Source organism: Symphalangus syndactylus, chromosome 12 (genome assembly GCF_028878055.3).
Source record: "Symphalangus syndactylus isolate Jambi chromosome 12, NHGRI_mSymSyn1-v2.1_pri, whole genome shotgun sequence".
In the NCBI taxonomy this organism is placed as follows: domain Eukaryota; kingdom Metazoa; phylum Chordata; class Mammalia; order Primates; family Hylobatidae; genus Symphalangus; species Symphalangus syndactylus.
Genome location: NC_072441.2, coordinates 87,453,545 through 87,597,723, shown reverse-complemented (window position 1 = coordinate 87,597,723; position 144,179 = coordinate 87,453,545). Strand labels below are relative to the sequence as shown.

The following is a 144,179-nucleotide window of genomic DNA, read 5'->3' as shown; positions in this document are numbered from 1 at the left end:
AATGCGAGTTCAGTGGTATCATGCAGAACTCCAGGCTCCATAGCTACCTGATTATTTTTGAGCTTCTAAAGTTTGAATAGAGTCTGTGTTACTGTAATTTCCACACTGCATTTTCATTCCATTATTTTGACTCTGATGATATTGCTCCTCTCAACTCTGTTCTACACTACTCTTTCCCAGACACCACTCATTTTTCAAAGCCAAATAAAACCCATGTCCTTTAGAAAATCTTTTTCTCCTCATTGGAATCCAGGAGGTGGAGGTAGCAGTGAGCCAAGTTCGCACCACTGCACTCGAGCCTGGGCAACACAGCGAGACTCCATCTCAAAAAAAAAAAAATCTTTTTCTCCTTACTCTCTCTCTGGGGCCTATATGTCTCATGTCTCTGCAAAAGTAGATGGCATAGAACTGTTTACTTTTTTAAATTTTTATATTGTAAGCCCCTTACATTGAAATTGTGATTACAAAATATGTTTTTGCATACATTATTTAATCTTATTACCATCCAACAGAGCAGAGAGGACAAAGACGAACTGTTTCTCTCTAGATGCAAAAACTGAAGAACAGCTCTGATTAGGCAATTATTTTTGGACAGACAGGTGTCAAAGGACTAAACCAAGACTAGAATTCATATCTTTTGATCCTATGTCCATTGTTTCTTCCACTACACAAAACTGCATTATAAAACTGTCCCCTCTATAGCTAAACAGGGACCATGTATTCCCTCTTTTTATGATTCCAGGTTGGCCACTCCACTATAGGGGACAAATATCTGCTGGTAGAATCATTATGAGTCATTGCTCCTTCACACAAATTGTCCATTAGAAAGTAGAATACCAGAGCATTACAATGATATTTTCTTCAAAAAGAAGGCATAAATGTTTTTAATCTTTGACTTTTTATGATGTCTAGGTCTGTGATAGCAACAAACAACTAAATAATTGGGCTAAATTTTAACACTGGAATTATAACACTAGAAGAAAATATGACATTATTAACAAGTAATTGAAAAATACACTGGTAATAAAACTTTTCTGGTAGCTTATATAATAACATAATAGGTTCGTTGTAAAAAGATAAATTTCGAAATATAATGATGGAATTGCTTCAAAAGTACAATTTGTTGGAAGTAAAGCAAATGAATCCACATCACAAAATGATTTACTGTTGGGTGAATTTCAAAGGTAAGCTTCTTTAGTGCTTTTAAAATTAAATTCAATTTATCTATTTTTCAGAAATATAACCCTTTTCATAAGAAAATCTACAAAGAGTATTTATAAGAAATTGGTGCATGGTTGTGCTTCAACTCCTCAGTGCATGATATGAAAGAAAATCAGATGAGGTTGCAAAAAATAAATTTTGTGTTAGACATCAGAGACCATTTCTTGACAGGAAAAGTTGTTTGTGATGTGTGCAGCATGGTAAGTAACTGTAAACATTCTTTATGAAGCTTTCTAAACTGTGTCTCTGTGGACTATAGATTGTCTGAAGATAAGAATATAGACAAGAGAGCATGCATAGCTGATAATTGGCAGAGCCACATTCCTTATTATCATGCTAATCAAGGCACTCTTTAATCCTGAGAAATTTTAGTTCCTTAGGATTAACAGGAGATCCTTGAAAGTAATAAATCAAGGAAAACCCAAATATTCATAGACATCAGGATTCTTTCCAGCTTAATATAGTTTGCCCTTTAACAACGATTTAAAAAAACTTCCTGCATGTATTTTATTCCTTATAAGGCTCCCTCTGCTAACCATTGAAGTCTCTTTCCAAATCATTTACTTCTCTTTCTGCAAATCTGTGGCTCAACCGAAAAATTGAGGTAGAGGTCAGAGATGTGACCCCTTGATCACAAGTATTCACAAATCAAGATCATGAAGAAAAGGCATCTGAATGTGGTCCTTCCATCTGCCATAGGACCAGTATAGGGATGGAGGTCGAAGAAAAGTTACAGGGGCCTCTTTGGATACTGGGTATTTCCTCCAACTTGAGGAGGACCTTTTGATACCAAAGAAAGGCTCTCTGATGACAGCTTTCAGAGTTTCAGGGTTTCTCAGTGTCATTCGCTGAGCACTCTTGAGAGTCGCCCTGTGACTAAGAGGAAGCAGACAGCCACTACCAGGGGACCTCGTTATGTGTGCGGCACATTTACCAGAGTATACGGACTTATGCTTTGGCAGACTTGAGGCAGTTTTCACTGCAAGTAGAAACAGCAGTGGCTTATTTGTCATGTTTTATTTTTTAAATAAATATCCTATTTTTATACAGTTGAGCCTTGGAAAACCATGGTTACGAAGCCCAAGCGAGCTTTAGCTAAGCGCACTGTCTTGGATTCCAGGAAACCCTGCAGCTCTTTCTATCGTTAAAAACCTCGTTCAATATTATAAGCTGTGCTTTTTTTTCTGTTCTCTGAACTAAAAAAAGCTCAATTTTGGCCAGTTTTTGTCCTGTAGGATTCAGAAATGGAAGATCAAAACTCATTAGACAATAGAAACCTCTCTAGAAGGCCAGGAGGCCACTTTAGAGCTCCAAAAACATGAACCAGGACTTCATCCCAAGGGACCATTAGGCAGTTAAATACACTGGGTTTCATGAGCCCAATCTGGGGTTATCCTGCCACTGGTTTTCCTGCCACAACCCTTGGCACTTTATTCTATTTTTTTAAATATTATGTCTATCTCATCACGAATTCTGCCACTTCTCCTCCAAGTTAATTTTTCCGTACTTGGCAAAAACTAAGGTGCCTGCATTAATATCTTAATAAACTTGAAAAATGCTCCTTATACTGATTTTTTTTCATTTGTGCTTTATATTTCGTATTTATCATAACTTAAAAGAAATAATTTTTAGGGACAAAGTCTTGCTCTGTTGCTCAGGCTGGAGTGCAGTGGAGCAATCATAGCTCGCTGCAGTCTCAACCTCCTGGGCTCAAGCTATCCTCCTGTCTTGGCCTTCTGAGTAGCTAGGACTACAGGTGTGTGCCACCATACTCAGCTAATCTGAAAGAAAATTAGAAAGGGGGCCTCATTATACCGCAGTCTGGTCTCAAATTCCTAGCCTCAAGTGATTCTTCTGCCTCAACCTCTCAAAGCACTGGGATTACAGGCGTGAGACACCACACTCAGCCTGTGGTAACTTTTAGATCTAAAAAATTATAAAATCAAAAACTTTATAGCAAGTATAAGAATGTTAACATTTGCTTTTATTCCTATTAGTTCATAGACATAAGAAAATATTGGCCAAACTGGAGAAAACTCCAATATTTGTAATTAAATTATCATTGATAAAGTTAACATACCAACTTTTATCCTTATTGTTTGCAGCTGAGTAGTACCTTCATATGCACTACAACCTGCACTGTCTTGGGGGTCGAATTATGATTGGATCATTCATTTTTGTGCCATTCTGTTGATTAAACATGTAGTTTTCTTTATCTGCTCTAGTGAGAGAGGGGCCAAACTGTTACCCTAGTTATTATTAAAGACACAAATCTGCACTGAGGCATAAAGAGACTCCCTCCCCTAGACGGGAAGTAGATATAAAGCCCCTTTCAGCAGAGAAAATTGGGACAGCTTTATCAACACAGAAAAAGGATAGAGAGAACTTTGTTTTGTAGCAATCTGAACTTCCTGTCAATAGATTAGGAGGCCATCTTGGGGGTGAATGTACTAATAACCTTATTTGCCAGTAAAGGGGTGTCCTTTCATGTTTCAAAAGTTAAATATGAAATCTAGCCGAATTCTGTGTTTATGAATAACCAGGAAAATGAAGAACAGTAGGCTAGGGTCTGTTAGGAGTTTGATGGTCAAATAACTTCTAACTCCTGATTGGCAGGTTTCTCAAGATCTGGCGTATAAACAAGGAACAGGGCTGAGAACCAGGAAGTGCAATGTCTCTGGGATCTATGCTTGATGCCTCTAACTCTGCTTAGCACTGAGTATGTAGGATAGTCCCCATGCATAAGTGTAGCTGCCTATGTCCATAATTGCTTGTACTGAAATCCAGATGTTCTAGTCTATTGTTGCATAACACAGTACCCCAAACTTAGAAGCATAAAGCAACAACAGTCGTTTGTAATTACCTCTCTATGAGTGATTGATTTCAACTGGGCTGTTCTCACTTAGAGTCTGTCATGCAATTTTGGTCAGGAGGTAGATGGAGCTTGCTCACTCATGCGCCAGTCAGTTGATATTGCCTATTGACTGAAATACCTACACATCATCTTTCCATGTGGCCTGGGCTTCCCCACTGCTTTAGTCAAGAAGTAACAAAGGTCCACTCAGTTTCAAGGAGTGACAGTACAGACTTCACCTCTTAACGAGGGAATGGCACACTCTAAGAAGAGCATGAGGAATAAAAGAGATATGTCCATTTTTTGAAAATATAGTCTGCCACAGTAAATTATCAGATGGCCAGTATCTTCTCTTGGACAATTTAGATTAGATGCCCTCAAAGGGAAATAGGAAAAAAAATAGACAAATCAAACTCTAGACTCTCCCTGCTTAAGTGTTTATGTAAACTTCATCAGTCTATTGTAATACTTAAGTTACGGGGATTAGAAAAATAAAGGGAAAATGTAAGACACCAAAAAGGGAGGTTCTAGGTCACCTGCTAACCTATTAGAAACTCAAGATGATATCAATTTGAGTTGGTAAATGTAAGAGATATACATTTAGTGGACTAGATGATAACTGTAAAAGGCAAGACTAAAGTTTCTAAACAACTTTCAAAGTTAACAAAGCTCTGGCTAGGCAGACAAGAAGCCACCAGTTATGATTTGCCTAAGTGTTCTGTGTCCACGTATAGGTTTGGCATATGTTATTATATTTTTTAATGTAAAAAAATATATTTTTGTTATTTTTAATATAACACTTGATGTTTACAAAACACTGTGTTTAAGTTGTGGAGCATAACAATAAGATAAACATTTAGGAATCTATCACTCAACTCAAGAGCTACACTTATGTATTTTTCATTTTTCCCTCCTCCCTATTTCTTCACACTGTACCCCTCACCCCCACCAGTGGTTACTATTATTCTAATTTTTATATTTATTTTATCTTATTTATTATTATACGTTTATGACATATGTATGTATGTTTAAAAATACATTACTTAGCTATACCTACTTGTGAGCTTTATAAAATGTAATACTGTATACACTTTTCTAAGACTTGCTTCTTTTTATAATTCAGTTACACTAATAATATCCAGAAAGAGCTGTAGTTCACTAGCTGCCTTATACTATTCCATTATGTGAATATATCTCAATTTTTTTTAATCCATTCTACTGTTGAGGAATAATAGAATTGTTCATAAATATTTGTGTACTTCTGGCAGCTCATCTATAGAATGCATTCCTGAAAGTAAAATTCCTTGATCAGTAATATGTGCCTTTAAAATCTTAATAACTATTGCCAAACTGAAACCAAAATAGGATACATTCATTTACACACTCAGCAACACTGAGAATGCATCCTCACCCACACTTTCATCGATGACGGGTATTACCAACTCCTCAAAAATTGGGCAAACTTAAAGGTAAAAAGGTTTATTATTTTTTCCTTTGAATTTTAATTTATTTAATTACAAATAAGGTTGAGTATCTTTTCATATGCTTATTAGCAATTTCTACTTCATACGCTGTGAATGTCCATTTACGTATCTTGCTCATTTTTTATAGTGTTAGTTGTCCTTTTCTTGTGAGTGCTAAGATAAGAAAATATGCCTTTTATCATATATATTGCAAATATTTTTCTTCCATTTATCATTTTTACTGGATTTGTGTGTCTATATATATATTTTTTTCTATATATATATATTTTTTTTCCTAAACAGAAGCTTTTTAGTTTGTTGTAGTCCCACTTATTTATTTTTGCTTTTGTTACCTGTGCTTTTTGTGTTGTATGAAAAAAAATCATTGCCAAGACTAATGTTAAGCATCTTTTTCCTATGTTTTCTTTTAGGAATTTTTATGATTTCAGGTCTTAGGTTTAAGTCTTCAATCTGTTCTGAATTAATTTTTGTGTATACTGTAAAATAATAACCTGTAGTTTTCTTTTCTTCTGCATGTGGATATCACATTTTACCAACACAACAAGAGATTATCTTTTCCCCATTTTATATGCTTGGTGCCTTTATTGAAGATTGGTTGATTTTGTACATGTGGTTTTATTTCTGGGCTCTTCATTCTGTTCCATTGGTCTATGTTGCCGTTTTTATGCCAGTATTATACTGTATGATTACTATAATTTTGTAATATATTTAAATCAGGATGTGTGATGCCTTCAGCTTTTCTCTTGTTTCTCAAGATTACTTTGGCAATTTGGGATCTTTTGTGGTTCCATACAAATTTTTAGAATTTTTCCTTTTATTTCTGTAAATTCTAATAAATATAGGTTACATTCAATCTATAAATCACTTTAGGTGTTATAGACATTTTAATAATATAAATTCTTCCTATCCATGAACATGGGATATCTTTCCATTTATTGGTTTCTTCTTTAATTTCTTTCATCAATATTTTTTGGTTTTCAGTATACAAATCTTTCACCTCCCTGGTTAAATTTGTTAAGTAATTTATTCTTTTTTATGTTATTGTAAATGAGATTTTTAAAAATTTTCTTCATGGATAGTTTATTTTTGATGCAAAGTAATGCTATTGATCTTTGTACATTGAATGTGTATCATGTACCTTTAGTGAATTTATTTATTCTAACAGTATTTTTTTCTTTCATGGAGTTTTTAGGGTTTTCTACATAGAGGATCATGTCATCTGCAAATGGAGATAATTTAATCTTTCCCTTTCTAATTTCAATGCCTTTTCTTTCTTTCTCTTTTCTAATTGTCTTTCTAGGACTTCCAGTACTATGTTGAATAGAGTGGCAAGGGTGAGCATTCTTGCCTTATATTGGATTCTAGAGAAAAAGTTGTTTTTCCCTGTTGATTATGATATTGTCTGTGGGTTTTTCATAAATAGCCCTTATCATGTTTATGTTACTTCTTTCTTTACCTATTTTGCTGAGAGTTGTTATCATGAATGAATGTCAAACTTTGTAAAATGCTTTTTTCTACATCTATTGAGATTATCATGTGACTTATTTTCATTCCATTAATATGATATATCATAATGATTAATTTGCTTATGTTGATTTCATCCTGCATTCCAGAGATAAATCCCATTTGGCCATGGTGTATAATCTTTGCAGTGTACTATTGGATTTAGATAGCTGGTATTTTATTCAGGATTTTTGCATCTATATTCATCAGAGATTTTGACTTGTAATTTTCTTTTCTTGTGGTGTCTTTGGCTTTGGCCTTATCAAATGAGTATAGAACTGTTTTCTCTTCTATTCTTTAGAAGTGTTTAAGAAGGACTTGTATTAAATCTTCTTTGACTGTTTGCTAGGATTCATTCATAAAGCCATCTGGTCCTGGGCTTTTCTTTGTTGGAAGGATTCTAATACTGAGTCAATCTACTGATTATTACCATCTGGTCAAGTTTTCTATTTCTTCTTGATTAGTTTTGGTAGGCTGTATAATTCTAGAAATTTATCCATTTCTTCCAGGCTATACAAATATAATTTGTTGCCATTTAATTGTTCATAGAAATCTCTATGATCTTTTTTATTTCTTAGGCAACTGTTGTAATGTCTCTTTCTTCATTTCTAAATTTATATGAGTCTTCTGTCTCTTATTTTCTTTTATTCTAGCTAAGGGTTGTCCATTTTATTTATCTTTTTTATAGAAACAACTTTTAGGTTTGTTAATTTTTCTATTGTTTTTCGATTCTCTGTTTATTTCTGCTCTAATCTTTATTATTTTATTTTTCTGTTAACTTTGGGTGTAGTTTGTTCCTCTTTTTTCTTGTCCCTTGAGGTGTATAGTTAGGTTTCTGCGTCTGAGACCTGTCTTTCTTTAAATGTAGGCATTTATGATCATAAACTTTTAGGACTACTGCTTTTGTTGCATCCTATACTGTTCTCATGTTTTAATTTTGTTTTCATTTGTTTCAACATATTTTTTAGATTCCTTTTTGATTTTCTCTCTGATCCAGTAGTTATAGTGTGTTGTTTAATTTCCATGTAATTGTAAATTTTTCCATTTTATTGCTGTTATTGATTTCTAATTTCGTTCCATTGTGGTATTAAAAAATACTTGATATGTTTCCATTTTTTTCAAATTTGTTAAGACTTGTTTTGTGATATGACATATGATCTATTCTAAACAATTTTCCATGTTCATTTGAGAAAAATGAGTATTCTGCTGAAGAAAGTTCTTTAAACCCAAAGGAAAGAATGCTAACACGATTGTTAATGTTAATATTGTGATTTTGGTGTTTGACCCTCTTCTATCTTTATTAAGAAGACTTAAGGTCTGGATGCGGTGGCTCACACCTGTAATCCCAGCACTTTGGGAGGCCGAGGCGGGCGGATCATGAGGTCAGGAGATCGAGACCACGGTGAAACCCTGTCTCTACTAAAAACACAAAAAATTAGCCGGGAGAGGTGGCGGGCGCCTGTAGTCCCAGCTACTCGGGAGGTTGAGGCAGGAGAACGGCGTGAACCCGGGAGGCGGAGCTTGCAGTGAGCCGAGATTGCGCCACTGCACTCCAGCCTGGGAGACAGAGCGAGACTCCATCTCAAAAAAAAAAAAAAAAAATAAGACTTAAGGAGAAAATAAGACAAATTAAGAACAATAACTACAGCAATTTAAGGTATAAGCAATATAAAAATTTTAAATTGTGACATCAGAAATTCAAAATGTGTGAGGGAGAAGGTAGTCTGTACACATTTTTGTTTTATTTTGTTTTTGCTTTGTTACTGTTATTTTCTTGTGATTAAAGCTAAGTTTAAATAAAAGTTTTTAATTATGTGTTATAACTATAGGATGTTTGTGTGAAGCTTCATGCTAATCACAAAGTAAAAGCATATAATAGATACACTAAAAAAGCTATAAATTAAAATACACTACCAGAGAAGATAACTTCAATATAAAGAAAGACAGAAAAGAAGAGAGGAGTTACACCACAACTAGTAAAGAAGTAACAAAATGGCAGTAGCAAGGCTTTACCTATCAATAATTACCTTGAATGTAAATGGATTAAATTCTCCAATTAAAGACACAGAGTGGCTGAATGGATAAATAAGCAAGACCAGACTATATCCTGCCTACAAGGCTCAGTTCTCCTATAGAGACACGCATTTATTGAAAGGGAAGAGATGGAGAAAGATACTCTATGCAAATGGAAATCAAGAAAGAGCAGGAGTAGCTATACTTGTATCAGATAAAATAGACTTTAAGTCAAAAACTATATAAAGAGACAAAGAAGATCACTATATAATAATAAGAAAGTCAATTCAGCAAGAAGATATAACAATAATAAATATACAGTACCCAATACTGGAGCACCCAAATATATAAAGCAATTATTAACAAATCTAAAAGATAGACTATAATACGATAATAGTAGGGAACTCCAACACTCCACTTTCAGCACTTGAAAGATTATCCAGGCAGAAAATCAACAAATGGACATCAGAATTAAACTGCACTCTGGACTAAATGGGTCTGACAGACATTTACAGAACATTTTATCCAACTGCTGCAGAATGTACATTTTTTTCTCATCAGCACATGTAACATTATCCAGGAGACACCACATATTAGAGCATAAAGCAAGTCTTGAAAAATTCGAAAAAATCAAAATCAAATCAAATATATTTTCTGATCACAACAGTGTAAGATTAGAAATCAATAACAAGAACTTTTAAAACTGTACAAATACGTGGAAATGAAAGAACACTTTCCTGAATTACCAATGAGTCGGCAAATACATTAAGAAGGAATTTTTATTTATTTATTTTTTTTTTTGAGACGGTGTCACCCAGGCTGGAGTGCAGTGGCACGATCTCGGCTCACTGCAAGCTCCGCCTCCCAGGTTCACGCCATTCTCCTGCCTCAGCCTCCCGAGTAGCTGGGACTACAGGCGCCCGCCACCAAGCCCGGCTAATTTTTTGTATTTTTAGTAGAGACGGGGTTTCACCGTGTTAGCCAGGATGGTCTGGATCTCCTGACCTCTTGATCCACCCGCCTTGGCCTCCCAAAGTACTGGGATTACAGGCATGAGCCACAGCCCCGGCCAAGAAGGAAATTTAAAAATTTATTCAAATAAATGAAAATGGAAGCACAACATACCCAATCTTTTGGGATACAGCAAAAGCATAACTAAGAGGGAATTTTATGGCAATAAATGCCTACATCCCCAAAACAGAAAGACTCCAAGTCAACAATTTAATGATGCACTTTAAGGAATGAGAAAAGCAAAAATTAAAAGAGCCCAAAATAGATAGAAGGAAAAAAAATAAAGATCTTAACAGAAATAACGGAAATTCAGACTAGGAAATAATCCAAAAGTGCAACAAAACAAAAAGTTGGTTTGTGGAAAAGATAAAATTGACAAACCTTTAGCTAAAATAACCAAGAAAAGAAGAGAGAAGACCCAAATAAATAACATCAGAAATGAAAAAAGAAATATCACCACTGATATCACAGAAATACAAAGGATCAATAAAGAGCATTGTGAACTACTATACACCATCAAATTGGAGAAACTAGGGGAAATGCATAAATTCCTGAACACATAGAACCTACCGAGATTGAACTATGAAGAAATGGAAAACCTGAACAGACTAATAATGTGTAATGATTTTGAAGCAGTAACAAATCTCCTATCAAAGAAAAACCCAGGACTTGATAACTTCACAATGGTTGTATTGGACACTCCGAGGAGCTGGCCCTGTGCAAAAAGAGGAATGTCCCCCTAGGAGGAGGTGAAAACTTTACCCACTATGTAGGAGGTAGATACTGCTGGTAAATATAAGTATCTTCCAGTCTAGGAAGGTAAGAACCCCACCTCTTATGGCTGAAGACTTACCTATTACTGGAGAGTCATATTTTTAAATAGAATTTTATATTCTGGGGAAGCAAATGTTTTATGAATCTCCACAAAAAAATACTCTTGGAAGAAATATTATGGAATAATGTTATATGATAATAATCTAATGTTTCCCTTCTTTTTAAAATTCTTAATTATTCCAGAGGACATTTATTTGCCCCAGTGAAGGATAAACCCAAAAGAATGCAGGAAAAAGTCAACTGACAAAAATACTTTTATAAAGCTTAGAACTGAAACATTTGTATTGAAAGCTGAAATAGTTTTTAAGTTTAGCAAACTTTTCTAGAGTGGAAGACCTCTTTTAACTTACAAAGAATGGTTTTGGATATCAAAAGCCTAAGTACTAGAGTACTTTGTATATGAAATGTAAACTGTGCATTATGGAGTTGGAAAGAATTAAGGTTTTTTTTGTTGTTGTTTGTTTGTTTGTTTTTGCCAAAATAAAACAAAGCCATCCAGCCTTTGGAGAAGATGGCACCACAGTTAGATATTGTGGAAAGCCCACTCTTGGTCCTACCCCAAATAAACCCTGATGTAAGGAAGGAAGGAAAAAGTCTGATTGAAGCAGAGAAGGTACACCCCTCACTTTTCAGAGAAGCCTCTTAGATAAGGCTTGAATACTGGTGGAGTAGAAATGGGTGAGTAAGGCAGCAGGTGATGGCTCGATGACACCTCACTGAGTTTCATCCACGCCTCTACAGGATCAAGGGTGCAGTTAAATGTCCAGGTGCCCTCAAGAAGTGGCAGAGAGAAGGACAAAGAACCTAGAGTAGCCTCAAAATGGTCATAAGGAAGATATGAAGTGCAGGAACTATACTGATAAAGACCATGGCAAGACTGGAATCATCTCAATTAATGGCAACAGATAACATGAGCCATTGGGGCTCACGTATCTCCAGAGAATCCAATCTGAGGAGGTGGAAATGAACCTGGATAAAGTTCTTCTTCTTCCAGAAAGCTGGAAATCTTGACCTGAACTTGATTCACCCCAAGGATAATGGGGAAGTAGAAGAAAGGGGAGAAGCAGAACCTTTAATTTTATTGTTTTTACTCATAAAATGACTTATTAATCATTAGTCACTTGAGTTTACATGAAAAGGTTTAGATTACTTTTTTTTCATCAAGCAGATTGGGAGCTGAGAATTAAAAAGTAGAATGAATTGCAGAACTTTCTAAAAGTAACCTTTGTATGCACTTGCATAGATAGCCTATATAATTCACAATTGGTTTACACATTTTATTTGACATTTCTGCATTTTAAAAATATTTTACAATGAGAATCCTGTGTACTCATATATTTCTTGTATGTCTTTTAATATATTTTGTCCCACAAATTGAGTCTAAAATTCACCCTAATTTTTTTAACTTTTTTTTGAAGTGAGGAACAGTAAATAGTCTTTTATTAATCTACTTTTAACTCAGTTGCTTTAATTTTATGGAAATTTTCATGTCAAAAGCCCTTACTGTTGACTTTGTTCAGTTTTTTGGGATCAATGAAATTACCTACTTTTTCAGGAAGGTGTTATGTTGACTCTTTCACGTTTCCATTTAATTGTCTTTCTTTGCATTTGTGACTTGACCTACAAAGAGAAAGAGAGGACCCAATCTGAAATGATTTTTAAAATGATTTTTGGTCATTTTGACCCTCACTTTGTCCTTACCTTCTCATCTATAGCTCCCATCTGCATCTGCTTCTGAAGTGTCTTTCTTCTTAACCAATTTCATAGCATTTTGTAGCATTCTGCTTCCTGAGCTGTCTCCTCTTCTGATCCTGCTTACCTTATTCATCAGGAAGGCATTTCTGTCAGCCCCACAAGGCCTTCTCCATGTGGCTTATCTTCAGCCAGAAGAAGCAAAGAATCAGACCAAGTTACGTGAGCTCTGTTCACAAGCCCTAAGTCTCATAGCTGTCATGTGCTGATTAGCAGTCTTCTCCACTCAGACTCCCCACTACTCCCCACTTTCACCACCTAGTTCCCCTTCATTTGGAGTCCCACATTTGGGTGGCAGGAAATGTGCAGGGGATTGCCTGAAAATGTTCTTTCTAAAAAGTTTTTAGCTCATTCCAAACCCATCTCTTAAAAGATAGCTGTGTTCTTGCTTTGCTTATCTTATTGAAACACAAGGCAATTAGATTTCTGCACATAGCCTTTTCAGTAATAGCCACTTGTTCAAGCATCCAATTTATGACAGAAGATTCAGTTGAGTAATTTCACATGGTTTGCACTTCAGCAAGATGGACAGGTATCTTTAAATTTAAGCTTGAGATGAACACTAGATCATACATTGGCCTTGTCATGATCTCCTTGAGTAGGGCCAATGGGTGTCTGTCTACAGGTGTTTCAAGTGACCTGTGTTTTTATTCTGTTTTGAAAGACGTTCAGAAAATGATCCTCAATTATTAGAGGCTAGCTCTTAGTTTCCCTTTTGCCTTGGCTCTGACTATGATGTATGAGGCTTCACTGATCACATAACATTCTGGCTCTATGACTTTACCAATAGGCTTCCATCTGGAAGGCACACACAACTATTTAAGAAAAGATTATCATCTTAGGAGAAGAATTTCCTAACCAGCACTCTCAGCAGAGCATCCTGGACTTCTTTATTTCTCAGACTATACACAACAGGGTTTAGTAAAGGTGTTATGACAGTGTAGGTCACTGAGATTAACTGATCCTGATCTTTGGTATTCTCCAACTTGGGCTTGAAGTAGGCAATGGAGGCACAGCCATAGTGGATAATGACCACAGTGAAGTGGGATGCACAGGTGGCGAAGGTCTTCTTCCAGCCTTCAGCTGAGGCGATCTTGAGAATGGTGGAAATAATAAGGACATAAGAGATGAAGAGGAAGGTGGCTGGGGCTGTCATGGAAGGAGGCTCATAATTAAGGTCAGAATATCATTGATCATTGGGGTAGCACAGCCAGGTCCAACACAGGCCAAACATCACAGAAGAGATGCTCAGTCAGTGGGGTGCAAAAGGGCATCCTGAAAATGGCCACAGTCTGAACCAGTGAGAGTGAGAACCCTGTGGCACAGACTGAGGATGCCAGTATAGCACACACCCTCCAATTCATGATGACTGAGTAGCGAAGTGGGTTGCAGATGGCCACATAGTGATCATATCCCATTACTGCTAGCAGGAGGCAGTTGGTGATGGCAAAGCCAAGAAAAAAAAAGATCTGAGTCCCACTGACCTCCAGGGAAATGGATTGGCTCAGGCCTACAAGGCTGGAAAGCATGCGTGGGATAATGACCAGGGAATAGAAAGTCTCTGAAGTGGATAGCACACTTAAAAAGAAGTATATAGGAGTATGGAGGTGATGGTCAACACAGATTATGGCCAGAATGATGAAATTGCTAGCCAGAGTTAGGATGTAGAGGGCGAGAAAGACCACAAAATGTGTGAGCTGATGTTCTTGAAAATTGGAGAAACCTTGGAAAACAAAATCTCTTAACTCTGTGTGATTGGCTCTCTTCATTGAGAATCTCAGGTCTGAAAGAATAAGAGAAAGTCCACACCATCTTTTAACAAAAAATAACTGTGCTCTGGAGTACACTACAGAGAGCAAAAATGCAACACAGCGGAGATTCAGTTCAAAACTCAGTGAATCAACTTTCTTCTTTAGGGAGATGGCAGACTAAGTCCTCCGACTGAAAATAAAGATACACAAGATTTGAGCATTATTATTTCAAATTTTAATATAAAGCATTCTTCTTAAGTACACCTGGGTCATTTTAAAAACTGATCATCAATGGCCCATGAAATTGGTCTCAAAATTTTTTTAAGAACTGGATCTTCTTAAAAGGTAATCACATTCCCAGACTATGGTATAATTAAGATAGAAAATTTCATCTGGGCGCAGTGGCTCACACCTGTAATTCCAGCACTCTGGGAGGCAATGTTGGGCTGATCGCTTGAGTCCAGGTGTCCAAGACCAGCCCAGACAACATGGGGAAACCCCATCTCCTCAAAAGATACAAAAAATTAGCTAGGCATGGTGGTGCATGCCTGTAGTTTTAGCAACTTGGGAGGTTGAGGCAGGGGGATCACTTGAGCCTGGGAGGCAGAGGTGGCAGTGAGCTAAAATTGTGGCAGTGTACTCTAGCCTGGGTGACAGTGAGAGAAAAGAAAGAAAGAAAGAAAGAAAGAAAGAAAGAAAGAAAGAAAGAAAGAAAGAAAGAAAGGAAGGAAAGGAAAAGAAAGGAAAGAGAGAGAGAGAGAAAGAGAGAGAGAGGGAGAAAGAGAGAGAGAGAGGGAGAAAGAGAGAGAGAAAGAGGGAGAAAGAGAGAGAGAGAGGGAAAGAAAGAGAACTTCATAAAAATGCAAATGTTTGATAATGTAACCCATGGTTTAAAGAGGAATTCATAATGATAATTTAAAAAAATTTTAATTAAACAATGATTAAAGAGACACATACCAAGATATGTTCAATCCATTTAGAACATACTAGAAGGAAAATTCTAGTACAAAATGCTTGTTAGAGAGGAAGAGGCCAAAAGTAAGCTGAGCAGTCATACTAAGAAGTTATAAAAGCAAGACCATGAAGGAAGTAGAAGGAAAAAAATAGTGATGACAGAGATGTTAATAATATAAAAGAAGGATAAAATAGAGAAGATCCACAAAGATATAAATTAATAAACTTTAGTAAACTGCTAGTGAAACTGGGCAAGAAAAAAGGAGAGAAGACATAAATAAACTCTATTATACATAAAAGCACATAATTATGGACGTTTTAGGAACAAAAAGATGAAAAGTAACATTATAAACAGCTTTATCAATGAAATGGATACATTGTGTTGAATTTTCTAGCCAGCCCAGTAAGGCAAGAAAAGAGCATTAAAGATATAAGAATTGAGAAGGAAGAATTAAAACTGACATTTTTTTTACAGTAGGTGTGACTGTGTACATAGAAAGTTAATACATTTATAGAAAAAAATTAATATTGAATCAAGAATGAGAAAACCTGATAAGTAGTGTAGCTATTTTAAGAAATAGTTAAAAACTATAAATAAATAAACTTCCAGGCCAAGACAATATACTGTTACAAAACGTTCAAAGATAACTTAATTTCAGTATTATACAAACTATTTTAGAAAATGGAAGAGAAGGAAGTATTTCCCACCTCATTTTACAAAGTGGGCATTATCTTGACACCAAACTTAACAGGCTAATCTTACTTACACATATGGATGTAAAATTCTTCAACAAAATACAGTGGGCCATTGCTATCTGTGGGTTCTGCATCCTTGGATTCAAACCAATCACAGATCAAAAATATTGGGAAAAATGCATTTGTACTGAATGTGTACAGACATTTTCCCCACTATTTCCTAAACAATACAGTGTAATAACAATTTATATAGCATTTACATTGTATCAGGTACTATAAGTAAGCTAGAGATGATTTGAAGTATAAGGAGGATGTGCATAGGTTACATGCAAATACTTCACTATTTTGTATCATGGACTTGAACATCTGTGAATTTTGATATCCATGAGAAGTCCTGGAACCAGTACCTCGTGGATACTGAGAGACAGCTATATTATCAAACCAAATCCAGCAATGTATAATAAAATGGATACATGACCAAGTTGGTTTTATTTCAGAACGTAAAGTTTGTTTAACATTTAAACAGTCCAATTATATATTTCCTCAAATAAAGTATCTCAAAAAAGTCATACGATTATTTTAATAGCTGCCACAAAAGCATTCTTAAAATTCAGTGTCTATTTTGAGAAGAACCCTTAGTAAACTAGGACTAAAATATTTTCTTTACGTTAATAAAGCATATGTATTCAATTCTACGTTCAACGTCTAACTTAATGGTAAGATATTGAATGATTATCTTTAAGATTAAGAAGAAAACAAGGGTGACGGCTTTATCCACTTCTCTTTGACATTGTATTGAATGTCATACTAGCCAGCCTAATAAAGCAATAAAAAGACATTAAAGGTATAAAGATTGAAAAGAAAGGAATAAAACTTAACTTTCTTTTTATTTTAGTGATTCCAGGACATTTTATTCTTTTACACTTTCTTTCTTTTTTCTTTTTTTGGTGCTTTATTTTATTTTATTCCTTATTATACTGTAAGTTCTGGGGTACGTGTGCAAACATGCAGTTTTGTTACATAGGTATACATGTGCCATGGTGGTTTGCTGCACCTATCAACCCGTTATCTACATTAGGTATTTCTCCCAGTGCTATCCCTTACCTAGCCTCCCACCCCCTGATAGGCCCTGGTGTGTGATGTTCCCCTCCCTGTGTCCATGTGTACTCATCGTTCAACTCCCATTTATGAGTGAGAATGGTTTTCTGTTCTTGTGTTAGTTTGCTGAGAAGGATGGTTTCCAGCTTCATTCACATCCCTGCAAAGGACATGAACTCATCCTTTTTATGGCTGCATAGTATTCCATGGTGTATATGTGCCACATTTTCTTTATCCAGTCTATCATTGATGAGCATTTGGGTTGGTTCCAAGTCTTTGCTATTGTGAACAGTGATGCAATAAACATACATGTGCATGTGTCTTTATAGTAGAATGATTTATAATCCTTTGGGTATATACCCAGTAATGGGATTGCTGGGTCAAATGGTATTTCTAGTTCTAGATCCTTGAGAAATTGCCACACTGTCTTCCACAGTGGTTGAACTAATTTACACACCCACCAACAGTGTAAAAGCGTTCCTATTTCTCCACATCCTCTCCAGCATCTGTTTCCTGACTTTTTCACCATTCTAACTGACATGAGATGGTATCTCACTGTAGTTTTGACTTGCATTTCTCTAATGACCAGGGATGATGAGCATTTTTTCGTATGTTTCTTGGCCGCATAAATGTCTTCTTTTGAGAAGTATCTGTTCATGTCATTTACCCACTTTTTGATGGGGTTGTTTTTTCTTGTAAAATTGTTTAAATTCTTTGTAGATAGTAGATATTAACTCTGTTTCAGATGCATAGATTGCAAAAATTTTCTCCCATTCTGTAGGTTGCCTGTTCACTCTGATGATAGTTTCTTTTGCCTTCAGAAGCTCTTTAGTTTAATTAGATCCAATTTGTCTATTTTGGCTTTTGTGGCCATTGCTTTTGGTGTTTTAGTCATGAAGTTTTGCCCATGCCTATGTCCTCAATGGTATTGCCTACGTTTTCTTCTAGGGTTTTTATGGATTTAGGTCTTACATTTAAGTCTTTAATCCATCTTGAGTTAATTTTTGTAAAAGGTGTAAGGAAAAGATCCAGTTTTAGCTTTCTGCATATAGCTAGCCAGCTTGCCCAACACCATTTATTAAATAGGGAATCCTTTCCCCATTTCTTGTTTTTGTCAGGTTTGTCAAAGATCCAATTGTTGTAGATGTGTAGTGTTATTTCTGAAGCCTCTGTTCTGCTCCATTGGTCTATATATCTGTTTTGGTTACTGTAGACTTGTAGTATAGTTTGAAATCAGGTAACTTAATGCCTCCAGCTTTGTTTTTTGCTTAGGATTGTCTTGGCTATGCAGGCTCTTTTTTTGTTCCATGTGAAATTTAAAGTAGTTTTTTCCAGTTCTGTGAAGAAAGTCAATAGTAGTTTGATAGGGATAGCATTGAATCTATAAATTACTTTGGGCAGTATGGCCATTTTCATAATACTGATTCTTCCTATCCATGAGCATGGAAAGTTTTTCCATTTTTTGTGTCCTCTCTTATTTCTTTGAGCAGTGCTTCGTAGTTCTCCTTGAAGAGGTCCTTCACATCCCTTTTAAGTTGTATTCCTAGGTATTTTATTCTCTTTGTAGCAATAGTGAATGGGAGTTCACTCATGATTTGGCTCTCTCTTTGTCTATTATTGGTGTATAGGAATGCTTGTGGTTTTTGCACAATGAGTTTGTATCCTGAGACTTTGCTGAAGTTGCTTATCAGCTTAAGGAGATTTGGAGCTGATACTGTGGGGTTTTCTGAATATACAATCATGTCATCTGCAAAAAGAGACAATTTTACTTCATCTTTTCTTAATTGAATACCCTTTATTTCTTTCTCTTGCCTGATTGCCCTGGCCAGAACTTCCAATACTATGTTGAATAAGAGTGGTGAGAGAGGGCATCCTTATCTTGTGCCGGTTTTCGAAGGGAATGCTTCCAGTTTTTGCCCATTCAGTATGATATTGGCTGTGAGTTTGTCATAAATAGCTCTTATTATTTTGAGATACATTCTGTCAATACCTAGTTTATTGACAGTCTTTAGCATGAAGGGCTGCTGAATTTTGTTGAAGGCCTTTTCTGCATCTACTGAAATAATCATGTGGTTTTTGTCATTGGTTCTGTTTATGTGATGGATTATGTTTATTGATTTGCATATGTCAAACCAGCCTTGCATCCCAGGGATGAAGCCAACTTGATCGTGGTGGATAAGCTTTTTGATGTGCTGCTGGATTTGGTTTGCCAGTATTTTATTGAGGATTTTCGCATCGATGTTCATCAGGGATATTGGCCTGAAATTTTCTTTTTTTGTTGTGTCTCTGACAGGTTTTGGTATCAGAATGATGCTGGCCTCACAATGAGTTAGGGAGGATTCCCTCCTTTTCTGTGGTTTGGAATAGTTTCAGAAGGAATGGTATCAGCTCCTCTTTGTATCTCTTGTAGAATTCAGCTGTGAATCTGTCTAGTCCTGGACTTTTTTTGGTTGGTAGGCTATTAATTAATGCCTCAATTTCAGAACCTGTTATTGGTCTATTCAGGGATTCGACGTCTTCCTAGTTTAGTCTTGGGAGGGTGTATGTGTCCAGGAATTTATCCATTTCTTCTAGATTTTCTAGTTTGTTTGCTCAGAGGTGTTTATAGTATTCTCAGGCAATACAGAGAACACCACTTTTTTTATAGATGATGTGACTGTATACACAGAAAATCTGAAATAAATTTCTGATAAATTATTAGAATTATTAAGAAAGTTTAACAAACTTTTTGGTACAAAATTTATATGTACCCTAAAACTTAAACTATAATAAAAAAATTTATATGTAAAAATCCACTGTATTTCAGTATTTCAACAAATGATAGCAAAGTATAAAGCCACTATTATTTACAATAGCTTCAAAAAAATAAAGTATCCATGAATAAAGACCTTTATATCAAGAATTACAATATCTTAGTGAAGACTAAAAAAGACAGAAATAAATGGTTATGCCTATGAATTGGAAGATATAATATTATGATATTACGATTAGTGCACAATTGACTGATGAGTTCAATGCAATTCAATCAGAATCCTAAATAGATTGTTTTGGATTATTTGTTTTTTAGATTGACAACTCATATTAAACTGTATGTGGAAGCACAAACATCCAAGAATAGCCAAACATTCTTGAAGAAGAGAAACAAATGGAGAGAATTTGTCCTTCAAATATCGTTTCCTATAATAAAGCTGTAGTAATTAAGAAGGCATGGTTTTGGCACAGGGATAAGCACTCGAACCAATGAGAGAAAATGGAGTTCTAAAATATGAAAATTATTCAAACGGGGCTGGCATTCCTGATTGATGGAAAGCACAGACTAGCCAATTAATGCAATAGTTGGTCATTCATATGAGGAAAAAATGAAATTAGCTTAGCTTACACCACACAAAATTCAATCACAAATGGATTAAAAACCTATAAACAAACAAAAAACCCTATTAAATATTTAGAAGACACTATGTGAGAATATTTTTAAAACTTGAGATAAATGATTTCTTAAACAAGGTACAAAACAGCAAAAAAATGACAACCTTTATTATATAAAAATTAATTTGTGTTTTCCAGAATCAAAAAAAAAAAAAGAAAAAAAGCAAGGTAAAAATAGAGAAAAGATATTTGCAACAAAAAATAGATAAAATACTAGTATTTGGAGTATCTAATGGATTCTGAGGATCAAAGAGAAAAAAATCATTTTAATATAATGATAGATAAGAGGAATAAATAGGAACTTCATATGAGAGGAAGCACAAATGGCATACAAACATGTGAACAAGCCTTTAACATCATTAGTAGCCAGGGAAAAATAAGACAACACCCCAAAAATTAAGACCATAGACCATTTCATTCTCATAAAATGGTCAATAGTCAAAATTGTGCCAAATATAGACAAGGGAAGCTCCAGTCTCCTACTGGTGGGAGAGTAAATTGATGCAATCATTTCAGAAAACGGTTTGACATTACGTGCTACAGTAGAAAACAAACATGTTGTATAAGCCAGGAATTCTACCGTTAGATATTTAATCCAGAAAAACTCAAAAGACAAATGCACAAAGTTTACAGTTTTGTTTGTTTAAACAAAAAAAAAAAAAAAAAAGGAAAACTGAAACAAGTCAAATGTTCTTCAGAATTAGAAAGAACATTTAAATTGAAACAAAATTTCACAATGAACTGTGATAGAGCACTGAATGAATTACTATAGAGGAGGGGTGGGTAAACCAAAGCCTACAGAGCAGTCAAATGTTTTTATAAATAAAGTTTTACTGGAGCACAATCACATCAATTTGTTTATGTATTGCGTATGGCTGCTTTCGTACTATAATAGAGTTGAGTAGGTGCAATAGAGACTGCATGGCCTGCGAAGACTAAAATAATTACTAACTAGTCCTTTACAGAAAAAGTTTGCTGACTCATATTAAAGATAATTAAAGGGACTAATAACATTTTTTCAAATCAACATGAATGAATCTCAGAGTTATTATGATTATGTTGAATAATGGAAGCACATCATTTATATATTATATAGAGAGATTATGATTGAGCAATTATATATAAATTCAATATATTATATATGGTGCATGTGTGTGCATGCATCATGTGTGTGTATCCCATTTATTTAACATTCAAAGGAAGGCAGGATTAGATAATGTATTATTTAGGGACACTCTCTTTTTTAAAAATATGGAAATGCTTTAACCTAAAGTTCATGACGGTGACTAGTTGGCATATATTTAAAGTTTTTGAAAGGAGCATTTATGAGGCTTCTAGATTCATGATGATATTCTAATTCTCAGCCTGGGTAGCGGGGACCTAAGTGTTTGTTTTGTTATTCCTCTTAACATGTATGTTTTTGCATACATTTTTAAATGCATTCCATATTTTACAATAAAACTTATAATGTTACACATCTAGAAAACTGTTCACGATATTGCTAAATGGAAGAAATATTATAAAACAGTAAAGGTCATATGATCCCAATATTGTAAACAAAAGAAAGATATATATCCATGTATATGTAAATGTGTGCACAGAGAAAAAACACTCAGAGGATTCATAAACGAATATATGTAACATTTGTAAACAAAGAGTAATGCAACATTATTTTAAAAATATGTATTATGCAGCTTTAAACATAATGCATATGATAATTTTATAATTCAGTGGAAAATAGTAAGTGAAGAAGCAGGGTATGATATAGTATATACAGAATAATCTCAATTATATGAATATCTGCATAGAGAAAGACTGAATGGAAATCATCTAAATGTTAGTAGAACATGGTTCTGCATGGTGTAATTATGGGTAAGATTCTACTGTCTCCTAATTTTTCCCTAGTGTCCATGATAAGTATGTATTACTTATGCAGTGGGGTTGAGGATATGTTCAACTTTTTAAGCCTTTCTTGAGGCCATTCTCTCAACCATCTTTCCATCTAGATATCCCTCCCTCTTTGGTTCTCTTTGCATTTCATTCCTGCTATGATAGCACTTGTCACATTCAATTGAAATTATTATCTGACATTTCAACTAGATTTTAAGCTTCCTTATTATAGAGATCATTCTCAATTCCATATCGCTAAAGCTATCCTAATTTTTGCCATATTTTAAGTTTTTGATAAGTATGTGTTAAATGAACTAATGAATAAGGGAATGCTCTTGAGATAATTCTAGTATGAAGAAGACCCTCACCTCTGCCAGATATACACAGAAACACTTCTTCGGGCACAGAAACCAAGAAATGTATTTAAGTGAGAATCTAGAGTATAGAGCTATAGGGTAGTGAGAGGTAGAGAATATGGTCTCTTCCTTTAGGGAAATTGCAGGCATGTGGAGCATATGAAGCACCCAAGCAAAAGAAAGACAGAAAAACTGGCATACAGATAGATAGGAAAGGATAAAATCCACAGAGCTCATTAAGTTGCAGAAGCTGAGAAGCTGCTAGAGCTAAAAGACATGAAAGGGCAATATAGGAAAAGATGGAGAGATAAACTAAATGCTGACAAACCATTATCATTAAGAAGGGACATGAATAATTATTCTGAGTTAGTTTTCCAATACTTAAGTTTTAGTGAATAGCTCTTTTCTCTAAAAAGATGGTAAAAACGTATATGAATGTTTTTTCCATTTTACAGTTTTCTTTATTCTTCAAAGTCATAATAAATCTATCAGAAATAACTATGTGGTAGAAAAGTGAGAAAACTGAATTCCAAAAAGGAAAAAGGAATATCACACATTTAGTTCATGGCAGAGCTAACTTGGAAACTCAGCTCTCTTGACCCTGAACACTGAGTCCTTTGCTATTAGAAAAATCTCATTACTGAAAGAAAAAATTATTTTTATCTCAGCTGAGATACTGATACATGAAACACTGATATACAGAAGTGAATGAACCTTCTTTAGGAAGACATTTTTTTAAAAGGGAATCATTGTATCTTATTCTGAGTTGCTTTTGATGTCTCTGTCAAGAGGCAGGAACATGGACCGTGTAAGTGTTACCCAATTTCCTCATAGTTCCTGACGTAGCTACTATCATCTGATAGGAGGGTGAGGCTCAGAGGAAAATAGTGTTCCTTTTATTTGTTCTCTGCTATGGCAAGTCTATTATCTATCTGTCTAGAATCCTTAGCCTCATTCTAATTCACACCCACCTATCTCTCTCTCTTTCTCTCTCTCTCTTTCTCTCTCTCTCTCACACCCCTCCCCCTCCCCACCCCCCACACACATTATGCTGAGTACATTTTTCTGCAAGTAGTGATCCTGATGCCCCCATGCATTATTGCTGAAAAGGGGCAGGAACAGTAATCTGACCAGGACTGTGCATGATAGATAAGGGGTGTCAACATAGCATATAGACTCTCAAAGCTGATGGAAAAATGAAGGTGGCCCTTATACTCTAAATGGCTGAGGAGTTAGAAAATAAAACGCAGAAACTAACTTTTGGTTAACATACACCAGCGTAAAAGCTAGTGATTACTCTGCGAGGAAATAAAATACTCCCATTTAATAGGTGGAGAATTTGAGGCTCAGTGGGATAAGCTACTTCAGTGGGATAAGCTACTTAAGTCCGACTCACAAATCTAGTAATTGGCGGTTGCAGGTGTGAAACAAAGATATTTCTGACTCCAAATCCCATGCATTTCCACCAAATCAATGCCCTATTGAATGAATTTTCAGGCAAGGTGTTCAGGTAAGAGAAGAAGGAGACAATAGCTATTATGAAAACTGCCTCTCAGCCTTATGGACTCAAAAGATGCCAGAGACATCAGGAACAGATGACAATTCTGGGAGTTATGAAAGTTGTCTTATTCACTCTTCCCTCCATGATTTTCTGCAGCCGATTTTATTATTTAAACATAAAGCTTGTAAGAATACTATATTTCACTTTATAAGTCATCAGCTCTCAATCAGCCATCATGCAAGATACAGGGAAATTATGAAACTCTAATATCACAAAAATAATCAGAAAACTGAAGAGAAAAGGGAAGCATACCAGAAAATTTAAAATCAAGTTTCCTCTCCTTTTTTTCTATCAATAACCACTTACTTTTTGCAAACTTGGCAGAGGAAATGAGAGAAATTCTCCTTTTAGCTGTTGTATTTGAACATGAAAAGAAAATAAATAAATAAAATAAACAACAACAACAACAAAAGCCTGAGATTAGACCCTCTCCAAAAGGTCTAGTAGGAGAAATTGAAAGTTTCAAGCTTGGATGATCAGCGCTTCCTGAGTGTCCGAAGGAAGATTCGAGTATGGTGACTAATTCAAGGTCCAGAGCATTGACTCCTCTGGCTTGGGAAAGTCTTCCTGCAGAGTTGAAATCTCTTGCAACCCCAAATCCAGGAACTCTGTTTACTCCTGAAAGAGAAGCAACTTCATCTGCTCTAGAACTCTGGGGACTTCCCCTTGAGAATCATTCCAGGGCACAGAGGGAAGCAGAGTTTATGACTCTATCCCAGGGATCTGATTAGGGATTTGGGCAATTAGTAAAACAAAACTCATTGCCTTTGGTTATTGACTCACCAAAGCAGCTTGCATCTTAGAACATAAAGTCTATTTTGTTAACAAACCAATGAACCTAGAAGAAACCTGCAAAATAAAATGGCCTATTTATTATATGTTTGAGGATCATTTCTTTATTTATTAAACCAATAAATATTAATGGAGATCTACTTATGTGTGATGATTTATGCTGAGTATTGAGGATGCAAGCATGACAAAACAGTCATGGGGTTTGCTCTCATAGAGCTTATCAAGGAGGGAGGCATACAAAACTATAGCTAATCCATTGTTATCTTTGTGCAAATTAGCAAAAGGAGACTCTTCATGTAGATGCAGCCAATGTACACACTCCTTGATGAGCAGAGACTGTATTTATACAATTAGTAAAACGGCACTCTTGCTTATAGACAGAGGGAGATCTATAACAGAATGCATGGCTTGTCAAGTGGACTGTCAGCTAGATTTTATCCCTCATTCTCTTCCTGATTAGGTGTCCTTGTCCTTGTCCAGTGAATAGCCTTCCCACCTAGGCATATTTCAAATAAATCATCTCACAAGTAAATACATTATTATGAACAAAAATAAATGCTAAAAGGAAAGGTGTGAGCCATTATGAGAATATAACAAAGAAGGTAGGTTGTCCTAGTCTGGGAAGACTTTAAATACTTTTCTGAGGCACCATGTTCAAACAGGAATATTTAAGATAGATATACGTCAACCAAGAAAGAAGTTTTAAGATAGAGAGTAAAACATGAGTGAAGTACTTGAGAGATTAATAATAATAACTCATTCTGAGAAGTGAAAGAAGGCAAAATTGTACACACAGTCTGAGGGAGAGATGACGTTAGAAGGTAATAGGGGATGAGATCATACAGAGTCTTGTGCCACTTTGTAAGGCCAATGTGGAGCCAGCAAAGCTTTTTAAACTGTGAATAGCACAATCAGATGTGCATTTCAAAAAGTCTAGTTGAAATGAGAAAAATGAATTGGAGAAGCAAATTTGGAAGCAGAAAATTTAATTAGGAAGATACTGCAGTTCTCCAGTGGAAATATGATGAGAGCTGGAACTAGAGTGGTAGACATGAAGATGATTTTGGCTTGTTGGGACACATAGAACCAGCTCACAATAGGCATCCTAGGATACATGGTCAATAGACCTGCCTTTACCATCCCTAGCAGTGATTTGAGTCATTTCTCAGAAGATGTTTGTCTAGAGAAAGTGCAGCTTTTTAAAGAAGTCTGAAGGGCTTGCATTGTAATCCTCCTATTGTAGCTTCACAGAATACCAACTTAATTCTCCACATGGAGAATCATTATAGCCTCTCACCCAATTTCAGACTAGAACCCTTGAATGAAGAGGTGGCCGTATACCTTTAAGAACAGATCTTGTGATATTGCCACAAATATATATTATAAACACACATATCAGTCACTATAAAAAATAAACTCTCGTTGAACACATGGGATCTACTGAGTTGTAAGGCTTTAGTGGTAGAGCTGCTTACACTGTATTCTTGACTAACTTCAGAGCCTTCTCTTGTTTTGGGCCCTACTCAAAACTGATGGTATCATGAATTACTTAGGAAATGGGTTGAAGTAGCTGATGTGTAATATGTTGCCAAATGTGTCTATTTCAAATAATACATTTAGAAATAGGGAAATAAATAGAATACATTTGGGAATCACTGGACATGTTATGAAATAAATTCAGACCAAAATTTTCTAATTTTAGTTGACCTTCCTGAGCCTCTATGCTACATTGTTGCTATGGTTTGAATGTTTCTGCCAAAACTCAGGTTGAAATTTAATTGTAATTGTAACAATGTTGAGAGGTAGGACTTTTAACAGGTGATAAGTCATGAGGACTCTGCTCCCATGAATGGGCTAATACTGCTATCAGCAAAGTGCGTTAGTTATCATGGGAATGGGTTCTTGATAAAAACGATGAGTGTGGCCCAGTTTTCTCTCTGCCTCACATGCATGCCTGCTTCCTCATTCTACCATGGACTGACCCTTGTCAGATGCCAGTGCCATTCTCATGGGCCTCCCAGCTCCAGAACAGTGAGTCAAATTTCTGTTATTTATAAATTACCCAGTCTGTGGTATTCTGTTATGGCAACAGAAAATGGACTAGACAATTGTGTTTGGTATCCAGAGGTAAGTGTCAGTTCAGAGGCAGTGTCCAGTAATCTCTCTGGCATATATTCCTTATAATCACTTACCTTGGTGAATGGATGCAGGTTCCTTCAGACAAGACCACAAAAAGAATTTATATTATGTATGTACAACAATGTCGTAGGGTGCATCCTTAAGAGGATATCACCATTCAAGGGGTTCTGGGAATATAAACTTGAGCTAGTCTGGAAAATTAGATGAGAGGTATAATTCTCCATTATGGTGACTCAAGTCAGGATTATGCTCATGAGTCCTAGAGATTTTAAAAACATATTTTTACTATTATATGGATCTATTTTTCATTCTATTTCAGTCTCAGGAATGCCATGGTCAATTACATAGCACCAAAGAGTTCTGCAAGCAAACAATTCTAAAGACTACTGCTACCCATTTTATTAACCACATATACTCTTTACTATCTGATAGGCACATGATGCCACTTGGTTCTTAATGAGATTTCATTCTCCCTGTTGAAATCAGTGAACCATTCAATGGCAACATCTCACATATTCAATTACAGTCAGTAGAAAATAATCACTGTTAAGATTTCCCCCGGTTGAGTCCATATTTCAGCAACTGAGCAAACAGCTAGAGCTACTCTAATCACCTTGATCAGATATATTGGACCTGGAATCTCTGGCTAAGTACACCATCCATATATGTTGCCTATCTCAATATTATGTTTCTTCCTCTTCTGTCTAACAAATTTAGAATCAATTCTTACACACATTTCCCAGGTTCCTGATACTATGAATTAGGGGTATTCTGAGACTTAACACTAGTTTTGGCTTAGGAGGCAATGGAGCCATAGAGAGAGTGAAGTGGACAGAATTTCTAGTAACGGTGGCCAGAAAAGGTCATCAACTCCCTTTTGCAAAACAAGTATAAAACTGAATGAAATTATCATAAACAACCATTTCAGGACACTGGAAATTGACAAAAGGCAGATAAGAAATTAAGAAACATTTATGCTCAAAAAATAACTAGAGCCTCAGATAAGAATAGCAAGAGTCTGTTTTTTTTTTTTGTTGTTGTTGTTGTTGTTGTTGTCTTTGGTTTTGTTTTTTTGGTCTGGGGATGCTCCCAACTTCTTCCTCATGCCCCCAGGTCAGTGGGTAGAAACTTTAGTTTTATATGCTTGAAGTTGGTTGTAAAAAAACAGCAGCTTTGGTGCCAGAAAAGTCAATCTATATTTGCAGTGGAGGTTGGGTGAGAAATTCCAATTTGCAGTGGAGGTTGGGTGAGAAACTCCAGCTTTAAACAAAAGAGACCTGAGAAAGCCTCATTAAAAGTGAAAGCCAGGTGAGACCTGAGAACTGGCTGGAACTTTGACTACATTCACAGCTTGGGCACAGGTTGATCAACAGGGGGTGTAACCCCATGGGCTCTAGGTGTTTGTTTACAATCTCTGCCCAATAGCTAACCATTAGGCAATATAGTCAGGGAAAATCCTAGAATTCTAGGCTAAAAAATAATTAAAAACCAAGAATACACTAGCATCCACATTCAGCAGATTCTGCATTTAAGTTGGAGAAAGTTAACTAAAAAAAGCAAACAACAAGAATGATATTTGAAAACATAAAACAAAATCCAGAGTTGCTACAAAATGTTCTGTTATTAACCACATATTATAAATCAGGTAAAGACACAGAAAAGTGAGAGTCAAACTCAGGGGACAAAAGCAGTCAATAGAAATTGTTCTGAATGACCCCATATGTTGATTTAGCAGGCAGAGACATGGGAAATAGATTGTATAAAATATTTAGAGAATTAAATGAAACTGTGTTCAACAAATTAAAAGAAAAATATCATGACAGTGATCCAGAATATTTGGACTTTTAAAAAGGAAATAGAAGCTACAAAAGGAAACAAATACAAATTCTACACTTAAAAAAATAAATTAACTGAAATGAAAATTTTATTTGATGATATCAACAGCAAATATGACATGACAGAAGAAAGAATGATGAACTTGAAGATTAATCAGTATAAATTATTTAGTCCAAAAACACAGAGAAACACAAGAATGAAGAAAAATGAAGTGTCTCAGAGATTTGTAAGCCAAACTAAAACATACCAGCATAGATGTAGAAGGATTCCCAGAAAATGAATACAGGGGTAGAAAAATATTTGAAAATAATGTCTGAAAACTTCCTAATTTGATGGAAAAAAACATAGATTCAAGGAGCTCCAAAAATCCTGATGCAAAGAGAATCACATATAGACACATCACAGTCAAACCACAGAAAGCTAAATACACAGATAAAATCTTGAAAACAACCTGAGAAACCGACCCATCATGTACAGAGAAAAAGCAATATAATTAACAGCTGATGTTTGAACACACAAAAAATTAACAGCAGAAGATAAGAAAATGGCATTCAGGTTGTTGAAGGAAAAAATAAAACATCTTAACAAATAATTCTACATTTAGCAGCAATATCCTTCAAAAATGAAGGCAAAATACAGATGTTCCCAGATAAAGATTGAGAGCGTTTATTGTTAGCAGACCTACCTTACAATAAATACTAAAAGAATTCTTCAGGCTGAAAGGAAGTGAAAACTGGCAGTAATTCATATCTACAAGAAAGAATGAAAAACAACAAAAACAAACAGAAATTCGAACTATATTAGTAAGTTGTCTTCAGCGAAGTGGAAGCAATAGAATATATATGTGTGTGTATTTTTGTGTGTATGTACTTTATGTATTTACACATATAAAGTAAGAGGACATATATTGCAATAATTGGCGCACACATTATGGAGGCAGAGAAGTCCCATGATCTGCTGTCTACAAGCTGGAGAACCAGGAAAGCTGGTGGTGTAATGCAGTCCAAGTCCTAAGGCCTGTGATCTGAGGAGCCAAAATGTAAGTCCTGGTCTGAGTCTGAGAACAAGGATCACTTACGCCTAAGGGCAGGAGAAGATGGATGTCCCAGCTCAAGCAAAGGGGAATTTTGGACTTCCTACACATTTTTGTTGTTTTCAGGCCTTCAATGGGTTGGATGATGCCTACTCACATTGGTGAGGGTGATCTTCTTTATTTAGTCGGCTTATTCCAGTGCTAATCTCTTCCAGAAACACTCTCACAGACACACCCAGAAATAATGTTTTACCAGCTATCTGGGCATCCCTTACCTCAGCCAAGTTGACACATAAAATTTACCACCACACTACCTATGTAACATAAGTAGGTAATTATAAAGGAATGTGTGTGTATGTATTGCATTCTGTCATTTTTTCTTTAATTTCATCTGAAAATCATAAGCTTAACAGAAAAGAAAGCAGCAAAAGGGGAACAGAGGAATAGAAAATATATGAAACATGGAAAACAAACAACAGAATGGAAGATATTGATTCAATCATATCAGAAATTACATTAAAAGTGAGTGGACTAAATGGTCTGATTAAAAGAGAGAGATTACCAGATTGGATTAAAAAAACAAGATCTGGCTATATTTTATCTATAGGAGATATACTTTAGAATCAAAGACATAAATACTTTTACAGTGAAAGGTTGTAAATAAATAAATCATACAAACAGTAAGCATAAGAGAGCTGAGTGGCTATTCAGTTTACACTTGAACAAAATGGGTTTAAACACTGTGGGTCCACTTATACATGGATTTTTTTTCTGTATTCCAATAAAAATATTGTAAAATTATTTGGAGATTTGTGGCAACTTGATAAGGCAGACCAACCATGTGGCCCACGAATATCAAAATAATTAAGAAAAAGTTAATTATGTCATCAATGCATACAACACATGTAAATGCTAGTTTATTTTATCATTTACTACCATAAAATATACATGAATCTATTATAAAAAGTTAAAATGCATCAAAACTTATGCACACAAACTGCCATTTGCAGTTGAAAGAAATATAAACAAATGAAAATATGCAGTATTAAATCATAACTGTATAAAATTAACCATAGTACATACTGTACTATTGCAATAATTTCATAGCCACCTCCTGTTGCTTTTGTGGTGAGCTCCAGTGTTGCAAGTATCTGCTTAAACTGCCCTTTGACACTGATCATCTCCATGTGAGCAGTTCATTTCTCCAGTAAACTGTATAACACAGTAAAGAGTAAACTCTCATGGTTCTTATGTATTTTTCATCATATTTAGGGTAATATAGTTAATCATGGGACCCATACAAAGTGACACTAGTAACGCTAAATGTGCTCTCAAGAAACAGAGAAAAGCCATAGCACTACAAGAAAAAGTTGAACTGTTTGCTGTGTACCATAGATTGAGGTCTGCAGCTATAGTTGTCCACCATTTTGAGGTAAATGAATCCAGTGTAAGGACCGTTGTAAGAAAAAGAAATTAGTGAAACCATCACTACAGCTGCACCAGCAGGTGTGAAAATCTTGCACATTTCATAAAATATTTTTTAATCTCATAAAATATTTTTTAATCTCATATTGAAAATGCAGCTTTTATGAAATGGCAGGATTTGCTATTATATAATCAAGGCATACCTATGAACTCTAATATGATTTGAGAAAAAGCAAAGTCATTATATGACAACTTAAAGTAAAAGGAAGATGAAGATCTAAAGCTGGAGAATTTAATGCCAGCAAAGGATGGTATGATACTTTTAGAAAGAAATCTGGGTCTGGGTGCAGTGGCTCATGTAATCCCAGCACTTTGGGAGGACGAGGCAGGCGGATCACAAGACCAGGAGACTGAGACCCTCCTGGCCAACATGTTGAAACCCCGTCTCTACTAAAAATACAAAAATTGGCTGGGTGTGGTGGCGCATGCCTGTAATCCCAGCTACTCGGGAGGCTGAGGCACGAGAATCACTTGAACCCAGGAGGCAGAGATTACAGGGAGCCGAGATCACGCCACTGTACTCCTGCCTGGCAACAGAGCGAGACTCCTTCTGAAAAAAAAGAAGTTTTGCTTAAAAAATGTCAAGACAATAGGAAAAGCAGCTTCTGCCAACAAAGAGGCAGCAATTTCCCAGTAGAAAGGATATCTTCCTGAAGATGTTTTTAATATAGACAAAAGTACCCTATTCTGAAAAAAGGTCACAAATTATATTTATTAGTAAGAAAGAGAAGTGAACACCAGGTTTTATGGCAGGAAGAAATGGGCATACTCTAATTTTTTGTGCAGATGCAGTCGAGTTTATAATCAAGACCGCCCTTATCTATAAAGCTTGCTAGCTTCTGAGACTTGGGGAAAAAATAAATACCAGCTGCCCGTCATTGGCTTGTATAACAAGAAGGTCTGGACGAGAACCCTTTTTCTGGATTGCTTCCATTGATGCTTTGTCTCTGAAGTCAGTAAGTACCTTGCCAGTAAGGAACTGCCTTTTGAAATTCTTTGATATTGGACAATTTCCATCGCCACCCAGAATGCCATGAGTTCAACACAAAAGGCATAGAAGTGGTCAACTTGCACCCAAACACAGCATCTCTAATTCAGCTTCTAGCCTCTAGATCAGGGGATCATAAGAACATTTAAGGCTCACTACATACGGTGCTCTATGAAAAAGATTTTCAATGCTGTGGGAGAGAACCACAATGTAGAGTACATCACGAAAGTCTGGAAGGCTTATACCATCGAAGATACCATCATTGTTATAGAAAAAGCCATGAAAGCCCATCAAGACTGAAACAATAAATTTCTGCGGGAGAAAATTGTGTCCAGATGATGTGCATGACTTCACATGATTTATGACAGAGCCAATCAAGAAAATCATGGAAGGGATTGTGGTTATGGAAAAACTAAAAAGGCAGAGGGTGAAGGGTTTCAAGATACGGATCTCGGAGAAATTCAAGAAATAATAGACATTATATCAGAGGAATTGATGGAATTAATGTCTTCCATTAAGAAGCTGACTTAATGGAGATGAGTGTTTCTGAACCAGTGCCAGACAGTGAGGAAGAAGACGTAGAAGAAGATGTAGAGGAATTAGTGCCAGAAAACATATTGACATTAGGCAATCTGGCAGAAGGGTTCTGATGATTCAAGATTGCTTTTTTTTTTCAACATGGGTAGTAGGAGCCTTGAAATTAAAGCAAAGGTGGAAGAAGAATTGATACCATATAAAAACATTTTTAGAGAAATAAAGCGGAAGATTCAGAGAGAAATTACAATGTATTTCTGTTAAGTTACAGTGTGTGCCTGTCTCTCTTGCCTTTCCTTCTACTTCATGCACCTCTTTTGCCTCTGCCACCCCGAGACAGCAAGACCAATCCCTCCTCTCTTCCTCAGCCTAATCAACATGAAGACAAACGTGAAGACCTTAATGATGATCCACTTCCACTTAATAAATAATAAATATATTTTCTCTTCCTTATGATTTTCTTAATATTGTCTTTTTTCTAGCTTACTCTATTGTGAAAATACAGTATGTAATACATATAACATCCAAAATATGTGTTAATCAACTGTTTATGTTATTGGGTAAAGCTTCTGGTCCACACTAGACTATTAGCAGTTAAGTTTTGGGTGAGTCAAGAGTTATACTCAAATCTTTGACTATGCGGGGGTTGATGCCCCTACCCCTCTCATTGTTCAAGAGTCAACTGTATTAACATCAAACAAAAATAGACTTTTTAGACAAGGAATGTTACAAAACAAAGAAATAAGGCCAGGTGCAGTGGCTCATGCCTATAATCCCAGCACTTTGGGAGGCCGAGGTGGGCAGATCACTTGAGGTCAGGAGTTTGAGACCAGCTTGGCCAACATGGTGAAACCCAATCTCTGCTAAAAATATATAAATTAGCTGGGGGTAGTGGCGGGCACCTGTAGTCCCAGCTACTCGGGAAGCTGAGGCAGGAGAATCCCTTGAACCTAGGAGGTAGAGGTTGAAGTGAGGGGAGATCACGCCACTGCACTCCAGCCTGGGCAACAGAGAGACACTCCATTTGAAAAAAAAAAAAAAAATCAAAGCCACAATGGGATACCGTCTCACACCAGTTAGAATGGCAATCATTAAAAAGTCAGGAAACAACAGGTGCTGGAGAGGATGTGGAGAAATAGGAACACTTTTACACTGCTGGTGGGACTGTAAACTAGCTCAACCACTGTGGAAGACAGTGTGGGGATTCCTCAAGGATCTGGAACTAGAAATACCATTTGACCCAGCCATCCCATTACTGGGTATATACCCAAAGGATTATAAATCATGCTGCTATAAAGACACATGCACACATATGTTTATTGTGGCACTATTCACAATAGCAAAGACTTGGAACCAACCCAAATGTCCATCAATGATAGACTGGATTAAGAAAATGTGACACATATACACCATGGAATACTATGCAGCCATAGAAAATGATGAGTTCATGTCCTTTGTAAGGACGTGGATGAAGCTAGAAACCATCATTCTGAGCAAACTATCACAAGGACAGAAAACCAAACACCACATGTCCTCACTTATAGGTGGGAATTGAAGAATGAGAACACTTGGACACAGGGTGGGGAACACCACACACTGGGGCTTGTCATGGGGTGAGGGGAGGGGGGAGGGATAGCATTAGGAGATATACCTAATGTACATGATGAGTGTGCAGTACATGTGTGATGTGCAGCATATCAACGTGGCACATATGTACATATGTAACAAACCTGCATGTTGTGCACATGTACCCTAGAACTTAAAGTATAATAATAATAAGAAAGAAAAACAAAAGTGTGATTAAGTACTAGCCAAGGGCAATTACCATTGTGACAATGCTTAATAATTTTAGCAGAGATTTATGTTTTTTGAAAAAAAAAGACAAAGAAATATATTTTGATGTGATAAAAGAGTCAATATGTTAGAAAAATATACAATTATATGTGTATATACACCTGAGAACAGAGACTCAAATTCCTGAAGCAAAAAAATATAGATTAGGAAGGAGAAATAGACAAGTCAACAATTAAAGCTTTCAGTGATTCTATTTCAGTAATTTGTAGAACAAAAAAAAAATCTGTAAGGATATAGAAAACTTGAACAAACACTATGAACCATCCAAATCTGATATTTATGAAAGACTCCATTAAAAAAAAGAGAGAATACATTCCCTTTTCAAGTATTTTTTGAATATTCTCCAAGCAATACCATATGTCAGGCCACAAAATAAGCCTAAATACATTTTTATCTTTTTGCCTTATTTTAACATAAAACATCAGCCTGCTTTTCATTAGTATTCACATGATATATTTTTCCATTCTTTGGTATTTTTAAATTTTATTTTATTTTATTTTATTTAAATTCCAGGATACATGTGTAGGATGTGCAGGTCTGTTACATAGGTAAACAGGTGCCATGGTGATTTGCTGCACTATCAACCCATCACCTAGGTATTAAGTCTAACATGCGTTAGCTATTCTTCCTGATGCTCTCCCTCCCCTGACACCCTACCTCCCAACAGGCCCCAGTGTGTGTTTTTCCCCTCCCTGTGCCCATGTGTTCTCATTGTTCAGCTGCCACTTATAAGTGAGAACATGCAGTGTTTGGTTTTCTGTTCTTGTATTAGTTTGCTGAAGAGAGTGGCTTTCAGCTCCATCCATGTCCCTGCAAAAGACATGATCTCATTCCTTTTTATGGCTGTATAGTATTCCATGGTGTATATGTACCACATTTTCTTTATCCAGTCTATCACTGATGGACATTTGGGTTAATTTCATGTGTTTGCTATTGTGAATAGTGCTGCAACAAACATATGTGTGCATGACTGATTATATAATAGTATGATTTATATTCTTTGGGGTATATATTCAGTAATGGGATTGCTGGGTCAAACAGTATTTCTGGTTCTAGGTCTTTGAAGAATTGCCACACTGTCTTCCACAATATTTGAACTAATTTACATTCCCACCAGCAGTGTAAAAGCATTCTTATTTCTCCACACCCTTGCCAGTATCTGTTGTTGTTTCTTGACTTTTTGCGGGGGAGATTGGGGGGATGGAGTTTCGTTCTTGTTGCCCAGGCTGGAGTGCAATGGCATGGTCTTGGCTCACTGCAACCTCCACTTCCTGGGTTCAAGAGATTCTCCTGCCTCAGCCTCCCAAGTGGCTGGGATTACAGGCACCCACCACCACACCTGGCTAATTTTTTTGTAGTTTTAGTAGAGAGAGGGTTTCGCCATGTTGGCCAGGCTGGTCTCAAACTCCTGACCTCAGGTGATCCACCTGCCTCAGCCTCCCAAAGTGCTGGGATTACAGGTGTGAGCCACTGTGTCCAGCCTGTTTTAACTTTTTAATAATTGCCATTCTGACTGATGTGAGATGGTATCTCATTGTGGTTTTGATTTGCATTTCTCTAATGATCAGTGATGTTGAGCTTTTTTTCATATGTTTATTGGCCTCATAAATGTCTTCTTTTGAGAAGTGTCTGTTCATGTCCTTTGCCCACTTTTTAATGGGGTTGTTTGGTTTCTTTCTTGTAAATTTGTTGAAGTTCCTTGTAGATTCTGAATATTAGAACTTTGTCAGTGGATAGATTGCAAAAACTTTCCCCCTATTCTGTAGGTTGTCTGTTCACTCTGATGATAGTTTCTTTTGTTGTGCAGAAGCTCTTTAGTTTAATCAGATCCCATTTGTCAATTTTTGCTTTTATTGCAATTGCTTTTGATGCTTTCATCATGAAATTATTGCCCATGCCTATGTCGTGAATGGTATTGCTTAGCTTTTCTTCTAAGGTTTTTATAATTTTGGGATTTACATTTAAGTCTTTAAGCCATATTGAGTTAATTTTTGTACAAGGTGTAAGGAAGGAGTCCAGTTTCAGTTTTCTGCATATGGCTAGCCAGTTCTCCCAGACCCATTTATTAAACAGGGAATCCTTTTGCCATTGTTTGTTTTTGTCAGGTTTGTGGAAGATCAGATGGTTGTAGATGTGTGGTCTAATTTCTGAGTTCTCTATTCTGTTCCATTGGTCCATGTGTCAGTTTTTGTAACAATACCAAGCTGTTTTGGTTACTGTAGCCTTGTAGTATGATTTGAAGTCAGGTAGTGTGATGCCTCCAGGTTTGTTCTTCTTGCTTAGGATTGTCTTGGCTATACGCACTCTTTTTTTGTTTCATATGGATTTTAAAGTAGTTTTTTTAAATTTTGTGAAGAATTGCAATGGCAATTTAATGGGAATAGGATTGAATCTATAAATCACCTTGGGCAGTGTGGCCATTTTTATAATATTGATTCTTCCTATCCATGAGCATGGAATGTTTTGCCATTTGTTTGTGTCCTCTCTGATTTCATTGAACAGTGGTTTGTAGTTCTCCTTGAAGAGATCCTCCACTTCATCCTGGCCAGAACTTCCAATACTATGTTAAATAGGAGTGATGAAAGAGGGCATCCTCATCTTGTGCTGGCTTTCAAGGGGAATGCTTCCAGCTTGTGCCCCTTCAGTATGATATTGGCTGTGGGTTTTTCGTAAATGTGTCTGATTATTTTGAGGTATGTTCCATCAATACCTAGTTTATTGAGAGTTTTTAACATGAAGGGATGTTGAATTTTATTGAAGCCCTTTTCTGCAGCTATTGAGATAATTGTGTGGTTTTTGTCCTTAGTCCTGTTTCATATAAACAAATTACATTTATTGATTTGCATATGCTGAACAAGCCTGGCATCCTAGAGATGAGGCCAACCTTATGGTGAATAAGCTTTTTGATGTGCTGCTGATTCAGTTTTCCAGTATTTGATTAAGGATTTTTGCCTCAATGTTCATCAGGGATATTGGCCTGAAGTTTTATTTTTTTTGTAGTATTTCTGCCAGGTTTTGGTATCAGGATGACCCTGGCCTCATAAAATGAGTTCAGGGGGAATCCCTCCTTTTCTTTTTTTTTTTTTTTTTTATTATACTTTAGGGTTTTAGGGTACATGTGCACAATGTGCAGGTTTGTTACATATATATCCATGTGCCATGTTGATTTCCTGCACCCATTAGCTCGTCATTTAGCATTAGATGTATCTCCTAATGCTGTCCCTCCCCCCTCCCCCCACCCCACAACAGTCCCCGGAGCGTGATGTTCCCCTTCCTGTGTCCATGAGTTCTCATTGTTCAATTCCCACCTATGAGTGAGAACATGCGGTGTTTGGTTTTTTGTCCTTGCAATAGTTTACTGAGAATGATGGTTTCCAGTTTCATCCATGTCCCTACAAAGGGCATGAACTCATCATTTTTTATGGCTGCATAGTATTCCATGGTGTATATGTGCCACATTTTCTTAATCCAGTCTATCGTTGTTGGACATTTGGGTTGGTTCCAAGTCTTTGCTATTGTGAATAGTGCCGCAATAAACATACGTGTGCATGTGTCTTTATAGCAGCATGATTTATAGTCCTTTGGGTATATACCCAGTAATGGGATGGCTGGGTCAAATGGTATTTCTAGTTCTAGATCCCTGAGGAACTGGTACCATTCCTTCTGAAACTATTCCAATTGACAGAAAAAGAGGGAATCCTCCCTAACACATTTTACGAAGCCAGCATCGTCCTGATACCAAAACCTGGCAGAGACATAACCAAAAAAGAGAATTTCAGACCAATATCCTTGATGAACATTGATGCAAAAATCCTCAATAAAATACTGGCAAACCGAATCCAGCAGCACATCAAAAAGCTTATCCACCATGATCAAGTGGGCTTCATCCCTGGGATGCAAGGCTGGTTCAACATATGCAAATCAATAAATGTAATCCAGCATATAAACAGAACCAAAGACAAAAACCACATGATTATCTCAATAGATGCAGAAAAGGCCTTTGACAAAATTCAACAACCCTTCATGCTAAAAACTCTCAATAAATTAGGTATTGATGGGACGTATCTCAAAATAATAAGAGCTATCTACAACAAACCCACAGCCAATATCATACTGAATGGGCAAAAACTGGAAGCATTCCCTCTGAAAACTGGCACAAGACAGGGATGCCCTCTCTCACCGCTCCTATTCAACATAGTGCTGGAAGTTCTGGCCAGAGCAATCAGGCAGGAGAAGGAAATAAAGGGTATTCAATTAGGAAAAGAGGAAGTCAAATTGTCCCTGTTTGCAGATGACATGATTGTATATCTAGAAAACCCCACCGTCTCAGCCCTCCTTTTCAATTGTTTGGAATAGTTGCAGAGAAAGTGGTACCAACTTCTCTTTGTACCTCTGGTAGAATTCAGCTGTAAATCGCCTGGTCCTGGACTTTTTTTGGTTGGTGGGCTATTTACTACTGCCTCAATTTCAGAACTTGTTATTGGTTTCTTCAGGGATTCAACTTTTTTCCTGTTTCAAGCTTGGGATAGTGTATGTGTCCGGGAATTTATCCATTTCTTCTAGATTTACCAGTGTATGTGCATAAAGGTGTCTATAGTATACTCTGATGGTTGTTTGTATTCCTGTGGGATCAATGGTGATATTCCCTTTATCTTTTTTTTAATTGTGTCTATTTGACTCTTCTCTCTTCTTTATTAGTTTAGTTAGTGGTCTATCTATTTTATTATTCTTTTTCAAAAAACTAACTTCCATTCTTCTTTTAACCTTTTCTGTATGTTGATAATTAATGTGTCTCTTGTAAACAATTTTTTTCCTATTCAATCTGAAACTCTCTGTTTAGTAATTGGATTATTATTTCTTTTACATTCATTACATTTAATGAAATTACTGATATATTTGAGTTTAAATATATTGTTAGAATTTTTTTTCTTTTTTTCCCATTTTTTGTATACCTCCCTTCTCATCTTTTTGCTTTATTTTGAATTGTTTTTATTTTTCATTTCTCTTTTGTCAATTTGTTATGTACAAATTATCTTAATGATTATTTCAGAGGTTACAGTTCAAGGAAAATGTAAAGACTGTATAAAATTTTAATTTATCTTCATTTTAATGTTTTTATTGTTATGTATTTTAATTTATAAATATTTTTAAGTACACAAGACATTATGGTTGTTAGTGTGTACAATATAAATTATTAATTTACTTGCTCATGTTTTTATCTTTTCTGAGTTTTTAAAATTCATTTTTGTTTTTTTAAATTTCTATTTCCATCTAGGATGAATTTCCCTTCTACCTAACTCCTTTTCATGTTTCTTTTAATTCAGGTTTGCTGGTGACAAATTCTTTTTTTTTGCATATCTAAAACTGTTATTGTTTTTGTCTCCCTTTTGAAATGATACTTTCCCTGATGATAGAATTCTAGCTTGGCAGTTGTTTTCTTTCGGTATGTTGAAAATGTCATTCCATTAATTTCTGTTTTCCTGCCGTTAAGGGGTCAATTATTAGCCTTACTGTTAGTCCTTGAAAATAATGTGTCTTTTTACTCTAACTCCTTTTAAGGCTTTTTCTTTCTATCTTTCTTTTTACTGTTGTTTTATTTGATATGCCTACATGAATTTTATGTATCGGTGAATATGTATTTATCCTGTTGGTAGGCAACTCAGGATGATTCTTGAATTTGTGTCTTAATGTTTTCCTCAAGTGTGAAAAATTCATGGCCACTATTTCTTCGTATATTGCTTCTGATACATTCTATCTCTCCTATTAATCTGTAGTCTAATTACACATATGCTAGACCTTTTCCTGGGGTTCTATATGCTTCTTATGCTCTTTTATATATATTGCACTACTTTGTTTTTCTCTGTGCTTCAATCTAGATATTTTTTACTGACACATCTTCCAATTCACTGATTTTATCTCCAGTTATTTCTAATGTGGTGTTAAAACATCTATTAAGTTCTTAGTTTCTCTTATTACATTTTATACTTCTAGTGTTTTCACTTTATTTTTAAATAATATTTCTCATTCTCTGCTGTGATTTGAAAATTTGTCATATATTATTTTTTCAGCATAATAATCATTATAGTAGTTTTTATTGCTGCATAACAAATTAACATGTTTAGTAGCTTAAAATGCCACAAAATTTCTGTTGGACAGGTGTTCTAAGCATGACTTAGCTGGGTTCTCTGCTCAGGATCTCACACACCTGCAATCAGCATCAGCAGAGCTGTATTCCTTCTTGGAGTTTGGCATCCACTTCCAAACTCATGTGGTTGTTAGCAGAATTAAGTCACTTGTGGTTGTAGGACTGAGGTTGTGTTTTCTCTCTGGCTTTCAGCTGAAACGGTTAGTTCCTAGATGTTGCATATATTCCTTGCTACACTACCCTGTTACAAATTCTCTTAAAACATGGCCACTTAATTCTTTAAAGTCAGCAAGTTAGTATTCTTGCTCCATTCTGTTATGATAAATTCTTATACAATGTTATATAAGCATGGGAGTGAGACATATCATCGTCTTTGGCATATTCTATTGAACAGAGGCAAGTCACGGTTCTGCTCACACTCAAATGAAGGGAATACATGGGTGTGACTCATTATGGGTCGCCTTAGAATGTGTCTGCCACAGTCATATTTATTTTAAATTTGTATCTTGTAACTTTAATATGATTATTTTATGGGTCGGTTTGTATTGAGTTTTTTTTTTTTTAATTTGTTGAGTCTTAGATCTTTGGTTTTTTATCCTGGTATGTCTGGTGCATTTTTATTACATCTTGGTCACTCTCTATCAGAAATCCTCACACTTTCCTGAAAAGGGCCAAGTAATAAATAATTTAGGGTTTGTGGATCATACATAAATCCCTGTTCCAACTATTAAATTCTGCTATAGTAGCACAAAAGAAGCCATAGATTATACATAAGTGAATGAGTGGGGTTGTGGTTCAAAAAATTTCAGGTTTTCTTTGTGTGCTTACTGATATTTGAATTTTACATAGTTTTCACGTCACAAAGTATTTTTTAAATTTGTTTTCAATTATTTAAAATTGTAAAAACTAGCATACTCCTTGCAGGCTATGCAAAAACATGTAGTGGCCTGATGGGCTGTAGTTTTTCTACTCCAGTACTATATGAAAAAATTATAAAGACAAATTGGTACTCTAGATTATATTATCTTCCTCTAGAGAATATTTTATTTTGCTTCTTGACAGGTAATTAGACTAGGGCAAGATCATATTAATCTAACTGGAAATTAAATTAATTTGAAGTTTTAGTCTTTGTGAAGGGTTCATTTATTTCCACTTTACCCTTTCACAGACAGTATAACCCTTAAGCATACGGAAATTTCCAGATACTCTGCTCAGTTTATTAGTTCTTTTGACCAAAGACTACAAACAACAAATAACAGTTCCTCAAGGAAACTTCAAAGAAGTGAGGGTCAAGCTAACATTTCTGCATATTCTTTCTTTCTAGAATCTTGGTTCCTCAATTATTCACTGACTTAGTAGCTATATCCATATAGTATGGTCACTATAGCATCATTCTAGAGGTGTAGGAAAACTAATTCTATCCTTCAATTTTGTGTATGAATAGTAGCAGGGTGAAAGGAATCCCGGTAAGGAGTCACTTATTCCAGTTCCCTCACTTGTTTTCAGTTACTTCATTTGTAAAATAGGGATAATAGTGTGGATGTGTATGTCCACTTTATCATGTTATTGTGAGGTAACATAAAACAAGGTGACGGATGCAGAGTAGGAGGCAAAATCATCAGCAGCAGCATCACCACTACCACATTAATATATCATCACTCATAGATGAACACACCAAGGCTGAGATACGTGTCGGTCTAAATACTCGACAAGTTAGTCACAACTATGGAACTAAAACCTGGGTAAACCAAATCACTAAGCTAATGTTTTTTTCACCATTACCAAGATGTCTTTTTAGGTTGCTACCATTAGCAGTACCACCACTGAACAAAAATTCAAATTAAGCTCAATATTACCAATATAGCCCAGCTTATGAGGCTGGATTTCCTTTGTTTAAGTCCTAGTTTCCCATTTATAAGCTCAGTGTCTTACAGGAAATTATATAACATCTCTGTGTCTGTTTTCTCCAAAAAAAAAAAAAACAGTACAATTGTGCTATCTCGTAGGTTCATTGTTAGGATTAATTAAATGAGTTAATATGTGTGCATTGCATAGTTTAGTACCTAGCATATAATAAAGAGCACGTAATAGGTATTTTTTTAAGAAGTAGCAGCTCTAGGTTCACTGAGAAAACAAAAGATGGATGACAAAGAGTCTCTATATCTAAGGAGCTGACAATTGGCAATCTAAGACCAATGCAAAGAAACAATTAGTTAAAAATCTGTGACAATTTTTTCATGTGTTTTTTGGCTGCATAAATGTCTTCTTTTGAGAAGTGTCTGTTCATATCCTTTACCCACTTTTTGATGGGGTTGTTTGTTTTTTTCTTGTAAATTTGTCACTGGCCATCAGAGAAATGCAAATCAAAACCACAATGAGATACTATCTCACGCCAGTTAGAATGGCGATCATTAAAAAGTCAGGAAACAACAGGTGCTGGAGAGGATGTGGAGAAATAGGAACACTTTTACACTGTTGGTGGGACTGTTAACTAGTTCAACCATTGTGGAAGTCAGTGTGGTGACTCCTCAGAGATCTAGACCTAGAAATACCATTTGACCCAGCCATCCCATTACTGGGTACATACCCAAAGGATTATAAATCATGCTGCTATAAAGACACATGCACATATATGTTTATTGCAGCACTATTCACAATAGCAAAGACTTGGAACCAACCTAAATGTCCAACAACGATAGACTGGATTAAGAAAATGTGGCACATATACACCATGGAATACTATGCAGCCATAAAGAACAATGAGTTCATGTCCATTGTAGGGACATGGATGAAACTGGAAGCCATCATTCTCAGCAAACTATCGCAATGACAAAAAACCAAACACCGCATGTTCTCACTCATAGGTGGGAACTGAACAATGAGAACAGATGGACACAGGAAGGGGAACATCACACACCAGGGACTGTTGTGGGGTGGGGGGAGGGGGTATGGGTAGCATTAGGAGATATACCTAACGCTAAATGATGAGTTAATGGATGCAGCACACCAACATGGTACATGAATACATATGTAACAAACCTGCACATTGTGCACATGTACCCTAAAACTTAAAGTATAATACAAATAAAATTAAAAAAAAAATCTGTGACAATTGAGTGCCAACTTTTACATATCTTTCAACTAGAGACACTTATTCCCATCTATTTGGGCTACGGATAATGAAATGGATTTAATATGCAGAAGGTTCCCTGGCAAGGCTGAGGCCTTGGGGCAAACTGAGCTGAGGGCTCCAAAATAAATACAGGGTGTGTGGCAAGAAGTGCAGAGACGAGAAAGATCAGTTTAAAAGTGAGAAGACAACTCACAGAATGGGAGAAAACATTTGTAAATGAAATATTTGTAAATCTTATCTCTGATCAGGATCTAGTATCCATAATATATTTAAACAATTCATAAAAGAATAAAAAGACAACTGCATTTAAAAATGGGCAAATAATCTGAACAGACATTTCTCCAAAGCAGATATACAAATGGCCAATAAGAACATAAATGGATGCTCAACATCATTAGTCATTAGGGAAGTAAATCAAAACCACAGTGAGATACCACTTCACACCCACTGGGATGGCTATAATTAAAAAAATAAAAAGAAACACCAGAAAATAAGTGTTAGCAAGTATGTCGAGAAATTAGAACACTCATAACATTGCTGGTGGGAAGGCAAAATCCTCAGCCACTTTAGGAAACAGTCTGGCAGTTCCTTAAAAGGTCAAAAAAAAAAAAAGTATGAAAGCTCAGACAATAGAATTCAGGAACAGTGTTGATGATTCTTTCCAGATACTTTAAACTGCTCCAAGTGTCAGAGTATCTGAAGGTCAGCCCTCTGCATGAGGACTCCATGCATAAACCCTGCTTGATAATTGTTGCTTCTATTCTCTCATGTATGAAGGGTTACTCCATAAGGCCTTAAGCTTCCCTCCCTTGGCACCAAAGAAATGGACAGAAAATCTGACATGGATTTCAGCAGGACTATTACCCACACTGATAAAGGAAATAAGCCTTTTCATCCCAGAGATTGTCCCTAATAGCCAAGCCAACTCTGTTCCCCAAAGTGTTATTCTCAGCATTAGAAAATGAGCTGCCTTAGTAATGAGGCCTCCAGATGCTCTGCTGTCTGGATTGTGTCTTCTGCCATTATCACTTGGGAGTAGTAAGTGTTGTTTTGGAGACAGAGACATCTAACACTGGGGACAGACAATTTGTACCTTATTAAAAAACACCTAAGCCAAAGTTAATGCTTTGTGACCCAAAGACGAAATCCTTCCAGTGGATGGACTTGTGAGAATCTAGGGGAACTTAGTGTGACTTCACTTCTGGTGTTGGACACAGGAAGACTGAGCTAGGCATTATTTCCTTCCACTCTAAATAGTTCCTTTAGTTATCACATTCTTGGTGCTATCTAAAGATTATCCAACAAAGGGGAAAAACTATAGCTCTGCTCAGTATGACATCAGTGACCCTCTGTTAAGGAAATTCATAGACTCTTCAGTAAAATAGCATAGTTCCATAAAGTGATCGTTAGTTAAATAACCGATGTGTTTTAAATAATCTTAGAAAAGGCATTGACAAAAATCTGGGAAACATTGTATAACTATCAGTAATAAAAAAAAATCCATAATCTATGATTGCAGGCAGTCAAATTTCCAGAGTGGTGAATATAATTCAGGTATAAGCACAACTCTCTAGAAGACTCAAGAAATAGGCTAAGTGGTGAGTTTCACTTCCTTAACAGCTGGGATGGGGAATGTTTATGATAGTGTATACTGTTATTGCATAGCCAGTGATAGTCTATGGAAGAAGGGGGAACACGGGCTCTAATAAGAAAGAATGTGATTTCTAAGAAGTTGGAAACGTAGACTAATAGACTAGAGAAGAGGGCCATAAAGTACTTGGAAGGCTGTAATTGGATCCTGTACCAAAGGCTGTCCAAGAATCTAAGCTCCATGAGAAAAAAGACCAATTGGGTCATCTTTATTTTCCTAGCACTAGCATAGTACTTATATTTTGTGACTTCCCAACACATTGAACTCTTGAAGAAGTTATTTTGCTCGGTAAAAATCAAGCACGATTTTAGTTTAAGCAAATTGAAATGCAAAGGAGACTTTTTGTTTTAGATTTCAAAGGTTGCTTTATTAATATATAATTCTGCATATTTATGTGGTGCATTGATTTTTTGATATACTAATACAATGTGTAATGATAAAATCCAAGTAATTAGAATATCCATCACCTCAAACATTTATTATTTCTTTGTGTTGGGAGCACTTCAAATCTTCTCTTTTAGAAATTTTGAAATATAAAATAAATTCTGGTTACCTCCCATACTATCGAGCGCCAGAATGGATTCCTTGTAACTATGTTTGTACCTTTTAACCAACCTCTCTTCATCCACAACCTCACCATTTCCAGCCTCTAGTAACCACCATTCTCCTCTCTACCTCCATGTGATCAACTTTTTAAGCTCTCACATATAAGGGAGAACATATGATACTTTTATTTCTGTGCCTGGCTTATTTTGTTTTAAAAAATTCTACATAATAGTTGTACATATTTACAGGGTACATGTGATGTTTGGGTACATGCATAGAATGAAAATGCACAGGAGATTTTTAAAAATTCAGGAAACAAGAGAATAAGTAAGTTTTCTTCTCCAGGGAAAAATTGTAAACAGTACACTCATCTAGGATTGGGCCAGGAACAGGCATGTTTCTCATTTTTTTAAATTTATTTGAAAGCAAGGAAAGGCAATACAAACCCCAAAGTCAAAGACATTACCTGAATTTTGAGGTTTCTGTCTATCTGTACCCTCTCTACGTTTTTATCTCTCGTTTTTCCTCCTCACCTACGTTTCCTAGACTTTAGATGAGTAATCCTATCCTTGCCTACATTTTAAATTTCCACATTCCACTCTGCATCCCTTTACTGATTATTCTCTTAGATGGAGCTGGGATAGCATTTTTGGGGGAGTGTTAGCAGTTTAAATAACTATCTGGAAGAGAGGGAGGCAAATATTCGAGGCCACAGACCTGAATAAGATCTTCTGGTTAATAAAATACAAATGCATTATGAAAATAATGTGAATTAATTTTAACGTATGCAAGTGTAAAGGAAACTGTGATTTTTATAACTATGGGCTCCACGCTATCAATTCAATTATAACCCAGGCAAGGGATCTAGATGTCATTGCAGATTGTTTCTAGATATATTAGTTGGATAATCTACTATGACCAGAGGGAGAAGTAAAATACTGAGCATCTTCAGGAAAGGGATTAGAGGATTAGAGGCAAAACTGAAAATTATATTCAACTTAATCCACACCTGTGTTAGTATAATACATGCAGCAGTGCATGGATTTGGTCAATGCATTTCAAGAAAGATTTTGAAAGAGCATAAAAAATTCCATTTGAGCAACTGGAAGGGAAATTATAATACTTACAAAGTTAAGGTTAAGATAATCACATACTTGTTTACAAATCCAGAAATATTAGATTGAAGCCCCTCCACCCCTGCCCCTGATCCTCTTAGAAATTTAAACTTGCTAATTTGGGGAAAATGAAAAAGAAATAACTGTAACTTCTAATAACACTAGTATTTATTGAGGGTTTCCTATTTGTCAAATGCTAGGTCAAACTCTTCAAACAAATAAGCCATTTAATTTTCATGGCAACTCTACGAAATATTAACAAATTCAACTTACAAATGAGTTAAATATTATGGTTAAGATTCCAGAGGACCTATTGAGGAATTTATGCAGGAGAGCTCCATGAACAGGTTTTTGAAGAAAGTGTAATGGCAACATCCAGCAGGAAGACTTAGACTAAGATCAACCAAAGGAGACAGGTTAGTTAGGAGGCCTTGTTGTGATCATAGAGGATGGTCATGGCAGTCAGTAGTTGGGCATTGGTAGAAAGCATGAAGTGGAGGGGACAGGAAGAGAGAATTTCAGGAGGCACTGTCTTTGTGTGGAAAAGGGAAGGGTGGTAATTAGGACAGTCCTTAGCTTTCTAAATGGAGATAATGGTTAAATATGGTGAGTATTATCAGGAGTAGATGCGGGTATAAGGAGCAAGGTTAATCTGCGCCAGTACAACCTCTCATACTGGGTCTACTTGAGGTAAGACAAAAGGAAGGTGGATCAGCTTATTTGTATCCCCATCATAACTTGGATTATGCATAATTGAAGTAAAAAAATAGGATGATTCATTGTTCTCTGATTAAATGAATATTATCTTTGCTCTCATACTAGAAAAACCTATTCCCTACTTAAAAAGTCACCCACAGATTCATTTTGCCATCTTTTCTACCTTTGATTAGAATTCGAGGAGACAATCTAAATATTGCAATGTCATATCAAACCATTTTTTATGATCCTAGGTGATATTTATTGCAAGGTTTCTAGAAAAAGTCATCGGTAGAAGTGTTCCCTTTTCTACTCTTTGATGGTCACTGAGGATTTTAGATGCAGGGCTTAGATAAGTGAAGACCAGGACCTTGGGGTGAAGATCACTCCTCTGGGGAGGAGAAGCATTCTCAGGACTCTCACAGGGCATTTGGCCTTGGAAACTGCTGACAGTGTGAAAAGGATATCAGTCAGTCTCACATCTTCTATTCTTCACTATTCCTCACTGGATCCTTGGGAAGTAATTCAGGAGTGTATTGAGTAGGAACTCTAGAGCTGGGCACATTTGATGTATCACCTGCTTCTTCCTTGACCTAGGCCCACTCCTTCAATGGCCAGGTAGTTGTTTCTTTCTTTCTTTAAACAGCTTTATTGAAGTACAATGGAGATATAATACACTACATATATTTAATGTGTACAATTTAATGAGCTTGGCCAGATACCATCATCATAATTAAGGTAACAAACATATCTATCACCTTTAAACACTTCCTTGTGTCCCTTTGCTTTTTGTTTTGTTTTGTGGTAAGGCACTTAATATGAGATACACCATCATCAAAAATTTTAGGTGCATATTACAATATTGTTTACTATAAGAATTATGCTGTACAGCAGCTCTCTAGAACTAATTATCTTGCATAATTGAAACTTTACATGAATTGAACAACAACTCCCCACTTCCCCTTTCTTGTTCCCCAGTAATCACGATTCTATTTCCTGCTTCTATGACTTTGACTATTTTAAATACCTCATATAAGTGGAATCATGCAATATTTGTCCTCCTGTGACTGGCTTATACCATTTAGCAAAATGTCCTCCAGGCTCATCCCTGTTGTTGCAAAGGGCAGGATTTCCTTTTTTTTTTTAAGGCTTAATAACATTACATTCTATGTAAATAGCACATTTTCTTTATTCATTCATCTACCAGTGGACCCCTGGTTTGTTTCCACAATTTGGCTATTGTGAATGGTGCTGTAATGGACATGGGAATGCAAATATCTCTTCTAGATTTTGATTTTAATTCAGGTATATGAAAATATGTTCAGTGTCACTAATCATCAGGGAAATGCAAATCATAACCACAATGTGATATCACCTCATACCAGTTAGGTGGCTAGTATTTATTTTTTTTAATCTATAATCAAAAGATAACAAGTGTTGGAGAGGATGTTGAGAAATTGGAACCCTTGTGCACTGTGGGTGGGAATGTAAAATGATGTAGCCACTGTGGAAAACAGTATGGATACTCCTCTGACCTCCATATGATCCAGCAAGCACAACTCTGGATCATATACCTCTGGGTATATAATAATAATTAAAAAAAAAAGAACCAGGGAGTTGTTTCTACAGATCTCTTTCAGTTTGTTACCACCTTCTGATCACTATCTCTTCTCTCAATCCCAGGGTCCCAGGGTAGCATTCTATGCTTCCAAAGAAGAGGGTAGGGACAAGTGATTATTCTGAGCAAGTAAACAACAGGCTTAGGGCATTGCTCAGAGGATGGACATGTTTTTACTGAAAGCCTTGGTCCAGCCTACACTGTCATGATTAACTCATCATATGTTTCTTTCCTTTGCCCAGCTCTTTCAAACCTAGACCCACTTTGATGCCAAAGCCAAATTCCACTTTTGTGACTGAGTTCCTCTTTGAAGGTTTCTCCAGCTTCAGGTGGCAGCACAAACTTGTGTTCTTTGTTGTCTTTCTAACTTTGTACCTGCTGACTCTCTCTGGCAATGTAATTATCGTGACCATTATTTGCCTGGACCATCATCTCTACACCCCCATGTACTTCTTCCTAAACATGCTATCCATCTCTGAGACCTGCTACACTGTGGCCATCATTCCCCATATGCTTTCTGGTCTCTTGAATCCTCGCCAGCCCATTGCCACCCAAAGCTGTGCCACTAAGCTCTTCTTCTATCTCACCTTTGGCATCAACAACTGCTTCCTGCTCACAGTCATGGGATAAGACTGCTATGAGGCCATCTGCAACCCCCTAAGGTATTCAGTCTTCATGGGCAAGAGGGCCTGTATCCAATTGGCCTCTGGGTCACTGGGGATTGGCCTTGGCATGGGCATTGTCCAAGTAACATCTGTTTTTGGCCTGTCATTCTGTGATGCCTTTGTCATCTCCCACTTCTTCTGTGATGTGAGACCCCTGCTGAAGCTGGCCTGTACAGACACCACTGTCAATGAGATAATCAACTTTGTTGTCAATGTCTGTGTCCTTGTTCTATGGGCCTGGTCTTTATCTCCTATGTCCTCATCATCTCCACCATTCTTAAGATTGCCTCAGCTGAAGGTCAGAATAAGGCCTTTGCCACTTGCACCTCCCACCTCACAGAGGTCATCATCCACTATGGCTGTGCCTCCATCATCTACCTGAAGCCTAAGTCCCAGAGTTCCCTGGGACAGGACAGACTCATCTCAGTGACCTACACTACACTGTCATCACTCCCCTACTGAACCCTGTTGTGTACAGCCTGAGGAACAAGGAGGTCAAAGATGCTCTGCACAGAGCTGTGGGGCAAAAGCCCCTGCCTCCTTAATGAAGAGAGTTTGTGAAGGCTTTTCCTTTGAGTTTATAAATATGTATGAATTTTTAATGCTCTTTCAATAATGCCCTTATGTATGGGATCAAGAAGACTGGACTAAATTGAACTGAGTGGTAAAACTGGAGGTTTCTGTTTGAGATTGTTGTGATCTTCTATGCCCTGCTCCAGAACAGTTAGAAAATAGCTTAGCATACACTTATGAATGTAGGAAAAAAATGCATGCCTGGATTATGCACTCACATACACATGCACACAGCTACACATACCCTGAGAATATTTTGAGTTATACAACTCAATTAAAACAGAAAGTCTGGCCAGGTGCAGTGGCTCACGTCTGTAATCCCAAAACTTTGGGAGGCCAAGGTGGGCAGATCACGAGGTCAAGAGTTCAAGATAAGCTTGACCAATGTGGTGAAACTCCATCTTTACTAAAAATGCAAAAATTAGCTAGGCATGGTGGCGCGCGCCTTTAATCCTAGCTACTCAGGAGGCTGAGTCAGGAGAATCGAGTGAACCTGGGAGGCAGAGGTTGCAGTGAGCCGAGATTGCGCCACTGCACTCCAGCCTGGGCGGCAGAGCTAGACTGGGTCTCAAAAAAAAAAAAAAAAAAACCAAAAAAACATAAAGTCCAGTAGGGTTCTAAAAAGCTAATGAGCAAAATGTTTGGAAACCACCTCAGAAAGATTTTCTAGTTGACTGTTAAGGGTGTCAGAATAATTTGTGCCACATTTTAAGCAAATAAGTTAGAAGATACACACACACATATGCATTTCTGTGGATGTTGCAGGCTTTCTTGTAAAAGAAAAAAAAGAAAGGCTAGAGGCAGACCTTCCAAGTTGATGGAACTGCTCTAACTGACCTAGGAGTAAAGAGTGCAGATGTAGGAAAGAGCAAAGAAGCATCAGCTACAGAGAACACAGACGTGAACTGTCCATATTCCTGAGATGCCCGGATCAGAAAATTCAGATTGAAAAGAAGAACATGCTGAAAAGGTTAACACTTTTCATACATTCAACACAAGAGTAAAAAGGATGGAGGTTGAAAGGATCAGTAAAAGTATAGTTCCTTTTGCCAGGTTGACATAAAACTCTCTGAAATAGTGTTATAAACATAAGCACTTTAACTACAACTTCTGAAAAGAATTATTAATGAACAGAAATCTGATGCATGACTTAAAAACTTTCCAGTGAGCTCCTAAGCCTGCAGGGGTGAATTTTCAGAAGTTTCTTCTTCTATACTTCCAACTTTAAACCTGAGTTTAAACAGCATTTTATGCCTGAGCATCACAGAAGGTGAAAATATGTGTTCTGGTGCAAGGAAGGATATTCTCTCTCTCATCTTTCCACTGCACTCTGGCCTTCTATACTGAGGAATAAGCATACCCTGAGTTTCAAATACAGTCCTACAGTATCCAGAATCCATCCAATCCAATGGGTTGAACCTGTAGAGGCAAGATATCACTTCTGATAGTGTGGTAAAGTCTGCTGGATGCTGAAAATGGGACAATTCATTGCAAATAAATTATTTAAGTCAAGTTAACATGCCTTTCTTTGCCAAAAATTGTCATGTGAAGTCCGACTGGGGATAAAAGATATCTTTGTTTTAGTGTCCAGATTTCTAGAAATGATATAGTTCATTTCTGTGAGGTTGGTCAAGAGACAATTAAATTTTGCTTAAAAGTTCTGCTTAATCTAATTAGAAGCCATTGGGTAAAGATCTGCTGGCCAATGTCACACTGTCTTCTATCTGAAGTTGTATTTGGTGAATGCTGCAGCACATCACCTGGATTGCTTGCACTCCTTCAGGACCCACACAAGCATTCCTCCAGCTGCCGAGAGTACCTTGGGCTAATGGCTCTCAGTTGAGTTCCTCTTCAAGAATTGTCCTTGTTAAACAGCTGGTTCTTCCAAGGTCATGCTCCCTTCCCAGGGATATACTATCTCCAGTGGTTTGTCTATTTAGGGTATTGCTTCACCTTAAGATAAGTAGGAAAGGCTCTCCCAGCTCCAGAGGGAGGTTGATTACATCACGTTTCAACTTTTTTGTTTTTGCCCAATATTGCTTTCTTCACTTCTTCACAAGTGTACATGCTGAGAGCTAATAAACTTGCTGTGTTCAAATCTCTGTCTCAGTGTCTGCTTTCTGGGGACCTCAACCTGCAACATTTTAGGATCTCATTTCTAAAATAGCCATTAACATAAGTGGAGAAGTCAAACTTTCAGCCCCGATATATTCTACTAAATGCAGATCAGTGGCTCTTATATTTTAATTTAAAATAATTTTATTCTATTTATTCAACTATATTTACTGTGATTCAATTTGGTTGGCAGTAGTGCAGTATTATCTTCTTGGAAACTGGTTAAAAAATTAAAATCTGAACTTTTCTCAGAATCCATAGGAAGTCATTCTTTTCTTTTCAAAAAATTATCTGTGAGCAGTTTCCATTTCATCGCAGCCTGATGCTACTACCTTGCAGAGAGATTGCTGACCATTATCAATGATATTTGAAAATTGGAAATAACAGGAAACACTGAAAGTGGACTTATGTCATTTCATTTTCAAGGAGAGGAAGAGTGTCATTGTCATAAGTGAAATACAGAAGTGAATTGTTGTGCTGGGCACACTGATAGAGTAAAAGGTTTGTGGTGGGAATGTTGTAGCGACTGATGAAGTTCCAGATAGAGACATGGACTTGGTAAGTAGCTGTCCAGAGCTGGGCAGATCAGCCATGGCAGGAAGACAGCCCGACTCTCTGAGATTATCTAGAGTCCTAGGCTGGCAGGTGCCTCTGCCATCCTCAGCATAAAACTTCCATCTCCAGGTTGTCACCATTTCCCGTTTAATGAGAAGAGGGAAAGATCAGAGTCTTTCTTCAAGTACTCAACTCATCAACATACTGACAAGGTGTACCATTTGTCTGAGTCTCCACTCTGAAGGTGGTCACAGGAGTATGTCTTCCATTGGCCACCAGTGGGGAGTTACTGACTTGCTTTTCAGGAATCGGCCCCTAACTATTGTGAATCCATAATGACTTTTTGTCTGCCAATTTGAAACAGCAATTCATGGGAGAGCAAATTTTGCTCTATGAACTGGCCTTGACCAATTTGGTAAGAGACAGGAGGTGACAGAGGGGATGACAAGGGTGAATCTAGAGTGAATTATTTCTATTCCAATCATCTTTATAATACATGTACTCCATCTCTGGCATAGTAAAAAGTGTTTTATTTGTAAAGCCACCTTTATAAATGCCATATTTTAGGGGTCCACAAAATACTCAAGCCCTGACCCTATGTTCCACATTCCCTCTGGACCAAGAAATGTATGACTGTTGAGAAGAACATGGGTAGAAATAAATGAGTAGAAACCCAGACAGGTCTGGCACAAATGTGGAATTTAGATACTGTACACGGAAGAGCACAGTGAAAGAAGAGACCAACTTTGGGAGGATGAAGGAAAATTTTACACTGGAGCTTCTTGGAGAATGCATTCTGAGCCTTAGTGCCTGGATAATTACTACATATGAACTTAAAGTAATAAATAACAAAATATCTGGGCTCCAAGGGACCTTAGAGACCACCTCCACCAGACTCCCAGTTTTAACAAAGAAAAAATAGAATCTCAGAGGCTGGCAAGTAACTTGGCCCAATCACAGCTAGTTAGCAGCTTGAATATCCAGATCTGTGTTCTATCCATAGTCCCCTCAATTTTGCAGTGAGGGTAAAGGGGAGATAAAAGTGAAATGTGATACTCAAGAACCTAGAAAATCTCTCAGAAAATTTATCTCAAGCTGATCAAGCCCGGATTTTCTATCCATATCAAATCTCTCAGTTTTGAACTCTGAATCACTGGCTTCAATCTCTTGTCTGAAATAAGGGGGTAAATTGCTGTTTAGCCTGATGCCTGAAATGCTGATGTGCTGTGAAGAGCACTGGGGAGAAAGGTGTGGTTAATGTGGTGGAAAGCCTGGTCCCAAGGCTGAAACATAAGATAGACCTTGGGGAGGTGGCAGAGGAAGCATCCTGAAGCAACACCAGGGAGTCTCCTAGGGAAACTTTGCCTGGCCTGTGGCTGCAAGAGAAATCTTTTCTCCATTGGACAGACTTATTCACTACATGAAGCTAAGTGACAAGGGTGTTCACTAGGAATCTGGCCTTTTCTTGCCTCTTTTAAATGATTTTTTTTTAAGTAGAGGAGAGTGTGAAGAAAGGTAATACCAGATCCCTATCCAGAGTTAAAAAAAAAGAGGAAAAAAATGTTTCAGTAATTTCCCTGTTCTTTGTGGCCCAGAAACATTCCTTGGAAAAAATGGGACTTGTGGGTCTCATGGATATTTAAAAGTTTTCTCCCCAGCCACACTTCCTCATACTATTAATTGTTCTAAGGCACGGGTAAGCTACAGGCATCCTGATCTTTCACTGATTTCCATGAATCCACAGCCAGCACCAGCAATATGTTGCCCATCTTCCTTAGTGCTTTCTCTAAGCCCTGAGTATAAATATTTTTGTGGGCAGGGTCATGGGGATGGGGGTAGTGGTGGCAAAGACTGGGTCTCATGTAGGTGCTAAAAGTTCCTAGATTTGTATAAATGTTTGCAATTTACAAAGAACTTTCAAATACAGCCTCTTATTTGATTCTCAGAAGAACTCTAAGAGGTAGACAGGATGACTATTATCTTTTTTTTTTTCACAAATGAAATACTAAAGCCCATGGAGGTATAAAAAGATTTTCCCAGATCGCAAATCTAGAAAGTAGAAGAGTCAGGATTTGAATTGATGTCTTTTTCTGTATGGTTTAGTCTCTTTCTAATGGATGGGTTTATTATAGGCAGAAACTTGGCCAGGTGTAGTGACTCACACCTGTAATCCCACACTTTGTGAGGCTGAGGTGGGAGGATCACTTGAGGCCAAGAGTTTGAGACCAGCCTGGGCAAAATAGCAAGATCCCATCTCTACAAAAAATTAAAAAATAAATCATAGGTCAAAACTTAATCCCATTTACTTCATGACAGAAGAATGAGCCTCCAATGAATATGATGAAGACATAAAATGAAAGGGAAAATAAACCAAAACTGTCTAGTTCTTTTGCCCAAGATCTAATTCAGTCCTGGACTGTTTTCAGAGCTGAGGGCTTTGGTTATTATTATTTGCTGGAATTTCTCCAAAATGCTTGGTTCAGGTGCTGTATAAAGATATAAGTTCAAGATATAAATTTGGGAGGGGCAAAACAATCACAGAGGAATCCTGGACTGTACTTCATCCTGAGAGTCCTATGTCTTGAGACTGTCCCTGATTCTGCCAAGATCTGAAAGTTCATATATAGTAAGCTGAAGAAGAAGCATAAAAATGATCCACCTCACTGGCATCCTCCTATGTCTTTTCATTCCTAGATCACACAATAGTCAAGGGAGGACATTTCCAATCTAGAACTTCATGGTCCTTGCCTTTAGTAGAAAACAAACAAACTGGCAAGACTTGAATACTCAGAAGCATTCTGTTACATGGTTTTATATTTATTTTATTGAAATTGAATGTCTCTTTTACAAATGCTAATAAATGAATCTATTCATTCTCTCATTTATTCAACCAATGTTAATTGAGCACTTACTATTACATGCCACTTAACCAGTTTCACTCAGTTTAATGAAGCATTTCTATAAATCCTTGAGCACAGACGCTTCTATGTATATTACAAGCTGTGTTTGACAATTGAGTAGCAATTGCTGATGCCGGAAAAAAATTAATGTTGCAAATATTTCTTGAGTAATTATATCAGTTGCTTTTGGGGTTTGGCTTAGGATGTGGGTTCAGAAGTTTGAAGCCTTTCCTGGTTCTCTTAATCTTCAAGAGAAATGTGACCTGCTGCTGAGTCGAGATAAATAATCCTGTGTCCACAGCAAACAGAATCGCCACCAACAATGGGATAAAAAATTGTAGCCAGTACTTCTCATGCCGAGCTGTAGTGGAACACAGATGCAATGAGAAACATAATTCATATTGGGAACTGAAGAATGAGGTTCAGAAGTTCATCCTCCCTAAGAGAAAGACCAAGCTTTGTCCTTCATTTTTAGCATGATGTGGCATCCAGAAGCATAGAGAAAACACTCAGATTAACACTAGGTTGTGTTGCTCTGTTGGTGCTCCCTGGAGCCATAGGGAGTCCTAAGCATTTCCTCATAACTCCAGTAGCCAGTGTGCCATGCCCAGCGGAGAAGATCATAGGAAAGATAAACGCCTTCTTGGAAATGACAAGACCAGAATTCACATATAATTAAGGGGTGGAAAGGAGACAAAGTGAGGACAGGGGTCATCAATGCCTATTACTCAATTAATCAATTATTATTTCTTACATGCCTGTTAGGCAAAATGAAGAAATTGCACTAGTTAAATTGCCTTCCAATTCTATTATTTTGTGGTTCTGTTAGTCTGTTTATAAACTGTACTGATTTTTGTGATTATTCTCAAATTATAGAGCCTCAGAATATTACATCCAGAAATCATTTAAAGATCACCTAGACAAGTGATTCTCAATATTGGCTACCCATTACCATTATGTGAAAGACCTGTGAAAAATACATATACCCAGGCTACACTCCAAACCAATTAAATCAGAATCTCAAGAAATGAGACATGAGCATCAATATTTTTTTAAGTTATCAAATGATTCTAATGGAGTCTAGACCAAATATTCTGTTTTATAGATGAAGATACTGGAAGCCTAGAGACAAGTACATAGCACTTTGGTCTCAAATTAGTTAACAGAGAACTGCTGGGACTTAATTATGTATTTTGACCTCATGCTTTTTTAGACATTATTATATACAAAGTGTGTGAAGGAAAAGTCTAATTTTTTCCCTCAAAAGTGAATACTTCACAGGCTCCCTCTCTTATACAGAGTTTGGAGGGAGCAGTTTTTCTTACAGGCCATAGAGGCAGTCCACCTGCCTACCCTCTCTGTATCAAGTCCATTCCCTCCTCCCTCAATACACAGGCACACAGCTTACTGACTTGCTGGTGTCCTTTCCCAGCCCTCCTAAGCTGGAATGGGCTCCTCAAGCTCTTTACATCCTTTTTTCATTCAACTTTGAAACTTTTTCTCAATTTGATAAATGTAAGTGTTCTCCCCAGGAGCAACAGATGACTTTGAGATCAAAATAGTAATCACAATCTGTTATGCTTGGGTAGTGCTTAACAGTTTACAAAGTCATTTCAAAAATATTACCACATTAATCTTCATAAAAATTTCATAGTGTGAGCAGGTATTACTATCACCATTTAACAAGTCAAGACTTTGAAACAGAGATTGAGATATATACTATCACCCAGGTCTCCTCATTGCAAGTCTAGTAGGCTTTCCAGTGTATCACAGGTGCCCCCCTTCTACAAGCTGCAACCGCTCAGGCTCAGATGTCCTCTCTTCCTTCCCCTGCTATGGATGCTTTTCCTTTCCTTTACCAACTCACCTTTTATTACAGTAATGTTGAGGGGCTCAGACTCATAGTCCAGCTGCCACACTTTGCCTGTACAGTAGTAGGTGCCACTGTCTTCAACTGTGGCATTTGTAATGGAGATGTTGTGGTTCTCATACCAGTACTTGAGAGCGTCACCATCCTTGTAATAGATCACTTTGTACACATCCCAGTTCCTCCAACCATGACACCTGAGGAAGAGGGGCTGACCCTCCATCACCACCTCAGCAGAGGCCTGAAGGAGCAGCCAGTCTGAAGAACATTCATTACGTTATTTATTTAACAATAAATGAAGAGAGAGAGAATGAATAGATAAAAGAGAGCCATGCATAGAGCATGTGTCAGAAACTATGAGTTATCATTAACCCACTTTTTGGCTCATAAAGTGGATTTTTAAAGGGCACAAAATAATGCTTAGAGCCTGTCTTCTGTATTGATAAATCCTTTCCCCTCCTGAAAACTCAGTCTGGGGCCACAAAGCCTCTCAGACCTCCCTGCTGAGTCCATACATGGAACACTTGAAAGCCAGAATTCCTTTCAGATCTTCTGTTGCTAGTTCTAGTTAATTAGGGAAAATAAACAGTCTTTCTTGGGAATTTTAGCTTAGGAAAATGTCTATTTTATCCTCTCTTACCTTATAGAAACTTCCCAGTTCTAGTGTTAATTATAGTTGTCAAAAAAAACTTCTTCAAAACATGTATAATTTAAATTAATTACCTATGTAATTCTTTATTTAATGTCCTCTTCCCATATAGCTCTATGCTCCAAGAAGTCAGGGACCCTGTCTAGTTCTACATTCTATTCTGAATGCCCAACACAATATTTAGGAGTTGGTAGCAGTACTTAGGGGTTGGTAGGTACTCAACAAATATTTGTCACTGAGTCAGTTAAAGACAAGAATCACATTCTATGATTAATGCTTTTGTAAAAATTAAAAAGCATTAATTAAAGGAGAATTTTGAAAGGAAATATCTCTAGCATAATAAGCATAATTAATTTAGGACCAATCTTTGAGGACTTCTCTAGAACCTACTCAAGGAAATAAAGAAGCTATTCTACATTGCTTTAGTTTGTGTTTGGAATTTACATATGGAGGTTGAAACATTTTTTTTCACTCAAGAGAAAAATATAGAGTACAAAAGAGACCTATTGGTCACTATTCAAAATCATTAGTTTGTTTATTCAACATTTGCTGATTAAACCACATGTGCCTAAGCTTGCTATGCTAATTGTTGGCAGTAGGAGTGATAAAAATGAAACAAGCATGAAATATGTGTTCTTAAGTAACAATAGAGGACATAAGGAAATGTACCCAGATATGTTTCACAACGAAGAGTACAACCTAATATTCAGGTCATGGCATATGGATTATGCAGAGCAAAACTTTAAGTCAAACCTTTTGATCCTATTCCAGATACACAGCTCTTTGAAATGTTCACATATATGTCATATTGTTTGACCACATAATATATACCTGAATCTAGGCAGAAAAGATAGAGGAAAATAGGGTGGAGGAATAATATTGAGAGATGACTAGAATATTGAAAGAAGGCATGCGAGTAATCAAAAGGGAAGGGGGTAGAAGAAAAGAGATGCAGGGGTCTTTTTTATTTATTTATTTATTTATTTATTTATTTATTTATTTATTTATTGAGACAGAGTCTTGCTCTGTAACCCAGGCTGGAGTGCAGTGGTGTGATCTCAGCTCACTGCAACCTGCACCTCCTGGGTTCACACCATTCTCCTGCCTCAGCCTCCCGAGTACCTGGGACTATAGGTGCCCACGACCACGCCCGGCTAATTTTTTATGTATATATTTTTTAAGTAGAGATGGAGTTTCACCATGTTAGCCAGATGGTGTTGATCTCCTGACCTTGTGATCCACCTGCCTCGGCCTCCCAAAGTGCTGGGATTACAGGCGTGAGCCACGGTGCCCAGCCGATGCAGGAGTCTTAAAAATGAGAGGCCTTGAATCCCACCCTGGTGTCCTAACCCTTGGAATAACCTGTTTTTTCCTATCTTCAGATGAGCCATCCCTTATATGAGAGATCTGTATTTCCATATCCCTGGAACTTACCACTGAAGACTTCCAGGTACACAGGTTCACTCTCTTTAACTTGTTGGTGCTGACATTTGTATTCTCCACTGTCCTCAAAACTGGCATTCACAATATTCAAACTTGAATTTGTCTCTTCTGAAAGGCTGCCATTGTGGAACCATTTTGTGGAACTGACTTCAAAGAAATTGTTCCCATTACATGTAAGAGTCACATTCTCTCCTTTAAATATTCGATTCCATGGAGGGTTCAAGGAGACCATAGGTTTCTGAGGGACTTCAAGAAGATAAAAATATGAAAAGAGATGTAGAGAGAAAAAAAGTCATTGAAAACTGTCTAGGCTTAAAAGTACAAATGAAGCAATATTCTGACAATCTGGTCAACCTGTCCTTATTCTGTTGGTGATAAGACCCTGTTTTGATTTCTAAGGGAAGGAGAAAATAGTATTAGTGCCCCAGGGAGTGCCCAACAGAGGGAGAAAGACAGGACACATATGCAGGAGATTTAAAGACAAAGAAACCAGTTCACTATGTGATTTGAGCTGACTCACTCTACTTCTGTTCATTTCGATTCAGTATCTGTAAATGAGGACTGCAATCTCTTTTCAGGTAGAAACACTATCTGCCATGTTCAACCATTGCTACATTAAACATTTATTATGTGAATGAATGAGTGAATTATGGATGGATAAAGTTATTGGACTGGATGAAATATAAGGTTTCTCCAAGCTCTGAATATTTATGACTATTTAATTGTAAGTATATACAGAGTGAAAAACATATGTCAGTTCCAGAAAGTAGTGAGAGGCACTAAGAAAGTCAGTCTTGAATGGCTTCCTGGAACAAGGGGATGTAGTACAAATTTGAACAGAGACCAAAGAAGTAGATACATGGTGATAACAAAAGGGTGATATAGTCAGAAGAGAACTGGACTTAGATCCAAGGAACTTATGTTGAAATCCAGTTCCTTAGCCATGTAACCACCAGAAAATCACTGAGTTTCAGCATCTTCAATTATAAAATGGCAATAATAATAATGTAATTATTGAGTGAGATCATACCAAAGTGTCTAGGAGAGAGAATGAGACATGTATATGTGCAACAGACATGGTTATTGACTAAAACAGAGGAGAGAATGACTTGAGAGAATGCAATGAATCAGGGAAAAAAAGAAAGACAAGGCAAGGTGGAGAGGGAAAGTAGGCTGGCCTACTTTCTACTCATTAGAAAGCAGAAATGATGGGACGAAGAAAATAGTGAGAGGAAAGCAATGCCCAGACATGTTGAAACACCAAGGGAACAAGAACAGAGGACTCACCTGTTAACACGACATCTGGAGCTGCAAAAGTCCAGAGAGGATACGTTAGTGTCCAGCAGTCTTCTTTATCACCAGAGGACTAGAATCTGGGTGTGGGGATAAGACCTGCATCCGTGGAATTTTAAGGACCAATCATCCTTTTCAGGAATCAGAATCAGGGGAAGAAAGAGCTTCTTTCTGTCCTCTACCCTCATTTCCTTGGTAGGAAATTTGCACTCTGGAAGATGCCAGAGCAAATGCAAAGAACCAAGCTTTCAGTCTGGCTTCCTCCTCAGGTGTTGCTCAGCCCACTTGCCTCTGCTTTCTAGCTTGGCACCACTACAGAGTCCCTGGGAAATGCCCAATAGTTTGCACATATCCTAGAAAAAGTCACCACCCAAACAGTAAAGGTTCCTACCCCAGCTGCTCCCCAAATTCATTTGAGCCTCCCTGGGAGGGGTAATCGAATCTCTACTTACCGAAGAACAGTAAGGCTACACACAGTAGAGTAGGGGATTCCATGGCAGGAGCCATCTTCTTCATGGGCTCCTGGTGCTGACTGTGCTGGAGAGATCTAAGGCTTCAAATATAGGCTTAAAACCAAAAAGCAGAAGGAAATGTTTTCTGTATCATATCTGGTTAACCCATCAGCTGTGCCTGGTTTTGCTTCTTTCTTTAGAGATAATATTCAGGATGGTGCCAAACTGGGCAATTTAATATTTACCCACTTACTCCACTCCCTATCCCACCTCCACATATACACCTGGAATCTGGTGAGAGAGAAGCATAGGTCTAGCACAATCACAAGCCTTTCTTAATCTGTCAATCAGTGTACAGCTATTTAGTTTACAACTTAGAAAAGTGGGATGTAAGGGAGGGCAGAATAAAACAGCAGCAACTAATTACTGAATACCAAACATATGCCAGGTGTTATCCTAAATAAACCTGAATTTCATTTATTTTTCACAATAATCCTATAAAGCACATATCATCACTATCTACATTTTATAAATAGGAAAACTGAATCTTATTGAGGTTAAGTAACTTGTCTTGGGATGCCAACTATTAAATAACTAATTTGGGGTTCAAACACATAAAATCTAACCCCTAAGTCAAACTCTTAGTCATATGATGTACTGTTTATACATATTCAGGAGCATGGCTAGCAAAGACTGAATTCTTTTGGGATTCACCAGAGCTACCAACACTTTTCTTGTTTAATTTCCTGCTGATCAGTTAGTCCACAAATCCACAAATTTTCATCTGATTCACTGATGATCCGCTGTCTGACCAGCCAAATTGGAAACATTTTCAGAGACTCCTTTTTCTCTACTGTGCCCTAATCTGGCTCAGAATCCGGGAAGGCAGACGTTAAACCATTACTTACGGGGATCTAGGCCATATAATTTATTTTATTTTACTTCCTAGCTTTTGTTTACTTTTAATATTATGATTTCCCAACACGATCACCCTTTCTCCTTTAAATACACAGCAGGGCCTTTCCCCAGGATTCCTTTACTAATTCTTCTGTTTTTTGTCTCTAGGTCAAGGCCAACCTTCTTCCAGGATCTGATATTAATGATAATACTGGAAATGAAAACTCTATTAATGTCTATAGTGGCTTGTCATTTGCAAAGATTGCTTTTACATGAGTGCTCTATTTTATCTGTACCAAAACTCTGAAGAAGACAGGGACAATATACTTAAACCCACTTCACATCTGAAGCACTTGAGGAACTATTCTATCATACCTCGCTCTTCCCCACAGACTGCTGAATTAAGTCTATTGAATGAAACCAGTCATTCCACATGAAGATCTAACCAAAACCTTTAGCTTTCTATGGAATTAGAAAATATAGGACTAAAAAGGTTAATAAATAGGAATTTAAGTTTCAGATAAGAAAGATTAGGTACTGAGCCCAGGACATGCTATGTTTTAGTGACAGACCTTAAAGGGAACAGCAAGTTATTTTGAAAAGTACAAGTTGTTTGTGTTTAAAGCTCTGAATTCAAATGTTCCTAATCTTTCTGTGATTGAAGGTTACCTGTAAAATAGGGACAATAATGGTATCCAGGTCATGGTTATATTATGAGATTTAATAAGATGAAAAAGAAGTAAAATGCATTGCACAGCATCTGGCATGTAAAAGATGGTCAATAAATACATTTTTTGCCTTCTTTATTACCATTATTTATTAAAGACTTATAGGAGAAATATGAATTTTGACTGGATTAAAGTTGTCAACCTATATAGTATGTTTAATTTGATAAACAGCATCTTATGCTAGTTTAGTATATCTACACCATGTCAATCCTCTCCATGGTCACGAAGAAGAGAGCATAGTAAGGAAAGAACAGAATGCAGAAAGTTGTTGGATAGGATTGGAGAAAAGAAGGAGGAGGAAATAGGGAAGATGTAGTTTTTAAGATGCTGTCAGAGGGCAATATTTGAAGCCCTAAGCCCTGGAAGAGACGGGGAAAGATTCTACTTTACCACTTTGTTGAGACTTTGCCAGGGGAAATTTGGGTTCCCTTTTCCTAGGACAGTGAACCTATAATCAAATTGTCCCTCAGAGACAGTCATTTTACCATGACTCAAATAGTCTATTTAAAGGCTTCCTCTGAAGTCGTTGTCTAAATAGCTCCTACTTAGATGGGAGATGGAGCAGGGATCATCGAGAGGTACTATTCCTAGTTCGGAGAGTATAAGCTTTGGAGTTAGAGAGGCCACTTTCATTTCTAAAGCTTTCTGAAACTTTGGCTTTATCATTCTAAAGCTTTTGCTTAAATGTCTGGTATTGAAATAAAGGAAGTGCTTTGGTAGCAGTAACAGCAAAAATGTAGCAGTCCAATAAAAGCAGCTCATTAAAGCCTAAAAAGCAAACCAAACTACCCATCTTCCCAGCCCAGCCCCCACCCCAAAAAAGCAAACCATTAACAGCATCGGAAAGAAAAAGCCATACCCTAATTTCCATAGCATATAACTACAGGTACCCAAAAGAACAGAACAAGAACGCAGAAGGAACACATTAACACTAAGATTAAACAAGAGCTCTATTCCTCCCTGGAAGAACAGGCTGATACACAGTTGAATTCCACAGGTTTTTTATCTTATATATAAAAAAATGTCCTTCAAGTTTCATATCCATTATCTGGGTGGAGTGTGCTGCTACTAATTTATCATACCCAGCCTGTCCACATCAGGAACACGTGTTCACTGAAATCAATAGGGTGTGTCTAAATTTCAGTTCTTGCTTCTGATTCTGGGTACAGGCATGCTCAATACATAAAGAGTATCACTATGCCCAAACTTGGACCTGTTATTTGATGTTGGGAGCCTTAATCTATATTTCATTTTGCAGCAGTGGAAAAATGAAACAAATAGCTGTACATGAGCTACAGGGCCTGAGGACTGTGAGGTGCCCCTGCAACTGGATCCAGCGTGAGAGGCTTTTGGCAGGAAGTTTTGTGTTTCTGGACATGCCTGGCAGAGGGAGGATCAAGGCTCAGCCTATACAGTGTGTTAGCCTTTGTGTCCTTCTCCAAAATTGGGAAGCAGAAAAACGAAATCAATCTGCTGGCTTCTTTCTCACTCTCAAAGTTCTCTAAAACGAGGTGAGGTCCATATAAAATTGAATATGAAATGATGAAAGTGCAAAATGCCTGTCTGCTCATGATATTTATGTACCTAATAAATGTTGATCTCTCCCTGAGGATCAAATACAAGGCTAACTATGCAACATGTCTTATCTATTTTCCTCCCACTACCAACTCTATGTAGTTAAGAATAAGGAAATCAAAGCATGAAGAGGTTAAGTAACTTGTCCCAGGGCACACAGTTGCTATGTAAAGGAATTAGAATTTGAACCTGGCAATATGTCTTAAGAGCCCATGCTCATGACCAGATAGATGATTGATTGATAGATAGATAGACAGATAGATAGATAAAGATATCTTTATTCATTGAGTCTACACTTTGTGATTAAGTGCACATGGATTCATAGTCCTCATACAGAAATTCTTTGGATTCCAAGGTTCCATAACCCACAAATAGGAAATCACTGATCTAAACCAACTTTCTGTTCTACAAGTTCCCTTTCTTGATTCAGGCCATGACATCTCACCTCACAGCCACACAATGTTGGTACTGTTGGCATGATAGCTATGTATATTTCATAGAAATGCCTAAAAAGAAGAAAGGAGAGAAGGATTCTTTCCTTTTTCCTCTATGTTATTAGGGCCAGGAGGATATCAGCTGCAACTACTTTCTTTTGCTACCCTAAACACGAGTTTCTGCTCAAGAAAGAACATCAATAGCAGATGCTGACTGCCTGTTAGATTTTCACAAGAAAGTCAGTGGCTTTAATATTTTTTACGTCTTGTCTTGACCTGAATGGGTCTAAAAGTAATAAATCCAAAGGAAATAAATGGAAACTCCCAGGACTACTAAAGAAGAGAGTGAAAAGGGAGGTTCTAGTTTCCTTTAAACAACCAGCTCTCAGGTGAACTCATTACCATGGGGAAGGCACCAAGCCATTCATAAGAGATCTGCTTCCATGACCCAAACACTTCCAACTAGGCCCCACCTCCAACATTGGGGACTACATTTCAACATGAGATTTGGAGGGGACAAAACATCCAAGGCATATCACTGAGCATAATCTACACTCTTTTATAGTGCATAGGTGTGGGTATCTAGATATCAAGCTACCTGTCTTCAAGATATGTAATCAGCCACTCACACTTTGCTGATGAAGCATCTTTGTGGTGTCTTGTAGTTAAGGGTACAATCTGAACCATAAGGTGCACTCAAACAAATTGATCATGACCTCTGCCTCATAAATAGTATAGTCCAGCCAAGAAGCCCAGAGGGCTTCAAACTTACTTTCATGTCTTCCAACAGATACACATGTTAAGTGAGCTGACATTTTCTTCATAATGGGGAGAACAATATTATAAGCCCACTGAGGAAGATCCTTAAGGAAAGTTGTAGTATAAAAAAGTTTTCCTTCTTTAAAAAAAATTTATTTTGAGACTGGGTTTTACTATGCTGCCCAAGCTAGTCTCAGACTGCCAGGCTCAAGTGATCCTCCCACCTCAGCCTCCCAAGAAGCTGGGATTACGGGGGTGTGCCACCATACCCAGTTAAAAAAAATACCAGAATATTACACTAAATTTTTAAAAATTAAAAGAATAAAAATAAAAATTTAGCCATAGATAATTTAAAGAAATTAAGTGCAAGATTAATTAAGAGTTCAGGCTAGGAACAAGCTCTCAAGTTTGAGTCTCGGCTGTGACCACTCAAACTCTCCTTGCCTCAGCCTTCTCACCAGTAAAATGGAGATAGTAATAGTACCTACCTTAAGGGTGGTTGCCAGCATAAAATGAGTTAATGTGGTGAGGTGGTTAGCACAGAGCATATATTAGTTTTCATGAGTATTGTAATTATTTTGCAAGAAGCCTTTGGTTAGACTTGAGAGCAGCAGAGAGAGAGCCTCCTTTCTCATCCTCCTGTTCTGTCCTTAGGATGAAGAACCTGGAAGGCCACTGGTGGGTCCGGAAGGCAAAACCTTGTTCTCAAAGGATGCAGCCAGGATCACACAGCAGTAGTCATGTCAATGAGACAGACATCATCACACACATAACCACACCCACACCTCCAACACACGCATGCCTGAAGAAGTGGAGTTAGGAAGTTTGAAGATCATTTTCAGGTGTGGTACTAGACAGAGAAATCTCCATTGTGCAGTCAGCCCTCAAGTCAAATGTAGCGTAGGCCAGGTTTATTTTATGCTTCTTTACAGAATTAGACAGTTTCAAAATGGAAACAGAAATCTCTTAAAGGAATCCTTTTATGCTGTTAACAGATAAGGATGAGAGATCTTAGCCCAGACCAGGACATTTGCATTTTAATAGGCAACTTTTGAAGACCTAATTTTTCAGGACTCTGGCTAAACAGTTCTGTGACCTGTGTGTTTCTAGTGGGTGAAAGAGGGTATGAGTGAGGATGGGAAAAGTGGGAGGGGCAGGAGGCATTCTGAACATTTCTCATCATACTCTGTGTTACCACCTACAAAAGGCCTTTACGAAATGTAAGTTTATGCATGAGAATGTATGTATGTGTATTGAGGGTTGCTTGTTTCAATGATGAGTATACAGGAGACATTTGTAGCATTAGCAGGCAAACAAATGCCCCGCAATACTGAAGGCAGCCTTGCATACTAAATAATTGGCCTGATTCTGCACATCTTTTCAATGTGCAGCCAGATATTTTATAATTATCTGAGCCTTAAACACGACTGTGAAAAATAAACACAAAAGCGTCTTTTGCACTTCTCATATATATACTGTATTTTACAGAAAAGAAACTACCATGTATATTGAGGAAAGATTATTCTTGGCTTTTACTGGAAAAACATCCTTGAATTTTTCACTGTTTCAGAAAATCAGATCACCTGTAGCTACACTGTTCATGATATTTGTGTCACCAATACCTTATTCTCATATCAGTCTGTTTTTGTAGCACTCATATTCATGAAGGACATATTTTCTTATTATAATGTTATTTCACTTTATTTCTTCTTTATATTAAAACTGGGAATTTTACTGATTTAAAAAATATATGTGTGTGTAGGTAGCAGAGGTAGATCCAGTTTGAGGCCCTGAAACTTAAACAGTTTAAGGGGGCCTCCTCAAAAAATCCAGTAGAAATTTTTGAATACAATATTAGATATTAGAATTACTATTTAGGACAAGAAAATTAATCACAAAAGGTTAAAAATATACCAGCTGACAAATGACATAAACATTGTGAAATTCATCAAAAAGTAAACAGATATTCCACTATCCTCTTCTTTTTCAAAATATTGTTGTTACATGCTATTTGATCTCCTCTTCCTCAGACAGAGATATTGTAATATCATTTTTATAGACAAACTAGAAATATAATTTATACTTTTCTCTAGCATCATTGATCACCATTTATTTTCTATTATTGATTGTTGGGGGTGCATAGAGTATGCAATTTCACAGCAATATTCTCACTGTTTGTAGTATGGTTACAGGTTTATGCCTTACAAACACAGGAATAAATGCATGCTATCAAATGTGATCTGATAGGATTGAAAACCACTGCTAAATTCTGATGAAGAAAAAAGGGCCAGAGAAACATAGAATAGGGGCCCTGATGTGCAGTTTCCAGTGATATTCATCACAGTTTTTCCTTTGTCTCTTCCAAAACAGGAAACACTTGCAGATTATCATAGAGGTTCAAGAAAACAAATGAATATTGAGTGTCTGTGATTAGAATATTAGACTGAATATTAGAAATAGATGCAGTGACATAAAATTTGGGACATTTTGGTGGCCATTCCCATAGAAAAGTGTTTATTATAATTAGGAATTTGTAAGTTTTTTAATTAGAAAATTTGTACATGTTTCATTGATGATAAATAAATGAATATAAATATGGATCATTCAGATGACCATTTCATAACCAAAAATTGCATCTTTATTTCAACATCTACATTTCCATTTTTTTGTTTGCAATTTACAACTGTATCTAGTGACTGACAAATTAAGTCATGCTGCACCTATGAATGAGGGTTTTATGTTGTTCAAATAGAGACAGGTGGACAAAAGAAGGAACTGAAACAAGGCCCACCCTAGAATAGGCTGCCAAACACAGAACAACCCTCTTTATCATAGGTAATAGCACAGTCACGTGGCAGAAAGATATATGAAGAAAATCTTCTCTGCATGACCCAAGGGGTAACAGTTAATTAGAAGTCTATAGTAGAGAATGTAAAATAAATAATTTTTTATATTCTCAATTCCTAAATTGAATTTATACCAATCAATCATATATTTCAATAATCTCATGATGCCAATTTATCTTTAAGAGAAAAAAGATAACTTCAGAATTATCAAGGGCTATCTCATTAAAGTTAGCATTTGAGCATAGTTTGCTGGTAGAATTTTGGCTAATTATATTTTCTAATTTTTTAGAATGAGCAAACTATGTCTTGAAGTTTATTAATAGTGTTTTTATAGCATACTTTTCCAAACAGGCAATCTCTGAGCTTGAATTATTATGGACAAATAAAGAAATGGCTTAAATATAGATACAGACCTGTTACTTGATCTTTCTGTCACTAAACCTAACACAAAAATTTAGTTTCAGCATAGGAACATTCTTCATCATATATTTTCATTTTTTTGTTCAACAAGTATTTATATTCCAAGCACTCTGTCATTTGCTGGTGATACAAGAGAGATAATAAGCAGACAAGATCTTTTCCCTTGGGGAGTAGACTTTCTATTGGAGAAAACAGAAAATAAGTAAGTAAACAGAACAGTGACAGCTTGTGACTAACATTTGTAAAAAGTAAATAATGTTGCTCCATAGACGTACAAGGGCAAGGGCAATCTGCTTTAAATAGGGTTAAGAAAGGCCATTTGATGAAAATGACTTTTAAGTAGAGGCTTAAAGTATGAGATAGGATGAAACAAGAAAAAGGATGAAACAAGACAAAGGCTGGAACAAGAATTTTCAAGCAGTGGGAAGTTGAAAGTCCCCATAAAAAGAAAGACTTTGGAGAATTGTAGAAATTAAGAGAAGGACATTAGGGCTGAAGCATAGCGAGTGGAAGGCCAATGGCATAAAACGAGATTGGAGATACACATAGGGGCCAGATCATGAGGGCCTGGCAGAGCATGAAAAAGTGTTGGGATTTTATTTGAAAGCTAGGAAAGAGCCACCGTACTGTGTGAAGCAAAAGAATGCACACACACACACACACACACACACACACACAGTGTGTATGAATATATATATATATATTCCCCTGCTTAATACAGTTTGATGGCTCTTCATGTATGTCTTAGTCTATTTTCTGTGGTTATAACTGAATACCTGAGACTGAAATTTATAAAGAAAATAAATTTATTTCTTAAAGCTCTGGAGGCTGTGAAGTTCAAGGTCAAGGGGTCTATCTGGTGAGGACATTCTTTATTAGTGGGGACTCTCTGCAGAGTCCCGAGGTGGCACAGGGCATCACATGGCAAGGGGGGGCCTGAGCATGTAAGCTCTAGTCTCTCTTCCTCTTCTTTTAGAGCCACCAGTCTCACTCCCATGATAACCCATTATTCAATTAATCTATTAATTCATAATTAGGTTAATCCATTCATGAGGGCAGAATCTTTATGAACCAATGACCTCTTACAGGTCCTCCTTCTCAATACTGCCATATTGGAAATTAAGTTTCAGCACAAAGTTTGGAGGGGATAAACACTCAAACCATGGACATGTATATGTATAGTATATGTGTATACACACACATTCTTTCAATGTCTAACAATCTATCTGTATATAGATAGGTATGTTGTCATGTAATCTGTAGGTTTTTTGAGCAGACATCGGGAAATGGTTAAGAGTCAAAATATGATGATAGATGGTCTAGAGAAGTGGTAGTATAGATAAAGAAAGGTTGATGGGTTTGAGGTATATATTGGGGTGATATTAATGGGACTTACTGACAGATTGGAGGGCACAGAAAGTATAAAATATAATTCTTAAATTTCTGGCTGTAATAACTGGGTAGACAGTAATTACATGGTGAAGACAGGAGGTACTAGATTTAAGGGAAGTACTAGAATTGGGGGAGAAATCAACCAAGTGTTCCGGTTGGGAAGTGTTTTAGTTTGAAGCATCTTTATTGTATCTAAGAGTTTGTGCTAAATAGGCAGTTACAAAAAAATGTTGGGAGACCAGTAGAAATGTCCATATTAGAGATTTAAAGTAGAGAAAGTAGAGAATCACTGGCATAGTTTAAAGCCACTGAGTAAGATGAGGTCAGCTGAAGAGAGAGAAAAAGAAATTAAGCAACAGAGAAAGTCTCAGAGCAGAACTCTAGGAAATTTCAATATCTTGAAGATGAGTATCAGAAGACCCAGAACAGAGCCTAGAGAAAACAACTGGTAAGGTAAGAAAACTCTCAGGGAATTATGTCAGTAAAGCCAAGAAGAGAGTGTAATTCTAGAGGAAATGGTTAATTACATTGAATCTTGTTGAGAGGTGAAGTAAAATGGAGAATACAATTATCCTCTGAATCTAGCAATATGGAAGTTTTGGGGACTTTAACAATGGCAATTTCAGTGGAATAATATGTGTAAAAACCAAACTGAAGTGGGCTAAAAAAGTGAATAGGAATTGAGGAAGTATAGGCAACATGTGCGGACAATGTTCTGAGAAGTTTTGCTGTGGGATGGTGGTATAGGAAGATGTGGGGTTAAGGGAGGATTCTTGTTTTATATAAGATGCTGGATTGTATTTGTTAGCTAACAGGAGTAATTCAGTAAGCAGAGAGGGAATAAGGGAAGCACAAGTTAAATAATTGAAGAAGTTAAGCCCTTGCATAATCAAGAAAAGAGAAGTGGCTTTCGCTCATTCAATTTAAATCTTTCTTGAACATAACACAGGTGTTTCTGCCATAACATGTAACACATATTTATTTTTTAAATTGTTTTGCATTCTGCAAAATAACTAAAACTAACAAGTCTTTGAGAGAAAAAAAGACTGTTACAGATCATGCAAAACCCATAATCAGTGCACTAACATAAACATTAGTATTTCTACCAAATGAACTATGCAGTTAAAAAGATATGTTAAATTTGTAATAAATAAAATTAACAGTAAATCTAGGACTTGATCATTTTCAAAAGTTGGTGGAAGAAGAAGACAAAGAGAAAATACACAAAAGCAGGGGAAAACCAGAGAATAAACATGCTCAAGATACACTTGTGGTAAAACTAAGCCAAGAGAAAACCTTGAAGTGAATAGTTACTGTGCAGAATCTTCTATTCCTTGCCATGTTCCACTGTGCTAGTAAGATTTGTGTTAGCTGTTCCTTGGTAGTTCAAAATATTAACTTGCTAGAAAAAATCTTGTTTCAACCAACTTCAATGTTATATTGACATTATTCCTTGGCTTGCCAATAGCATATAGGCTAATTTGCATTTCAGAAAAATGCATTATATCAGAGAAACTGCAATGTATTTCTTGATTTGTTAAGCAGTTGCCATGTGCATAGCAATATATGGAATACTGTATAGAATACAAAAATGCAGAAAAAGGGAGTTCCTCCAAACCACAATGACTTTATTGAAAACTTGATTTCCATAAGCAGGAAGAATAATGGAGAAACTAAGATGTGTTCTAATAAAAAATAAGCACAGGTAACTGTTAATATTTTTTGAACACTGACTGTATTCATGCATTGTGCTTTATCCTACTTAATACTCGCAGGAATCCTATGAAATAGGTACTATCAGCATCCTTGTTTTTAATGAGGTAGAGAGGTTTAGATTATACAACTAGTGAATGGAAAAGCCAGGATTTGAAGCTTAGAGGTCTGAATGGTAGGGATCTTAAACATGAGGAAGAAAGGCATGCAACAAGGTGCTCCAGCACTTTGGCCACAACATTTGGGATAACTTAATTATTCCCTCCAATAAGCTGAGAGTTTGTAGCCATTTTTTGACTTAAACTTTATGAGGCAAGATACTGATGGATAATCTGACACTGCTAGGGTTTGCAGGAAAAGGAAGGTTAGAAGTAATGGACCTGAGAGAGAGGGTGCCAGGAGTTAGCCTCCATTGTGTGGCACCTACTTAAGTACCCCTGAGTTAGGTGGGCATAAAGGAAGTGACAAGAACTTAAGCCATATTGTCCCTCTCCCTCAAAGGGGACACTCTGGGTGAGGGGAACTCTAATAACAAGAGGCTCTGGAGTGGGCGGCCTGCAATGATAGCAGAGGAAAGTAGAATTGATTGAACCATAAGTGAATAGGTCATTCTTTTTGCTGTGCAGATGCGTAGGACATAGTTCTTCTGGAGAACCTGAAAAGGTATTCCCATGAGAGCACCTATATTTGAATCACTGCAAATGAGAAAGAACAATTAATAATGCTAGAGAAATGGTGACAACTAGCAAAAAGTTTACACTATCACAATCTGACCTCCACTTATGAGGTAGTGTTCACACAGGAATAGCAGTTAAAACAAAACAAGGAGCAGACAGCTAATACAGCATGGAGAGTTGCTTTCTTCTTCTTACTCTCAAGGAAGGGGTTGATATCGGGAAGAGGGAGGGATGTGAGTAGTGTGGCCATCACCCTTTACCTCCCAACACATAACAAGCCACTGGAGCCATAAACTTACCCCATGCTCGGTGGTAGACAGGTGGAGGATGCTGGAGACTGAAAATAATTTTGAAAAGAAGATAAAATTAAATTGATTAATTTTATAAAATCAAAATCAATTAGATTTGATTGTGTCTAATAACTCCAATGAGACTGTTTTAGTAGCAAAAAGTGATTAAAAGATTATGGAATTAGTCTAAGAAGTCATCAAGGGAGCCTCCTACCCATGAAGAATGGGTCCACAGCAGTAGTAGTAATTTCAAAAATTGATGATTTCATGTATACACCTCACAAGTTGAGATTTCTTTCAACACAGTTGTGTGTATGAAATGGAAAGATTGTACTACAAGTGTGCTAAGGTCCTCTGCAGGCCCAACATCTAGATGTTTTCTGGCAATTAGAATTGTAGGAGTTCAGGAAGATGACAGTTCAGTTACTTGAACAATTTGGTCCTAAGGTGGCTTCTAAAGAGCAGTGACTGCTACTGGCTAGTTGATGAGTCCTTCATTCTCCTATCTGGCCTGCCAGGTTGACAGTTCAAGATCTGTAGTAACCTTGCCTTCTGTGCCTCTGACTCTGAGCTGGCAGAAAAGAAAGAGCAGCAGGAGGTGGTGATAGATTTGAAAGTGGAAGTCAAAGAAAGAAAGGAGTTGGAAGCAGAATAGTGGAAAGATGGCAGGACTGACAATAACCGTGGGATATTTGTTAAAAGTGACTTAGGGAAGACATGTTATTTCCAGTTTCCTAATCAGTTTTTATCATAAGTCTTAAAGTATAGGAAAAATGTTAAAAAGGAAAGGACCATAGACATAATCAATTTAAATTTCTTCATTTTAGGGATTGAGAAGCCCGAACCCCTCAGAATGTTTTGTGAGAATTATATATCTAAGCAATTAATTAGTGGAAAATTCAGTACTAAATTATGACGCTCCTGTTGCTGTTTCTGTTGCTGCTTTAGTTGAAGATACAGGACTGAGGAAAGGATAATAGAACAGGTGCCCTCAAGGATTATTATAGTCCATCATGGGGAGAAAGTCAATTAAAAAGTGAACAAATTATTGAACAAAATATACCAGGTAGTAACACAGAGAGAATTAAATTATAATGATGAGATAGAGTGAGTGGATGGTTAAAATATTTAGGTTAATCACATACTGAAATGATAAGAGTGCAGTAGAGCTCTGTTGACAACCCAGGTTAACTGAATTACCAGAGTAAATGACATTCACCATCTCCTCTGCAGCGCAGACTGACAGATGCACACTACATGCTAAATGACCACATCTAGTAAACTCTAATAGAAACACCGGGAGATAGTAGTGTCGCAAAACCAAGGCAGAAGAGCATTTCGAGAGGGAGAGTGATTAATAGTGTTAAATGTTTCAGTTATGAAGTAGGGAAAGAATCAAGAACAGTCCGATGAATTTGGTAATTAGAAAAATTTTGGTGTAGCCCCCATGATCCAGGGTCTGTGTCTCTACCATGCAAGCCCTAGATCTCAATGGTAAACTCACTGGAGCTGAACAGTCTCTGAGACATTACTCAAACTTACAAAATAACTCAGAATGTGAATGTATTCATTTTTAACAGTAAATGTACCAGTCATTTCCATATGGTTTTCACTTCCTGGTGAATGTAAGCAATTCATATATTAAAATGCATGCCAGGAGATTACTTATTGTTCCCATATTACTCCATTCTTACCTTATCATAGCATGTATCACAATATATGAAAATTGCATCTTTCCTGGTCTAGCTCCTTATCACATCCTCATTGAAGTCAGTGACTATATTAGTTTAGTTCATTGCTCTTTATCTGATACTTAGCACAGCAGAGAGCATGCTTAGATTTTTAATATGTATTTATTAGAGAGGCAAATGAGCAATTAACTCATTGATTATTATATCAAGATGTTACAACCTAATAAATCATCCTTTCCTTCCTCAGAGGCAAGTCTTTATCTATCTATTTGCACACATACACATATGTAACACACATATATAATATATAATTACATATTTATATATAAATATACATACATATATAAATATGCCTATACATATATAATATATTATAGATTTATATATAATATATGAAATAATATATATAACTATGCATATATAGACATCTATAAATATGTTTATCTACATATACATATTTATATATATGTATTTCTAAAAGAGCACTAGAGAATGCTGGACAACTCTTTATCTCCAATTATTCATCCTTTGTGGAAACCACCAATCTTGTCTTTGCATCTGTACTTAGGAAAACCAGCATCCAGGACATACTCTTTAGTTAATTTCTATGGTAATGAGTATCACAGAATATTTTCTTTTATGACCGATGGCCTGCCAGTCCTCTCAAGAATATGTAAAGTATGGGAAAGAGATGGACTTCTAATACTCTTTCTACAATTCTAACCACAGAATATTTCACTGTAAATTTAATTAACTAGAAATACAGTATAATAGAGTCAACGAGTAAAAACGAGCTGAAATTCTTTGTGCCACCTTAGCCACATGGCTAAAGAAAAGAGAGTCTTCTTTGCCCTGCCTTTTACAGTGTGTTTGTGAACCAAAACTCTTGTCCTCTCAGAAGCCACAAGCAATTTGGTCTTACACGGCACATCCATGGCTATGTAGTTGGAAGCATGGGTTATTTTGAAATGTGTTATTCAGAATTTGTGGCCAGCATGGAGGGAAATGAAAAAATGCCCTAGATTTTTCAATTGTGCATCATTCTTTTCTCTTTTGGGCACCATCGTTTACCCTTTATTTCTAGAGAATTAATCTTTTTTACTTAGGAAATCACTTATAAACTTGCTTCATTTTGCAGGTACTGCCTCCTTCCCCTATAATATATTCCTGACATCTCATATATCTGCTAATTATAGGACATAAGCTTGCTGGATTATGACTATTTGTAGTCAGAATAGTTTCTTTCACTGGATGTAATAGAATACACACTAGATCAGAATTAGAAGATTGAGGTTTAAATTCCAATTTTACTCAATTTTAGCTTGCACCCCAAGCTAACTGGTGAAAGAAACTTCTTCTATATAAAATAATTCCATTGACTAAATGTAAAAGAAATGGCAGGATTAAGAAAGCACTGTTTTGCAACTCATAATTTTAAAAAATGATTTAGGCCGGGCACGATGGCTCACGCCTGTAATCCCAGCACTTTGGGAGGCCGAGGCGGGCGGATCACGAGGTCAGGATTTCGAGACCATCCTGGTTAACATGGTGAAACCCCGTCTCTACTAAAAATACAAAAAATTAGCCAGGCGTGGTGGCGGGCGCCTGTAGTCCCAGCTACTTGGGAGGCTGAGGCAGGAGAATGGCATGAACCCGGGAGGCGGAGCTTGCAGTGAGCCGAGACTGCGCCACTGCACTCCAGCCTGGACGACAGAGAGAGACTCCATCTCAAAAAGAAAAAAATGATTTAGACAAAAGTTATCAATAAATTAAATGATAAAGGTTGATGGGATCCATTTGAATGGAGGAGCAAGCTGTTGCCACCTGAAATATTGATCAATTAGCTTTTGTGCATGCATTTAAATTTTATTTATTTATTCATTTATTTATTTATTTATTTATTTTGGTGGCAGGGTCTCACTCTATCGCCCAGGCTGGAGTGCAGTGGCATGATCTCAGGTCACTGCAACCTCTGCTTCCCGGGTTCAAGCAATTCTCCTGCCTCAGCCTCCTGAGTAGCTGGAGTTACAGGGGCACACCACCACGTCCTGCTATTTTTTGTATTTTTGGTAGCGATTGTGTTTCACCATGTTGGTTTGGCCAGGCTGGTCTTGCACTCCCGATCTCAAGTGATCCGGCTGCCTTGGCCTCCCAAAGTGCTGGGATTACAGGCATGAGCCACCATGCCTGGACTAAATTTTATTTTTTAATTGACAAATAATAATTGTTTGTATTTATGAGGTACAATGTAGTATTTTGAAATCAGCTTTGATTAGAGTAAGACAACAAAACAGTATGTGTCTCCTGATTAGAGTTCCCAGATAAAATGCAGAATGCTGCACTAAATTTGAATTTCAAAAAACAATAAATAATTTGTTTATTTTGTATATTCCATGCAATATTTGTAATATATTTCTCCTAAAAATTATGCTATTTATTTAAAATTAAAATTTAGCTGGATGTCCTGTATTTTTGTTAAATCAGACAACTTTACTTGATTATCAAATTTATAATTTATATATATATTAAACTGATATATATGCCAAATTTTATGTGTGTTTTTACATATAGTTTAATATAGTCCATAGTTTAATATACTATGTTACAGGTTATAGTATATCCAGTTTAATATATCTAATATAATTTAATAAGTTGAACCTGAATCTAATTAAGCCTTTAAAACTAATTTCCAATTTATAAAAAGTACAGAAGTTATAACAAATTTAATGATACTATGAGTAAATGCCATCTAGAAAGTAAGATTTTGACCTGGCTTTTTAATGTGTAAATGTGACTTTTTAAAATATGGGGGCAATGGGATGTTGAAATACCCTTGCCCTCCAGGCAATATTTGGTAATGTTTAGAGACATTTTTTATTTTCTCCAATACAGTGGGAAAAGAGAGAAGGATGCTACTGGCATCTGTCCTCTGGGTGGGTAGAGGCCAGTGATCCTGCTAAACATCTTGCAACACAGAAGACCATCTCCCCTCCTAACTCACCCCACACCCACACACGTACACACACGACAAAAATTAGCAGGTTCAAAGTGTCAATAGCGCCACTGTTGAGAAACCCTAGTCTAGACTCAAAAAAACTTTAACGAGTTACAATCAAATGCAATAAGCAGTGCTCACTTGAATCTTGATTCAAACAAACCATATTATTATAAAGAGCATTCCTGTAATAAAAGGCAAGGCAACTGTTTAAAAATTATAATGTAGGAAAATGTTTATTGATACGGGAAAGTTTCAAAATGCATTGCTAAGAGAAAAAATAAACTGGATATAAGGAAGTTTGTATAGCATGATTTCACATTATTAAAAAGAAGAAAGGCTACAAAAGTAATAATCATCCTATTTTTACCATAAACATAAATACGTGTGTGTATACACAGGTGCACACATATGAATGCATAAAAGATTAGAAACCTATTCATCAAAATGTTAATGATGTTGATTTCTAAATTGGAAATCACAAGTGATTTACGTTACATTATTTTTCCTTTTCTGTTTTTTCTATAATGAACAAGCATTATGTTTGTAATCAGAGAGAAAACAGGGCCAATTCAGAATTTAAAAATTCTTAGTTTGGGTTGAAGGCCCTTGTGGCCTTGTCCCCGTTTACAGAGTGGCTGAAATGTTACTCAAACATCTCCCATGGGTGCAGAGACTATATGAATGGAGAAGGATGTGCTGAGACAGAAATAAAACTTACTGGAAGTTCATGGCTGTTTCATTCCCCCTCCAGCAGGATCAGAGAATGAACCAAAGGGAGCACAAGGAAGGGCTCTGACAAGGTCTTCTCCCCTTTCCCAGTGTGGTGTGGGTGATGGATATCCCTAAATGGAAAAGTAGGGCTGAGATGTATGTCATTGAGACTCAAGGAAATTTGTTGTAGGCTGAAGTGGGACGACAGATGTCCCAGCCTCTATAACCTTTTGATTACCCTGATATTATTTATATAAATAAGTTTCAGGAAGCTAGCTGCTCTCCAATACTGAGAAACTGAAATTTAATGTCCTGCCTTTGTACGCTTACCCAGTATTCACGTGGTTTACTTTATTAAAACTCAATGCAGTATTAGTTTCTACACTCCAACAATCCCCAACAGTCAGTAGGCAAATGAAAACATCTCCTTCATCAGCGACCCACATTTCTAATGAAACCCTTGAGACCAGCCTTCAGGTTCTACCTTCCTTACCTCTTAGTAGCATGGAGGAATTCTCAAAAGGATGATCTCAGGAGACTTGGGGCAGAGGGATTCTCTTCTCCTCGGGGAAAATAAATATACACCGCTCTTGAAATCTGCAGTTTAAGAGACTGTATTTTTTTCCCTGGGCCACTTCTCAGGCCAAATGAGCCAATGCCCCGAGCCTCAGAAACATAGCAACAATTTGAGGCTCTCTTTAATATTAGAGAGAACTGGATTTTTCTCATTTTGTGTGTTTTCGCTTTCCCTTGTAAATGCCTCTTGAACACAAGGTTTTTTCACCTGCTTTCTGTGAGTAGACTCAGTCCTTTCACGCCTTTTAAAGATCTCTATCTGGAAAGTGCTTCCTTCTCCTTCCTATTGCCAAGGTCAGAAGCAGCGAGTGCTTTTGGCAGAAGTAAATGAAAATGAAATACCATGTGCATTTTTCAAAATCTTACTATTTTCTCTGTATGGTTTTCAGCATTTGATTGGTTATATTGAATCTCATGTCCATTAAAATTATATTTCTTCATGCTTGTCTTGCTGTGATAATGGATTGAAGGACATGAAATTTAGCAGAGACATAATGTTCTTCAAATATTTGAAATACAATCATATTGAAGAGAAAATAGAAAGTGGAATGATGTGGGAGGTGGTAAGTTGCAAGGAGATAAATATCAAGTTGATAGGAATTAATATTTTCTAAGAATTAAAGTCAATCAAAATAGAATTGATGATAGTATAGCTATATTAATCTATATAATGAAATAATATGCACCATTGGAAATAGAAAGAGTGAGATAGATCACAATACTATTATGGAAAGTAATCAGGATATAATATATGTGAAAACCTAGTTGTGAATTGGTATGTACTGCCTAATTCCATTTGCGCAAAATTGAAATGATGTGAAAATATGCATGATTGTACACGAAATATTTCTGGACAGAAATAAACAGCAATACTAACAACAAAAACCCATGAATCATCTTTACCTCTGGCCAAGAAAATGTAGAGGAGAAAATGAAGTTTTCCATTTATATCCTTCTGTATCCACGGTTTTTCCGCTATGAGCACTTTTGTAATTTAAAAAGCCTGGTTTTATTTTTCAAGAAGGGTTTGTATCTTAAAAAAAAAAAAAAAAAAAAAAAAAGAGGAAATGCTTATTTACAAGGTAATGAATTTCCAATCATTGGAAGCATTGAAGCAGAATTTGAGGGACTGTTCATGAGAAATGCTGTGCTTTTAAAATTACCGCCTAACGCTAAGGTCCTATGATTCAGTTATATTTAAAGGACTGAAAACTATGAAGCACCTGAGCTTTTCTAGCTTGCTTCCAATTGGAAAGACTTGAACAATGAAATGAATAATTTTAACCTCTGGCCCAGAATTCATTGTCAGGTCTAGGCAGAAAATGATTTCTCTAGAAGAACATTTAAAAAAAAATTTTAGGGGTAGAGAGATATTTTTAGCTAACAATCCAAAATACAAGGGAACAGAAAGTGTTGCAAAATGCTGTTTTTCTCGGTGACAAGGATTCCACAGAAGGAAGTTGGCATTTTGTTTCAGCTATCATGATCCTACTAATCTAGTGTTATCACTCATGAGGACCTTTGCTATCTTGGTGAGTCATTGTTTACCTAAGGGGATGATGAGAAAGGGGTTGCAATTGCAGGAATGCACAAGCTTAGTGCAATCTTTTCTCTTCTGTCACCTATTTATCTTTTTCATTCTCCTTAGTGTAGGTAGGACTGACTTTCTAGTTACATAGACATTTGAGGTTTATCTTGCTCAGTAATACACCATGAATATCAGTTACATAGGAATGGTTAAGAACTGGCCCGTTCCTACATCTTCAAGGAAAATTAACACATATTTTGCTTCATATTTTTCTAGTATTTTGAAACTATTTAATATTTTTTGGTTCTTCAAAATCTTTAGTAAGAAAACTCCAAAATTTGCCTTCATGCAAGTACTTGCATCCCACTGTAGTAATTAATAGTCAGCATTAATACTTTCTTACAATATGGTTTATTATTAATTTTTGCATTAATATTTAATGTTTAAATGTTGTATTAAATATTAGATTCATAATATATTAGTGCATATGTATTAAAAATATTTATAATAGTATTTGTAATAGAGAAGATATTAGATAGATAGATGATAGATTCTCCATGCCCTACTCGAAAAACATATTTTTAGCATTTTGTTATATTTACTTTTTTAATGGCATGTGTGTCATCGAATGTTTTTCCTTCCTTGTTCTTTCCTCTCTTTTCTGGTTCTTTTTATTTTTACAAACTTGTGGTGTATAATTTATTTCTCAATCAGTTCATCAATCTACTTATATAGTGCATTTTTTCATGTCAGCACTTTGTAGATTCTTAATGGCTGCATAATTCCCATCAGATGGATATTTTATAATTAATTCAATTATTCCTTTATTCATTTACATTGTTTCTAGACTTCACCAATAAATAATATAAGAATGTCTTTAGATATACATCCTAATATGTATCTCTGATTATTTCCTTAAAATAAATAATTGGAAGTGAAAATATCAAGCCAAGAAGAATGGACATGGATTGTCACTAATGTAATAATATTTATTTATCTAGAGAAAGCATTCTAAGATTCTCCAGTTTTTCATTTTTTTCCTAATGTAATCTCATTCTCAGAGCAACGGGAAATGCATTAATTCTTTTTGACAAAAGCAACAAAAAGTGTCTTCTTTCTCATTTATTTTGTGATTATGTTGCTTCTTAGGCACTTGTGGTATAGGGCAAATCACGCTAGTCTTAGAATTAAAAGATCGAGTTAATTTGTGCAATCATCCAACCCTGGGTGTCTTACCAAGAGAGGGATAATAATTACCTAAAACACAGGATTGAGATGATGCTACATAATACATGTAAAAACTCTATAAACTAAAAAGTGCCATAGAAACTATTTATTATTGTTATACTCTTTTTGAAAATGAGAGATTTTTGATGCCCAATAACTCCTCAGATAGAGGACAGAGGGAAAATGTGTAAACTGGTTTCCCTAAAGTTTAAAATTCTGAAGAAATTGTAAAAGACAGTTTACTCTACTAGTGAGGCAGAGTACCTGTGAAAATTCTCCTCTAAGTACAAGATAGAAAATGCATAGAAATAAACACAGTCCCCGGAACCAAGCTACTGGGAAACACTTACCAACACTACGGGGAATTGGATTGACAGGTTGTATTTAGTCCTGAGAAGACTTTCTGAGGAGGAGGAGAATCAAGTCAAGCATTGAAAAAAGAAAGGAACATCTCTTGTTTTAAAAAATCTGGGGGGACAGGTTTGAAGCTGTTTGATGACTTGTGAAAAGAGTTCGTGAAACATGCAGACAAGAGCAACAGGGAGAAAGTAAACACTTACGTTATGTTGGAGCACAGAGCATTGTCTTGTTTGGCAACCCAGAAAGATCTTTAAAGAGACAATCGAAATTGTGGTTTAAACAAAGTGGAAGAGGTTGAAAAATTTGTTTTAGGTAACCAAATTCTGAAACTGTAATCTAAAAGAAAATTCCTTTCAAATTTAACTATGCATTTCCTATTTCTTTAGCCTAGTTTTTCTCTAACACTTATGTGCTAGGTCACCAAGAAATCTTTTTCAAACTTATCCCAGGTGTATTTTCTTCCATTTTCTTCCATTTTGTCATCCCTATTTAGTCATATATACATATATACACACACACACACACACACACACATTGCCATGCATCAAATTGTTTTCTTATTGTGTTTTTCTATCTATGTCTATAGGTGAACAGTCGTCCCCAATAACTTGACAACCATCTATGAACAGAATCCTTATTATCGTCTTAGAGGATTCACCTGCTCAAAGCACTGGGCACTGATGTCTTCTGACTAATTGACCTAAGTCTCTGTATTTTCAATCTGTTTATTTATCCAATGAAGAGAGAGAACCACACAGTGGTAAGGGAGTTTGTTTTCCAGGGTTTCTCCAGCTTTCATGAACACAAGCTCACCCTCTTTGTGGTATTTCTTACCTTGTATCTTTTAACCCTGGCTGGCAATGTCATAATTGTGACAATTATCAGCATTGATCGTCACCTTCACACCCCCATGTACTTCTTTCTTAGTATGCTTTCCACTTCAGAGACTGTCTACACATTAGTCATTGTACCACGGATGCTCTCCAGTCTCTTAAGTCTAAGCCAACCTATCTCTTTGGCTGGCTGTGCCACCCAGATGTTTTTTTTTCTTACCTTGGCCATCAACAACTGCTTTCTGCTCACAGCAATGGGGTATGATCGCTATGTGGCCATCTGTAACCCTTTGAGGTACATGATCATCATGAACAAGAAAGTGTGTGCCCAGCTGGTATGTGGGGCCTGCAGTGTTGGGCTGCTTGTGGCCATAGTTCAGATTTCATCTGTGTTCAGGCTGCCTTTTTGTGATAAAGAGGTGGCCCATTATTTCTGTGATATCCGCCCAGTTATGAAACTTTCCTGTGTTGATACCACTCTACATGACCTAATTAATTTTGTTGTTAGTTCTCTGGTTATTGTGGTGCCCCTGGGTTTGGTCTTCATCTCCTACATCCTCATCATCTCTACCATCCTCAAGGTCACCTCTCCTGAGGGCCAGAAAAAGGCTTTTGCAACTTGTGCCTCCCACCTCACTGTGGTTATCATCCACTATGGCTGTGCCTCCATTGCCTACCTCAAGCCCAAGTCAGAGAACACCAGGGATCAGGACCAGCTAATTTCAGTGACATACACCATCTTTACTCCACTACTTAATCCTGTTGTGTACACTTTGAGGAACAAGGAGGTCAAGAATGCCCTTCACCGTGCTATTGGCAAAAAACCTTTTGCCTAGAATCTTTGTCAGTTTGACATATAGTCAATCATAGTCTGGGTATTTTTTTAAGCTCGAGAAAATTGAATCCTATCATTCATCCTCTAACCAAAGAGAGTTGCAAAATTTGGTGGTAATGCGACATTAAGGAACCAAGAGTCTCCATGACTTGACTTTGTTTTTACCATCATTCTCCTATACTTTCTACCAACCTCACAGGTTACCACCAGGGGAGTGGTCAGTTGCTGCTCACAGGTGCAAAGCTGTAGGGAATCATAAGCAAGGAGTAGCTGATTGTTATCAGTTTGTTGAAAGCAGAAAAGTGGGTTACATGACACCTATTTGAAGTACTAGGTTGACAGGTCAATCTAAATGTCATATAGATATTGAGCTCTAAAACTTTAAAGAGGACATGGTTGGTGTACAGGATGTCTTCAAAACACAGTCAAAACCACCTTCCCACTTATCATCACTTTCTACTTTAAGCATTGACAAGAGTAGCAGATCTTGACATTCCGGAAAAAATATTATAAGCTTTAAACATTCTCATCTGCCTTGGAGACCCATGAAATTATTTTCCAATTTTGTCGAGGCTCACATTAGAACTATTTCCTCGGTGAGACTCTGTTACCAGTATGTTCAGTGTTAGTAAGCAACATGGTCACATCCAGCCTCTGAATTTCACTGCGCTTATATATGCTTTCTGTGGGAGTAACACATGCTATACTGAATTCACAAGTATAGGGATATCTGATATCTGAGGATTTTTGTAATTGAGTTTATTTTTATCACCTTCCAACTAATGCTTGCTGACTTAGATCTGGAAATCAGCCCATGATTTTCATTCTTCTCTGTGTAGAACATAATCTGATCCATGCCTTGCCTTCACCCTTTTCATTTCTACATGGAAGTCCATGCCTTGCCTTTACCCTTTTCATGGAAATCCATGCTACAAGGCAATCCATGCCTTGCCTTTACCCTTTTCATTTCTACATGGATGAATTTATTTTCTGTGTATAGTTGGGTACCTAGTTTAAATTCTAAGTTTAAATACAGTTCTAAACAAGAGTCTGGGAGTTTACTGCCTTCTAAAGGAGAAAGTTATTTTGATTTATGAGAAAGGATTAAGATTTTAGAATTATTTGGCCTGGAGAAAGAAAGACAGAACTTGCCATATGCCTTCCGGTCCATAAAGGGCTGGTGAGAAAACATCAATCTGTATCTGTCACCTACCAAAACTGTCCAAGTGTCCCCTTGAAAATGCACTGAAAGTGCCTGTAAAATAAAGGATCTGGGAATCCCTAAAGGTGGAAGGCCCAAGAAAGGAAACCTTCATGTTTATGAAACATTGCCTGAAACAGTAAAAGATTTGCTCCTTCAGAGCACTACCTGCAGGAGAGCAAGCTGAGTGGGTATAATGAGAAACCTCCAGGGCAGCTTATCTTTGCCTTTATCTAGGTGTTCTCTGTGGACACCTCTGAGTCCTTTCTGCAGTGAGTACCAAGGAAATACTCTCACAACTCTGCTCCTGTGAAAACCCCTTTTGAGACTCCCTCTTTGGGGTTCCTGCTCAGTATATTAGCCCACTTCTGAAAGCCTCTCGCAGTAGTCACATCAGTTTTATAGATTGCTGAATGTGAGTGCACAGAACCCCCTTAGGACCTCCCACAGTGGTACAGGGCTCTGTAAGATTGGTGACCAGTACTAAAAGTAGTGTGTTCCCCTGAGTTCCTGTAGTTTGGCACTGCAGAAAATTATGGTGCAATTCACCCAGAATAATTTTTGCAACAATAAACAATGTATATTGAAATCCTACTTATCCCTTGTCTTTTTAAAATATAGTTTACACTATCATAACAGAGCCAGAAAAAGAAAACAAAATCAATGCATTAATTTCAAAGAGTATGTGATTATCACAAAACACAAATCATGACCGAAGAGAATGCGACTTAAGCCCACACCTTGGGCTTAGTTACCACATAGCCATTATCTTCATAAGTCAGGGTATGCCGATTCAGGAGGCTGCCACTGTAACAGGAGTCACACATCTCCTTTGGAAGGAGCACATGATCCCACAAAAACACATCTCATATCTCCCCAACAAAGGATTGATTTTCATCAAAATGTCCCCCAAAGGAAACCTGCTCTTGTCCCAGGATGATCTTAGCCTCTTCCTCCACAGAGTACCCCTTCCACACACCCTTCCTCCCCACCGGCTTCCCATTTGCCCAGAGTGCAGCAATTCCAGAGGCAGACTCCCAGCTCACATTGACATGGGTTGAAGCATAAGGAGATCGAGGGTAGGGGGTGGGGCCACGGCATTTCCAGTGTGCAGCAGATACATTCCCATTTTGTTGACAAGGAGAAGCAGCTCATTGTCCTGGGACCAAGTGCTGTAGAAGAGGCTATAAGGGCAGGTGAAGTCTGTGAAGGTTTTCAGGCAAAGCGTGAAGTTCTTCAGGGGCTTCTTCACCTTGGGGATCAGGGACACATAGACTGTAGCTGATTCTTGAGGGAAAATAAATGCCTTCCCTCACATTTCTGTGGAGAAAAGATAATGTAAAAAAATTTAGTGAACTCGGATTTGCTCTCACTGTGGACCCTAGGCTGTCTCCTAACAGAGTGAAGTTAGCATGCTAGAGTTTGCAAAGTGCCTGTGAGTGCATTATATCAATGACCGTGTAAGCAAAATACCATGTTAAAAAGCCGTGTTTTGGTCCACTTGTCCTGTTAGAAGGGTAAGTTAAAGATGTTCTGTATCAACTCCCAGCTCCATCTTCCTTGAAGATTTTATCCGGATAAAATAGCAAACACCAGTCACAGAAAATGAAACACAGCTAACTCATTGAGTATAATGGATAGTATTCCATTCTCCCACCACTGATCAGATTCTGAGGTTCTCCTATGGCACAGTTGTGGCTGAAGTTAGATAGACTTTTAATGGCTCATCTTGATTCCTGGCTTGGCAATGATGAACCAACACTTGTAGTCAGTGCCAAGTCTGAGGAACAGAATAGTGTGAAAACCACATGGCCCAGACCACTATAGTATTCTGGCCTTCTTCTCCAATCCCTGTTTGCTCTTGTATGACAATTAAGGCAGGACCAGTTTTCCACTGTTTGTTTACCTGCAGCTGCAACACTAGGATCATGGAATTACTTATCATTGACTTATTTCCTCTTAAGATCCATAAGAGAAGAGTAGGGCTTAATCATTATAAAATCAACCTTTTTTTCTTGCTTAGGAAAGCAAATTGAACAAATACTACGGTCTAGAAAATAAACTAGAGAAAAATGACTAACTGAATTAAGGGAGACAGAACCTAGAAGCACCATGGAGTCTTGAATTGAGTTAGTTTTGCTTCATTGCAGGAAATGGAAAAACAGCATGAATTTCTATTTCCTTAGATACAGGCCTTTTTTAGAATGCTCACCCTGGATGAAAAATAGTTAACAGAGCACTTAAGGAGAGGAAGCTAGGAAGAGATGACACACTTCAATAAAGATAGAGAGAAAGAGAGGGAGAACTTAAGTCAGTACAACAGGAACTAGGAAGATGGAAAGGTAAACCATGCATTTGTACCCTGTGATCTAATTATCTACCTGCTTGTGATTTGTAATCTTGTCAGTATACAAACCTAGAGCAAAATAGCATGCTTAGCCAGAGAGTGAGATTTTGAAAAACTCATTACTGATAGTAATGCTATGAAGAAATGATGTCTCAAACTTGAGGAGATGAGGTTGTCCTTAGTGGCAGTAATGGGAAAAAAATGGTACTGAATCATTAAGGCTTTTTATGGCTAATAAAAAATAATTTTATAACATGTACACATCACAAAGTACATATTGCCTTTAATTGATCTCACCCAATCTTCATGACAACTCTTTGCTAAATGGATGTTGTTTTCATTCCCACTGTATAGATGAAGACTCTGAGGATCAAAGTTCAGCAATTTCACAAAGATTATTCAATTCAGTTTGGTAGAAACTGGTTATCTGATTTAAACTGCAACCTACTTTTTAGATTTCATATTTTCTCTCATGTTATCCAGACTGAGCACTTGAGAAAGATCACAAAGATAATGCCCCAACCACTGTAACAAGTTCTCTTTTCCAGCCAATACCGCATACCTCTTCTTCTTTCTCAGTTGAGAGGTAATAACATTTCCATACAAGCAAAGCCAGTTCTCCCTTCTCCAGCCCTAAGAGTTCCTTATGTGAGGCATATCCTTATTCATCAGCATCCGTGGTGGTTCTAAAAATAAGTCAGAAAATAATTTTCTTCCCCTTCGGTGTGGTCTGACTCAATTCTTTTTTTTTTTTTTAATTTTACTTTAAGTTCTGGAATACATGTGCAGAGCATGCAGGTTTGTTACATAGGTATACATGTGCCATGGTGCTTGGCTGCACCTATCAACCCATCATTTAGGTTTTAAGCCCTGTATGCATTAGATATTTGTCCTAATGCTCTCCGTCCCCTTGCACCCCACACCCCAATAGGCCCCAGTGTGTGATGTTCCCCTCTCTGTGTCCATGTGTTCTCATTGTCCAACTCCCACTTATGAATGAGAATATGCAGTGTTTGGCCTTCTGTTCCTGTGTTAGTTTGCTGAGAATGATGGCTTCCAGCTTCATCCATGTCCCTGCAAAGGACATTAACTCACTCTTTTTTATGCTTGCATAGTATTCCATGGTGTATATGTGCCACATTTTCTTTATCCAGTCTATTATTGATGGGCATCTGGGATGGTCCCAAGTCTTTGCTATTGTGAACAGTGCCACAATAAACATACGTGTGCTTGTGTCTTTATAGGAGAATGATTTATAATCCTTTGGGTATATACCCAGTAATGGGATTGGTAGGTCAAATGGTATTTCTGGTTCTAGATCCTTGAGGAATCACTACCCTGTCTTCCACAGTGGTTAAACTAATTTACACTCCCACCAACGGTATAAAAGTGTTCCTATTTCTCCACAGCCTCCCCAGCATCTCTTGTTTCCTGACTTTTTAATAATTGCCATTCTAACTGGCAAGAGATGGTATCTCATTGTGGTTTTGATTTGCATTTCTCTGATGATAAGTGGCGATGAGCTTTTTTTCATATGTTTGTTGACCACATTAATGCCTACTTTTGAGAAGTGTCTGTTCTTATCCTTTGCCCACTGTTTGATGGGATTGTTGGTTTTTTTCTTGTAAATTTGTTTAAGTTCTTTGTAGATTCTGGATATTAGACCTTTGTCAGATGGGTAGCTTGTAAAAATTTTCCTCCCTTCTGTAGGCTGTCTGTTCACTCTGGTGATAGTTCCTTTTGCTATGCAGAAACTCTTTAGTTTGATTAGGTACCACTTGTCAATTCTAGCTTTTGTTGCAATTGCTCTTGGTGTTTTAGTCATGAAGTCTCTGCCCATGCCTATGTCCTGAATGGTATTGCCTAGGTTTTCTTCTAAGATTTTCATGGTTTTGGGTTTTACATTTAAGTCTTTAATTCATCTTGAGTTAATTTTTGTATAAGTGTAAGGAAGGGGTGCAGTTTCAATTTTCTGCATATGGCTAGCCAATTTTCCCAGCACCATTTATTAAATACAGAATCCCTTCCTTACTGCTTTTTTTTTTAGGTTTGTTGAAGATCAGATGGTTGTAAATGTGTAGTGTTATTTCTGAGGTCTCTGTTCTGTTCCATTGGTCCATGTGTCTGTTTTGGTACCAGCACTATGCTGTTTTGGTTACTGTAGCCTTGTAGTATGGTTTGGAGACAGGTAGCGTGATGCCTCCAGCTTTGTTCTTTTTGCTTAGGATTGTCTTGGCTATACGAGCTCTTTTTTGGTTCCATATGAAATTTAAAGTAGTTTTTTCTAATTCTGTGAAGAAAGTCCACTGGTAGATTGACGGGAATATAATATATAAATTACTTTGGGCAGTATGGCCATTTTCATGATATTGATTCTTCCTATCCATGAGCAAGGAATGCTTTTCCATTTGTTAGTGGCCTCTCTTATTTCCTTTAGCAGTGGTTTGTACTTCTCCTTGAAGAGGTCCTTTGTGTCCCTTGTAAGTTGTATTCCTAGATATTTTATTCTTTTTGTAGCAATTATGAATGGGAGTTCACTCATGATTTGGCTCTCTGCTTGTCCATTGTTGGTGTATAGGAATGCTTGTGATTTTTGCACATTGATTTTGTATCCTGAGACTTTCCTGAAGTAGCTTATCAGCTTATGGAGCTTTTGGACTGAGATGATGGGACTTTCTAAATATACAATCATGTCATCTGCAAACACAGACAATTTGACTTTCTGTCTTCCTATTTGAATATGCTTGCTTTCTTTCTCTTGCCTGACTTCCCTGGCTAGAATTTCCAATAGTATGTTGAATAGGAGTGGTGAGAGAGGGCATCCTTGACTTGTGCCAATTTTCAAAGGGAATGCTTCCAGCTTTTGCCCATTCAATATGATTTTGGCTATGGGTTTGTCATAAATTGCTCTTATTATTTTAAGATATGCTCCATTAATACCTAGTTTATTGAGAGTTTTTAGCATAAAGGACTTTGAATTTTATCGAAGGCCTTTTCCGCATCTATTGAGATAATCATGTGGTTTTGTCATTGGTTCTATTTATATGATGGATTACGTTTATTGATATTCATATGTTAAACCAGGCTTGCATCCCAGGGATGAAGCCAAATTGTTCGTGGTGGATAAACTGTTTGATGTGCTGTTGGATTTGGTTTGCCAGTATTTTATTGAAGATTTTCACATCGATGTTCTTCAGGGATATTGGCCTGAAATTTCCTTTTTTTGTTGTTGTGTCTCTGCCAGGTTTTGGTATCAGGATGACACTGGCCTCATAAAATGAGTTAGGGAAGAATCCCTCTTTTTCTGTGGTTTGGAATAGTTTCAGAAGAAATTGTACCACCTCCTATTTGTACCTTTGGTAGGATTTGGCTGTGAATCCATCTGGTCCTGGGCATTTTTTGGTTGGTAGACTATTAATTACTACCTCAATTTCAGAACTTGTTATTGATCTATTCAGGGATTCGACTTCTTCCTGGTTTAGTCTTGGGAGGGTGTATGTGTCCAGGAATTTATGCATTTCTTCTAGGTTTTCCAGTTTATTTGCTTAGAGGTGTTTATAGTATTCTCTGATGGTATTTTGTCTGTGGAATCAGTGGTGATATCCCCTTTATCATTTTTATTTTGTCTATTTGATTCTTCTCTCTTCTTTTTTAGTCTAGCTAGTAGTCTATTTTGTTCATTTTTTTCAAAGAACCAGCTACTGGATTCATTGATTTTTTGAAGGGCTTTTCGTGTCTCTATCTCCTTCACTTCTGCTCTGATCTTAGTTATTTCTTGCCTTATGCTAGCTTTTGAATTTGTTATCTCTTGCTTCTCTAGTTCTTTTCACTGTGATGTTAGGGCATCGATTTTAGATCTTTCCAGCTTTTTGTTGTGGGCATTTAGTGCTATAAATTTCCCACTGCTTTAGCTGTGTCCCAGAGATTCTAACACATTGTCTCTTTGTTCTCATTGATTTCAAAGAACTTCTTTATTTGTGTCTTAATTTCGTTATGTGCCCAATAGTCACTCAGGAGCAGGTAGTTCATTTTCCATGTAGTTGCGCCATTCTGAGAGCGTTTTTTAATCCTGAGTTCTAATTTGATTGCCCTGTGGTCTGAGAGACTGTTTGTTATGATTTCTGTTCTTTTGTATTTGCTGAGGCGTGTGTTACTTCCAATTCTGTGGTCAAATTTAGAATAAGTGCAATGTGATGCTGAGAAGAATGTATATTCTCTTGATTTGGGGTGGAGAGTTCTGCAGATGTCTATTAGGTCCGCTTGGTCCAGAGCTGAGTTCAAGTACTGAATATCCTTGTTAATTTTCTGTCTCTTTGATCTAATGTTGACAGTGGGGTGTTAAAGTCTCCCACTATTATTGTGTGAGAGTCTAAATCTCTTTGTAGGTCTCTAAGAACTTGCTTTGTGAATCTGGGTGCTCCTATATTGGGTGCATATATATTTAGGATAGTCAGCTCTTCTTGTTGCATTGATCCCTTTACCATTATGCAATGCCCTTCATTGTCTCTTTTGATCTTTGTTGGTTTAAAGTCTGTTTTATCAGAAACTAGCATTGCAACCTCTGCTTTTTTTTTTCTTTCCATTTGCTTGGTAAATATTCCTCCATCCCTTTATTTTGAGCCTATGTTTGTCTTTTTTTTTTTTTTTTTGGAGACGGAGTCTCGCTCTGTCACCCAGGCTGGAGTGCAGTGGCGCAGTCTCGGCTCACTGCAAGCTCCGCCTCCCGGGTTCACGCCATTCTCCTGTCTCAGCCTCTCCGAGTAGCTGGGACTACAGGCGCCCGCCACCACGCCCGGCTAATTTTTTTGTATTTTTTTAGTAGAGACGGGGTTTCACCGTGGTCTCGATCTCCTGACCTTGTGATCCGCCGGCCTCGGCCTCCCAAAGTGCTGGGATTACAAGCGTGAGCCACCGCGCCCGGCCCTATGTTTGTCTTTGAATGTGAGATCAGTCTCCTGACCAATGGGTCTTGACTTTTTATCCAATTTGCCAATCTGTGCCTTTTAATTGGTGTATTTAGCCCATTTACATTTAAGGTTAATATTGTTATGTGTGAATTTGATCCTGTCATCATCATGCTAGCTGGTTATCTTGAACATCAGTTGATGTAGTTTCTTCACAGTATCATTGGTCCTTATATTTTGGTGTTTTTGCAGTGGCTGGTACAGTTTTTCCTTTCTATATTTAGTGCTTCCTTCAGGAGCTCTTGTAATGCAGGCCTGGTGGTGACAAAATCCCTCAGCATTTGCTTGTCTTGAAAGGATTTTATTTCTCCTTCATTTACGAAGCTTTTGGCTGGATATAAAATTCTGGGTTGGAAATTCTTTTCTTTAAGAATGTTGAATATTGGTCCCCACTCTCTTCTGGCTTGCAGGGTTTCTGTAGAGAAATCTGCTGTTAGTCTGATGGGCTTCCCTTTGTAGGTCACCTTACCTTTCTCTCTGGCTGCCCTTAATATTTTTTCCTTTGTTTCAACCTTGGAGAATCTGACAATTATGTGTCTTGGGGTTGCTCTTCTTGAGGAGTATCTTGGTAGTGTTCTCTGTATTTCCTGAATTTGAATGTTGGCCCATCTTGCTAGATTGGGGAAGTTCTCCTGGATAATATCCTGAAGTGTGTTTTCTGACTTGGTTCCATTATCCCCGTTACTTTCAGGTATACCAATCAATTATAGGTTTGGTCTTTTCACATAGTTCCATATTTTTTGGAGGCTTGTTCATTCCTTTTCATTCTTTTTTTCTCTAATCTTGGCTTCACACCTTATTTCAGTAAGTTGATCTTCAGTCTCTGATATCCTTTCTTCTACTTGATCAATTCAGCTACTGATACTTGTGTATGCTTTACAAAGATCTCATGCTGTGTTTTTCAGCTCCATCAGGTCATTTATTTTCCTCTCTAAACTGGTTATTCTAGTTAACAGTTCCTGTAATCTTTTATCAAGGTTCTTGGCTTTCTTGCATTGGGTTAGAACATGCTCCTTTAGCTCAGAGGAGTTTGTTATTACCCACCTTCTGAAGCCTACTTCTGTCAATTCGTCAATCTCATTCTCCGTCCAGTTTTGTGCCTTTCCTGGAGAGGATTTGCGATCATTTGGAGGAGTAGAGCCATTCTGGTTTTTGGAATTTTCAGTGTTTTTGCCTTGTTTTTTCCTCATCTTCATGGATTTATCTACCTTTGATCTTTGAGGGTGGTGATTTTTGGATGGGGTTTTTGTGTGGGGGTCCTTGATGTTGATGTTGATGTTGATGCTGTTGCTTTGTTTGTTAGTTTTTCTTCTAATCATCAGGCCCCTCTTCTGTAGGTCTGTCTGCTGCAGTTTGCTGGAGGTCCACTCCAGGCCCTGTTTGCCGGGGTATCACCAATAGACTCTGCAGAACAGCAAAGATTGCTGCCTGCTCCTTCTCTGAAAGCTTCATCCCAGAGGGGCACTGGCCTGATGCTGGACTGATTCACTTCTAATGAATAGAATACAGGAGGAGTGAGGTATGTGATTTCTAAGATTAGATTATGAAAAGGCTGAGACTTCTGTGCTGGACACTCTCTCTCCCTATGTCAAATCACTCACCATTGCAGAAGCCAGCTGCCATGTTGCAGGCTGCTCTATGGAAAGACCCATGCGGCCAGGAACTAAGGGAGACTTATGGCCAATAGTAAGTGATAAAATTAGGCCTTCAATCCAACATCGTGTAAAGAGCTGAATCCTGACAGCAACCACATAAGTGAGCTTGGAAGCAGATTCTTCTCCAGTTGAGAATTCAGATGAGACTACAGCTCTAGTTTATTTACTTCAACTTCATGAAAGATCTTCACTCAGAATCGTTAGCCCTGCTACTCTGTATTTCTTGACCTACAGAAAACCAGAGTTAATAAATATTTGTTGTTTCAAGCTGTTAAATTTTGTGGCAGATTGTTTTGGAACAATAGGTTACTCATATGCCAACCTTCATTCATACCTTTCTGAAACTGTAGCAGCAGCAGCAACAAAACCAGCAATAGGTCTTATACTCTAGTTCTCTTGGGACACGGAGGAAACTTCCCAATTAGCTCATTAGCTCAGTTCCTACCTCATTGTCACACCTCTCGAGAGAGTGGTGAGGAGCAGGATACCCAGAAGATGCCTCTCCATCACATTCTCCATGGGTTTTCAGGAGTACTGAGGGGGATAGTAGCAGTTATCACAGTGGAGAGACACTCACTGTTTGGCTTCTTATATTGTGTTGTTTCAGGCAAGTCCTTTGTCCTAGCAACAAAACACAAAGTTACAGATGGTAAATATTAATTGAACCAGGGTATGGTTAAAAAACTAATTTGTTTACTTTTTGATCTATTGTTTTCATTATTGGATCTTTCCTTTCTCTTTTAATTGTTCTATTTCCTACTCCACTGCCCTTCCCCTTCAAAGAAAGGCCCTATGTTCTCCTGAAGGACATTTTATTACCTTATGTGTGTAGGGAAATCATGGCAGTCTATGTTAGGACTATAAGATAAGCATACTTGTGGACCCACTGGAGGAATCAATTTCCAACATGTGTTTAGGGGCTTGGGTATCATCAGTAGACTAAGGACATTAACTGATTTAGATGGTTGTGGAGTTCAACATAGTTGTGAGATGGAGACATCTTGGCTCATGACAGAATGGAGATCTAGCTCTTGAGCTCTTGATGATGAAGTTGCCCAGTTCTCAATACAGGAGTTCTTGGTTGTTGGGAGTTAAGGTGGTGCTCTTCATCTAGAATTGGGCCATAAGCTAGGAAATCAGGGACTCAAATAAGGTATATGTGAAGTTTGGGGATAAAAGTATATGCATTAAAATGAAGATTGAAATTTAACTACTTTGTATTATCTCAGAAATGTACAAAAATTTCTTTGAGGATTTTGATTTTTGTTTCTGGCATTTAGGGCCTACAAAATTTTATTTAATAATATTCATGCTGAGTTTTCAAGTGCCTAATTTACAAGGGTTTAGTTAAGTGTTAACATCTTGATGTACTATAAAATATTTTTTAGATTAAGATATTTTTGACAATCAATATGGAAAAATTTTAGAAATAGAATACATACATAAACTTAAAATAAGATTGAATATTTATAGATACAGACATATGTACTAAAGTATAAACATGCAAAGGAATAATCTATATACACTCAATATAGTAGTTACCTCTGAGAAAAGAGGAAGTAAGGAAGGGGAAAGGATGGAGGTGAATTTCTGACTACATCTATAAATATTACTACTTATAAAAAAAGAGGTAGGAAACAATTAAGACAAATATGACAAGGTGAATACATAGTATCTAATATATAGTTTTATAACTTTACTTTTTGAAAATTTAAAATTTTTATAATTGTTCTTTTTAATTTTAATTTTAATCATCACAAGGATTTTCTAAGTGATCATTTTTATGTTCCTCATTAACTTTTTTCTTTAAAATATTTTTTTTTTGCCCATAACACAGTCCCCAGGAGGTTCTGAGAACATGTGCCCCTGTTCATTAACTTATATTTCAACGTGAATATTCTTTATGATCTATAGCCTTAACCAGTGACCTATTATGGACATATATGAAACAAACGTATGAATAAGAATAAAAACCATGTAAAGTGGTATAACAGTCAAAACCACCTTGCTGTGGTAAACTCTCCAAGTGGCTTAGTCATGAGCTGGCGCCTCTGATCTCCACTAACAGACTTGCTCAACTGGTATGCATTTGGATGTCTTTAGTAGATTCCATATTAAAGGACCAAGGTCAACAAATGGAGCCCCTTATCTATCTCTTCCATTTCGAAGCCCACAGTGACCTTAATGTAGGGAATTATGTCAGTTTTCTGAGAAGATAGTAGTCCTTCATATTCACTTTTTCCCAAGATCTGGAAACACGGTAAGTATTAGAGAGGCTGTACCCTCATGAAGACATAGAGCCTGTTTCCTTGTCTAACATGTTAGGCTTTCTCAGAGGAAAACAGGAAATGAGAAGTTACAGGAAGTGGTGCAGTCATAACACCTGAAACAAGTGCTCAAGGAGGAAAAAGCATTTCTATTCATTTATCTATAAACTTGAATCCTATCAGCTGGAACAAAGACTTTGTCCTTCAAAGAAGAGTGTAGGAAGCCAGGTGGTAGGTGTCTCTCCCTTTCTAGAAATTTTGCAGTCCCCAAGAGTCCTCCCAGCTCTCCATGTTTACTTGGGAGGAATGGCACAGTCAAGTACTTGCTGAGTTCAGTTAGGTGGAATCCCCCAACCTAGAAAAACAGTGGTAGAGGTAGACTAAAAGGTTCTTTATGGGGAGAGAGAGTTGGGGTGGGAAGAGTGAGGGGTGGTAGAAAATGGGAGAAATGATTTTTCAAATACCAGAAATTCCTAGGGCCAGAGAAAGGAGAGCTGGTTTACCTGCACAAAGGGAACACCATCACCCCTACTTTATGAGCATAAGAAAAGGTCTGAGGCCTATTTGCCAGAAGGAGAGATGATGCTGCAGAGCTAAGAGTCTTGGCTAGGCACCTTCTAACTGTGTGAACTTCAGGAAGTTATATACTTCCATGAGCCTCAGTTTCTTCATTTGTAAAATGGGATTTTTATAAGAAAAAAAAGAAATCTACCTCATAAAGTTTTATAAATGTTGAATGAGATTAATTATGACATTAGATATTTAAAACTTATAAAATATTAGTAGTTTTAAAAGCTTTAATATTTCTGTACTATCTGCTCAGAAATGAGCTACTCTTTTCCCACATGGTATGTTTCCCAAAACAGCTACCATTTCTGGCTTTCCTTCAAATGGGAACTCTGACCAGTGCACAAACTCTTCCAGGGAAACAATTAGTAACATAAAAAATAATTAGAATGTTCTGAAAATACCACCTATGATGATCTGCTTTCAGGAGATAAGGAAAGGAGAGCTGATTTCATCTTTCTGTGGAAAATATTCATCAGAATCTTGCTATAAATGGTCTTAGGAAAATGGGATCTCCATATGCAGAAGAATGAAACTGGGCCCTTATCTTACATCATATGCAAAAATCAACACAAAATGGACTAGAGCCCTAAATTTAAGACCTGACACCATAAAACTCCTAAAAGACACATGAAGAAATGCTCCTCATCACTGGCCATCAGAGAAATGCAAATCAAAACCACAATGAGATACCATCTCACACCAGTTAGAATGGCCATCATTAAAAAGTCAGGAAACAACAGGTGCTGGAGAGGATGTGGAGAAATAGGGACACTTTTACACTGTTGGTGGGACTGTAAACTAGTTCAACCATTGTGGAAGTCAGTGTGGCGATTCCTCAGGGATCTAGAACTAGAAATACCATGTGACCCAGCCATCCCATTACTGGGTATATGCCCAAAGGATTGTAAATCATGCTGCTATAAAGACACATGCACACGTATGTTTATTGTGGCACTATTCACAATAGCAAAGACTTGGAACCAACCCAAATGTCCAACAATGATAGACTGGATTAAGAAAATATGGCACATATACACCATGGAATACTATGCAGCCATAAAAAATGATGAGTTCATGTCCTTTGTAGGGACATGGATGAAGCTGGAAACCATCATTCTCAGCAAACTATTGCAAGGACAAAAAACCAAACACTGCATGCTCTCACTCATAGGTGGGAATTGAACAATGAGAACACATGGATACAGGAAGGGGAACATCACACACTAGGGCCTGTTGTGGGGTGGGGGTAGGTGGGAGGGATAGCATTAGGAGATATACCTAATGTTAAATGACGAGTTAATGGGTGCAGCACACCAACATGGCACATGTATACATATGTAACAAACCTGCACGTTGTGCACATGTACCCTAAAAGTTAAAGTATTAAAAAAAAAAGACTCCTAGAAGAAAACATAGGGAGAAAGATCCTTGATACTGACTTTGGCAATGATATTTTTGAATATCACAGTAAAAGCACAGGCAACAAAAGCAAAAATAAACAGGTAGGACTACAACGAACTAAAAAAGCTTCTGCACAGCAAAGGAAACAATCAAAAAAATCAAAAGGCAGCCTATGGATTGGGGGAAAATATTTGTGAACCATATATCTGATAAGGGCTAACATTCAAAACATATAAGGAACTCACACTACTCACTAGCCAAAAAAAAAAAAAATCAAATTTTAAAATGGGCAAAGAACCTGAATAGATACTTCTCCAAAGAAGACATAAAAATGGCCTGCAAGTATATGAAGAGGTGCTTGATATTATTAATCATTGAGGAAATGGGAATCAAAACCACAATGAGATGTCACTTCATATCTGTTATGATGGTTACTACCAAAAAATGAAAGATATGGAGGTGAGGATTTGGAGAAAGGAAGACTCTTGTACACTATTTGTGTAACTATAATTTGGACATACATTATTCAAAAAAGTATGGTGGTTCCTCAAAAAAATAAAAATTGAACTACCATATAATGCAGCAGTCCCTTTCTGGGTATTAGGGGAAATGAAATCAATACCTCAAAGAGATATCTGCACTTTCATGTTTATTACAACATAATTCACAATAACCAAGATATGAAAATAGTCTAAGCGTCTGTCGATGGATGAATAAAGATATTGTGACACACACACACACATACACACACAAAATAGAATATTACTCAGCCTTAAAAAAAATACTGCCATTTGTGACAACATAAATCAAGCTAGAGGACATTATGCTAAGTGAAATTAGCCAGATGCAGAAAGAAAAATACTGTGCAGTCTCACATATGGAATATTTTTAAGTCAAATACAAAGAAACAGAATAGAGCAGTGGTTAGTTACTAGGGAAAGGGAGGGGGAGAAAATGAGGAGATGTAAGTCAGAGAGTACAAATGTTCAGTTATGTAAAATAAATAAGTCTAGAGATTTAATGTACAGCAGGAGGACTATAGTTAATAATATTAAACTTTATATTTAAAATTTGCTAAGAGTAGATTTTAGGTGCTGTTACACACACACGCATTCATGCGCGCATGCATGCGGGAAAGAGGTACTATGGAAGGTGATGGGTATGTTTAGTTGTGTACATGTAGTAATCATTTCACCATCTATACGTATATCAAAATATCTTCTTGTATACCCTAAATCTGTACAATAAAAAATGAGGGGGGTGAGGGGAGGAAAAATTTTTCAAAGCAGAAAGGATAATAGCATGCCCATTCTATATTACTTGCATTTTATTTCTCGCCCTGCCACTGACTCACTATGTGACCTTGAGTCAGTCATTTCATCTCCCTGTGTTAATTTTCTCATTTGTAAAGCGGGACAATGAATATAACTTTCTGTTCTCTCAAAAACAACTCTAGCTATGATTATCTCATTTTAGGAAAAGGAGAAAAAAACTTCTAAATATGCTTCATTTGAAAGGGAACACGTTGGTTTAGCAAATTATAGATGAATGTGTACTTCCAGTCACAATTGGCTGGAAGAAAGTTGTATTCCTTCTATTCCTACTAAACAAAATTAAGTGGATGAGCGCAAAATGATTACACAACCACCTCTGCCTTAAAAGGGGGTAAGTCCATGAGATCGAGCCTCAGCATCTGAGATGACAGCTTCAAGTACATTGAACAAACAGGGATTTGACCCCTTTCTTATGAACAGATAACCAGGGATTGGGGAGGATATGACACAAAAAAAAGTAATATTTACGCCTGTTAATTCAAGTTTTCTATTTCTTACCCGAAGAGGAATGATAGAGACTCAGGAAAACCAAATCATAGACCAACAGAAATAATCAATGCATTTATCATTAGCCACATCCAACTCCACAGGAAGAATTTTTTGAGTATAAGGGTAAAATGCCCAGGGACTAGGTATGAAAGGAAAAAAAGAACAGATAGGGCTTCACAACCTTTGCTCATTACACTCAATAAACTAACCTTTTTTATGTCCCTGGAATAGAGTTGTCAGAACCAAAAAAGTAAGTTAGGAAAAAGAATTCACCGTATAAGATCTTTCATTGCAATATCATATGTAAATAACCCATATTTGCAAGCCTTATATGTAATAAGCCCTATGTGGAGATAGTCAGATGTTAACATATGATCAATATGAATTTCATAGTATTTCTCCTGGTTCTAGAGAAATCTTACATATCAACCTCACCTATGGTTAAAGCCCCTTGTTCTACAGCACTCGGACCAAGACAATAAGGCCTTTCTATATCCATATAAAACTGAAGCCTACAGTCTGTCTATTGGCTATGGAGAGGGCATTGTTAAGCCATCCTAAGACTCTTTTGTTTCAATCCATGTGCACCAGCTGGAGGCACTGTAGAACTCCTAGGTAGCAGAGAAGCCCCAGGAGAGAAAGGGATACTCAACCGAACAGAAAACAAAGATCACCCTGAAGTGGAAGCAGCATTCGTTTAGGGGCAAGTTTGGTAGAGATAGTCCTTTAATGGAGAGATTTGGGATTAGCCCTGTAGAATTATGTGCTCTTGTCAAAGGAGATATGCACCACCTATTGTGATGACATCATCCTAAACTAGTAGGCTTTCTTTTATTCTTACGACCTTTTCTTTTGACATAATTTTGGATTTACAGAAAAGTGGCAGGAATAATAAAAAGAAACTTCCCAGATACTTAATTTTTATTGTGATAAAATATACATAACATAAAATGCATCATTTTAACAATTTCTAAGTGTACATCAGTGATGTTAAGTACATTCATAGTGTGTAACCATCACTATTTCCATAACATTTTCATAATCTCAAACAGAAAATGTGTACCTACTAAATAATAACTCTCCATTTCTTCTTGACTGCCAGTCCTGGACAAGCACTAACCTACTTTCTGTCTCTATGGATTTGCCTACTCTGAACATTTCGTTTAAATGAATCATAAGATATTTGTCTTTTTGTGTCTGGCTTACTTCATGTAGCATGTTTTTAGAGTTCATCCATGTTGCAGCATGTACCAGAATTTCATTTCTTTTTAAGGTAGAATAATATTCCATTGTGTGTATGTAGAACATTTTATTTATTTGTTCATCTTTTGATGGACATTTGGGTTGTTTCTACCTTTTGGCTTCTGTGAGTATGCTATGAACATTGGTGTACAAGTGTCTGTTTGATTCTCTGTTCTCAATTCTTTTGTGTATATACCCAGGAGTAGCATTGCTGAATTATATGGTAATTCTATTTTTAACTGTTTGAAGAACCACCAGACTGTTTTTCACAGTTGCTGTATCATTTTACATTCCCATCAGTTACACACAAGGGTTCTAATTTCTCCACTTCCTCCCCAACACTTACTATTTTCTATTGTTTCTGTTGCTATTAATATAATAATGATCCTAATGCCAAAGAAGTGGTATCTCATTGTGATTTTGATTTGTATTGCCCTGATGGCTGGTGATGCTGCACATCATGTCATGTGCTTGTACTGGCTATTTGTATATTTTCATTGGAGAAATACATATTTGAGTTATTTGCTCACATTTTAACTGCTGGAATTTTTTTTGCTTTTTAAAAAAGTTAGTTGTAGGAGTTCTTTATGTATTCTGGATATTAATCTCTTATCAGATATTGAGATATATGATATGCAAATATTCTGTAGGTTGTCTTTCCACTCTCTTGTTAGTGTCCTTTGATGTACAAAAGTATTTAATCTTGATGAATTCCAATTTATCTGTTTTCTTTTCTGTTGCCTGTACTTTCAGTGCATGTCTATGAAATCATTGCCTAATCCAATGTTATGAAGATTTACTTCATCTTTTACTAAGAATTGTATAGTTTTAGCTCTTACACTTGGGTCTTCCATCTATTCTAATTTTGTATATGATGTTGAACTTCATTATTTTTCATGTATCTCCGGTATTTCCTGTACCATTTATTGAAAGCACTGTCGTTTCTCCATTGTTTTGGGACCTTTGTTGAAAATCAGTTAATTAAGAAGATTGTTCACTAAACAAGGCCTTTAAAAGCAAAGGCCAGCATGGGGAGGGGGGTCGTACTAATGTTAAGTTCTATTCCAACTGAGCCAATTTTTAATTTACTTTTTAAAAATTAATCAGTGTCAAAGTTGTATACAGAATAGCTTTCTGTAAGTACAATAGGGCACCTGGGTGCCCTGGGTTAGATCAGTTGAGAAGATGACTTATTTTTATTGTAGTTAAATGTATGCATCTGGCTGAGCCTTACATGAACTTATCGACTTAAGGTTCTGGTTAGGCTCAGAGGCGGATGTAATGAGAAGCTAATCAAACTTCCCTCTCATTGGCACAGACCGCTTATACAAAATCATCTTTTCTCATTCTAACTAAGTACACATGTATTCAAAATCTGAATCCACCCTTTGTAGGTACCTGTACAGAGAACTGAAGTCAAATTCTGGTCTGCCTATTTTACTTGATGAGAAAAAAATCCTGGTTTTAGGATTTTATCTTAGGCTCTTGTCTCAGAATTTTATGATGTGATATATTTAAAAAAACATAATATTACAAAAACAATGCCACTTAAAGAAATTTCTTTCTTCAACCACTTGTCCCTCCACTTTGGAGCAAATTATCTTTTCCATAACAAAATGCCTATTTAGGCCACTGTGTTATAATGTTGAGCTCCCCCTTCCTCTCCCTCCTGCACACTCCAGGTCCTTGTTTATAGAGTAATATATATGCAAAGAGATTTTAAGTTTCTCTGCATAAAAATTAACCTGGATTTTGGTGGCCCTCTGGAAGTAGAGAAAATAAGAGACGAAGAGGTGCAGGAAGAGGCTGAGTAACATGACATAGATGACAACCTATGGAGAAGTATGGTACAATGAGAGATTGTAATGAGTGGTGATGGTTAAAGAATTTAAGAATTATCAGATATTAATATAGAAACAGCTTGCAGTGTGGTGCTGTAATGTAACCTTTCTTTAGCCTTTCCTCCTACAAATTCTGCTATTAAAAACAAGTATCTGGCCGGGCGCGGTGGCTCAGGCCTGTAATCCCAGCACTTTGGGAGGCCCAGGAGGGCGGATCACGAGGTCAGAAGATGGAGACCATCCTGGCTAACACAGTGAAACCCTGTCTCTACTAAAAATACAAAAAATTAGCTGGGCATGGTGGTGCCTGTAGTCCCAGGTACTCGGGAGGCTGAGGCAGGAGAATGGCGTGAACCCGGGAGGTGGAGCTTGCAGTGAGCTAAGATCGTGCCACTGCACTCCAGCCTGGGAGACAGAGCGAGACTCCGTCTCAAAACAAAAGAAAACAAAACAAAAAAAACAAGTATCTGCTGGACTGCTGCTTTGTGACAAATGAGGAAAATAGGCAGAGTTCCTCTTCTGTGTTGGAGGGGGATTAAAAAAAGACAGTAGCCGCAGGAAGTAAGGTGAAGGGAGGTGAAGTGAAATCAAGAAATCAGAACTAGAAGCAAGCACACAAATAAAACTTCTAGTGAATTTTTGAAAATTATAAGAGGATTTTTTACTTCCCATCAGACATAGATTAGTAGATTTGAACCAATTTTAAGGAATTATATGTGTATGTCAAAGGACAGGTTGATTTCAACTGACATCTGTGATGACTATGTATGTGAAAGAATAAGCATACATTTAACAACCAGCATATAGTTTAGTAAATGTTGAGATTACCTTCCCTGGGGTACTAGAGGGGATATCAATGAGCATTGGGGAGAGGAAATGGTCTTCCTCTTTGGAAAGATGTAAAGTAGCCACAGCATGGAAAAACAGAATGATCAGTAGAAGGAGTACCATGCTAAAAGCTGCGAGACTTTGGTTCAAGTGACAGCTCTTCCATTAATACAAAGTGACTCTGAGAAGTTTATGTTTTAAATTCTTTACACGCAAAATGTTCAAACCACTATCTCTCAAATGCTGGCCAGCCTTTTAGGACTGAGCCCTTCCATTTATCTTTCTTACAGGACATCCATTTTTGTTTTATTTTGCTTTCAGTGGGTGGTCTATTATTTCTGTCATCAGTAAGTGTTTTTGATCACAGCCATGGCTTACTGACTGTATATAATAAACTCTTTTTTTGGCATTTCAAAGTATTGCCTTTTTTTTCCCCCTAAAAAATTCTCTTTGATTACCCTGAATATGATTTTTCCCTTATCCAGACAGAATGCTAATTCTTCAGGGTCTTCCTGATTCTTCATCTCAGTTAAGTCCTAAGCAGAGAAACCTGTTGCCACCAACTTCCATTGACAGAGAAGCATACCAGACTTTGAAGATAACTATGCGTCTCAAATATACAAAACTCCTACTAAAAGTTTTTGTTTCAAATGAGTTTATTAACTTCAGGAGTGGGAGGGGAAAATATTTAGTAAGGATCAGAGATTATCCAAAATGAGGTTGGTGTAGACTAGCAACCAAGTCATGAAAGGCTTCTTATCAGTAAGATCAAAATTCATAGAAATTGCTGATTAAACACACATTTTCTCATTCAGCTTTGCAGTTAAGATGAATTGGCTTCCATTGTATCAGGTAGCTGTTTTATTTTACTGGGAGTTCCTTTTCATTTTTTATATTGATAAGAATTAGTTGTTAAGTGCTAGTATAAAATATAGATAGTATGCTCATCAAATTGTTATCTTGGGTTTATTACCTTTAGAAAAGCGTTCTGTTTATTACAGGCATTCCTTATTTTATTGTGATTCACTTTGCAGATATTGTGCTTTTTACAAATTGAAGGTTTGTGGCAATTCAAAAAGCAAGTTTTTGGCACCATTTTCCCAACAATGTGTGCTTACTTCATGTCTCTTTTTCATGTTTTGGTAATTTTCATAGCATTTCAGATGTTTTCATTATTATTATATCTGTTATGGTGGTCTGTGATCAATGATCTTTGATGTTACTATTGTAATTGTTTTGGGGCACCATGAACTGTATCCAGGTAAGACAGCAAACTTAATCAACGAATGTTGTGTGTATTTCCCCCATCTCCCTCCTTCTCCCCCAGCCTACTTATTCCCTGAGACACAACAATATTGAAATTAGCCAATTAACCCCACAATGGCCTCTAAGAGTTCAAGTTAAAGCAAGAATAGCACTTCTTTAACTTTAACTTAGAAGCTGGAAATAATTAAGCTTAGTGAGGAAAGCATGTCAACAGCTGAGACAGGTCAAATGCGAGGTTTCCTGTGCTAAACGGTTAGCAATGTTGTGAATGCAAAGAAAAAGTTCTTGAAGGAAACTAAAGGGCTACTCCAGTGCACACACAAATGAAAGCAAAGCAGCCTTATTGCTGATATAAAGAAACTTTTAGTGGTCGACACAGAACATCAAACCAGCCACAGCATTCTCTTAAGCCAAAACCTAATCCCGGACAAGACCCTAACTTTAATTCTGTGAAGGCCAAGAGAGGTGAGAAAGCTACAGTAGAAAGTCTGAAGCCAGCTGAGGTTGGTTCATGAGCTTTCTGGTTTTATTTTTGTTTGTTTTTCAATCTGTGTCTATAACACGAAAGTGCAAGATGAAGCAGCAAGTACTGATATAGAAGCTGCCGCAAGTGATCCAGAAAATCTAGCTAATTGAATAATTGAAGGTGGCTACACTAACCAACAGATGTGCAATGTAGACAAACAACCTTACATGGGAAAAAAATTTAATACAGGACTTTCATAGCTAGAGATGAGATGTTAATGCCTGACTTCAAGGCTTTCAAGAACAGGCAGGCTGTCTTGTTAGAAGCTCATGCAACTGGTGATTTTAAGTTGAAGCCAATGCTCATTTACCATTCTGAAAATTCTAGAGCCTTTAGGAATTATGCCAAATCTACTCCACCAGTGCTCTATAAATTTACAAAGCCTGACCAATAGCGCATCTGTTTACACCATGGTTCACTAAATATTTTAAGCCCACTGTTGAGACCTACTGCTCAGGAAAAAAAAAATAAGATGCCTTTCAAAATATTACTGCTCCTTGACAATGAACCTGTTTACCCAAGAGCGCTGATGGAGTCATTTCAAAGAGATTATGTTGTTTTCATGCCTGCTAACACAACATTCATTCTGCAGCCAATGAATCAAGGAATACTTTTTTACTTTCAAATCCTATTATTTAAGAAAAACATTTTGTAAGGTTATAGCTGCCATAGCTACTGATTCCTCTGATAGATCTGGGCAAAGTAAATCGAAAATTTTCTGAAAAGGATTCACCATTCTAAATGGCATTAAAAACATTTGTGATTAGGAGGAGGAAGTCAAAATACCAGCATTAATAGCAGTTTGAAAGAAGTTTATTGCAATCATCATAGATGACTTTGAAAGGTTCAAGACTTCAGTGGAAGAAGTCACTGAAGATGTGGTAGAAAAAGCAAGAGAACAAGAATTAGAAGTGAAGCCTAAAAATGTGGCTGAATTGCTGCAGTGTCATGACTAAACTTTAATGAAAGAAGAGTTGCTTTTGATGGATGATCAAAGAAAGTAGTTTCTTGAGATGAAAACTACTCCTGGTGAAGATGCTGTGAACATTGTTGAAATGACAACACATGATTTAGAATAGTACATAAATTTGGGTTATAAAGCAGTGGCAGGATTTGAGAGGATGGACTCCACTTTAGAAAGAAATTCTACTGTGGGTAAAATGCTATCAAACAGCATCATATGCTACAGAGAAATCTTTCATGAAAGGAAGTCAATCAATGAGACAAACTTTATTGTTGTCTTATTTTAAGAAATTGCCACAGCCAGCTCAGCCTTTAGGGACCACCACTCTGATCAGTCAGCAGCCATCGACACCTAAGCAAGGCACTCCACTAACAAAAAAATAACAATCCACTGAAGGCTTAGATGATTGCTAGTATTTTTTAGTAATAATGCATATTTTAATTAAGCTATACACATTTCCTAGACATAATGCACACCTAATACAGTATAATGTAAACATAACTTTTATATGCACTGAGAAACCAAAACAAAATGTGGCTTACTTTATTGTGATATTTGCCTTATTATAGTGGTCTGGAACCAAGTCTGCAATCTCTCTGAGGTATGCCTGTATTTCCTCCTAGAAAAGTTAACATCTGTTTAATTTATGCTACCTTGTGGAAGATAAAAATACAAATTCTTTCAGGACACTTAATATATAGAAAATAATTTTGTGGTCTTCACCAGGCAAAACCTCTGGACTCTAAATCAGAGCCAGAACTTACAATAATTACTATAGTGGTTTGAATGGTGCTTATCTAAAAGATAGGGCCACCTCAGAATGTGCCTTATTTGGAATAAGGGTCTTTGCAGACATAATTAAGTGAAGGACCTGGAATAAGATTTATCCTGAATTAAGGTAGGCTCTAAATCTAATGACTAGTGTCCTTCTAAGAGACAGAAATGAAGACATAGGCAAACATGAGAAGAAGGCCATGTGAAGAGCAAGAGTTTGTCAAGTTTTTCCAAGGTAAAGTTCCTCTTTTTCCCCTCTTTACATACTCTAGTGTTTGGAAGGAAGTAATTATGCTTAGCCCACACTTCAGGAGTAGAGTTATGTTCCATCTTCTTTGGTGATAGATCTCTTCAGCTATTTGGTCAATTTTGTAATTGGGTTGTTTGTTTTCTTATTGTTGAGTTTTAAGAACTTTTGTGTAATTTGCATAAAATTCTTTATCAGATATGAGATTTGCAAATATTTTTTCCCAATATGTGGCTGCCTGCTTTTCATTCTCTTAATCACAACTTTCACATTATCAGATTTTTTTAAAATTTTAATGAATTTAAATTTATCAGTATTTCTTCTCAAGAATCATGTGTTTGCTGCTGAATCTACAAACTCATCACCAAACCCAAGGTCATGTAGATTTTCTCTTGTTTCCTTTTAGAAGTTTTATAGTTTGGCATTTTATATTTAGATTTATGATCCACTTTGAATTTTGTTTTAAAAGATGCAAGGTCTTGGATTAGGCCCATTGTTTTGTATGTGGACATCCAGCTGTTGCGGCATCATCATTAGTTGAAAAGAGTATACTTTATGCTTTGAATTGCCTTTACTCCTTTGTCAAAGTTCAGTTTCCTACAAAATATCTTGCTGAAATCTTGATTGAAATTGAGATGAATCTATAGAGCAATGTGGGAAGAGTTAATATTTTTGCTGATATTGAAAGATAACTTCTGTTTGTCATTGGTGTATTGCTATTAAAGTAATTATTTACAAATTGGGGTTAATATCTACGATACTCTCATCTGTTTTCTGCTTATTGCATTTGTTTTTGCTTCTTTTTTTCCTATTTTTCTGCTTTGTCTAGTTTTAATTGAGCATTTTATCTCCTCTTTTAGCATATCAATTGTTTCTTTTAAAAATCTTTTAGTGGTTGTCAATAGAATTTGCAATATAAATTTTTACTAACCTAAGCCCATCCTGCAAGTAACAAAATAACACTTCACATGTGGTATGGTAATTTATAGCTGAGTATTTGCAATTCCTCTTTCCTATCTCTTATGACATTGTTGTCATTCATTTCAGTAATACGCTATAATCAGTTAATACATTGTTACTATTATTCCTTTAAGCAGTCATCTTTTAGATAATTTAGAATTAAGAAAAATAGAATATTTTATTTTGTGTTCATTTGTTCAGTCTTTGATGTTCTTCCTCTTTTTAAAAAAACTTTTAGGTTTGGGGGTACATGTGAAGGTTTGTTACATAGGTAAACGCAGGTCATGGGGAGTTTGTTCTACATATTATTTCATCACCCAGGTATTAATGCCAGCACCCAATCTTTCCTGCTCCTCTCCTCCTCCCACCCTCCACCCTCAAGTAGGCTTCAGTGTCTGTTCTTTCCTTTTTTGGTTCATAAATCCTTATCATTAAGCTCCCACTTATAAGTGAGAACATGCGGTATTTGGTTTTCTGTTTCTGTGTTAGTTTGCTAAGGATGATAGTCCCCAGCTCCGTCCATGTTCCCTCAAAAACAAAAACAAACAAACAAAAAACCATGATCTCATTCTTTTTATGGCTGCAGAGTACTCCATGGTGTATATGTACCACATTTTCTTTATCCAGTCTATCATTGCCTAGATTGTCTTCCAGGGTTTTTATAGTTTTGGGTTTTACATTTACATCTTTAATCCAGCTTGAGTTGATTTTTGTATATCAAGGTTTCCAGCTTCAATTTTCTGTCTATGTCTAGCCAGTTATCCCATCACCATTTATTGAATAGGGAGTCTTTTCCTCATTGCTTGTTTTTGTCAGTTTTGTCAAAGATCAGATGGTGGTAGATGTGTGACCTTATTTCTAGGCTCTCTATTCTGTTCCATTTGTCTATGTGCCCGTTTTTGTACCAGTATCATGCTGTTTTGGTTACTTTAGCCTTGTAGTACAGTTTGAAGTCAGGTAATGTGATGCCTCCAGCTCTGTTCTTTTTACTTAGGATTTCCTTGCCTATTTGTGCTCTTTTTTGATTCTATATGAATTTGTAAAAGTTTTTTTCTACTTCTGTGAATAATGTCATTGAGTTTGATAGGAATAGCATTGAATCTGGAAATTACTTTGGTCAGTATAGCCATTTTAATGATATTGATACTTCCAAGCCATGAGCATGGGATATTTTTCCATTTGTTTGCATCTTCTCTGATTTCCTTGAGGAGTGTTTTGTAATTCTCATTGTAGAGATCTTTCTTGCCCCTGGTTAGCTGTATTCCTAGGCATTTTATTCTTTTTGTGGCAATTGTGAATGGCATTGCCTTTCTGATATGGCTCTTAGGTTTTGTGTTTTCTTTTGTTTGTTTGTTTGAGAGCCTATACACTATTGCTGGTGTATGGGAATGCTAGTGACTTTTGTACATTGATTTTGTATCCTGCAACTTTCCTGAAGTTGTTTATCAGCTGGAGGAGCTTTTGGCCCAAGACTATGTGGTTTTCTTGATATAGAATCATGTCATCTGCAAACTCAGAGAGTTTGACTTCCTCTCTTCCTTTTTGGATGACCTTTATTTCTTTCTCTTGCCTGATTGTTCTGGCTAGGACTTCCAATACTATGTTGAACAGAAGTGATGAGAGAGGGCATCTTTTTCTTGTGCCAGCTTTCAAGCAGAATGCTTCCTGTTTTTGCCATTCAATATAACATTGGCTGTGGGTTTGTCATAGATGGCTCTAATTACTTTGAGGTCTGTTCCTTCAATATCTAGTTTATTGAGAGTTTTTTATAACATGAAGGGATATTGAATTTTATTGAAGGCCTTTTCTGCATCTATTGAGATAATCACGTGTTTTTTTCTTTAGTTCTGTTTATGTGATGAATTGCATTTATTCATTTACATATGTTCAAGCAACCTTGCATCCAGGGTTGATGCCTACTTGATCATGGTGGATTGGATTTTTGATCTACTCTTGGATTTGGTTTGCAAGTGTTTTGTTGAGAATTTTTTTTTTCTTTTTTTGAGATGGAGTCTCGCTCTGTCACCCAGGCTGGAGTGCAGTGGCGCAATCTCGGCTCACTGCAAGCTCCGCCTCCCGGGTTCCTACCATTCTCCTGCCTCAGCCTCTCTGAGTAGCTGGGACAACAGGTGCCCACTACCACGCCCGGCTAATTTTTTGTATTTTTAGTAGAGACGGGGTTTCACCGTGGTCTCGATCTCCTGACCTCGTGATCCGCCCACCTCGGCCTCCCAAAGTGCTGGGATTACAAGTGTGAGCCACCGCGCCCAGCCGAGAATTTTTGCATTGATGTTCATCAAGGATATTTGTCTGAAGTTTTCTTTTTTGTTTTGTCTCTGCCAGGCTTTGGTATAAAGATAATGCTGGTCAGATAGACTGAGTTGGGAAGGAGTTCCTCATCCTTGATTTTTTGGAATAGTTTCTGTAGGAATGGTCCCAGCTCTTCTTTGTACATCTGGTGGAATTCAGCTGTGAATCCATCAGGTCCCAGGCTTTTTTCGGTTGTCAGGCTATTTATTACTGACTCGATTTTGGAACTTGGTATTGGTCTATTCAGGGAATGAATTTCTTCTTGGCTCAGTCTCAGGAGGGTGTATGTGTCCTGGAATTTATCCATCACTTCTAGGTTTTCCAGCTTGTGTGCATAGAGGTGGTCATAGTAGTTTCTGATGGTTGTTTTTATTTCTGTGAGGTCAGTGGAACATTCCCTTCATCATTTCTAATTGTGTTTATTTGAATCTTCTGTCTTTTCTTCCTTATTAGCCTAGCTAGTGGTCTATTTTATTAATTTTTTCAAAAAACCAACTCCTGGATTTGTTGATCTTTTGAATGTTTTTTTGTGTCTCAATTCCTTCAGTTCAGCTCTGATTTTGTTATTTCTCACCTTCTGCTAGCTTTCAGGTTTCTTCTCTTTCAGTTGTGAAGTCAGAGTGTCAATGTGAAATCTAACTTTTCGATGTGGGTATTTAATGCTACGAATTTCCCTCTTAACACTGCCTTAGCTGTGTCCCAGAGATTCTGGCGTGTTGTATCTTTGTTCTCATTATTTTCAAATAACTTCTTAATTTCTGCCTTAATTTTATTATTTATCCAAACTTCGTTTAGGAGTAGTTGTTTAATGTTTCTGTAATTGCATGGTTTTGAGTGATTTTCATACTCTTGTCTTCTATTTTTATTGTGCTGTAGTCTGAGAGTGTGTTGGGTATGATTTCAGTTATTTTACATTTGTTGAGGATTGTGTTCCATCCAAGTATGTGGTTGATTTTAGAGTATGTGTTATGTGGTGATGAGAAGAATATATATTTCTTGTTTTGGGTGGAGAGTTCTGTAAAGGTCGATCAGATTCATCTGGTCCACTGAGGAGTTTAGGTCTTGAACATCTTTGTCAATTTTCTGCCTCAGTGATCTGTCTAATACTGTCAGTGGAGTGTTGCGGTCTCCCACTATTATTAGGAGATATCTATGTCTCCTTGTAGGTCTCTAAGAACTTGCTTTATGAATCTGGGTGCTCCTGTGTTGGGTGCACATATATTTAGGATAGGTCATCTTGTTGAATTGAACCATTATGTAATGCCCTTCTTTGTCCTTTTTTATGTTTTTTGGTTTAAAATTTGTTTTGTCTGAAATTATGATTGCAATCTCTGCTTTTTTTTCTGTTTTCCATTTTGCTTGGTAAGTTTTCCTCCGTCCCTTTATTTTGAGCCTATAAGTATCATTATGTGTGAGATGGGTCTCCTGAAGACAGCATACCATTGGCATTAGGTCTTGCTTTTTTATTCAGCTTGTTACTCTATGCCTTTTTCTTTTCTTTCTTTTTTTTTGTGACAGAGTTTCACTCTGTCACCCAGGCTGCAGTGCAGTGGCATGATCTCAGCTTACTGCAACCTCTGCCTCCTGGGTTCAAGTGATTCTCATGCCTCAGCCTCCCTAGTAGCTGGGATTTCAGGCATGCACCTCCACACTCAGCTAATTTTTTTCTATTTTCAGTAGAGACGGGGTTTCACCATGTTGGCAAGGCTGGTCTTGAACTTCTGGCCTCAGGTGATCCACCTTACTCAACCTCCCAAAATTCTGGAATTACAGGCATGAGCTACCATGCCCAGCCTCACTCTGCCTTTTAAGTGGGACATTTAGCCTGTTTACATTCAAGGTTAGTATTAATATGTGTGGATTTGATCCTGTCATTGTGCTGTTAGCTGGTTATTATTTTGGCTTGTTTGTGTGGTTGCTTTATGGTAACACCGGACTGTGTGTTTAAGTGTATTTTGTATTAGCTGGTAGCAGTTTTTTCTTTCTATATTTGGTGCTCCTTTCAAGATCTCTTGTGAAGCAGATCTGGTGGCAATGAATTCTCTCAAATTTGCTTACCTGAAAAACATCTTATTTCTCCTTCACTTAGGAAGCTTAATATGAAATTCTTGGTTAAAGATTTTTTTCTATAAGAGTATTGAATATAGGTTCCCAATCTCTTCTTGCTTGTTTCAGCTGAGAGGTCTGCTGTTAGCCTGAGGGGGTTCCCTTTGTAGGTGACCTGCCCTTTCTCTCTAGCTGCCCATAACATTCGTTTACTTCTGATCATTATGTGTCTTGGGGATGATCTTCTTGTGTAGAATCTTGGAGAAGTCCTCTGTGTTTCCTGAATTTGACTGTTGGCCTCTCTAGCAAGGTTGGGGAAGTCTTCAGGAATGATATCCTGAAATATGTTTTCCAAGTTGTTCGCTTCCTCCCCCTCCCTTTCAGGGATGCCAATGATTTATAGTATGGTCCTCTTTACATACTCCCTTATTTCTCAGAGCTTTTGTTCATTATTTTTTATTTTTTTTAACTTTTAAGTTCAGTGGTACATATGCAGGATGTGCAGGTTTGTTACACAGTTAAATGTATGTCACGGGGCTTTGTTGTACAGATTATTTCATCATCCAGATATTAAGCCTAGTACCCATTATTTATTTTTCCTGATTTTCCTAATCCTCTCCCTTCTCCCACACTCTGCCTTCCAGTAGGCCCTAGTGTGCCTTGTTCCCCTCTATGTGTTCATGTGTCCTCATCATTTAGCTATCACTTATAAGTAAGAACATACAGTATTTGATTCTTAACCAAATTTTGGTTTCTTAACAGAAAGCCAACTGCTACATGTTCTTACTTATAAGAACTGTACTTTTAAGAACTGTCTGTCTTATTTCAGAGAACTAGTCTTCAAGTTGTGATATTCTTTCCTCTACTTGGTTTATTCTGCTATTAATACGTGTGTTTGCATTGTGAAATCATTGTATTGTGTTATGGAGCTCTGTCAGACCTGTTAGGTTCTTTGTAACACCAACTATTCATCCTTCAGCTCCTGTATTGCTTTATTGTGATTCTTGTTTTCCTTAGACTGGTTTTGCCATCTCCTGAATCTTAATGCTCTTCATTGCTATCTGTAAAATGTCATTTGCTTGTCCCCTGGGGGCTCCACCCCAGAGAGATGCAAGTTAGCAATAGCTCAGTGCAATCAGCCCAAGGTGGAGGGTTATAGAGGGAAATGTGTGCCAGGGGTTCCCTGTCTGATGACAACAAGTCAGGGGTGTGGGGAACTATGGGAGTTGGACTGGCCTCCTCTCCTTGGGTTGACCACAGCTTGTTGGAGGTATGGATAAGGCACTTAGGGTCTTTGCTCCTTTGTCTAAGGATGGCAAGGGCAGTTCCATTGCAGACTTAGTGGCAGAGGCTTTCACTTGCTCCTGGAGGTTCTGTCCAGAGCATTGCCAAGTTATTGGCTCAATAGCTGTGGCTGGGGGTGGCTGGAGGCCCGGGCCTGCTGGACCTGCCTGGTGAGGAGATATGGGAATGGGCATCCACGTAACAGTCTGGCCACTTTTCTGCAGGGCTGCCATGGTATGCTTGGGGCCCATTCCAGTCCCTAGTCACCTTGGATTTTCCAGTACCTGGAAGTATCACCAGTGAAGGCTACAAAACAGCAAAGATGGCAGCCTGTCCCTCCCTCTGGGAGCTTCTTCCCAGGAAGGTTGCAGGCCCAAAGGCACCTGTAGGAGGTGGCTGGAGACCCCAGTTGGGAGGTCCTGCCCACTGAGGAGGAATTGGATTGGGGACCCACTTAAAAACACTGTCTGGTCATGTTTTGGTAGAGCAGCCGTGCTGTGCTGGGGATCTGCTTCAACCCCTGGTCACCTTAAAAACTCCAAAGTCTGAAGTCTGGAATGGCTAAGTTGTCCAAACAGCAAAGACGGTGGACCACCCCTCCCTCTAGGAGCTCCGTCCCAGGGAGATTACAAATCTCCGTCTGCCAGACAACACCAGTGGGGGTGGCTGGAGGCTCTGGTTGGGAGGTCCTGCCCAGTGAGGAGGAATGGGATTAGGGACCCACTTAAAAAAGCAGTCTGACCATGTTTCGGTAGAGCAGCTGTGCTGTGCTGGAGGATCCCTTCTGCCCCTGGTCAACTCAGACTCTCCAAAGCCTGAAGGCTGAATTGGCTAAGTTGCCCAAACAGCAAAGATGGCAGCCTGTCCCTCCCTCTGGGAGCGCCACCCCAGGGGGAATAAAATCTCTGTTGAGGTGGAGCGTGGTGGCTCACGTCTGTAATCCCAGCACTGTGGGAGGCCGAGGCAGGCAGATCACTTGAAGACAGGAGTTCCAGACCAGTCTGGCCAGCATGGTGAAACCCCATCTCCGCTAAAAATACAAAAAAAAATTGGCCGGGCATGGTGGCACATACCTGTAGTCCCAGCTACCTGGGAGGCTGAGGCAGGAAATGGCTTGAACACGGGAGGGGGAGGTTGCAGTGAGCCGAGATCATGCCATTGCTCTCTAGCCTGGGTGACAGAGCAAGACTCCGTCTCAAAATAAATAAATTAATAAATTAAATAAAAAAATAAAATCTCCGTTGAGGGGCGAACATGAGAGGGAGTGGCTGGAGACTCCAGCTGGGAGATCCTGTCCAGTGAAGAGGCATGGGATTGGGGACCCACTTAAAGCAGCAGGCTGGCCACGTTGTGTTAGAGCAGCTGTGTTGTGCTGTGCTCGGGGATCCCTTCTGCCCGCAGTCGGCTTAGACTCTTCAAAGCCTGAGGGCTGGGATGGCTAAGGCCCCTGAACAGCAAAGATGGCAGCCCTCCCCCACAACCCAGCTCCTTCTTAGAGAGGTGCAATGCCGCTACCAGTGGCTGGCTGGAATTCCAAGCCAGTGGATCTTATCTTGTGAGGTGCTGTGGAAGTGGGGCCTCCAGGCTGTCACTGCTCAGCCTCTGGATTCAGCCTCTTTCTTAGGGGTATGTATTGGGGTCTAATCTTTCACTTTGATGGAGCTGCAGCTACTTTTGCCGGAAAGCCCGAGTATTTAAGGCTCCAGGGTCTCCACACATGCTTCAGTGGCTGCTCTGCCTAAACTCCACATAGCTCTGTCTGTCAGATTGAAGGCCCTGCTGGGATGGGCTCACAAGGAAAGTTGCAAAGATCAGTGAGAGAAGCATGGTTTCCTGGGGTCGCACATTCACCACTTCCCTGAGTGGGGAAGTTTCCCTGGCTCTGTGCTGCTCCCTGGTGGGTCTTTGTCCTGTCTTGCTTTTCTTCATTCTCCGTGGGTTAAGTTGTTTCCTTGATTAGTCCCAGTGAAAGTACCTGTGTGTTTCAGTTGAAGGCGTTATGTTTACTCTCCCCTTCTGTTCCTCTCTGGGCAAGCCATGCACACTAACTGCTTCTAGTCAGCCATCTTGGCCACCCTCCTGTTCTTCCTCTTTTTAGGTAGATCCCGGTTCCTGAAACATAATTTGCCCTTATGCCTAGAGAACTGCTTTTAAAATTATTTATAAGCCAATTTCTTGGCAATAAATTCTTTATTATTTTATTGAAAAAGATCTTTCATCTTTGAAGTGTATTTTTGATGAATGCATTATTCTAGTTGGGTGGCTTTTTTTCTTTCAAAGTTTTAAATATTTGTCTTCACTCTTGTCTTGCTTGCATGGTTTCTGACAAGAAGTCTGCTATAATTCTTATCATGTTCTTTTATAGGGCAGATGATATGATTTTTCCTCCTGGCTTTTTCTGAGATTTTTTTTCTTTGGTTTTCTGCAATCTGAATGATATGCACACCTCTTTGTATATTTTTTGGTATTTCTTCAGCTTGTAGTTATATGAGCTTACTGAATCTGTAGTTTGAGGTTTGTCGTTAACTTTGAAAAATTCTCTCTATTATTACTTCAAAAATTTCTGTCTCTTTCTTCTCCTTCAAATATCCCAATTACACATATGTTATACCTTTTGAAATTGTTCCACAGTTCTTGAATGTTCTGTTTTGTTTTTTGTTTCCTTCATTTTTTTCTCTTTATACTTCAGTATGAGAAGTTGATCTATCATTAGGTTCACTGATTCTCTTCTTACTCATGTCCAGTCTACTGATGAGACCATCAAAGACATTTTTTAATCTCTGTTACAATGTTTTTGATTTCTAGGATTGCCTATTATTGTTCTTAGAGTTTTAATCTCTGCTTTTACATTACCCATCTGTTTGGCATGTTGTCTACTTTTGTCATTATAACTCTTAACATATTAATTATGTTAGATAATTATCAGACAGATAATTATGTTATCTGATAATTCCAAAATCTATGTTATATCTGACTTTCTTTCTGATTCTTGCTTTGTCTCTTCAAACTGCATTTTTCCTTGTCTTCTGGCACATTTTACAATATTTGTTGAAAGTTGCACATGATATATTGGGCAATAGAAACTGAGGCAAACATGCATTTAATGTGAAGTTTTATGTTAATCTGGCTAAAAGTCAGGCTATATTTAATGTTTGCTATATCCGCAGAGGCCAGAGACTTTAAATTCCTCTTGTATCCTTGTTTTTTCTACTCTGTTAACTTTGAGATTCCCTAAGTACTCCTCTTCAGAGAGAGTTTAAATCTTGCAGCTCTTTTAACTGTGACCCACTCTTATACCAGAGTCCTTTTGATCTGATGGTAAGGTGTGGGAGTGGGGAGCATTCTGTAATCTTATTATTAAGTCTCACTCTTTTAGTGGGCCTGTGTTCCTGGAATGTGACCTTCACAAGGGTGTCTTATCCTCTCTCCTCACTCTTGGGTGAAATAGGAATGCTAGAGAGGGCTAGAGTGAGAGAAATTATTTTCCCCTAGGGGGGATAAGGCTCTGATAAATCTTTACCCCTGGAGAGTAAGTCTTTGCTATGAAGAACAGTCAGGTTTCATTTTACAAGTTATTATTTCCCTCCTTCTACCTGAGCCATGAATAGTTCATTCTCACTGCTCTTCACAGTGTAAGAACACTGTGTGGTGTCTGGAGGTAAAACTCACAAAAGTGTGTGGGGGCCCCTAAGATTGCAGTACCCAGGAGTTTCTCATTCTCAGGATAGTTCTCACATTAGCCTTCTGAAATTTGTCACAACTGTTGTTTAAGTGCTCCAGGGCTTCCCCAGCAGTAAGCTGTCTTCGTGTGGTTCTCTGGATTCACCTGTTTTTCCAGATTTAGGGGTGACCATTTGCCCTGCAATCTCAATTTTCTGATGCATTCATGAAAAGCTGCTAATTTTGTTTATTTATCTTCTTTGTTGTTGTTGTTGTTGATAGAATGGAACCGGTGACTTCTAAGCTTTTTGCATGTTGAAACTGAAAGCCAGGTAATCTACTTTTGAAGACCAGACTTTTTACTACCTTTTTAAAGGGTGCTGTATTAGGCTTTTATTGCATTGCTATAAAGAAATACCTGAGACTGGGTAATTTATAAAGAAAAGTGGTTTAATTGGTTCTATAGGCTTTACAGGAAGCATGGTGCTAGCATCTGCTCAGCTTCTGGGGAGGCCTCAGGAAGCACAATTATGGCAGAAGGTAAAGTGGGAGCAGGCACTCCACATGGCAAAAGCAGGAGGAAAAGAGAGAGAGTCAGCTGGAGGAGGAGATGTCACACTTTTAAATGATCAGATCTCATGGGAACTCAGAGCAAGAGCTCACTTATCACCAAGGGGATAGCCTAAGCCATTCATGAGGGATCCGGCCCCACAATCCAAACATCTCCCCCCAGACCCCACCTCCAACACTGGGGATTATGCTTCAACATGAGATTTGGCAGGGACATACATTCAGACTTTGTGAGGCACTCTCTGCAAGTTGGCACAGGCTAGTTTTTTCTTAGAATAAAATCCAAGGAAAAATATCAAATCAATACAAATAATACAATAATTTCAGAGTTTCTGTTAATATCACTTCTTTTTTGAAGCTTTATTTGAAGTCTTCAGCCCACATTGAGCTCATCTCTGTCTGGGTCTAAATTCTATTTTTTGTTGTTTTTTTTTCACTCAACTTCCACTTAATCAAGTACTATCTAGTAATATTTGACTAATGTTTTCGGATAGATGGGATGTCTCTTTAAATATAAGCTTTTCATGGGAGACAAAATATTTATATAACCATCATATCCCTAGTTGTGCTATCATACCTGTATACTAGACAAATGGGAAATATTAAATTAAATACTTCGGATGGTTCAAGGTTTGCAATTTTTTTTTTTTTTTTTTTGATGATAGTGAGGCTTCATCAGATTTTCAGGACAGAGGTATGTCCGGATCACCTCAATTTATAGATGATTATTTTAAGAATAGGTGAGAAGGATGAAGAGGATAAAGCAGCCAAACATTTGGACTCCAAGAGTGGCTGACACATCATTCATTACTACTTCAAAATACAACAACAAACGTACTCATTTCAAAGTAGGTGCAATAAACTAATAGCAGTTCTACAAATCTTCCATGTGGGTAACTCAACTCTTCCCTCTTTGCTTCTCCCCTCACTACATACTTTCTGTTTAATTTTTTTCCTTTGTCTCACTCTATATATATTTTATTCATTGATTAATTAATAAAGATTTAGCTGGTGATATCAGCAAGATAGCAGAATAAGAGGTCACAGGCTTTACTACCCCCCATAGAAAGTTCAACTAACAATTATCCACAGACAAGGATGCCTTTGTGAAAACTCCAGTACTTGAGAATAAGCCTGAGAAAACAGTGTGGACAACAGAACTAAATAAAGACCACAAAAGGGGTTAAGTAAAATGACCTCACTGATTGCATCACCCCATCACCCCTGCCCATCCCATGAGTCAGCAAAGTACCACACACAGAGGATTCCCCAAGGCTCAGTTTCAATAGTGGGAAAAGAGAACTGGAGTTGGACATCCAGCTTCCCTAGAATTCTGAGACACTTCCCAAGAAGCCCGATCTGGTCTCACCTCACAAGGAGTACAGGGGGTAACAGCATGAACACTGAACAAACCTTGCTGATAGCTCTGTGTACCTTCCAGTGGTGGTACCTGATCAGAGATACAAGCCAACAGCATCACCTACCCATAAAGCTGAGCTGGTCACTCCCAGAAGTGATGGAAAGTCCTACCTAGCTTGAATCCCTAGATGGCCAGCCTCCAGGCTTAGTCTCAGACCCCACCACAAGGCCCTCAACCCAGGGAGAGAGATGCTTGTCCCAGCACAATTTGGAAAAGAGTGGGATCCAGTTTATACAGCATTTAGCACAGCCACAAAGCTTGCCCAAGACCCTGTCCAGGGATGGAGACAACCAAACAGAACACTTCAACAAAGTGCAGTGGCTAGTTCTGCCACACTCAAGCATGCTCCATTTGAGCAGCTACTCTGCCTAACCTCAGAGCCAAGCCTGAAACCCCATCCAACTGCAGAGCTCAAATAACAGTACCACTTGGCCAGAGAATACACCCTGTGGCCCAGGCTGATCTGAGGTCATTGCAATCTACATCCAGCAGATCTGTCTGATTGCATGTCTCAGCCAGTGGTCTCTCCTGACAGATTAGCCCAACCAGCAGCCACACCCAAAATCCAAGCAGCTACCTAGAGAACTCAAAAACAAGCTCTGTCTGTACAGGGTTATTACCAGCTGGTCCATTCAAAACCACAGGTTAGACTAAATAAGGAAAAGTATCCCTGCCAAAGAATTCTTGTAAAATCTGGAAGAGGTGGTTGTCTCTTTAAATGTGCAGACACCAACATAAGGGCACAAGAATTAAAAAGAATCAGAAATTCATGACATCACCCAAATAAACTAACAAATTAAACCCATAAAAAGGTTCACCAAGACACATAATAATCAAACTATCAAAAATAAAAGACAAAGAAAAAATTCTAAAAGCAGCAACAGATAGGAAACACATACAAGGGAGTCCCAATACAACTCTTCACAGATTTCTCAGGAGAAATACTGCAGGCCAGGAAAGAATGAGATGATATATTTAAAGTGCTGAAGGGAAAACAAAACAAAACAAAAACAAACAAACAAAAACAGGAATATTTTACCCAGCTAAGCTATCCTTCAGAAATATGAAATTCACCACCACTAGACCTGCGTGAAAGGAATTACTAAAGAGAATTCTTTAGGCTGTATCAAAAGGCCACTAATTAGTAATGCAAACCATATAAAAGCACAAAACTCAATGATTAAATAAGCCAGAGTCATATTTCAGAATACTTTGGACTGAAATGGTGATGCATAAATAAATGTTACCTCCAGTATGATGCTTAATAGATAAATCTATTAAAACAATTATAGCTGAATTAGTTATCAGGGAATAAAAATTACAAAATAATATAAATTTTGACATTAAAAATGTATAGTGGAAAGAAGTAAAAGCATAGAGTTGTTGTATGCAATCAAAGTTGTTTTCTTCAGCATGAAATAGACTGCTGTTAGTATAAGATGTTTTATGTAAGTCTCATGGTAAATAGAAAGTAAAAATTCATGGTAAATAAAAAGTAAAAAGTTATTATACTAAATGTATAAAACACAAATAAAAAAGATTCAAACCATACTATTATAGAAAACCATCAAACCACAAAGGAAGACAGCAACAGGGAAAGAAAGAAAGTATATACAAACAATAAGCAAACAAGTTATAAAATGATAGTAGTAAGTTCTTACCTACCATTACCTTGAGTGTAAATGAATTAAATAATTCAATAAAAAGACATAAAGTGATGGAATGTAACTTTTTAAAACCCAAATATGTGCTGTCTGCAAGAGACTTGTCTCACCTTTAAGGATACACACAGACTGAAAGTAAAGGGATAGAAAAAGATATTCCATGTAAAGGAAAACCAAAAGGTAGAAGGCGTAACCACACTCATAGCAGACAAAATAGTATTTAAGTTAAAAACTGTAAAAAGAGATTATGAAGGTCATTATATAATGAATAAAAGGTCAATTAATCAAGGGGATATAACAATTGTACATACACATACAGACATATACACAAAATACTAGATCATGTAAATACATAAAGGAAATACTAAAGGGTCTGAAGGGAGAGAGCGATTGCAACACAATAATAGTAGGATATTTCAATAACTCATTTTCAACAGTAGGCAGATATTCAGACAGGAAATTATTAAACAATCATAGGATTTGAACTACACTTTAGACCAAAGAGTACTAACAGATATATAGAAAACGTTTCATCCAAAAGCAACAAAATACACATTGTTTTCAAGCACACCTGAAACATTCTCCAGGATATATCATATGTTAGGTCATGAAACAAGTCTGTATAAATGTAAGAGAACTAAAGTCATATCAACTGTCTTTTCTAACTTCAATGTTATGAAACTAGTAAACGATAACAAGGAAATCTTGGAAAATCCACAAATATGTGGAAATTAAACAACATGCTCCCGAGCAATCAATGGGTCAAAGAGAAAAAATCAAAAAGGAAATGAGAAAAATCTTAAGGCAAATGGCAATGAAAATACAACACTTATTGGGTGTAGCAAAAGTGGTTCTGAGAGAAAAATTTATAGCAAATAATGCCTATTTTTTTAAAGAACCATCTCAAATAACCTAGTGATACATCTCAAGGAACTAAAAAGAAGAACAAACTAAACTCAAAGTTAGCCAAAGAAAGAAAATAACAAAGACTAGAGCAGAAATAAATGAAACAGAGACTTGAAAAACAACAGAAAAAAGTCAATGAAACCAAGAGTTGTTTTTTTGAAAAGTTAAACAAAATCAACAAACTGTTAGCTACACTGAGAAGAAGCAGTGAAGACTCAAATAAGGGGAATCAGAAATGAAAGAGGAGAAATTACAACTGCTGCTACAGAAATACAAAGGATCATAACATATTACTATGAACTATTACACAACACCAAATTAGATAACCTAGAAAATGTGTAAATTCTCAAACACGTAACACCCAAGACACAATAATGAAGAAACAGAAAATGCAAACAGACCAATATTGAATAAAGAGATTGAATCAGTAATAAAACTTCTCCCATCAAAAAATTCCAGAATCTGATGACTTACCTGCTGAATTCTACCAAACATTTCAAGAACAAATACTAGTTCTTCTCAAACTTTTCCAAGGTCAAAGAAGAAAAATTACTTTCAAACTCTTTTTGCAAAGCTAACATCACCCTGATACCAAAACCAGGCAAGAACAGTACAGAAAAAAAAATTCATGTCAATATCCTTGTTGAATATAGATGTAAAAATCCTCAACAAAATGATAGCAAACTAAATTCAACATTACATTAAAAGTATTATTCACATATCAAGTGGGATTTATCCCAGGGATGAAAGGATAGTTCAACATGTGCAAATATATAAATGTGATACACCACTTTAACAGAATGAAGGACAAAAACTATGTAATCCTCCTATTGATTGATGATGGAGGAAAAAGTATTTGACGAATGCGAATATTCTTTTATAATAAAAATTCTCAACAGATTAGGATAAAAAGGATGTTTCTCAACATAATAAAAGCATATATGACAAGAGAACAGTTAACATTCTACTAAACAATGAAAGTTGAAAGCTTTTTCTCTAAAACCAGAAATAAAACAAGGATGCCCACTTCTATTCATTATAGTATTGTCAGTCCTTGCCAGAGCAATTAGGCAAGAGAAAGCTATAAAGGCATCCAAACTGGAAAGGAACAAGGGAAATTGTTGCTGTTTATTGATGATAAGATTTTATATAGAGAAACTCTAAAGAATCCATCAAAATAATGTCAGAACTACACTTTGGGAGGCCGAGGTGGGCGGATCACGAGGTCAGGAGTTCAAGACCAGCCTGACCAACATGGTGAAACCCCGTCTCTACTAAAAATATAAAAATTACAGGCATGCGCCTGTAATCCCAACTACTCAGGAGGCTGAGACAGGAGAATTCCTTGAACCTGGGAGGCAGCAGTTGCAGTGAGCTGAGATCACACCACTGCACTCCAGCCTAGATGCCAGAGCAAGACTCCATCTCAAAAAAAAAAAAAAAAGTAAGAACTACTAAACAAATACAGTACAGTTTTAGGATACAAAATATACAAAATCAATAGGCAAAAATCAGTAGTGCTTCTATAATACTATCAACAAACTATCTGAAGAAGAGATTTTTAAAATCCCATTTACAATAGCTAGAAAATTAAAATACTTAGGAATACAATTAATTAAAGAGATGAAAGATCTGTACACTAAAATTTACAAAACTTTGATGAAAGAAGTTGAAGAATAAACAAATAAATGGAAAGATATATGATGTTTATGGTTTGGAAGAATTAATGTTGTTAAAATGTGTATACTACACAAAGTGATCTACAGATTTAATGGAATCCCTATCAAAACTCCAATGTGATTTTTCACAGAAATAGAAAAAATTCCAAAATTGTTTGAACCACAGAAAACCCTGAATAGCCAAACCTATTCTGCATAAAAAGGACAAAGCTGGAGGCATCATACTACCAGACTTTAAACTACATGACAAAACCATAGTAGTTAAAACAGCATGGTATCACCATAAAAATAGACACATAAAAAAGAACAGAATAGATAGCCCAAAAAATGAACTATGAAATTATGGTCAATTAATTTTCACAAAGGTTCCCAGAATACACAATGGGAAAAGGACAGTCTCTTCAATAGAGGATATTGGGAAAACTGGATATCCACATGTTAAAGAATAAAATTGGACCTTTATCTCATATTATGTACAAAAATTAAGTCAAAATGGATTAAAGATTTAAATGTAAGACCTGAAACTGTAAATCTACTAGATGAAAACATAGGTTAAAAACTATATGATATATGTCTAGGCAATGACTTTTTAGATATGACCCCAAAAGCTCAGGCAACAAAACCAAAAATAGACAAATGGAATTACATCAAACTAAAAAGTTTCTGCACAGCAAACAAAGCAATTAACAAAGTGAAGAAGCAACCTATGGAATGAAAGAAAATGTTTGTAAACTATGTATATGATAAGGGGTTAAAATTGAAAATATATAAGGAACTCAAACAACTCAGTAGAAAACAAATAACCATATTAAAATGGGCACTGAACCTGAAACAGACATTTTCAAAAGAAATCATAGAAATGGACAACAGATACACGAAAAACTGCTCAATATTTCCAATTATTGGGGAAATTCATATTAAAACTACAATAAGATATCATCTCAATCCTCTCAGAATGGCTATTGTTAAAATGACAAAGGATGATAAATGTTGATGAGGATGTGGAGAAAAGGGAACCCCAGCACACTGTTGATGGGAAAGTAAACTAATACAGCCATTATGGAAAACAGTATGAAAGTTCCTCAAAAAACTAAAAATAGAGTTAACATATGATCCAGCAGTCCCACTTCTGGTTCTACCTCCAAAGGATTTGAAATCAGTATGTTGTGGAGATATCTGCACTCCCATGTTTATTGCAGCATTATTCACAATAGTCAAGTTATGACTATTGTGTCAGTTAAGTGTCCATCAACTGATGAATGAGTAAAAAAGAGACACACACATACACACACACACACACAGTGGAATATTATTTTGCCTTTACAAAGAGGGAAATTATCATTCACGACAACATAGATGAACCTGGAGGACATCATGCCATGTGAAATAAGCCAGGCACAGACAGCTAAATACTACATGTTCTGCTTACATGTGAAATCTAAAAAGTCAAACACATAGCATCAAAGAGCAGAATGGTGGTCACCAGAGGCTGGGAAATGAGGGAAAAGGGGAGATGTTGGTCAAAGAGGACAATTTTGCAGTTACACAGGAGGAATAAATAAGTATTTGAGGTGATGAATATGTTAATTAGCTTGATTCAATCATTCCACATTATATACATATATCATAGCATCACTTCGTACCCCATAAATATATACAAGTATAATTTATCAATATCCAATATAAATGAATTTTTTTTAAAGTTATAATGAGTGCTCCCTGTATGCTCAGCCTTCAGCAGCGCTTTGGAAATAAAGGAAGCAAAATTTCCTGCACAGAGAATTCACAGCCAAGGGAGACAAGTTAAGAAATAATTATGGGAACACATAGAAGAGGTATTTAATCCAGCCTAGGGGGTCAAGAAAATCTTCTTGTAGGAAGTAACACCCAAAATGAGAAGTAAATGAAAAGGAAGACTTTACCAGCAGGGTGATTGTGGCAAGTCTTTGTTACAAGCAAAAGGGATAATATGCACAAGGGCCTAGAGGGATACCATAGTGTTAGGAAAACCAAAAATAGTTTGGTATAAGTAGAGTGTAGAGTACAGGATGATGGGCAGCAGGAAGGAGCTTGTGGAAATACAGAAATATAATGCCTTCAAGATAAGCAGGGTCCAGCTTATAAAGACAATTTAATTATGCCAATAAGTATGAACTTTACCCTACGTGCTCCTGGAGGGAAGACACTGGAGGCTTTCAACTAGATGTGATCCAATTGGTATTTTAGAAATATCACTCTGTAAACAGTTGGAAGAAGAGGAGTAACCCTTGATCCAAAGTGGCTTGTTATTGAGCTATTCCACCAATCCAAGTAAGAGCTATGAAAGAAGTAGAATTGCTCAGGCTTAGGGCTGATTATGTTAGGCTGGTGCAAAAGTACTTGCAGTAATTGAAAAAACCACAGTTGCTTCTGCACCAACCTAATATCTGTAGGTGAGAGGTGATAGGCCAGCGTTTTGATGCTGCATTTGCATCAGCACCACCCTTACCTGGGCCAATTGGTTGTGCTCAGGGTGAGGGTCGTGGGTTCAAAACACAGCAGCAAAGGAGCTCCTCAGTAGAACACATTGGCTGTGCCAGTCTGAATAGCCCCTGACTCTGGTTCCGGAGGGTGAGCAGGAAGCAGAAGACTACAGGAATAAATGTCTGCAGACACTTCTCTGCATCAAGAACAAGGGAGGAGGCCGGGCGCGGTGGCTCGTGCTTGTAATCCCAGCACTTTGGGAGGCCGAGACGGGCGGATCACGAGGTCAGGAGATCGAGACCACGGTGAAACCCCGTCTCTACTAAAAATACAAAAAATTAGCCGGGCGTGGTGGCGGGCGCCTGTAGTCCCAGCTACTCGGAGAGGCTGAGGCAGGAGAATGGCGTGAACCCGGGAGGCGGAGCTTGCAGTGAGCCGAGATTGCGCCGCTGCACTCCAGCCTGGGCGACAGAGCGAGACTCCGTCTCAAAAAAAAAAAGAAAAAGAACAAGGGAGGACTTCCATGAGGGCCAGTAAGAGTCTTCTTGAGGATGGAAGGGGTAGCAGGATAGATTCATGGTCCCCAGCAGATTCTTGCCTTTCCTCAAGATGGTGTGAATAAGTGGGAAAGACCTATTGTTCCCGAAAGTGATCTTTTCTGCCATAAATGTTCCTTTATGGAGAGCCACTTGGTAAGCTGAGGAAATTAGCTTTCCTGTCACCCAAGTCCTAATCTCTAGCAGCTCCCTGGGAGGAAATGAGAGTCACACTGCAATCTCAGACAAGGGCATCCTGCATCCTAACACTCAGGCAAGCACCCCCTCCCGGTGGTTATTCCCCCTGGGCTAGCCCATGAAAGCTGTTTTTCAGATCTACAAGAGTACCTCTATTTTACCTTTATTCATTCTTCTGTGAAAGGAAGGTTTCACTCTGAATAAAGCTATGCTATCCATCTAATTATTGTGTGATTCTGAATGAATACAACACCCACTAGCAGCAGCCATGCTTTTATGCTTAGGTCCCGATGGGTCACAAGCCTATATTCTTGTGATTATGAAACTATTTCTGGTGAAACTGAGAAAAAAAGTGAATACTGCTATTTAAAACAGCAGCTGCCTTCTAAAGGAGACTGGGGGATGGATCTTGTTAAAAATAGTCTTGGGGACTCTGCTGGTCTTTTCTGCTGCTAATGTTGACTTCACCTTAACGGATTTTGGTGCAACCACTATGGGCCTGGAACGGAGTTTTGGAGTAGGGACTAGAGAGAGCTCGGCTCTGTATTATAGTATGGGAAGAATTCAGAGCCCAAAAGAGTGAGGGCAGATATGGGAGAGAAATGAGTGAGAATGAGATGGGAAGAAAGATGGGAAGGAAAAGGAGCTTGAAACAGGGAAGAGCCTTTGCAGTCCATTAGGTGCCACAAACGAACTACTTTTCATGGCAGTGTGGCTACAATAACCTAGGGCAGGGACGACCAACATGCACATCATCTTTTCGAGCTTTTAGTAAAGTCTGATGGATGCCACATGTGAGAAATTGGAAGCAGAAAAAATGCAGTCTCCACACCAAGGTGAACACATGAATGGGGACGTATGTTTTGGACTTGAAGCAGTCTAGAAACTGAACTAATGCAGCAGGAGCAAGAGGTAAGTATAAGAATATAAACCTCTGATAATTCAAAGAAAGTATGGGCAGGCATTGGCCTTCCAGTCAGTTGTGAAATTGGGGTTTTGTAAAGAATGGTTACTCCAGCTAAACACTGAGATGTACTAGCAATGACTGCTCTTAACATGTGTGAGTTACTGGGAAGTGCAAATTGAGTATATTTATATCAATATACAATATAAGTCAAGTGAAAAAAATTGGTAGATAAAATATGTTCTAAAATCTTGGGCAAATATATCTTCATAATATCAAAACTTAAAATATGGATAAAGTTATGGTTTTGATATGACTGAAAGTTGTCAAAACATCAAAGATGTCTGAAATTATCTATTGTTGCATATGTCCTGGTGTTCTGTTTATAAACTGGCTACATTTGGTTAAGAAATAAAATGGACACGATTCATATGTATTTATTCCAAGACACTTATTTTCCTTGCCTTCATTTCAGAAAAATCTCCAATTATATTCCTTTAATCAATATTTTCACATAATATTTGCCTCATTGAAAGCAATGCCCAATTAGAATTAGATCATTTTCCTTGAATTATTATGGTGTCTGGATAGTTTTTGTTATTTTCTTTCTTTTTTTTTGAGACAGGGTCTCACTATGTGGATCAGGCTGGAGTGGAGTGCAGTGGCGAGATCTTGGCTCACTGCAGCCTTGACTTCCGTGCTCAGGTGATTCTCCCACCTCAGCCACCCAGGTAGCTGGGACCACAGGTGTGCAACACCATACCTGGCTATTTTTTTTTTTTTTTTTGGCTGGGGGTGGGGGGGGTGGGTTGTGTGTGTTTGTTTGTTTGTTTTGAAATGGAGTCTTGCCCTGTTGCCCAAGCTGGAGTGCAATGGCGTGATCTTGGCTCACTGCAACCTCCACCTCCTGGGTGCAAGTGATCTCCTGCCTCAGCCTCCCGAGTAGCTGGGGTTACAGGCGTGCACCACCATGCCCAGCTAATTCTTCATATCTTTAGTAGAGATGAGGTTTCACCATGTTGGCCAGGCTGGTCTCAAACTCCTGACCTCGTGATCCTCCTGCCTTGGCCTCCCAAAGTGCTGGGATTACAGGCATAAGCCACCAGTCCTGGCCTAATTTTTTGTATTTTGTTAATAGTAGAAATGGGGTTTTGCCACGTTGTCCAGGCTGGTTTCCAACTCCTGAGATCAAGAGATCCGCCCACCTCCGTCTGCCTCCCAATGTGCTGGGATTACAGTCCTGAGCCACTGGTGCCCGGCCATTTTTGTTATTTTCAATTTGTAGAAAATTTGCTTTCTGAGGCAATAGCAATAGGAACTGACAAGAAAATAATATTTAAAGTAATGTTTAAAATGTAAATGGACCATAAATCTTGCATAGTATGTTCAAACATTGTAATAGGGTCAAATGTAAGAAATTACCTTTATCACAGAGTATGTTACAAAATATATAAATTTAATCATATAAATTACTATCACTTATATCTCAATTCTTTACCATTTCTAGAAGCAATATATATAGATACATACAATATTACTTAAGTTCTTCTTTCAAAATTTCAATGCTGGAATATTATAAAGAAAACAAAAAAAGGCTATATCTAGTTATCTCTGTTTAATTGAGAGTATACTATTATCTCTACCGGTCTTAAAAATAGCCTATATAGAAATTAATATCAGAATTTTTGTGTATGAATTCTTTCCTTCAGAGTTATAAAAATGTTATCTTCATTTCTTTCTCAAGTTTATTTTATTTTATTGTAATATCACTTTTGTTGCGTTTTCATATGTAGTTTCTTTTAACTTAGAAACATTTTCTCTGAGCTTCAAGTCAATGACAAGTTTTATGTATATATACTTACATATGAATATATTGTAAATGTATATGTAAAAACATTTTATCTGAAAGCTTGAGCAATATCTCTTTACCCTTTTTTTTTTTTTTTTTAAGACAGAGTCTCACTCTGTCACCCAGGCTGGAGTGCAGCAGTGCAATCTTGGCTCACTGCAATCTCCACCTTCCAGGTTCAAGCAATTCTCCTGCCTCAGCCTCCCAGGTAGCTGGGACTACAGGCACACACCACCATGCCTGACTAATTTTTGTATTTTTAGTAGAGATGGGGTTTCACCATATTGGTCAGGCTGGTCTTGAACTCCTGACCTCGTGATCCACTTGTCTCGGCCTCCCAAAGTGCTGGAATTACAGGCGTGAGCCACCGCACCCAGCCCCTTTACCATTTAAAAAATATATTCATTTGATGTTGGTAGTGGTGTTCATAAGCTTTTGAGAGCATTATTAATAGCAAGCAACATTTCTTAATAAATGACTGTGGATAACACAAATTAAACTTAATTTTGTTTTCTGCTAAAGACCATGACTTATGACATTTTTAAGGATCTTCTCTTACCTTGTTTAATATAAATTTAATTGTTTTTAACACCATTTGGTTGGCATTCCCATCAGGTGTCTAACAGTTGTTGTAAGGTCAAATTTGATATGTCTTACATCGAAATATTCTATCCTTGGTAGATTCACAAAATATGGTATGTAATCTTTAAGTTGTTTCAAAGAATACCGCATCTATTGGCATAGTTATGACTATGTCTTCTAGTGACAAATTTAAACTATGCAATGTATATGACACCAAAAAATCTGCTGAATTTTTGGCTAAAATTTTGGGATAGATATATTGATTTGAATTGAATTCTGTTTTGCTCAAACTATTCATACAATGTCAAAAGGATATCATGGCCATTTTCTAATATCTTCACCTAATAAAGCTCAAGATAATAAAGCTAATGGCTTCTTCCTTAGTCATGGAATTTGCCAATTTTATAAATGTAACTTTCTTTATCTTTCAATGAGCAGGTCAAAATTGTGTTTGACGTTTCCAAATTGCAAATTTGCTGTTAATAATGATTTTTTTCAAGCTCCCATACCCAAGACCATCCTAAGCAAAAAGAACAAAGCTGGAGGCATCATGCTACCGGTTTTCAAACTATACTACAAGGGTACAGTAACCAAAAGAGCATGGTACTGGTACCAAAACAGATATATAGACCAATGGGACAGAACAGAGGCCTCAGAAATAATACCACACATCTACAATCATCTGATCTTTGACAAACTTGACAAAAGCAAGCAATGAGGAAAGGATTCCCTATTTAATAAATGGTGCTGGGAAAACTGGCTAGCCATATGTAGAAAGCTGAAACTGGATCCCTTCCTTGCACTTTATACAAAAATTAACTCAAGATGGATTAAAGAGTTAAATGTAAGACCTAAAACCATAAAAACCCTAGAAGAAAACCTAGGCAATACCATTCAGGACACAGGCATGGGCAAAGACTTCATGACTAAAACACCAAAAGCAATGGCAACAAAAGCCAAAATAGACAAATGGGATCTAATTAAACTAAAGAGCTTCTGCACAGCAGAAGAAATTACCATCAGAGTGAAAAGGCAACCTACAGAATGGGAGAAAATTTTTGCAATCTATCCATCTGACAAAGGGCTAATATCTAGAATCTACAAAGAACTTAAATTTACAAGAAAAAACAACCCCATCAAAAAGTGGGCAAAGGATATGAACAGACACTTCTCAAAAGAAGACATTTATGCAGCCAACAAACATATGAAAAATGCTCATCATCACTTGTCATCAGAGAAATGCAAATCAAAACCACAATGAGATACCATCTCACCCCAGTTAGAATGGCAATCATTAGAAAATCAGGAAACAACAGATGCTGGAGAGGATGTGGAGAAATAGAAATGCTTTTACACCATTGGTGGGAGTGTAAATTAGTTCAACCATTGTGGAAGACAGTGTGGCAATTCCTCAAGAATCGAGAACTAGAAATACCATTTGACTCAGCAATCCCCTTACTGGGTATATACCCAAAGGATTATAAATCATGCTACTATAAAGATACATGCACATATATGTTTATTGAGTCACTATTCACAATAGCAAAGACTTGGAACCAACCCAAACGTCCATCAATAATAGACTGGATAAAGAAAATGTGGCACATATACACCATGGAATACTACGCAGCCATAAAAAAGGATGAGTTCATGTCCTTTGCAGGGACATAGATGAAGCTGGAAACCATCATTCTCAGCAAAATATCACAAGGGCAGAAAGCCAAACACCGCATGTTCTCACTCATAGGTGGGAGTTGAACAATGAGAACACATGGACACAGGGAGGGGAACATCACACACCAGAGCCTTTTGGGGGCTGAGGGGCTTGGGGGGAAGGATAGCATTAAGAGAATTACCTAATGTAAATGACAAGTTGATGGGTGCAGCAAAGCAACATGGCACATGTATACCTATGTAACAAATCTGCATGTTGTGCACATGTACCCTAGAACTTAAAGTACAACAATAATAATAATAGTAATAATAAAGGACATGCATACAAAAGAAAATTCTCTTTTTCATTCATTGTTTTTATTGGTAATTAAATTTTTATTTAGTAAGGGATATGAAGTTACAGGCATTTCCTTTCACCTGTTCAAGTTGAAGATTTGGTAGGAATAATTTTCTTGCCCATGTGCATTGTTTTCATAAATAATTATGTAATAAAACATTTGTAATGTAATCACACATTTTATCTGGGTCTTGCATTTCAGAAGTATGGTTACTTTCATTGTTTATAATTCTAAATTGCTCATCCTTTTTTTTCTTTTTTCTTTACAGCTGCTTTTCTTTCATGAGCTCAAATTTCTTAATGTGTATATCAGAGTCTTGACTTGTACTCATTCTTATTTAAGGGATTTTAAAAGTAGCTGTAAAAGTACAAAATTTGAGTATATTCTCATTAAAATTCAAATTAAAATAAATGTGAAAGATTTTATAAACAAAATAACTTGTATGTTTTTAAGAAAGTTTTCTTTTAAAGTACTTAAATGTGTTCAAATAAAAAGGCAAATATGAATTGTATTTAATAAATACCAAAAATTGAATTCAAGTGTATTTTAAGCTAAAGTTTTATTTTTTAAACTTTACTTACATCAACTCAAATATTTTTACAAAATTAATTTATTCACAATTCTAGAGTTCAATGTGTTTGTACCTGCCAATGTAAAGAATCAGTGCCATACCTTTCCAACATTACGCATCTTATGTTGGCCACAAATGTCTAAAGTTAAGAGTTATATAAATTGTCTAAAATTGCAAAACATTTCTCATCTGCCATGTGTAACCTGTGCTAGTTGATGATTCTCTGTGAAACTACAAATTGGAATGCAAAGAGAAGCAAGAAAATGGACAATTGGCACTATTGGGGAATGATAATCTTTTATACAAGAATGTGCTATATTCATGTTATCCTAGAGGACAAATTTGACAAGTTAATTAATTTGTTTTTTTCTGTCCTAATAGCTTCTGCCATTCAAACCCCTCCTAGTGCCAGGGAGTATCCATCTCCTAGTGCCACAATCCACCAACTTAATGGTATTTGGATACAATTGCTTCTTAAATTAACTTTATTATTAATTGACACATAATAATTATACATATTTATGGGGTACTGAATGATACTTTGACACAGGTATACCATGTGTAATGATCAAATCATGGTAATTAGCATATATATCACCTCAAAACATTTATCATTTTTTTGTGTTGGGAACATTTAAAATCCTCTCTTCTCATAATTGCCTTTCATTTTGAGGACAAAGGACGAGAGACGTGGAGAAGCATTTCTCTGGGGGAATGAAAGGTGTTAGGGCAGATGTAGGGGTTGTATGTCCTTAGGCCAGCACTGGACACTGGAGCCTCAGGGCAGAAACCCATTTGGGTTTTTGTTTTAATTTTTTTATATTTTATTTATTTATTATTTATTTATTTATTTATTTATTTATTTATTTATTTATTTATTCTTTTTGAAACAGAATCTCACTCTGTTGCTCAGGCTGGAGTGCAGTGGCATGATCTCGGCTCACTGCAACCTCCACCTCCCGTGTTCAAGCGATTCTCCTGCCTCAGCATCCCGAGTAGCTGGAATTACAGGCATGTGCCACCACGACTGGCTAATTTTTGTATTTTTAGTAGAGACGGAGTTTCACCATGTGGAACAGGCTGGTCTCGAACTCCTGATCTCAGGTGACCCACCCGCCTCAGCCTCCCAAAGTGTTGGGATTACAGGCGTGTGCCACAGTGCCCGGCCCCACTTTGGGTTTTTTAATAAATTTAGTTTTGGCTGTGTTTATAATACAGTGGTCTCTCTCCAATGTGAGGCCTAAGGCAGGATTTCCTTGCCCAAATCAAAGAGTGTTACTGATACTAGCAATTGTTTTAAATATTTTCATGGTAATAAAATGCCATAAGTAACTTATTAATATGCACATTGGTGATAAGAAGCCTTATTCCCTTTTTACCTGTGTCTCAAATGTTATCAATAACATGAGTAGTCTAATTATATATCTTGAATTTCAATCTCCTTTCCAGTTGTGGACATTGATGGCTTTTTTTTTTTTTTCTTCATCCTTTTCTCCTTCTCTGGTAAAATAAACAAACAAAAAACCCAAAAGTCTGCTATTCTAGTAACTGTACTTCCTCTGGGCGGTGTGCCAGGGATTGGAATTTTCTGATTGGCCAACCAGTCTTGGGAGAGATGAGGTCCCACCCACTGTGCTGGGTAGGCATGTAGTACAGGATGGTCCATCAAAGTTGCTTTCCCCACCCTAGACATGATGATTAGGTCAGAGATGGGCCTATGGCCCCAGCAAGGACTGGGTTTTGGGGGTATTGATATGGTCTCTAAGACTTTTCTGCTTCAAAATTGTAAACACAAGACCATGTGGGCTGGGCGTGGTGGCTCACACCTGTAATTCCAGCACTTTGGGAGGCCTAGGCAGGCAGATCACGAGGTCAGGAGATCGAGACCATCCTGGCTAATACGGTGGAACCCTGTCTCTACTAAAAATACAAAAAAATTAGCTGGGCGTTGTGGCGGGCGCCTGTAGTCCCAGCCACTCTGGCTGAGGCAGGAGAATGACGTGAACCCAGGAGGCGGAGCTTGCAGTGAGCCGAGATTGCGCCACTGCACTCCAGCCTGGGCGACAGAGCGAGACTCCGTCTCAAAAAAACAAAAACAAAAAAAAAGACCATGTAAGCCTAGAGAGGCCACAGTCTATTTTTGCTATGAACTAGAGACTGCATACCTGAGGGAAAAAAAAAAAACAACAACACAGAAGAGCAAGAGCCAGAAGACAGAGAAAGGCATCTGATGATTTCACTTGAGCCCCTGGATCCAACCTCACTTATTGTGGATTTTTGAGTTATATGAACAATCACATCCTTTTATTCTCATCTTTTCTTTTTTTATCTACTTCATGTTAAATTTTGTCATTTATAATGAACGTCTTCCAAATAATACACAACCTTCCTCCTACATGCCTTCTGGTATTGTTCTTTTATGTACTTCAACTTCAGCATTTGACATGACTTTCCCATTCAAGTCTCTGTGACATTGAATAAAAGAATGAATGAAGCTAACAATGACTTACTGCTTTTTCCTACATTTGGAAGAATTTGTCACATCTGTCATTTACTTCTTTGATACGTGTATTATTATTTTCATGTTTACAAATGGGGAAATATCTGCTCATAAAGTTTATGTTTCTTGCCCACAATCAATAGCTAGCTAGCAACTGGGGCAGAATTCAGAGCCTGGACTGACTGACTTAAAAACCTAAACCTTTTCTCCCTTCTCAATGAATCACCAGTAATGAAAATAGTGTTGTTTGATTATTTATCTGCTTAAGGTACTCTAAATCAAGTTATCTCCCAGTTGCCCGTCTCTTAGTGGTTCTATGATTCTCTTTGCTTAGCGTTTCTCTTCACGTACTTCCCCCAAAGAGATCATTGATCTCTCCCTAGTGTCTGCAAATCAATTAGTTTAATAAGTAGTGATTCTCACGTTTGACTTTTGGACTTCTTCTTAGCATTTTTATGATTCTTCTTAGTATCTTCAACACCAAGCACACACCCTGGCACAGAGGTGCTGTAGGCTGCAGAAGAATTCTTTGAATCATTGATTACTTGCTCCCTGACTATATGAAAAAATAACTACTGTGTTCCTGAGTCTTCTCTTTTCTAAAAGAGACTTCCTTAATCCTTTCAGTTCTTCCTTATAAACACGTTTCCGTTGAGGAGGGTTTAGGTTATTGCAGCCTTATGAATATGAAGGATCATTTTCTTAGGAAGATTACTTTGATATTTATGTACAGGTTGGTAAGAGGAAAAAGAGAAAGGAAAATGACCAATGATGTTCTGTCACAGGAATAAGCCATGAGCTTTTCATGGCCCTTACCATAACATGACAATTATTTATTTTTCACTACTATTAGACTGTAAATTCCGTAAGTGCAGACACACTATTTGTCTTGTTTATTAATTTTTTTGAATGTCAAGTATAAAACACATGACCCTGCACCTGGTGTGAAGTCTATAGGTTTAAAGTTAGACTACGTTAGTTCAAATCCCGGATCACTCTATAATATGTAAACTATTATAGAGCAAGCCACATAATTTCCATAGCCTTGATAGTATTGTCTTTAAGTGGACACCAGTCATTCCTATCTCAAATATTCATTGTGAAAATTAAGTTAGGTAGTTCATAGAAAGTGTTTAGCATAATGATGGGCACATAGTAACACTCAAAAATGCCTGTTGCTATCGTTATTATCAGGCCTTCAATAAATATTTTTAAATGATGTAGTTGTAGTTTCCTGACCTTCACTATTCTTGTTGCTAACCTCTCCATACATGCTGGTTTGATAATGTTCCTTGCTTTTAAACAACATTTCATGGGGAATATGACCAATGAAGTATCACAAAGACTGGCCACCTTCCTTTTGCATAGTTAGCTTTCTCATCTAATCAAGAGTTGACTCCTTTGTGCTTGCCAGACCCCTAAAGTTTTCTCAAACATGTGCCATTTATCAGCTTGTTCATGGAAATCTTGAGGTAGTAACTAAGCACTCATCAGATTGGAATCCAGTAGTCAGGGTGATAGCTTTGGCTTTAAAATGAGGTGTGGACCTGTGGGCAAATAGAAAGGAAATTATCTCCTCAGTAACCTGAGGAAGCAAAGAAAATAACTCTGGAATTGGAGTTGGATAGGAGGAGAACAAAAGTTAAAACTGGGAAGCAGGATGGAGGTGACAATAAATACTTGCTTTCTGTGTCAGCAAATGCCAAGCTGAAGTAATAAAACTGTACTTATAGTTGTTAATCCAGATATAGTTTGCATCCTGAGAGCTTTGCATATTGCAGTAAAGTGGCTTTGTCCTCTGAAACAGCTGTGGCGGAGGGCTGGAGCTGAGAAGTGAAGGTGAAAGCAAGTGGGTCCTGAGGCATGGCCTTCGGAGGGTCAGCTGCTCTCACCTTTCGTGGTGGAGTGGAAATGGAATCAGCAGTGAAGGTGGCCACAGAGCCTGCTGTTTGGGAGCTGCTCTGGGTGCCTGCTTCATCGCATGTTAAGAGAAGATCATGTGCTTTCACCAGCCCAGATGGACACCACCTGTTTCTGTGCCAACATCCTGAATTTGTAGGCACTGAGTGGCAGCCAAAGGGCAATGTCCTGACTAAATTGTAGCTGTGGGCCTTAGCTCTGTCATCGAACTAAACACATTTCTCTACGCCTTTGATTCTCTCTGTGTGTGGAGATGGGCCCACAGCCCAGGCACTCATATGCAAAAACCAATACCTCCCTGCTCTCAGGCATATCCAGGACTGAGCCAGGATAGCCTCTCATCCAGAGAAGGGATTGGCCTTCTTTTGAACATATCCTTCTCGATGACTGGTACCTTGAAAATGTATAATGAAGATCTGGTTACAGAGCCAAATCATTGACTAGTTAATGAATTAAAATGTTGCTTCTAAACTTAATGTTTGGCTCCTGTAAGAAAGATTTAGGCCTATGTTTAGCCTAGCTCACCTAAAAATAAGGTTTCCTTTTCTCCCAAATTCAAAATGCCTTGAGAAAATATAATACCACGTATACATCCTGAAGCCCTATGTGACCCAGTCCTGTCTCCAGCTTGCATTTATAGGTACTCTGAAAACAGAAAATAATTCAAATAAGTTTGATCTTTGATGCCCTCAAAGAACATTTAGGGGAATCCCATTCAGAAAGCACAACATTCCTGGCACAGAGCAAACATTTCATAGATACCAGTTTTGCTTGCGACATTATTATTATTATTATTTTCAATTTATTATTGTTTTATTTTACAAGCGCCTCCCCAAGTTCCTATCTCTACAGAGGCTCTGTCCCAAAACCCTAAAATCTATTTCTGAAAGCTCCTGTCAAAGCACACATCTTATCTGAATCGCACAGAAAGCCATTAACAGTTAGGAACACAGCTTAAATTAGTTCATCAGATTGGCTTCACTCATTTAACAGAGACCAAAGTAACAGAACCCTGGAGCCCAGTAAATAAATAGAGGTTTCCTGGCCTCCAAAATGCAGAGTATTCAAAAGAGTGCTTGTAAGAGGCCCAACTTTCCCAGTCTAAAAAAGACAAATACTTTGAATAAATGTAACAGAAAAACTAGAGTCCACTCATAGTGGATAAATTTTCTTCTTACACATTTGGAGGAAGTAGCTACCTTTAAATGTGAATGTAAAAAAAAAAAAAAAACAAGACACACTCTTAGACTTTGTATGGCATAATGCAACTGATAGAATACAAAGAGAGCAATAAGCTTCTACTTTATGATATCTTCTACAGGAAGCATTACAAATCAAGAGTGTATGTCTCTAGCATTAACTTAGAGAAGCAATTCAGTTGTGGAGAAATATACTTTGACAGGATAAGGTCAACTTATCAATCAACAGAAACTTTATAGCATAACTTTTTTTCCTATCATCAGTATTTACTGAGCATTTACAGTGTACTAGGTACAACAGAACATACAGAAAACATTGTCCCTGCTCTTGAGGAGTTTACATTCTAAAAGAAAAAATACACTTCTTTTAAAATGGCATTTTTGTTGGTGTTTTCTGCAAAGTACTGAGGAAATATTTTGTAAAGTGAGCTTTGGGTATAACTTAGCCCCATCATTATTTAGAGAACAGAGGAAGAGAAAGAGGAGGGATTTTCAAGGCAGACAATGACAAACCATTCAGGCTAGGTAGGGTTTTAAAGGGAGATAAACACAGTCTCAACTAAGGAGAGATTTGCTACAGTAAATAGGATGAGGGAAATCGTTTGTGGGATGCAAGCAAAGGAAGCAGGGTGTCTTAGACATTGAGTGGGGCAAGAAAGATCATGCGGCTTTTTTCCAAGTATATGGCCACCAAGTAGGAATGGTTGGTGACAAGACAGAAGGCTAAAAAAGGAAGGTAATTTTGTGCACCTGACTAACATACCACTCCTTTAATTCTAAATTCTACAATTACTAAATAGTTTTTGATTCTCCACTTTGCCAATTGTGTGACCATAGTCACGTCACTTAAACTTCTAGGGCATATCTTTAACACACAATGAAAAGGCTAGGCTACATAATCACTATGTTTCTTTCAAGTGCTATACTTTTCTGTAAATTATATCATTTGTAATTTAATCTCCTGGGCAGACAACATATCCAGAAGCTACTATAAGAGAACTGGTTCCAATTTTTAAGCTTTATATAATATAATGTGCATATTTTCCTATTAAACTATGCTACTGTTTCTATTTACCTTTAGTCTGAACCAACTGGGGTACTTCATTAGAGCAATATTATTGTTCCTATTAGATATCATATTACAGTTTACAAAGTGTCATGCTAGAAGACAGGCAATAGGGCATAATGATCAGAGAGTGTGGGCTCAAGAGCCTGACTGACTGGGTTTGATACCTTCTTCACTGCTTCTTACCTGCATGCCCTTGGGATAGTTACTGGTGCTCCAGCGTTACCTACTATGAAAAAGGGATACAAGAGTACCTGCTTAATAGGATTATTGTGAGGATTAAATGAATTAATACATTAAAGTGTTTCAGACAGTTGCACAGCCCATAGCAAGCACTCAGTGACCGTTAGCTACAATGTTAATTACAACTATCATATCCATTGATCTTCACAAAGCTAAAGAGTCATTTCCAGTGACCCTTCAGAAGAAGCAACTGGAGGATAAGACAAGTTGCACTGATTGTCAAAGGTCGCACAATTCAGAAAGTTGAGTCATGAGAATGGACCCTAGGCATTCTAATTTCAAGTCTAGTGATCTCTCCACACACCGTGCTTTCCCTGTGAAGTCAACAGCTGGAATTTCACCATTGACTGGTCTGATGAGCTTCATTCCAGCCAAACTCTGCCTCCTAGTGAGAGTACACCCCAGTGCTCAGCCATTCATCTTTAAGTCTTCATCTTAATGACCAGCAGACAGTGCTAATAGCTACATCATTTTCAGTGTGGGGCACAAGCCATTATAATATCTCTCAGAGACATCTGCCTTCACTTTCTTTTCGCTGGAAGTAATTACTGTCTTCTTTTAACAGCCACATCACTTTATAGTGCCCATAAGAGTCCATACAAGAGTCCATACCATCATTCACTTCCCAGCACACATTATGGCTTCCTACAGAAGTATCTTATTTACTCTGCTACATTCTTCACTCCTTGAGTGAACTGTTGATGTCTTATTCAGTTTGCACCTGGTTATGCACTCTATAAGTATCTGCTGATTGAAGAGAAGAATGAATGAGTGTATACTTGAAATATTTAGGATCAAGCCCCTGCAGAGAGACATAATTGAATTCAACTCAAGTAAATTTTGAATGATGAAATGTACCTGGCACTATACCATATATACCATTATAGGAGATCCAAAACATATGTCATAGTCTCTTAAGCTTTCTTGGACAGGCAAGACTTATACTCATGAAGAAATTATACCTGCGGGGGGGAAATGGAAATGAGGTAAGAGAGTACTGACAGTCCTCAAATTAGAAAGTTCTTCCAAAAATTCATTTTAAGTTGGTTGTTTGAAGTTTGGAGTACATCTATCTATGAAAACATTGTCATCAGCTTTACAATATGTTTCCAATATTGGTCCACAATATTTTGCCAGAAAAGTCAAAGATGGGAAGGACTTTAGAATTTATCTAGTCAAAGCCTCTCATTTTATAGAAGAGACAGTAAGACTTTCCCAAGATCACACAGTGAGTAAGCTGAAACTAGAATTCTCATTTTAGCAACACTCAGTAGTAATAATAGAAAAGCAATCATCACGACAGGGAACTGTACTTGTATAAATATTTATTAAATGCCCATTATGTGGCAGACTGTGCAAATGCCTTTTTACCCAAAGCACCATCCTTGATGATCCTCTCCTTCCTCTGCCCTCTTTGATTTATGTTCTGCTGATTTTACTACTTCTATATTCCTCTGATCCATCCTCTTCTCCCAAACTCTACCATCACTTTTTTAGCTCAGGCCACTTCATCTCTTATCTGGCCAATTACAGCAGCTTCCCAGTTTGCTCTCCCAAGCCCTTTGTCTCTAGAACCTCCAAAATGATCTATGTATGATATTTAAGAAACAAACTATATCATTACATTTCTCTGCTTAAAACTTTCATATGAGTCCACTTTGCCTACCAGATGAAATGCAGGCTCCCTAACCTGTTCTACAAAGTTCTCCATCGTCTACTGCCTGCAAGCCTCCCCATCACTCCCCGCCTCCCACTTCAAGCAATGACAATACAGACCTGCTTGCCATTCTCTGCTCCACCATGATATTTTTCCTCCCTTTTCTGGCTCACATTCTCACCTCTCTCTGAAGTCCCCACCTCCATTCTCAGCTCACCTGCCTAGGTCCTATTTGTCCTTGGGTAACAGAGGTATCCACTTCCCTCTGTCTCTACGTTGCTTCAGTCTGGCTCCTGAGAAGAGGTTTTTTTTTTAGCTCTTTATTCACTAGATGGTGATAGAAAAGAATTAAAAACAGTTTTTCCATTACCCTGTTAGGTGACCAGGGATATCTAAAGTCTTAGTATGTCCAGGAGCATTACATGAGTTAGTCAAATCAGAGAATCCATGATATAACTGGACCCATTGCATTGACTGAAGAATTGATACATATCTGAGGCAGAGATCGGACTGCATGCAATAACTGTGTCCCTAGAGAACAGGAATGGTCAGAGCTTGAGATGTTGACTGGCCAGCTGCCCTTCTGGGAAGATTGTCCCTAGAAGCCACTGCTGGGATGGTCCTCTAGTGTAGGCACTGCTTCCAAGCAGCCTGCTCTCTTGTCCACCAACCTTTACCTCTTCTGGTCCAGTGTCCTGCCTAGCTCTTTAAATGGCTTCTTCAGGGACTCATAACCCTAACAGCTTTTTTTTCTCCTGTGTTTCCCTGAGATCCTCTCAGACTTCTCCCAACAAGAACTGATTCCAGCTTCCTTACATAATAGGGGTGTTGGTCTACTGAGAACCAGATATTTGCCCCAAAGCCTATTTACATGTGATTGCATAGGCCAACCACAGCTACCTGGCAATTTCCCCTGTCCAGCCTTTAAACCCAAAGGCTGATCATTTTCCCAGTGAGTGGAAATAAGGGTTCGTTTTGCACCAAAAAGATATTTCTCCAATATAAATGAAATTGGATGACATTCATTTACAACAGGGTGTTCTTATGAAGCTTTAAGACTTAGTTCGGCATCACTGCTGACATGAAGCCACCC

At 37.4% G+C, this 144,179-nt stretch overlaps 2 protein-coding genes and 2 pseudogenes across 4 annotated transcripts; 2 read left to right on the top strand and 2 right to left on the bottom strand.

Moving 5' to 3' along the window:
• Positions 1–13,510: 13,510 nt before the first annotated feature.
• LOC134734763 (olfactory receptor 10J1-like) lies at positions 13,511–14,441 on the bottom strand (annotated as a pseudogene).
• A 35,795-nt stretch (positions 14,442–50,236) lies between these two features.
• LOC134734879 (olfactory receptor 10J3-like) lies at positions 50,237–51,179 on the top strand (annotated as a pseudogene).
• Positions 51,180–56,683: 5,504 nt separating this feature from the next.
• FCER1A (Fc epsilon receptor Ia) lies at positions 56,684–80,427 on the bottom strand. 3 transcript variants are annotated; one of them, XM_063628162.1, is made up of 7 exons: positions 80,106–80,427; positions 74,222–74,259; positions 62,482–62,595; positions 62,024–62,044; positions 60,728–60,982; positions 58,645–58,902; positions 56,684–57,138 (listed from the first exon to the last, which is right to left on the bottom strand). In XM_063628162.1, the coding sequence occupies exons 3-7, from the start codon at positions 62,543–62,545 to the stop codon at positions 56,954–56,956; spliced, it is 783 nt and encodes a 260-aa protein (XP_063484232.1). In that variant the 5' UTR covers positions 62,546–62,595; positions 74,222–74,259; positions 80,106–80,427; the 3' UTR covers positions 56,684–56,953. The 3 variants fall into 3 exon arrangements, with proteins under 3 accessions (XP_063484232.1, XP_063484233.1, XP_063484234.1); XM_063628163.1 differs by lacking the exons at positions 74,222–74,259; positions 80,106–80,427 and having other exon boundaries at positions 60,728–60,883; positions 62,482–62,565; XM_063628164.1 differs by lacking the exons at positions 60,728–60,982; positions 74,222–74,259; positions 80,106–80,427 and having other exon boundaries at positions 62,482–62,565.
• Positions 80,428–84,039: 3,612 nt separating this feature from the next.
• LOC134734761 (olfactory receptor 10J1-like) lies at positions 84,040–84,972 on the top strand. Its single transcript, XM_063628161.1, has one exon. It carries the CDS (start codon positions 84,040–84,042, stop codon positions 84,970–84,972), a length of 933 nt encoding a protein of 310 aa, XP_063484231.1.
• Positions 84,973–144,179: the final 59,207 nt, after the last annotated feature.

Bases quoted from the DNA above. Each gene is read 5' to 3' on its own strand.
- FCER1A (XM_063628162.1), bottom strand. From the start codon at position 62,545: ATGAAGAAGATGGCTCCTGCCATGGAATCCCCTACTCTACTGTGTGTA. The intron at 62,045-62,481 runs GTAAGTAGAGAT...GGACTTTTGCAG, and splicing joins TGTAGCCTTACTGTTCTTCG to CTCCAGATGTCGTGTTAACA. The intron at 60,983-62,023 runs GTGAGTCCTCTG...ATCTTCTTGAAG, and splicing joins TCCAGATGTCGTGTTAACAG to TCCCTCAGAAACCTATGGTC.
- LOC134734761 (XM_063628161.1), top strand. From the start codon at position 84,040: ATGAAGAGAGAGAACCACACAGTGGTAAGGGAGTTTGTTTTCCAGGGT.